This window comes from Bidens hawaiensis, unplaced genomic scaffold (assembly GCF_021521415.1).
Source record: "Bidens hawaiensis isolate Kalapana, Puna unplaced genomic scaffold, B.hawaiensis_p1.1 tig00003219_1, whole genome shotgun sequence".
NCBI lineage: Eukaryota > Viridiplantae > Streptophyta > Magnoliopsida > Asterales > Asteraceae > Bidens > Bidens hawaiensis.
The window spans coordinates 217,132-361,310 of NW_027491175.1; the positions used below are offsets into that span (position 1 = coordinate 217,132).

General features: G+C 36.3%; 1 protein-coding gene and 1 long non-coding RNA gene across 12 annotated transcripts; one reads left to right on the forward strand and one right to left on the reverse strand.

The window, feature by feature from the left end:
- Nucleotides 1-6,584: 6,584 nt before the first annotated feature.
- LOC143622563 (uncharacterized) lies at nt 6,585-71,360 on the reverse strand. 9 transcript variants are annotated; one of them, XR_013151741.1, is made up of 5 exons: nt 71,076-71,360; nt 68,560-68,610; nt 8,157-8,413; nt 7,770-8,083; nt 6,585-6,773 (listed from the first exon to the last, which is right to left on the reverse strand). It is a non-coding gene; the product is annotated as an uncharacterized LOC143622563 (long non-coding RNA). The 9 variants fall into 9 exon arrangements; XR_013151740.1 differs by having other exon boundaries at nt 6,585-6,813; XR_013151738.1 differs by lacking the exon at nt 6,585-6,773 and having other exon boundaries at nt 6,867-8,083; nt 8,157-8,406; nt 71,076-71,172; nt 71,256-71,360.
- Nucleotides 71,361-88,910: 17,550 nt separating this feature from the next.
- LOC143622568 (uncharacterized) lies at nt 88,911-94,416 on the forward strand. Of its 3 annotated transcripts, none has more exons than XM_077093676.1 (4): nt 88,911-89,168; nt 89,275-89,420; nt 93,169-93,230; nt 94,152-94,416. In XM_077093676.1, the coding sequence occupies exons 1-4, from the start codon at nt 88,954-88,956 to the stop codon at nt 94,251-94,253; spliced, it is 525 nt and encodes a 174-aa protein (XP_076949791.1). In that variant the 5' UTR covers nt 88,911-88,953; the 3' UTR covers nt 94,254-94,416. The 3 variants fall into 3 exon arrangements, with proteins under 3 accessions (XP_076949791.1, XP_076949792.1, XP_076949790.1); XM_077093677.1 differs by having other exon boundaries at nt 93,175-93,230; XM_077093675.1 differs by having other exon boundaries at nt 88,912-89,168; nt 93,112-93,230; nt 94,152-94,414.
- The last annotated feature ends 49,763 nt before the right edge of the window (nt 94,417-144,179 follow it).

Sequence of the window (144,179 nt, forward strand, 5' to 3'; positions counted from 1 at the left end):
CACATCTCATTACATTTAAACTAGGGTTTTAAATGACGCTTGACAATTACTACATGTTTAGTCTTTCAGGATTGCACCGAAACACAAACGAGTTGACGCAAACCATTGGTGGATAAACGAAAAACATCCAAACAATAATTATGTGATAATTATGTGTTATGCTTATCTGTTATTTGATAATATTGTATAAAACGTTAACTCAAGATGCAAACAAGTTACTTTAGGCTAGAAAAGTAATAATTAGAAGTTGAGGGGCCTTGATGTAACATATTATTATTAATATTAACAAAACCCTAACTCCCTCCCTCTCCCCACACAACCCGATCGGCCCCCTCCCTCCCCTCTCTTTGCGACGGCAGCCAACACCCACCACCATATCACCTTCGTTTGATCTTATTCTTCATAATCGGAGCATCCCACACTCGTTTCTAAGCATCTCTCACGTTTCTCTTAGTTGTTTCTGCGTTTTTAAGGTATAAACATGAAACCCTAACTTTGTAAATTATGTATTAAGTGTTTATATGCTTGATTTTGATTAGAGGATGATTGATTATGCGTTGGTTATTGATTTTGATGATCATATGTGATTTTGAACGGTGAAAGAATGTTAAATCATTGATTATTCGATAACCCTAGAGGGTTACTACTGATTTTTATGGTTAATGATGTTTATTGCATGTTGGAGTTATGTCGTATGCTTAGGATGCATGTTAGACGATTGTTTGTGCTTGCTGAGTTTTGACAGCAGAGATAGTTAAACTTGAACGACATGTAACTTGTTAAATATAAAAATCAAACCGAGCTATTTATGAGTCTAAAAGGTAGTACTCTGAGTCTAGTTTTCAGAAAACCCAACCACGCCTAATTTGGAGGTGTTTTGGTTGCTCAAACGATTTAAATGTGATTAAAGGTCAAAACTGGTACTCGACAGATTGTAAATTTTGTTTAGATAACTGTAACTAAATGTTAATGTGGAAATTGGTCGAGGTTGTTAGCACTACAGGGTACTATGTTGAGTCTAGTTTCTATAAAGTCCAAGTTTGTAATTTTTGGACGAGAAAAGGGTAACTTTTATTATTTTACAAAACTGAAGTGCAAATCTGAATTGTGAGACCTACTTTTAAGTTGTTTTGTAATTAGCATATATAATGAATTACAAGACCAAATGGGTTGGTTCCACTTCTGGAAGTTAACATGTTGAGTTAAGAACCTAACCCAATTGGTCTTGCATTAGTTGGATTTTTCATTTAACGGGAATGACAAATAACATTCTGGTGTGCATGATTTTGACTGCTGTAATGTTTTGATCATTGTGAGAAATCTATGTGGAATAAATACAATAAAATATGTTCTGGAAACCTAACTCATGTATGCTTTTGTGACAATTTTTGGTGAATTAATTGAGATGCTATGATCTGTTAAATAGAGTAATCTTTCAAGTAGAATTCTGTCTTGATGAAACTAGCTGCTGAACTTTGTGAAAATACATGAAACGTGCTAATTGCTAGATAATTGTTATGTTTTGACCAAATTGCCCTTGCTAATTGCTAGAAATGTACACTATTAATACTTGACACGTAAATAGTTGTTCACACATGTAACGTATCACAAATGTGTTTGTTGAGACACACACAATTCACAAACGAAACACGAAACGTATCTTGTGCATAGATATTATGTGCCGAGTCTAGAGACTCGATAATAGTTCCAACACTTAGAAAATCTCCCTGTTGTTTTAGAACTCTAGTGAGGGTTTTCTGTGACGCGCATCACTTGGGTGACTTGTTTTCGGAACTCTTCGCAAACGGTGAGTTTCACGTTCCCCTTTTAACTCTTTTAAAACGTTTTACACTTGGGGGAGAATACATACTCCGAAACGCTTTAGATTTTGTTATTTATTATATATCACTTGTAAAGGCTAAGTGGCAAACGAAATAACTGAAGTCCTTCACACATCGAACCGTTTAGTATTAGAAAATAGCGAGTCACTGTTGAGTAGTACTACTAGGTTTGACAAACCCCACCCAACGCTAAGCTCGACTGGAGGTCGAGTGGGTGTAATTTTGGCTAACACATTACCATGGTCGGAATAGACCTGGTGGCAAGGCACATGATAAACAGTCAGCTTCGGTGTCGAACACTTAGTAATAATTGCTTTATAGGCTAGCTACCTATAGATATATAATTGATTTTAACACTATCTGGTAACGCAAAACGCAAAACGCAAACGTAAACGCTTTATTGATATAAACTTGTGAACTCACCAACCCCGTGTTGACACTTTTAGTATGTTATTCTCAGGTAGCCGAGCCGGGCGCGCGGTATAGGATCATGCATTACTTTGAACGCTATTGTTTATGCAAACTTGTTTTAAACTATTATTATTTGGGGTTTATAAGTCGTCCTGCGTGACGCAACTTTTGGTTAAAGGTTTTACGCTTCCGCATTTATTTACACTTAAATGTTTTCGTGGTTTGAAAACTTTATTTATGGTTTGATTATAACTAATGATTCCGATCCTGTTAGTTCACACCCTCTGACGGTAAAACTCCGTTAGTGGATTTTGAGGGTGTGACAACAATTATTTAGATCGTCGGATGGTCCACATAACTTGTCTTATCGTGTGAGTTTAAAAAAAACGTTTGAAAAATATAATTTTAAGAATAGAAATCCTTTAGGTAAAGGAGTTTTAAGTGAGACATAATTAAATTGACAAAAGTTTATGGTTTGGTTATTTAAAATGAGGAATTTTATAAAGCCACCCTTCGAAAATTTTAAACTTTACTCAATGGGCATAATAATAGAAAATCTTAATTAGTACTGCAATATTTCATAAAAAAAACGTTAATTTAAAATTTATTAAATAGCTGATACAAAGCAGAAAGGTCAAATTCAACTAAGATGGAATATGACGAGCGACAAAGTCTTCTAGTAGTTTAAATCTTCAGTTGCGCCTGATTTGGAACCTTGAAACTTGAACGTCTTGGACGATTTGATCCATAAGAGCTTGAGCAGTTTGGACAATCTGAGGGCACATATCGCGGGGAGGATTTGGGTCTCCTGAATGGTAGCAAGTACAGGTAGGTAGTAAGGGCATCAAGTTGAGCATGAGAGGTAGGCGGTGTAGGCAAGTACATGTAAGGATAATCGAAACGATTACATTGGGTGCAAAAACAGTATGAGGATTGAGTCGAATGATGAAAGTTACTAGTGGGTAATACGAGTGAACACCGATTGAGAGTTTCTTGCTCGGAATACTTTGATTTTGTCGAGGTTGATAATTGATTTGATTAACAACACAATTTAATTGTTTAATTAGACTTGCGCTTGTTGTTGTCGTGAGGATGAGTAGGAGTAAATGAATTAAAATTTCAATCAGGAAGTTAATGAACAAGTTTGAATTGATTGTATTAATGTTTTGAATTTGAGTTTATATTTTAGAGGTTGCAGTAGTTAACTCACTGGATATACACACGTTGGTCATGAGAACTAGACGGTTGATGTCGAGGACGACAATGATTTCTTAGATAAGACATTCTATAAGGACCAAAAATAATGATTCATAAGATGAAGGATGAGTTGAGGAAAACATTAAAATAATACAAGTTTAATTGCTTTATAATAACTTTGCTTGTAAGAAATGGGGGATTCGTGTCGTATCATGAGGAATAAAGATACAAGTTTATAAGGTAAGGGGTATATAGCGTAAATAGTTTTTAGATAATGTAGTCAATATGATTAAAGTGGGATGACTACATGAGGAGATAAGTCAGTTTAAAAAACTTAGATTTTTATTTACTTAAGTTTACAATAAACTAACGAAATATAAATTGTGGATGTTGGCCTCCCATGACCTTTCCATGGCAATTTGAATGGCCCAACGAACTAACGAATAAAATAACTGAGTTGGACAGCCCATGAGTGTTACATGGCAATTTGATTGTCCCAACTAATTAACGAATTGACAATGCAATAAAGTTTGTCTACCCGATGAGCGTTACATGGCATTTTAATCGACCAAACTAAATAACGAATTAACGAAATAAATATGGGTAGTCGGAGTATCTTGTGAATCACCACGTTTTATTACTCCAACAAAAATACGAAAACAAGTTAAGAAATGGATAGTAGAAGTGCCCATGGGTTCGATGGATTTTTCACCCAACTAACCATTTAAATAACGGAACACAATAATCAGAATAACCGAGTTTAGCCACGAACCACTGTGAATTCGGTTTAAAATCAACCTAAGGTGTTGGTCGTATGACAGTTTTGTTCCTCTTTGGCCGAGAGAAACTTGTCATACTACCTAGCCTTAAGATGAAGTAACATAAACAAAAGTATGGAATTCTTAAGGAATTTCCCAAAAATAAAAAGGCAATCTACTTTAGTTTAAAATATTTAAGAAAAAAAATTATTTGAATGTTGAGGCATAGCCTCGGAGTTGTGTGTGTGTGTGTGTGTGCATAACAATATAATAATAATCAATCATAATTTAAACAGTTAAATAAATACTTAATCTAGCAAGTAAGTATGTAAGCTGTAAACAATCAAATAGAATAAATCAGGTAAACATATTAGCACGTATGGGGTCCTAAACATGTTACTAGGGCACCACTAACGACCTATCTTAAACCTTCGGCTCTGATATCAATCTGTCACACCCCAACCTAAGGCGGAAATGTCGGGGCGCGAACTAGGGATGAGCTTTTTTTCCTAAATACCCGTACCCGTACCTGTTTAGTACCCGTACCTGTACCTGTACATGTCTTTTGGGTACGGGTACTTTCGGGTACAGGTACGGGTACAAGTACGGGTATAACGGGTACTAGTACCCGTTTAGAATATGTATGGGTTTTTATTAGGTTTCCAACACTTATGACTTAGCTTTCAAGCGGGATTTTCAAAACATAATATATATTGGTTGAATAAGTTAATTCTCAATTTATATGTGTATATTCATATATTGTGTATTCGTATATTTTTATTTTATTAAAATGTATATGTGTAATTGTGTATATAATTAAATAACATGTATTAACTTTCTCTCATGTTTTTCTATAGAAATTGAGGAAGCAATAAACTAAGAAAATGAAAAAGGAATGGATTTTATATTATGGCTTATTTGTTTCATGTTTAATTTTGGTATTATGTTTTGGTTGCGGTATTAAGGTTTTGGTATTATAGATAATTGATTGTCGGTATCGTACCATTACCGATACCTATTTAATGGAGATATTTTTAAAAAAAAAGAACAAAGAAGTACCAAAGCGAGTACCGTACCCAAAGTACCTGTACCCGTACCCGTACCATATAATTCGGGTACAGGTATGGGTAACAAGATTTGCTGATTTTAGGTACGGGTACTTTCGGGTATAGGTACACGGGTACGGTCCCGATCTCATCCCTAGCGCGAACTGATTGTCACAGCTCACAAGGTTACTATCATGCAACATTTAAATGACAATGTCTATTAATTAAATTCAATTACCAAATAAATCAAATACAAACAAATACATAATTCATACAACAATACAAATTTTATATTTCTTGATTACAATATTTTTCTAACTAAATTCTTCACTAAGTCTTCACCAACCTGCATTAAATTTCTACGATAACCTGCATATGCGTATAAAATAGAATTTTTGTCAACAACACATGTTGAGTGAGTAAAACACCAGTTTAAGACACGACAATAATAATATATAGTAAATAAAGAAATATGCAAATTGTTCCTGTGAGAATAAACAGTTAAGTCATAGCACATACACAATCAATCAAACCATAAAGAAAGGGCTCAACCCATCCATATAAATGGACATTGGTTACCAAAGCAAGGACTAAACCGTTGCCATAAAAATGGACATCGGTTGCCTAAGTTAGCATACAACGTTCAAATAAAGCAAGTAAGCAAATAGCAAGTTAAGCATAAACCGATATACACACAAGGACTAACAGTTGCGGTTTTGAATACTAGATAATAGTTAAATATATAAGATACGCACACGTCCCCAAAAAGATTTAAAAATAACTAAAATAGGGGAGTGATTACTCACCTTAGCAACAACGCAAGAGATAATGATTAGGTAAGAAAGCGGTAAATGAAGCTCTTCAGGAATGATACCGACGAGAAGTCCTAAGTAACAATAAAATCGGGAAAATAAACGTGGATCGTATAAAGAAACTGGAACTAGATAAAGACTCGGGAATTTATGATCGAGTGTGTTATATGCGAACATTTTATATTACAAGATTAATTTTATTATCAAAGTTTTATCGTTAATAATATAATTCAATAATAAAAATACTTAAATAAATATTTATAGAACTTCGGATAGATGATATAAAGAGATTTGGTATAAATAATTATTTTAAACTAAAAAAATACATCTGGTGTTTATATATTCTTATTATTAATAAATATATTCTCTAAATAAATATAGTAGATAGTAAATAATAAATAATGAATAATAATATTTATGTAAAACTAGTATTCAGACCCGCCGGCGGGCTATGACCGCAAGTTCAAGTCGGATGAAACATATAAAACTCAATTGACAGATTAATGAAGAAACCAAGACAAAACCATCAATAGTTCTTTCATGATACATAACACTAATAAAACCAAGAAATTCGTTTGAACATAGCTCAAAAGAGTAAAATAGCAAACAAAGACAACTACAAAACAGATTTACTTTGAAACCAAAAAAGAATGGTGCATATTTACAATCTCCATAAAGATCAAGAGTCAATACAGTCCCATCTGAAAGCTACAACTTGAAGGGCATATAATCATTTTAGTAATAAAACCTACAGAATTCAATGCTTCTAGAAATAAAAGGGGCTGTGTCCGTTTCAACCCGTAAGGTTCAAACATTTATCCATTTAACCTAACTACGTGACTAACCCATTTAAGCAATGGAAAACTGGAAACAAACAGACTCAAAACAAAATAAAACCCATTTAGCTAAAGCTAAGTTTAAGAACTCAATTACAGATATAGAGTGGCAAGTTTGGGTGGCTATGACATATGGAGTATCTATAGTCAAAGGGGTTCACATATAGCTGGTTATGGACTTATGGCAGCTACATAGTTTACCATTATAATTGAATGTGATACTGAGTCATGTATGACTGTATGGGCTGCACGAATTTAAGTTTGTCTGCTAGGTTTGATGTCTTTTATACGACACATATCTGAGTTCAATAATTTAACACTCCAATGAAATTGACTCCCCCTAAACTGAATCCTAGCTATATTTTTATTTGAGTTAGTGCCTAAAACATTTATTGTAAGCACACATACATGTCAAAGGTCTTCTCGTTTAATTGTGGTCAACATCCTATTGATTCCATCTAGGAGCGTTATACACGTCAATGCCTGAACAGGAACAAACCGCCTCTTCCTATTAAATTAATTTGGTGAGACTTTCCCAAAAATCAAAATGGTGATTTTGACCTTTTGAAAATCATTAGGTGTTTTATGTCTTATGTTCGATTTTTCATTTTTAAGTGGCCTAAAATAATGAATTCAGGTCTAAATCTTTTTGTCAATTAAGTACAAAAACTGATTACTATACACTTAGGCTAAAACATTCGAGTTTCTCTATTTATTAAATTTTTATTGACTACATAAAATGCAAAGACTGAAACCAAAACGAACTTATAACCGAACCATCAGTTTTTGTTTGGATTTAGTTTTTTCGATTTCATGCACACCCCTAGGAATCCGGATTATAATGAAGTAATTAATATAATTAACAAACCTGAGAGGCTGAGATAGCTTCCTCAGCTACTTCCATGTGTATAAATGTTATTTGACCAAATTCTCCTTTGCGGTTAACTCTGAAGGCGTTTCGGAAAGCTGATCGTATTAATCTTTAACTTCATCTTCTACACTTTTAATCTGATCTTCATATCTTCTCTCTTGTTCATCATATGATTCATTTGATCTTCATATGATACAGTTGATCGAGACCTTCAGGTGATTTAACTTGGTCATCCAATTCAGTTAACTTTTGAGTATCGATCAACTGAATCTTAAACATAACTTTGACTTTTTATAGCTATCTTGTCTAACCTGAAGGTTAAAATGGTAACAAATAAAAAAGTGAACATTTTATAAATAATTATAGAAAGGTGATCGGATGAACCTCGTTGCCCTGTTAACCAACTGAAGCAGTTACAATAACAGATCCTGTTTTCTTAGAGCCCGACTTATCTGATGATTTGATGGCCAACTCATATCGACTGTGGTTTTCATAAAATAAACAAATATGTTCAAGTTGTCACATTAAATGTAATTACCACATCTATAGTAGAAACAAAGTACAAATGTTTTCGCTAAAACCTCACAAAGGCATTTAAGCGAATAGTTGGTATGCATCCCAGTTTGAAATGTTCCTGCAACCTAAACTTCTTTAAATACTACTAAATCAATACAATGTGGACACATGGCCTTCAACTAGGCTGTCCACATTGGCAATCCAGTCAGCAAGTTTCCTATCTCAGATTGTCTAATATTGTGCCACGTGTCCGGGTCTCCATATTCACAATTAAACAAAACCCGGTTTTTTTTTCACAACAAAATTTATCTCCACCACCGATTCTCTCTCTAATCTCTCTAATCTCCCGATGATTTTACCAACCCTAATTCTGGCGGCGAGATCTACAATCTATTCTACCTTTGATATCCACCATGAATCCTACATCCGTCGTTCATATCCACCATGGAACCTCTACATTATTTATCAACAATACGCGCCCTATTTGTTACCTTTGGATTCGAACTGATTCGAGACATCAAAATAGTGGGATTTGATTATCAGATGATTATATTGAAGGTAACTATCAATCCAATTTTTCAAATACAGTTGTTTTATTGTCAATCGTTAAGGCAAATCTGTCATACGCCTATTTTATGTTTACTGATTGTTCCGGTTAGTAAATAATTTTTTTGTTTAATGATTTCCACTGATTCTTCTGGCAAAAGTTTCCTTGAATCCATAATAAACTTCCGATTTGTTTATATATTTCTGTAGAATTTATATTTTTTTCTTTTTCTCAATAAATAATTTTTCCGGCTAACCAGTTCTTATAGTTTTGTTATTCAAATATTTATATTTGAAATTCCGGCTAATTTCCGTTCAATTTATTTTCCCGTTGGTTTTTGTATTGTTATTTAAATATTATTTTAATTAATTAATTTTTATAATTTATAAGTGTTTTCTTTGTTCGATGTTAATTATGATTTCCGGCTAATTTCAGTCTAATTTAATTTTCCGGCAACTTTATTTTTAGTTTTATCAAATAACATAAACTTTTAATTTTGTTAAGATTATAAGTTTAGTAAGTTTTCTAAATAATAATTGTGATTTTGTAAAACAAACAAATCATTTTAAATTTGACGATAATAATAATGATTAACTAATTAAGTAAACAATTAATGATTTCATAACTAATTTTATTGATAAATTATCCAACAATAAAATAAAATAATTAGAACCATAAATATTGAATTTAGTCAATAGTGAATGTGATATTTTAATTTTGTCAAGACTATTAGTTTAGTAAGTTTTTAAATAATAATTGTGATTTTTTGAAACAAAGAATATTTTTTCAAAGAACCAATAATAACATAATTAAATAACTAATTTATGATTCCCTTCACTTTTTCCGTTTACCATAAAATAATCCTAAATTAAGAAAAATATTTAGGAATATTTTCAAAAAACACATTTCATTTTGAAATCTCAATTTAATTTTGTTAAGATTATAAATTTAGAAAGTTTTGAAATAATAATTGTTATTATTTTAAAACAAACAATTTATTTTCCAATTGACAATAATAACGACAATTAATAATTAAGTAAAGAATATATATGATTTCATTGACTTTTTCCGTTAACCATAAAATAATCTTAAAATTTATAAATATAATATGTCATTTATTTTTGGAATAAGTATACCTACAATAAACCGCTAAAATTCGTTTCATTTTTTATTTAGAAACTTTCTAAAGATAATACGTTTACCATAATTTATAGTTTATACAGTCTGCTATATAAATATCTAGGTAATCACATAAGGCATTAACATAGTGTTCATAACTAAAAATTCTCCAACAATGTAAGCTCATCCCTTTTTATTCATTTTGTTTATGTTTCATATAATTTCTTCTATTCTTTTATATTTTTATTTTATTCATAGATCAGAGGAAGATCAAAAATTTACCATGCTTAATGAGATTGATGTTCTAAAAACATCACCATCAACTCTGAAGGTTAGAGTTTTAAGAATGTGGAGGATAAAATACAACAAAAATGTGAATGAGGATTTTTTGATCGAGATGGTGCTCATGGATGAAAATGTACGTATTTAATATATTCTTTTACTTAAATATCTTAATTCTCATATATATTTTTTGCTTTAATGATAGGAGAATCGAATCCAGGCAACAGTTTACAAACAGGATATCTTTAGATTCAAAAGATTTCTCAAGGAAAGCTCAACTCTGACTATAGTTAATCCGAGCGTTGGTTTAAATGGATCTAACTACCGTGTGATTGATTGTCCCAACAAATTGGTGTTGGGACCAAACACACATGTGAATTCATGTCAGGAGTTTGATGGTCGTCTGTTTGGTTTTAAGATGATTTTTTTTTAATCACTAATCAATAAAGATATTTCTTTGAAATCGACAGTTGGTATAAAATAAATTTTTGACATCCAAATAAATAGATTTATAATTTTAGTCTTAGATTTCCATTAAATATGTTAATAAATTATTTATTTATTTTTCTTTGTGTTAGATATTATTGGTCACGTGGTTCATGTGTTCAAGAGCAATGCTTCAAACGTGAAGGACAAAAACAAGCGTACAATGGAGATATGTGATTTACGGTATTACTATTACACCTAACATTTGATTACATATTTAGGTTAATAAACTTTATACCTCTGACTGTTTGTAACGCTTCTTTAATTTCAGTGGGAACTGTGTGTATCTCACACTATGGGATCATTATGTTTCTGAGCTCTCGAAATATGTAATTGAACATTTTGATGAAGGCTATGCAATTGTTATACTTCAGTTTGGTAGGGTTAAGTATTACACCGGTTCTGATGATAAAGGTAACTATGTCTACTGTTTTTAACTTTCTTGTGTTCTAACATGTCACTAACTTAAACTAATGTGTCGTAATATAATTTTCCTTTTTTTAGAGAAAGTTTATGTGTCGAATTCTTTTGGATCTAATGTTAGCCGTTTCTTTATAAACGACTATTTATTTGAGATTGAAGAATACAAAAACAGGTATATTATTAAATCAATATTCTTTTCATTTATGTATTAAGTTTGTAAATTTATTATTATATTACTTATTCCTATATTCATTAAATATTTAATTTTTTAGTTTGGTGGATCTGCTAAATGCCAATGATGTTTCTGTTCGTAAACCGATTCCGGTGAAGATGCTGTCGTCTGTTGATGATGAGTTTTTGAGAGCAACAGATTTTTTTAACATCGGTGATATTTGTACCATTATATCTGTAATTTAATTATTACAATCTTTATTTTATCCTAATTATCTTTCAAAATTAATTGTATATTTATTAAGTCGACATGTACTATAATGCTGTAACACCCCGAAACCGCAGCGGAAACGTAAACGGGATGCAACAGACACATCTGATATCAACAGCATTGCTTATAAAGAAAACACCACAACATTAATTCACATCATATTACATCGTTCCGAGTTTAGTTATCGTCTAGGCGACAGCACATAAGTTTTACCAATAGTACATTAACATATTTAATACAAAATGATCACTAAGCTTCCACAAAAGCACGCATCATCAAGCATGTAGCACTTATTCCAGTTTGGGAGTACCTAGAAAGCATGTAAAGAAAACGGGTCAACTACGAATAGTTGGTGAGTTTCACAATTTGAATTAACCATGATAAATCCATATCATAATATAATAGTATCGATGTAATTATGCTGAGCCCACAAGCGAAACCTCTGTCTGGGGACACTGTTAACCCAGTACAGTACTCATTCCGGGTACAATGTTAACCCAGAAACACTTCTAGGGACATCTGGGGACACTGTTAACCCAGTACTGTACCCATTCCGTACAATTCCCGTATAATCAAGTATTTATAAATACACGCAAATCCATGCGTTCAGTAGTACTTAAACATTTTATTAGTAACATGCTTTCCGCCCCGGGAAAATATTTAAAAACAATTCAGAAAAAGGGGCTCGTGAAACTCACCTTATCGTAGGCAGTTAGGTATCACAGTACACCAGCTACTAGTCCGGATCTGTAATACGATCCCTAAGTTCGTTACTATACAATCACTATTAACATAACTTTAACCGTGTTAACCGGTACATCTGGGGACACCGTTAACCCAGTACGGTAACCGTTCCGGGGGCAATGTTAACCCAGAAACACTTCTCAGGACTCAGATTGTGATATCGTTTAGAGTTCCCTAGTCAAAATTACTAATGGTTTGTTTTCCCTGTTTTGCGTGCCTAGCACGGTTATCTGTTTTTATGTTTCAAAAATGAGTTTGGTCACACACGACCCGAAAATAGTGGTTGATTGGTAATTTAATTAAAGATGTGAAATTAGAGCTCGGTTTAGACGCCCCGATTGACCGCGGGACCCGTTTACGTCCTTAGCGTACCGGAAACTGTTAAATCGGGTAAAAATTACTCAAATCATCCGAATTATTTTCGGATGATTCATTTTTACTTATTTAACTCATTTATATGAAAATAGTTCATTTTTAGGGTTTTTATACACCAGTCAGCTCGCTTATGCGAACTTTACCGGTTTACGCGTTTTAAGCTTTAAAAGTTTATTTTTGCACCAATAATTATCCGTTTAATCCCGGATCTTGAAATTTTGCAAAAATCACTTTTTGACAGTGGGGAATTTTATATAAATATTTCCAGAATTAATTTTTATATTTAGAATTTATTTATCTATTTTTAAACACCATTTAAACACTAAATATGTCGTAAATACCAAACGATCTTAGAAAAATCCCAAATTTTCCTGGATGACCCCTGCCATCTCCATAGTCCCCTGTAATTTTTCCAGAACCAAAATCCCCTTTTAAATGCCATTTTCACTAAAACCGAGCTAGAAAACCCTAGAACTCGTTTAACCGAAAAGCCTACTTAAACTTCTCCAACTGACCTCAAATTTTGTGTGTGACTTATACATGATATAAAAAGCTTATCTGCAATTTTCTAGAATTTTTCATGATATTTAACTATTTTTCACCATTTTTGGCCAAAACCGAGCACTAAATTCACCAAATATTCATCCTTTCTCCAAAAATTACCAAAACTTCACAGAACTCATATTTTCATGTGTAGATCATCCCTGTAAAATTTCATGACCTAACTCTACACGAAACACAATCTGTCCAATTCATAACCCTTATACAAAAACCGAACTACCTTGAGTTTCTAGCTTCAAATCGCAAGAATCTCGCTTTCTAGCCTTTGCTATCAACTAGATACAACACCTACAAGCACAATAACACCACACCAAGCAAGTTACACCCACAATCAAGCCATTTCTTTCATGGTTTCGGTTATGATATAAAAACAAATATTTAACCGTAAAAATTCGTTTTTGGTTCGTTTAACTCCTTTCTTGGACCAAGATCCCTTGTATAACCCGTATACATCACTTGATCATGCAAGAATCGGTTCCATCTCGGGTTTTCACCCTTTTTCACTTGGAAACCTCATTTTCTTGCAAGAACACTCAAGAAACGAAGATAAACACGTACATAACACGATCATTACCTTGTTTTTCTTGCTTCAAAACCCGGTTTTTAGTTCATAGGTGGAGAGAGAGTTGAAAGATTGATGAATGTGTTTGTGAAAAAAAGAAAATGAAGTGAGGTTTGGGGAGTGGTGGTCCGATCGGATCATTTGGAGGGTGGGGTGGGACCCACGTCTCCATTTTAAGCCACATATTCAGATTCTCGTAATCCGGATAATGTTTTGGATAATCTGGTTCAGTTCGTTTTTCGGTTAAATGTTTAATTCGGCTTAAAACGAGGCTAAAACGGTCGTTTTTCGGCTTAAAAATGAAATTTATATAAAACCGACTTAAAAACTTCAAAAACTTAAACCATGACTTTCATTAACTTAAAACATCATATTATTAATAATTGTGCATCTTTTTCGGCTTGATCGATCGTCTCTTGCTCGGTTTGGTATTAAAGTTTTCGTTTAACGTACCGACGTACCATTAAATCGAAATTCTTTTTCTGTGCTTTAATTCACTTATCCCGAAGCTTTAATACTTTGTAAACATCACTAAATATCATATATCCCGTCTATAACGTAATCCTCGATTCGTTCGGGCTTCAATAACCGTTAATCGGTTAATTGTATTTCCAATGCGATTAACTGTATAATCGAGTATAATTCGTACTATGAATCATACATACTCGTATAAACGCATTATAATTCACATATTCATTATTATATAACACATAAATAGTATATACCGGTTAGGGTATACCTGATTTCGCCGGAATCGTTACATTCTCCCCCCGTAAAAGAAATTTCGTCCTCGAAATTTTACGCGATGACTTCTTCCTTTTGAGGAAATAGATAGGGGTATTTCTTCCGGAATTCGTCCTTTCGTTCCCAGGTATATTCTGGGCCTCGTTGCGAATTCCATTAAACTTTGACCAACGAAATCTTATTGTGTCTAAGTTGCTTGATTTTCCCGTCTACTATTTCTATGGGTTCCTCTACGAAATTGAGTTTATCATTTATTTGGACCCCCTCTAAAGGTAACACCGATGTCTCATCCGCCAGACATCTTTTCAAGTTCGATACGTGAAACACGTTGTGAACTGCACTCAGCTCATCGGGTAGTTCTAATCGGTATGCTACTGGACCGATTTTTGCAGTAATATTGAATGGTCCAATATATCTCGGGGCTAATTTCCCCGCCTTTCCAAATCTGACTACACCCTTCCAAGGTGATACCTTCAAATACACTTTATCACCTTTCTCAAACGAAAACGGTTTTCTACGGGTATCGGCATAACTCTTCTGCCGATCCCGCGCGGCCTTTAGATTGTTCCTAATTTCAAGGATTTTGCTGGTCGTTTCCTGGACCAGGTCTGATCTAATAACCTGAGTGTCGCCCACTTCAGTCCAGCAGAGTGGTGATCGACACTTCCGACCATACAATGCTTCGTAAGGCGCTGCCTTTATACTGCTATGGTAACTGTTATTATAAGAAAATTCAACAAGTGGGAGATGTTGATCCCAATTTCCCTTAAAATCTAGTACGCATGCACGAAGCAAATCCTCCAGGGTTTGGATGGTCCTCTCAGACTGACCATCGGTCTGAGGGTGGTAAGCTGTGCTTAGATCAATGCGCGTTCCCAGCGCTTCTTGCACAACTTGCCAAAGATTGGAGGTGAAATGGCTATCCCGATCGGAGATGATTGAGATGGGTATCCCATGACGAGACACAATTTCATTTATATAAATCTGCGCAAGTCTCTCAGTGTTATAATTATTCCTAATCGGGATAAAATGTGCCGATTTGGTTAATCGATCCACGATTACCCAAATTGCATCATGTCCTCGGGACGTCTTAGGGAGATGTGTCACAAAATCCATCGTGATTTGCTCCCACTTCCACTCGGGAATTTCCGGTGGTTGTAACATCCCCGAGGGTTTCTGGTGCTCCGCCTTAACCCTCGCACAAGTCGTACACCTACCGACATACGTTGCTATATCCTTTTTCATACCCGGCCACCAGTAGAACTCCTTCACATCCTTGTACATCTTATCCGATCCCGGATGTATGGAATATTTCGATCTATGCTTCGTCCATGATTAATTCACGAAGGTCATGGGGGGTCGGGATCCAAATCCGATTTTTGAAATAGAGAATTTCGTCCACGCGCTGTTCGAAATTCTTCTCATTGCCGTAAAGTCCCTCCTTCTCCAATTGTTCCTCTTTCAACGCCTCACGTTGAGCGACTCGGATCAGGTACGAAAGGTTTGACTGGACTATCATCCCCAGTGCTCGCACTCGCAATGGCTTAATTCGATCTTTCCTACTCAAGGCATCGGCTACGACGTTAGCCTTGCCGGGGTGATAACGGATGTCACAGTCATAATCGCTTAACAACTCGACCCATCTTCGTTGCCTCATATTCAGTTCTTTCTGATCGAATATGTGCTGCAAACTTTTATGATCGGTGAAGATGGTGCACTTCGTACCGTAGAGATAATGTCTCCAGATTTTAAGTGCGAAGATAACCGCTCCCAGTTCTAAGTCGTGAGTAGTGTAATTTTTCTCGTGTACTTTTAACTGTCGGGAAGCATAGGCTATAACCTTATTATTCTGCATCAACACGCATCCTAACCCTCTACGCGATGCGTCGCAATACGCGACAAAACCATCGTTTCCATCGGGGAGACTTAAAATCGGCGCTTGGCACAATTTTTGCTTTAACGTTTGAAACGCCATCTCCTGCTCTTCTCCCCATTCATACTTTCGATCCTTTTAAGTCAGGAGAGTTAATGGTTGGGCGATGCTGGAAAAGTTCTCTATGAATCGACGATTATATCCAGCTAAGCCTAAGAATTGGCGGATTTCCTTTGGCGTTTTAGGCGCTTGCCAATTCTTAATTGCTTCAATCTTACTCGGATCAACGTGTATTCCTTGATGGTTTACAACGTGACCGAGGAATTGCACTTCTTGTAACCAGAAGTTACACTTGTAGAATTTTGCATACAAGTTCTCCTGATTCAGCAGCTCTAAAATTATTCTTAAGTGTTGCTCGTGCTCTTCTTTACTTTTCGAGTAAATCAGAATATCGTCAATAAACACGATTACGAATTTGTCAAGATAGGGTTTACAGACTCGATTCATGAGGTCCATGAACACTGCTGGCGCATTTGTTAGCCCGAAAGGCATAACTAAGAACTCGTAATGGCCGTAGCGAGTCCGGAATGCGGTTTTTGGAATATCTTCTTCCTGAATTCTAACCTGATGGTAACCCGATCTAAGATCGATCTTTGAGAAATAGCTCGCACCTTGCAGCTGGTCAAACAGGTCATCAATTCGGGGAAGAGGGTACCTATTTTTGATTGTTAACTTGTTCAACTCCCTGTAATCAATGCACATTCTAAGGCTCCCGTCCTTCTTTTTCACGAATAATACAGGCGCACCCCATGGGGAATGACTAGGACGTATAAATCCTTTATCCAACAATTCTTGCAACTGATTGGATAATTCTTGCATCTCGGACGGTGCAAGTCGGTAGGGCGCTTTAGCAACAGGGCCAGCTTGAGGTAATAAATCGATTCTGAATTCGACCTGTCGGGTTGGCGGTAATCCAGGAAGTTCTTCTGGGAAAACTTGTGGAAACTCGCGTACCACCGGGATATCATCCACCCGTTTCTCATCAGAATATGTGGCCGTCAAGCTTGCTAGATACGCCACGCACCCCTGGCGTATATATTTTAACACCTTGAGGTGGGATATAAATGGTATCATTGTGCCCGACATCTCCCCTTGCACTAACACCTCTTCGTCATCCGACACCCGGATCTTGACGATTTTCTTTTCACAGTTTATTTCCACTTTGTTACGTGCTAACCAATCCATTCCCACTATTACGTCAAAACTACCTAGTTCTACCGGTAATAAGTCAATCAGGAAGGATTGATTGTTCAGAATAAAAGGGCAATTCCGAACTATCTGATTAACTATCATGGTTTTACCGTTAGCGACTTCTACGGTATAAGGTTCTATGGTTTCACTAATTGGAAGGTTTGCTATCGATAGGAACTTAACGGAGACAAAACTTCTATCGGCGCCCGTATCAAATAATACACAAGCGTAATGATCAGAGACGAGGAATGTACCTGTCACTATGTTAGGGTCCTGGCGTGCTTCGTTCGCCCCCATCACGAATGCTCGGCCTCTCGCCGGATTGAACGACGATGCCTGACCCACGATTTGCCTCCCGTTTCCGCCCTGGTTCAGTTTCGGGCAGTATCTCCTGAAGTGATCTGTGCCGCCGCATTCAAAGCAAGCACGGCTGGTGGTCATCATTTGGTTTCCTTGTGGGTTTTGTGGTCGGGCTGGTTGGGTCCTAAATGGCTGCGCACGGATAGGTTGCGGTTGTCGGTTCAGATTGTTCAGGTTTGCCCTACATCTCGGTGCGTAGTGGCCCTCCCTGCCACACCGATGGCACACTACCCCCCTGCACTCGCCACCATGCTGGTAACCGCATCTTCCACACCTAGGAAACGTCCTTGTCTGCGGTTCCTGCCTTCCGCCTGAACTAGTCATGGCGTAGTTCTGGGCAGCGGGCCGAGCACGTTTATTTTGTTGCTTCTCCTGGATCCTATTGTCATACGTACCTCGCTTTCCCCCAGCAGACTCTCCTGCCACCTTCAGTGACCCACTCCTCACGAAATCGTATGTGACGATACCATGGCACCAATCGCGACAATTCATTAAATCGGTTCGTATAACCCAAGTGGTCTGCCCCCCGCATCTCCAGGTTCCACAATTCGTTTTCTAACTTCTGCAGTTCGTTTTTCGGGCAGAAATGTTCCAGCACAGGGGCCTTGAGTTCTGCCCAGGTCATGCGGTTTGTCGCTGCTTGACCGCGAGTCTGCACTATTGTGTTCCACCATGTCAAGGCATGGTCCGTGAACGTGCAGGTAGCATACTTAACAACATAATCCTCAGGGCAGTTACTGATGTTCACAACCGACTCTATTTTCTCAATCCACTTAACCAACCCATTTGGTCCCTCAGACCCGCTAAAATCTAGGGGCTTGCACAACATAAAATCTTTAATTGAACATCCCCTTGTTGCAGGAGTCGGTTCAGTGCGGTTCGTTTCTACACTGGATATAGGGCCATTACTGTCTGTAACGACCACCCTAGGCGGTACGTCATTACTCGGAATCGGGTTACCGTTCGGTGGAGTGTTCACATTTTGTTCCCCATCATTATTGGTGGTCATTTGATTGCTCGCAGGGGCTGGATTGGTCGTATTATTAATACTGGCGGCGATGCGCGATACTATATCCGGTATCGCCGCCTCTAACTGACGAGAAATCAGACGGCTCACATCCACTTCTGACATTTGAGCTGATCGTTTTGGTGCCATTCTACACAACATTAAGAAAAATACATATAATTAATACAAATTCCAATCTCGATACACAACACATATTCCATTCATTAATAAACATCAGTACATATTACATAAACATTAGTACACATTACATAAACATCAGCCCATAGATTAAGTTTTCATACATCAGTCCTACATCGGCATCATTTCGACATAACCCTCTATGGGTCAGTGCTTGAATGATACACCAAAAGTATCTACAATGGTATTCCCAAAAAGAGACCCCCTATGGGCTAGTGGCTGTACTATAACTACCCAAGATTCACTCTATGTTAGCATCGCCACTAACTGCTTACACAGAGTATCAAAAAGCGGACCCTGACTACTACCCTAACATGATCTAAACATGGTGGTATACCAACCATACCAACACTGCCACCATCACCACTAACACTGCCATCAAACCCCGGATCCGTGTTTCCATCCGGTCAATCAACCACTAGGAGTATGCGTCCTCCCTCCTTAGCTGAGCGATCGCATACTGGCTGTCCAGTATGCAGTCCGCCAAGTGATTCCTCCTCTGGATACCCACCGTCAAGGCGGTGGTGTGCTCATTCATCTGCTCGGTGAGCACTCGGAGCCATGCAGCCTCGGTGGAGGGACGCTCATCCCTCTCCAGCCTAGGGGTACCCCACACGGGTGGAGGCACAGGCTCAGGCTGGGGGCGAGAGGACTCACCCCTGTGGTAAGTGGGTCTGGGTGGGGTAAAGGTAGGTGGGACATAAGGGGCACTGATCCGCGCCTTGAGGCGGGGACCGGGTCTGGGAGGGGTAGGGGTGACCTGTGGTGCGGGTGGGGTGGGGGATCTGGCAACCCTAGTAGGGACGGACATGCTAGCACTCCTACGGCTAGTCTCACTAGGCTCAGTGCTGGAAGCTAAGCGTAAGCTCCTAAAGTCCCCGGAACTAGTCTCCACCGGGTCCTCCTCCACTGTCAGACTTTGTGATCTCGACATCCTTACCTGTACACAAGTTAGCAAACATATAGTTTCTTCCATAACGTAAATCATAATTAAATTAATATACACACACTTATACAACCTTATCACATAAAAATATTATCATATACTTACACATATGTTACCGATTTTACCTATTAATGTTCCCCGTGACTTCCCCTGAATTCCCTCGTGCGGACAAGTCTGTTATTATGTTCCGGACCATAATAACTCACTTGTCCATCCAAGTTCATCCAGATCTCGTCACTATATATTATTAGTTGATATTCATATCCTATAATACTTGAGCTACTGGTTATATTTTAGGTATCTTTTAAAGACATCCTAATTCTTTATAACCCATGGCTCTGATACCAAGTTCTGTAACACCCCGAAACCGCAGCGGAAACGTAAACGGGATGCAACAGACACATCTGATATCAACAGCATTGCTTATAAAGAAAACACCACAACATTAATTCACATCATATTACATCGTTCCGAGTTTAGTTATCGTCTAGGCGACAGCACATAAGTTTTACCAATAGTACATTAACATATTTAATACAAAATGATCACTAAGCTTTCACAAAAGCACGCATCATCAAGCATGTGGCACTTATTCCAGTTTGGGAGTACCTAGAAAGCATGTAAAGAAAACGGGTCAACTACGAATAGTTGGTGAGTTTCACAATTTGAATTAACCATGATAAATCCATATCATAATATAATAGTATCGATGTAATTATGCTGAGCCCACAAGCGAAACCTCTGTCTGGGGACACTGTTAACCCAGTACAGTACTCATTCCGGGTACAATGTTAACCCAGAAACACTTCTAGGGACATCTGGGGACACTGTTAACCCAGTACTGTACCCATTCCGTACAATTCCCGTATAATCAAGTATTTATAAATACACGCAAATCCATGCGTTCAGTAGTACTTAAACATTTTATTAGTAACATGCTTTCCGCCCCGGGAAAATATTTAAAAACAATTCAGAAAAAGGGGCTCGTGAAACTCACCTTATCGTAGGCAGTTAGGTATCACAGTACACCAGCTACTAGTCCGGATCTGTAATACGATCCCTAAGTTCGTTACTATACAATCACTATTAACATAACTTTAACCGTGTTAACCGGTACATCTGGGGACACCGTTAACCCAGTACGGTAACCGTTCCGGGGGCAATGTTAACCCAGAAACACTTCTCAGGACTCAGATTGTGATATCGTTTAGAGTTCCCTACTCAAAATTACTAATGGTTTGTTTTCCCTGTTTTGCATGCCTAGCACGGTTATCTGTTTTTATGTTTCAAAAATGAGTTTGGTCACACACGACCCGAAAATAGTGGTTGATTGGTAATTTAATTAAAGATGTGAAATTAGAGCTCGGTTTAGACGCCCCGATTAACCTCGGGACCCGTTTCCGTCCTTAGCGTACCGGAAACTGTTAAATCGGGTAAAAATTACTCAAATCATCCGAATTATTTTCGGATGATTCATTTTTACTTATTTAACTCATTTATATGAAAATAGTTCATTTTTAGGGTTTTTGTACACCAGTCAGCTCGCTTATGCGAACTTTACCGGTTTACGCGTTTTAAGCTTTAAAAGTTTATTTTTGCACCAATAATTATCCGTATAATCCTGGATCTTGAAATTTTGCACAAATCACTTTTTGATAGTGGGGAATTTTATAAAAATATTTCCAGAATTAATTTTTATATTTAGAATTTATTTGTCTATTTTTAAACACCATTTAAACACTAAATATGTCGTAAATACCAAACGATCTTAGAAAAATCCCAAATTTTCCTGGATGACCCCTGCCATCTCCATAGTCCCCTGTAATTTTTCCAGAACCAAAATCCCTTTTTAAATGCCATTTTCACTAAAACCGAGCTAGAAAACCCTAGAACTCGTTTAACCGAAAAGCCTACTTAGACTTCTCCAACTGACCTCAAATTTTGTGTGTGACTTATACATGTTATAAAAAGATTATCTGCAATTTTCCAGAATTTTTCATGATATTTAACTATTTTTCACCATTTTTGGCCAAAACCGGGCACTAAATTCACCAAATATTCATTCTTTATCCAAATATTTCCAAAAATTCACAGAACTTTCATGTGTAGATCATCCCTGTAAAATTTCATGACCTAACTCTACACGAACCACAATCTGTCCAATTCATAACCCTTATACAAAAACCGAATTACCTTGAGTTTCTAGCTTCAAATCGCAAGAATCTCGCTTTCTAGCCTTTGCTATCAACTAGATACAACACCTACAAGCACAATAACACCACACCAAGCAAGTTACACCCACAATCAAGCCATTTCTTTCATGGTTTCGGTTATGATATAAAAACAAAGATTTAACCGTAAAAATTCGTTTTTGGTTCGTTTAACTCCTTTCTTGGACCAAGATCCCTTGTATAACCCGTATACATCACTTGATCATGCAAGAATCGGTTCCATCTTGGGTTTTCACCCTTTTTCACTTGGAAACCTCATTTTCTTGCAAGAACACTCAAGAAACGAAGATAAACACGTACATAACACGATCATTACCTTGTTTTTCTTGCTTCAAAACCCGGTTTTTAGTTCATAGGTGGAGAGAGAGTTGAAAGATTGATGAATGTGTTTGTGAAAAAAAGAAAATGAAGTGAGGTTTGGGGAGTGGTGGTCCGATCGGATCATTTGGAGGGTGGGGTGGGACCCACGTCTCCATTTTAAGCCACATATTCAGATTCTCGTAATCCGGATAATGTTTTGGATAATCTGGTTCAGTTCGTTTTTCGGTTAAATGTTTAATTCGGCTTAAAACGAGGCTAAAACGGTCGTTTTTCGGCTTAAAAATGAAATTTATATAAAACCGACTTAAAAACTTCAAAAACTTAAACCATGACTTTCATTAACTTAAAACATCATATTATTAATAATTGTGCATCTTTTTCGGCTTGATCGATCGTCTCTTGCTCGGTTTGGTATTAAAGTTTTCGTTTAACGTACCGACGTACCATTAAATCGAAATTCTTTTTCTGTGCTTTAATTCACTTATCCCGAAGCTTTAATACTTTGTAAACATCACTAAATATCATATATCCCGTCTATAACGTAATCCTCGATTCGTTCGGGCTTCAATAACCGTTAATCGGTTAATTGTATTTCCAATGCGATTAACTGTATAATCGAGTATAATTCGTACTATGAATCATACATACTCGTATAAACGCATTATAATTCACATATTCATTATTATATAACACATAAATAGTATATACCGGTTAGGATATTCCTGATTTCGCCGGAATCGTTACAAATGCAGCATAAAAGTATCATTATCTTTGGTACAATTAAGGCAATATGCCCAAATACGGAATGGTATTACATTGGGTGTAATATTTGTAGCCGTAAGCTCATGAAAAATAATGGTGAAGGTGGAAAGGAGTATGAATGCAAGGCAGTAAGATGCAATGTTTTAGGTGTTATCCCTACACCTAGGTATTTATTCAATTCAAATTCAAATGTCTAATTAGTGCATTGTAAAATTATATCTTTTTCTTTCAATTTATCTATTTATACACTTTTATAGGTTCAAGATCAAAATAAGGGTGCGGGATTCCACTGGAGTTGTGTCATTGACTCTTTTTGATAGAGATGCTAAAATGTTAACTAAGAAAACAGCTAAAGAATTGATTGATTCTCAAAATGAGGTTTGTTTACAAGTAAAATACTTTTTTAATTGTAAAAGACATCCATATAAGATATGGTAAGTTTAACAATTATTAATATTATATTTGTTTCTTTGTGGTCTAATTTTATTACAGAATAAGGTGGAAAATGGTGGATTCCCTGCTGAATTGGATTCTATCTTAGAAAAGAGATTCGCTTTTAAGGTAGATGTGGCTGATTTTAACTTCAGGAACAATGTCGAGGACTATGGTATAAGCAAGCTTACTGATTACACCAATATTATCACAGAGTTACACAAAAGGCTTGATGTTTGTTTTGTAATAACATAGTTTGAAATATTTTTTTATTTTATTATATTTCATAATTATTTCAACTGACATATGTTGAATTTTTTTTTCTTATCAGCAATCAGATTCTAATTCTTTAACGTTGGGAGCATCTCTTTCTGAATTCCAGACATCCGGTTCTGTTTCTGTTAAGGTATGGATATTTTTTTAATATATTCGTTCAAACTTATAAATATAGTTAACAGAAAGATGTGTAACATGATTGTGTATTAATAATGCTTTTTTAATAACAGCTTTCTGAATTTGGAGATAATCAAACTCCAAGTTCAAATGTTGAGCCTCTGGATTTGGCAACTGATACAAAAGAAACGTCAACGTCTTCTGACGATAAACTGAAGAGAAAACTGGTTGAAGTTCTTGAAGTTGACGATGATGTTAGCATGTCGGCCACTAAGTTGAAGTCTAAGAATATCGAAGAGATGGGAACCACCAGTCAGTCAGGCGAAGGAGCAGCCTTTTTAACTCCCAAAGTGGAGAAATAATCTAAGTGAACATTTTCATTTATGTCAGTTTACACTTATGTTAAGCGTTTTTGAGATTTTTAGATATTTTATTTTTGGTCTTTCTCTTCTGTTTACGTTGAACGATTGTTTTTGAATGTTGGTTGAGATGAACAATTTCATTTTCTTTGGTTGAGTGATCTTTTTAAAGTTTTTATTTAACTTTATTAAATTAATGTTTAGTTGTTGTATGTCTGACTTTGAAAACAACATATGTTCATATTAATCTAAAACAACATAAGTTCTTGAATTTATCCTACTATATTACATTTTATTTTATCTATACCATCATATGTTTCATATGCATTACATAACTTATCAGTTGACTATATTATAAACTAAATACAAAAACATGTCTAATGTTCATAAGTATTATAAAACACTGGTGGGAAATTCCACTTTTTTTAAATAATAAACTAAACGTTACAATTAATAAAAATGTTATTTAATAATTGTTTCTAACATATATTCCTCAATATCTTTATATCAAATTGATTTCAGAATCATAATTTGGTAGCTAATCAGTAACAGAATTTATTTATTAAATTATAAAAATTTAATAATAGATATTTGCTAATTTTATAAAGTTTGAACATGATCCAATAGAAAAAGCCCATTCAATTAGGCCCATACCAATATTTTATGTACACAACTTTTTAAAATAAACGACTCTTCGTTTATTAATGTTAATTATCCTCCAAAATTATCTTACCTTGATTTTTCTGGAAATTCCGGCCATTGTTACCGAAGATTGACTCAACTTTTAGAAAAGTTTCTTCTTCTTTGATATAGATCTCAATCAATAGAGAATGTAAGTACTATACTGTGATCTACTTTAATTTTGTTAATATTCTTAGTTAATATTGTTCTAATCGTTTTAGCCTTAATTTATATTAACTGAAGATGATTTTTAGTCAGAATCTTTAATGTTGTTTTGTATGTTTTTGGAATATAATATTTAGGTTTTCTATTTAGTTCGTCTTCAACTAAATTATAAACTGATTATACGCTCTGTGCATGCTTTATGGTGTTAGCTGTAATATTAGTATTTTAAACATTGATTATTTTGTTATAAGTTTGGAGATAACAAGTTATTGTTTTCAGATTCTTAGTTTATTATTGTTATGTGTCAATGTATTTGCTTTGTTAAGATTTTGTCATAAACATGTTCTTATAGTGATAATTAAGATTTTAAAATAATCATATAATTATCAATGACAATATATGTATATATAATTGACAATAATAACATATCAGTTAGTGTATTTAACATTTTTTTAACTCATATTAAATTATAAATAAACAGAATGTTATTCCTGCTGTTTGCATTTTCTATCACAATGTAAACGGAGAAACGGTATGTATTATAAACTCTTTAATTATGTTTCAATTATTGTATTATACTTTAACTACAACATAAAATTTATTTCAGACACTTCCAGCTTTGTTTTGTTAAGAGATTTTTGAACCTGGTGCTAATGTGCACCCGGTTGTTTTATATCACAAAGACAAAGATTGGTTTGTTGAAATTGAATTCATAAACGGACGTTATGTTTTTCAAAATGGGTGGGACCAATTTGCTGTAGACAATCGGTTGATGTTCGGAGATGTCTTGGTTTTTTCTCCAATTGACCAAAATGAATGGACATTCGTTTACGTTAGAGATCAACCAGTTCATGACGACATGGTTGTTGATGCTTTTGTTCATTACCCTACTCTTAAATATCTTGTAAGTAACTTTGTAAATGAGTTATTAAATATTGAACAAACCTTTTACTCATAAAAGACAGGATTAAATTTTGTTATACTATATTATTATATTTTTTTTATGTTTGTAGCCATTGAGAGATGATCAGGTTAGATGCTACTTTAGTTTACAGCCAGGACAATATGATCATATCATTGTTGAGGCTGTTGATGGATTTAAATAGAATCTATACATTCAGTGCGTCAAACCTACTACTCCGAGATTTGGTATTACTGGTGAGTGGGAAGACATGTCCAAGCATTGTAAGCTTGCTGTTAATAATTATCTGGTGTTTCAACGTCTTCAAGGTACGTGGACATTTAGAATGTATTTTTTTGATAACTGTGGTATCGAGCGTGTAAATTTTAATGATGATTTGTTATACACCGGTCCAAATCTACATCCCGAACTCGGTTATGTTCCAATAGTTATCGAGATTGAAAGTGATGACGAATCTCAACCTCACAACGTTGATGAATGTAACATCCTACTTTCGGTTATATTAATAAAATAAAGTTCGTTTATTTTATAGTGGGTCGTTATCGGTTTAGTTGAATAGAATACGAGATGGATTTGTATTGGGTAAATGGATATGGGTTATGGACTTGGGCTATGGAGGAATGAAGGAAAGACCATGGGCTTAAGCCCATGATCAAAAATATATATACCCTTAATCCTCCATTTAATTCATTTACACATATCCCTTAAACCATCCAAAACACACACTTAAGATTCTCTCTCTAGTTCTCTATCTCTAAACTGATATCAAGAAGGAAACCGAGAACCGACCCGAGGTAATGATAGTGTTTTATTGTTTGAGCTTAAATTCGTTAGATATAATCATGAAACGACGAGCCGACATCGTTAAACCATTTAAGTCATGAGATCCGGGTGGAAACGGGTATAAACCGAACCTAATATGAGCTTAGGGGTCACCCTAGCTCAAATCTGGATCGAACGGGACGAAAAACGATGAAAAACGGTGTAAAACGGTGAAGATACTTTTTTCCGGTGAGTTTGCCGGCAATGGCGGCGCCGGAAAAACGTGTACGAGGTTGTCAGGGAATGTTGTGACAAACCTGACCTAACCCTAGTTCGCAAAGGAATAACTAGCGAATTAGAGGTAATTCGCCAGCTGATTTGCTAAGGAAAGATTAACGAACTAGTTGTAGTTCGTATCCAATTCGTTAAGGGAAAAGGGTAACAAATTACCCTTGATTCGTTATGACCAGTTCGTTAAAGGAGATAACGAATTAGAAGGTCCAATTCGCTACTTGGACTGGTTCGCTACATGGACTGATTCGTTAAGAGTCTAGTTCGTTAAAAGTCCAATTCGTGTAAGTAACCAGTTCGTTAAAGGTTCCAATTCGCTACAAGAACCAGTTCGTCATGGCAAGTCAGTTCGTTAAGGATAAGTAACGAATTAGAAGTTTAACAGAATGACAGAATGGTCCCTGGACTTAGAAAAGAATGATTTAATTACAAAAAAGCCCTTGAACTTTTAAGTAGCATATTATTCAATGATTCAAATTGCTAATGGAAAATGTGTTAAGACAGTTAATGAAAATAAAATTTTTCCAAGCTGACCTGGCAGCTTAACCCCAGCCAGGGGCGCTGCCCCTTGGACCCCACTAGGGGCTGCCGCCCCTAGAACCCCGCTGCCAGGGGCGCTGCGCCCGGACCCCCGTTCGTTGAGGGTAATAATTAAACTAGAAAGGAGATATGTGTAGTGATAGTTTACTGAAACGTATAATTATAATACAGTTAGTCGTGCACAGCTCAAGAAGGGAATAACCGTAAACGGTGAACGCAACCGCATTGAGGTGAGTTTCTAGCCCCACTTCCTTGTTATGTTTTCGGGGCTGTGTGCATACTCGATGTGATAGTTAATACACTTACCTTAAGTGGTAAGTGTATGCCTTGTATGATGTATGTATGATGATTGCTTGACGGTTCGTGAACGATCTTCGAATATTGCATGTACCGTCAGGTGGTAGATAAAGACGTGATTGCTATGTATGATGTATGCATAATGTACGTATGATAAGTTAATGGTACTTGAACTCTCTTCGGAGATTGCACGTATTGTCAGGAAAAATATTTAAGGACAGGTATAGGGTGAAGCTATGGAAGAAAGGGTACCGGACCCTAATAATATCCGAGGATGAAGGGTGACCGGACCCTAATAATATCCGATAATGAAGGGTGACCGTACCCTAATAATATCCGAGGATGAAGGGTGACCGGACCCTAATAATATCCGAGGATGGAGGGTACCGGACCCTAAAAATATCCGAGGTATGTAGGGTGAAACGCCCTTTATAATGTATGGTTAGATATGAATGTGTATGGACAAATGCTGATCTTGATTAGTTGTAATGCGTACCTTCGGGCACGTATATGTGTATGAAAAGTAAGTTATGTGATTAACTAGAACTCACTCAGCATAGTTGACTTTTAGTATGCACGCAGGCAAATAGGTTGAGGCAGCTCGCGTGACTGAAGACACATGGCATGGAAATCGAAGATACTGGCATCTCGAAGAAATGTTGTGATGTTTTAAAGACTATGTTTTGTTTTAATTGACTACGATTGTTTTATAAGACAGGATTTGATGGCTATGTAAAATTTTATGGTTGAAGTTTTATTATTCCGCGAAAGTTTTTGTTAACTCTGATATTTAGAACTGCGTTTATGAGTAAATCCAACGTTAAAGTAGGGCTACCGGTAACGGGGCCTTACAAGTTGGTATCAGAGCAAAGTTCGAGAGATTTAAGCATCCTACATGCTTAGACTCGAACAGGGAATGGGATAAAGTAAGAAAAGAAAGAAGATGCCAGTACGAGAATGCCATGTGTCACTCAAGCAAGCTAAGTAAAGGTAAAGTACGTGATTAAATTCACATGTAAAGTAGAATAATGAATAAATGTTTGCGTAATTGCTAAATAAAGAATGTGTGAATGCTAGCTTAATTGCTAGGGATAGAGGTATAAGATGATATGTAGTTCTTGATTGTCTAACTGTTAGAAGTAGAACCAGCACAAATAGACTCATAAAGGGAAGTGTATAGGACACGGAAAGTAACGTGATCAGCTAATCACAGCTGGCCACTGTTATTACCTGTTAGCCTTACTATCCTTGTACTAAATGGTTCCTTAAGTGATGAAGTTTGTGTTTCCTTATAGAATACGAATGGCTGGAGCTAAGAAAGCTGCTGGAAAATGAGGACGTACGGGACGTCGTGGCAGGCCACGCGTTGTCCGAGAAGCGTCAGTGGAAGCAGCTACTAATAATGAGGGAGAAGGAAGTGCAGCTGGTGGAAATCAGAGTAACAACGAGAGGTATCAACTTGACCCTGCTGTTCAAGCTGCCATTGCTCAAGCGGGTAGCAGCTGCTGCGAAGAACTGGAATGCTGAAGGGTCTGCTGGAGGCTATGAAAGAACCGCTGAAAGGGCGGAAGGAGATGGTAAGAAAAATGGTGAAGGGGAAGGGGAAGAATCAAGCGTGGTGAAGTCAGTGAAGGTTGATGACAAGAAAAGGGGCCGAGGCGGGTGCAACTATAAGTCTTTCAAAAGTTGTGGTCCACCGGAGCTAACCAGCTTGGGAGACGCAATCGCTACTCTCCAATGGATAACCGCGATGGACAAAATTATCCGAATTAGCGAATGTCGTCCCGACCAAGCTGTGGGGTATGCTACCCAATCCTTCGGTGAGGAGGCGATGTACTGGTGGGAGACAGTTGAGCAGAGGAAGAGTCGAGAAGAGATCAAGGCCTTAAGGTGGGACGATCTGAAGGAGTTAGTGATGAAACGATTCTGTGCTGATGCAGAGATAGAGAAGGTTGAGATGAAGTTCTTAAGTCTGAAGGCGGGTAAGATGACGCACCGAGAATACCTCACTGAATTCAACCGTCTGTCAAGGTTGGTGCCAGACATGGTGAACACCGAGGCCAAGCGGATCAAATGCTACCTCAGGGGACTGCCACAGAATGTTCGTGTCTTGGTCAAGGCTGGTAGACCAGGTACTTTTGATTCTGCTGTGGGGCTCGCGGAAATGGTTTATGAGGACTTGATAGATGAGGTGGCTATGGATGAGAAGAAGGAGAAGAAGTGGGTCGCGCCTGCCAAACGACCTGGTACTCAGTTATGGAACCCTAGGGACAAGAAGCAGAAGGTGTGGGGGAGAAAGACATGCAAGACGTGTGGGAAGGTACACGGTGGCGAGTGCAAGTGGGGTACTGGTTCGGACGTGTGCCACAAATGTGGAAAGTCTCATGGTGGAGAATGCAGGATGGGGACAAATGCCTGCTATAAGTGTGGGAAGATGGGTCATTATGCTAATGAATGTAATGCAAAACCAGCATGCATTAAGTGCGGTAATGTAACATCCCGAAATTTCATAGGTAATATTAATTATATTACTTAATATTAGAGAGAGAGTTTACCCGGGTTATTAGGAAATAAATAATAGAATATGAGTTGGTATGGGTCGGGCTAGTGTTGGGTAATGGATGTGGGTTGTGGACGTGGATTAATTGAGATGGGTTAAATGAGAATGGGATTTCAGGGATATAAATATCCCCAAAATCCCAACCATCTCTTCATTTACATCTATTTCTTCACACACTCAAAACACACACATTCTAACCGATCAAGATCCGAAGCCGAGACCCGAGGTTTTGTTGATAGATCTGAGTTGGTAAGGTAAGAACAAATCCAACAAAGCTAATATTACTGAAAATGGTTAGGATTGGATGGGTTAACCGGACCCGAAACCCAAACTGCCCAAATCGGACCCCTAAAACGTCGATTTTAGGCCGATTTGAAGGTTGGGATTTGTAGGCGCCGATCATACGATTCCGTGGGTACCAAAATCGAGTTATTTGGCTAAGAAACGAAGGAGTTATGGGCAAACAGATCTGCAGCGCGATAACTTCGCCTGCAAGATTAAGTTCGCCTGATGAACTTCGCCTTCAAGCGTAACTTCGCCTAAGGATAACTTCGCTTACGGCCAAGTTCGCCTAAGGATAACTTCGCCTAAGGTTTAACTTCGCCTGAAGCCAAGTTCGCCTAAGGTTTAACTTCGCCTGAAGCCAAGTTCGCCTAAGGTTTAACTTCGCCTGAAGCCAAGTTCGCCCGAGGTTTAACTTCGCCTGAAGCTAAGTTCGCCCGAGGGTTAACTTCGCCTGAAGCCAAGTTCGCCCGAGGTTTAACTTCGCCTGAAGCCAAGTTCGCCTAAAGCCAAGTTTGATTAGAAAATAAATTATAAAGCGATAAGTTAAAGTAAGCTAATACTAGGCCACCAGATTAGATCAGACGAGTATTGATACGTGTAACTTGTACAGTCAGCCGAGCTCTGTTAGAGAAAGGATTTACAGCTACCAGAGGAAGAAGCAGAGTCCAGGTGAGTTTCTAGCCCCATTTATGTGTTATGTTTTCGGGGCTGTGTGCATACTCAATATGTTTGTTAATACGCTTATCCTAAGAGATAAGTGTATGCCTTATGTGAATGATATAATATGTATGAATGATTGCTTGATGGTACGTGAACGATCTTCTGATATTGCACGTACTGTCAGGTTGTAACGCTATGTCTAAGGTAAGTATGATATGTATGTTTATGTGTATGAACGTGATAAAGATAATAAAAGAAAGAAATGATAATGTATGGTTGTATGGTTATGGAAAGGGTACCGAGCCCTAATAATACTCGAGGTATGATGTATGGTTGTATGGTAACGAAGAGGGAATCGAACCCTACTAATATTCGAGAACTAGGGAACCGAACCCTACTAATATTCGAGGAAAGAGGGAAACCGAGCCCTAATAATACTCGTGGAAAGAGGGAAACCGAGCCCTAATAATACTCGTGGAAAGAGGGTACCGAGCCCTAATAATACTCGAGGAAGGAGGGTACCGAGCCCTAATAATACTCGAGGAAGGAGGGTACCGAGCCCTAATAATACTCGAGGAAGGAGGGTACCGAGCCCTAATAATACTCGAGGAATGTAGGGCGTAATGCTCTTTATAACGTAAGATATGAAAGTAAGTTAATACAAAAGAAAGTAAGAAAGTATGAATGTAAGAAAGTATGAAAGTATGAAAGTATAAAAGTATGAATGAAAGAATATAACGTTATGTGAATGGTATGATTATGTGATTATCTAGAACTCACTCAGTGTAGCTGACTTTTAGTATGCACGCAGGTGAGCTGATTATAGAGTTAGCATGAGGATGACACACGGCATGGATTGAACGGCTGGCATCTGAAGAAAGAAGTAAAGATGTTTTAAATATAAGTTTTGTGTTATGGTATCAAAGAAAAGATTTAATGTTTTGTAACAAATGATTGATGTTTTATATTCCGCGAAAAGTTTTAATAAACTCTGATTTGAAGAACTGTGTTTATGAGTAAACCCGACGCTAAAGTAGGGCCACCGGGTTCGGGGCCTTACAAGTTGGTATCAGAGCATAAGTTCGAGAGATTTAAGCATCCTACATGCTTAGACTCGAACAAAAAATGGGATTTAAGTAAGAAAGGAAAGAAGATGCCAGTTCAAGAATGCCATGTGTCGCTCAAGCAAGATTAGTAAAGGTAAATGGTATGATTAAATGATATATGTTAATGAGAAAGAAAATATATGTGAACGATAGGGATAGGAATAATTGATTGTTTGATTTGACTAACTGCTTAAGTAGAACCAGCACAAATAGACTCATAAAGGGAAGTGTATAGGACACGGAAAGCAATGTGATCAGCTAGTCACAGCTGGCCACTGTTATTACCTGTTAGCCTTGCTATCCTTGTACTAGATAGTTCCTTGAGTGAGGATGTTTGTGTTTTTTCTTTTAGAATACTAATGGCTGGAGCAAAAAGGTTTGTTGGTAAGGGAGGTCACACTGGACGTCCTCTTGGAATATGCGTTGTCCGAGAACCTTCTGAAGAACTAGTTACTACCACGAAAAAGGATAAAAGTGAAACTTTGCAAGGACCAAGCAGCAATGAAGGGTATCAGCTGGATCATGTTACTCAATTTGCCATTTCTTACGCTGTAGCTGCTGCAGAAAAGAAATTTCGTACTGACAAGTCTGCCGAAAACCATGCAAGGGCCACTGAGAAGGCAGGAGGAGACGGGAAGAAGGGTGATGATGATAAGGGAGGAGCGAAAGGAACCAATGGATCTGTAGATGTCGTGGAGTATGCGGGGAAAAAGATACCCAAGGTCGCGGGAAGGGAAACATGCAAAGTGTGCGGGAAGATGCACCTAGGAGAATGCAAGGCTGGTCCAAATCAGTGCTACCGATGTGGGAAGAAGGGACACATAACTCGTGATTGCACCGAGGACCAGAAGTGTTATAAGTGTGGTAAGTCGGGTCACTTAACTAGGGATTGTGGGGGAGCAAGAACGGTGGGGGAAAAGAAGGAAAAGAAATGGGCTACCTCTGCTAAGCGGTCTGGCGAGATGGTGACAACAACTGATGAGAGGAAGGCCAAGGTTGGGAACAAGGATGCGTGTAAGACGTGTGGGCGAGTGCACCCGGGGGAATGCAGGATTGGGACAGACAGGTGCTATCGGTGTGGAAAGAGTGGGCATTATTCTCGAGAATGCCCTGATCGTCCAAAGTGCTTCAAATACGGAAAAGCTGACCACATGGCTAGGGATTGCAAGGAATCAGGGGCGGAAGGTGCGAAAGGATGAAGACTTGGGGAAACTGCAGAGAGGAACACCTGATGAAGGAATAATTGCTCATGCAATGGTTTTATTAAGTTACTTTTGCTTAAGGACTTGTTTTGTGTTGGGGTTTAAAACTTATGTTTATCTGTGGCGTGTAATATATTGAGTTTGGTTATGAATGATTATTATGCTATGATGAAAGGTTGTTTTAGACAATAGTGTTAGAAGTACTAATCGAAGCCCTGGAGGTATGAGATGAGTTGTGGTACATCGAGGGTCTCATGGACACGCTACCTTAAATAGCTAAAACACATGACCACCATTCGATGACTGCAAAGCCGGAAGTAAGAAGGGTAACACAGAAAACGAAGGCGATTCAATAAAGCGTGTAAATAAAAGAAGTTTTCCTTTTATAGGGAATAAGTTAGGTTTCGGGTACGAAACCTCTTTAAGGAGGGAAGACTTGTAACATCCCGAAATTTCATAGGTAATATTAATTATATTACTTAATATTAGAGAGAGAGTTTACCCGGGTTATTAGGAAATAAATAATAGAATATGAGTTGGTATGGGTCGGGCTAGTGTTGGGTAATGGATGTGGGTTGTGGACGTGGATTAATTGAGATTGGTTAAATGAGAATGGGATTTCAGGGATATAAATACCCCCAAAATCCCAACCATCTCTTCATTTACATCTATTTCTTCACACACTCAAAACACACACATTCTAACCGATCAAGATCCGAAGCCGAGACCCGAGGTTTTGTTGATAGATCTGAGTTGGTAAGGTAAGAACAAATCCAACAAAGCTAATATTACTGAAAATGGTTAGGATTGGATGGGTTAACCGGACCCGAAACCCAAACTGCCCAAATCGGACCCGGCCGATTTGAAGGTTGGGATTTGTAGGCGCCGATCATATGATTCCGTGGGTACCAAAATCGAGTTATTTGGCTAAGAAACGAAGGAGTTATGGGCAAACAGATCTGCAGCGCGATAACTTCGCCTGCAAGATTAAGTTCGCCTGATGAACTTCGCCTTCAAGCGTAACTTCGCCTTCAAGCGTAACTTCGCCTAAGGATAACTTCGCTTACGGCCAAGTTCGCCTAAGGATAACTTCGCCTAAGGTTTAACTTCGCCTGAAGCCAAGTTCGCCTAAGGTTTAACTTCGCCTGAAGCCAAGTTCGCCTAAGGTTTAACTTCGCCTGAAGCCAAGTTTGCCTAAGGTTTAACTTCGCCTGAAGCCAAGTTCGCCTAAGGTTTAACTTCGCCTGAAGCTAAGTTCGCCCGAGGGTTAACTTCGCCTGAAGCCAAGTTCGCCTAAGGTTTAACTTCGCCTGAAGCCAAGTTCGCCTAAGGTTTAACTTCGCCTAAAGCCAAGTTTGATTAGAAAATAAATTATAAAGCGATAAGTTAAAGTAAGCTAATACTAGGCCACCAGATTAGATCAGACGAGTATTGATACGTGTAACTTGTACAGTCAGCCGAGCTCTGTTAGAGAAAGGATTTACAGCTACCAGAGGAAGAAGCAGAGTCCAGGTGAGTTTCTAGCCCCATTTATGTGTTATGTTTTCGGGGCTGTGTGCATACTCAATATGTTTGTTAATACGCTTATCCTAAGAGATAAGTGTATGCCTTATGTGAATGATATGATATGTATGAATGATTGCTTGATGGTACGTGAACGATCTTCGGATATTGCACGTACTGTCAGGTTGTAACGCTATGTGTAAGGTAAGTATGATATGTATGTTTATGTGTATGAACGTGATAAAGATAATAAAAGAAAGAAATGATAATGTATGGTTGTATGGTTATGGAAAGGGTACCGAGCCCTAATAATACTCGAGGTATGATGTATGGTTGTATGGTAACGAAGAGGGAATCGAACCCTACTAATATTCGAGAACTAGGGAACCGAACCCTACTAATATTCGAGGAAAGAGGGAAACCGAGCCCTAATAATACTCGTGGAAAGAGGGAAACCGAGCCCTAATAATACTCGTGGAAAGAGGGTACCGAGCCCTAATAATACTCGAGGAAGGAGGGTACCGAGCCCTAATAATACTCGAGGAAGGAGGGTACCGAGCCCTAATAATACTCGAGGAAGGAGGGTACCGAGCCCTAATAATACTCGAGGAATGTAGGGCGTAATGCTCTTTATAACGTAAGATATGAAAGTAAGTTAATACAAAAGAAAGTAAGAAAGTATGAATGTAAGAAAGTATGAAAGTATAAAAGTATGAATGAAAGAATATAACGTTATGTGAATGGTATGATTATGTGATTATCTAGAACTCACTCAGCGTAGCTGACTTTTAGTGTGCACGCAGGTGAGCTGATTATAGAGTTAGCATGAGGATGACACACGGCATGGATTGAACGGCTGGCATCTGAAGAAAGAAGTAAAGATGTTTTAAATATAAGTTTTGTGTTATGGTATCAAAGAAAAGATTTAATGTTTTGTAACAAATGATTGATGTTTTATATTCCGCGAAAAGTTTTAATAAACTCTGATTTGAAGAACTGTGTTTATGAGTAAACCCGACGCTAAAGTAGGGCCACCGGGTTCGGGGCCTTACAGGTAAGACAGGCCATATGGGAAGGGAGTGCGCCGACGGTGAGGCTGGAGGTAGTGGGAAGAAAGATGCTGATCAAGCAAGGCCGAGGACTAGAGCCTACATGCTGACCCAGGAACAGGCTAGACAGATTCCTGATGTTGTGACCGGTACGTTCCTAGTAAACGGTATTTCTGCTTCAGTATTATTTAAATTCGGGTGCGAATAGGAGTTTTGTAGCTACGGCGTTTAGTAAACTAGCAAAAATGAAAAGTTTCCGAGTGTTTGAAACCTTCATAGTAGAAACCGCTAGTGACACCTCGGTGAAAATAATGAAAATGGTTAAGGATTGTAAGATAGAATTAGAGGGACATGAGTTCCCTGTTACTTTGTATGTCATGACCTTAGGAGGGTTCGATGTAGTCTTGGGAATGGATTGGTTATCTGAATATGAAGCTCAGATAGTATGTAAGAGTAGAATAATAAAGCTAAAGTCCTTGGATGGTAGTGTCGTGATGGTTTATGGCGATAAGGAAAGTTCAGGTTTTAACGTCATTTCAATGATAAAAGCCGAAGGTTTGTTAAGGCGAGGGTGCGGTGCCTACCTGGCGTATGTTGTCAACGCTACGGCCGAGACGAAAGAAATGAAAGATGTTCCTATTGTGCGCGATTACCCAGAAGTATTCCCTGAGGATCTTCCGGGGTTGCCACCGGAACGTGAGATAGAATTCCAGATAGATTTAATAGCAGGAGCCCAGCCCGTCGCGAAAGCGCCTTACCGTCTAGCGCCGTCTGAGATGAAAGAATTGATGTCCCAACTGCAAGAACTCCTCGACAAAGGTTTCATAAGACCAAGTGTTTCTCCTTGGGGCGCGCCAGTGTTGTTCGTGAAAAAGAAATATGGAAGTATGAGAATGTGCATAGACTATCGCGAGTTGAACAAGCTTACGGTAAAGAATAGATATCCTTTGCCAAGGATTGACGATCTATTTGACCAACTGCAAGGGTCAAGCTGGTTCTCACGAATAGATCTCAGATTAGGCTATCATCAGTTGAAGGTGAAAGAGGCAGACATCCCTAAAACAACATTTCGGACGTGGTCTGGACACTACGAGTTCCTCGTAATGTCATTCGGTCTAACGAATGCTCCCGCAGCATTTATGGACATGATGAATAGGGTATGTCGGCCAATGTTGGATAAGTCGGTTATTGTCTTCATCGAAGATATATTGATTTATTCCAAAAGCAAGTCCGATCATGCTGAGCATCTGCTAGAAGTATTGGAGACTCTGAAGAAAGAGAAGTTGTATGCTAAGTTTTCGAAATGCGCGTTCTAGTTGCGAGAAGTGCAATTTCTAGGTCACGTGATCAATCCTGATGGGAATACCGTGGACTCAGCTAAGATTGAAGCGATAACAAATTGGAAGACTCCACAGAATCCGACTGATATACGAAGCTTCTTAGGGTTAGCTGGCTACTATAGGATATTCATCGAAGGTTTCTCCAAGATAGCCGCACCGTTTACCGGCATGACCCGAAAGTCGATAGTATTCAGTTGGGGTAAGTTTCAAGAAGAGGCTTTCCAGGAGTTAAAGAAGAGACTCACGCAAGCTCCAATCCTTGCTTTACCCGATGGTGACGAGGATTTGGTTGTTTGTACTGATGCTTCGCATCGTGGGTTAGGTTGCATGTTGATGCAACGAGGAAAGGTGATAGCTTACGCGTCTAGACAATTGAAGGTCCATGAGGGTACTTATCCGACGCATGATTTGGAGCTAGCAGTAGTAGTGCATGCTCTCAAGATATGGAGACACTATCTGTATGGTACTAAGTGTACCATTTACACAAATCATAAGAGTTTAAAGTACTTCTTCGAGTAGAAGGATTTGAACATGAGGCAGAGAAGATGGTTAGAATTGATAAAGGATTACGACTGCGATATTAAGTACTACCCTGGTAAAGCTAACGTGGTCGCTGATGCACTAAGCCGTAAGAATGAGGAAGTCATTGCAACAGTAAAGTCATATCAGCTAGTTATGAACTCAAGCTTATTTGAAGAAATCATCAAGGTGCAGTCTGAAGTGCTGGTAGATGAAGGGCTAGTAAAGAAAGAAAGGATTTTTGGTTAGCAAGACGAGTTTATGGAAAAAACGCATGGTGTTAAGACTAGGATTGACCGCATGTGGATTCCACGCCATGGAGATCTCAGAGGTCGAATCTTAAGTGAAGCTCATAAGTCAAGATATTCTATTCATCCAGGAGCTACGAAGATGTACCAAGATTTGAAAAGAGACTACTGGTGGCCAGGAATGAAGAATGATGTGGTAGATTACGTCAGTAGGTGCTTAACTTGTTTACAAGTCAAGGCAGAGCATCAGAAGCCTTATGGGAAAATGCAGCCTTTAGAGATACCAGAATGAAAATGGGAACACATCACCATGGATTTCATAACTAAGCTACCTCGTACAGCTAAGCATCATGATACCATCTGGGTGATTGTGGACCGTTTGACCAAGAGTGCTCACTTTCTGCCTATACGAGAGGCTATCTCGTCAGAAACGTTGGCAAGCTTGTTCATTAAAGAGGTTGTATCTAAGCATGGAGTGTCGTTATCGATCGTGTCTGATAGAGATACTCGTTTTACTTCGAGGTTTTGGAAGAAGTTCCATGAAGCTATGGGAACAAGATTGAACAGCAATACGGCGTATCATCCTCAAACAGATAGGCAGTCTGAAAGGACGATCCAAACCCTTGAGGATATGCTACGTGCTTGTGTTTTGGACTTTGGAGGGAGTTGGGACGATCATCTGCATCTGGCAGAGTTCTCTTACAACAACAGCTACCATTTAAGTATTGGGATGCCACCGTTCGAGATGTTGTATGGAAGATGCTGTAGAACTCCATTATGCTGGGGAGAGATTGGTCATAAGGAGATGCGAAGCCTAGAAGTTGTTCAAGAAACTTCTTCAAAGTTTGATCAGATTAAGGCAAGGATGAAAGCTGCTCAAGACAGACAGAAGTCGTATGCTGATAAGCGGCGACGACCTATTGAGTTTAACGTTGGTGACAATGTGATGCTCAAGGTCTCGCCTTGGAAAGGAATTATTCGTTTTAGGAAGAGAGGAAAGTTGAGTCCGAGTTTGTCGGTCCACTCTATTTCAGCTGGATCTTAATTAATCATGTCATAACTCACACAGATTAACGTGTTGACAAGAGAGTTAATGACGGGTTGCTATATTTAGAAAGATATTCGTTTGTTAAAGGCGGAATCAATAACAAACATACGGTTGCAATGAATAATCAAAGGTAGAAAGCACACTTAAGATTCACTCAAAAGATTTCCATTTATATAATATTAATCATACAAAAGGATAATCGATTTAAGGTTTTTTAGGAATCCTAAGACAGCCGTCACACAATATTCTCTCAATTAATGTGTATGTCTTATCCGTATTGTGCCCCCTTGGCGGCGTGCCCTAAACATTCTATTTACAGGCCTGCCAACCAAGGACAGCTGTCATTTCTTCTAGAAACCCTAAATACAGTCATACATATTCAAATTACATATTCAAAATAAACTAAGTGTAAAACAAGTCTTCCGGGTAGGCTTTGCACCAATCTTGTCTTTCCGAGTATGCTCGGCCATCCTTCATAACTTGGTAACATAGAAGTGTGCTCGGGATCAGTTTCCGGGTAGACTTTACTTAAAGAGTATTTCACTAAGTAAAATACTCACCGAGTAGACTTCAGTCTTCTTGAATTTGCCAGACTTTGCCCGACAACTCCTTACGAGCAACCTTGTTCTTCAATGATCCATTTCATCTCTTTGCTATTAAAATAACTTATTAGCAAGGTGTACTCGGGAGTATTGTTCCTTGCTTGAGCTGAACCTTGCCCGATATTACTTAGAGATATTCCTTTAGATTATCAAGCATACTTGGATCAAACTTATTAATGAATACCTTACCCGGTCTTCCAATCACTTGGCTTCTTGGACTTGGTTAACCAAACCTTACTCGGAAGAGTAAAATACTTGGTTCTGAAGAACAGACTTGCTTGATAAAGTGAAACTTGCCCGGGTTTACATAAACTAGTGTACCTTACTCGGTAATGCACTAATTTGCAAACTCTGCTCGGATATCCACTTAAGAAGACTACTTGAAGCAAACCTTGCCCGGTAGGCAAAATATCGTACCCGGCAAAGTAAAAGCTTGCTCGGAGGTCTAAGGTGTGCTCGGATCCATTACTTAGCAAATTCAGAGGAGGTTGAGAAGATTCCAATCTTCCATGTACTTCATTTAGGTCAAATCTTTGACTCAACAATCTCCCCTTAGGTCAATTTCTTGACCCAACAATCTCCCCCTAGATTGGAACACCTCAGCTGACCCAAAACATTTCTATGGTTACTTACACTTAGCAAAAATACACATCAAATTAACAATCAAAATTACATATTCAGAGAGTTGTCCGAATACATTACAAAACAAAGCCTATTCAAAGATTCTTTAGTTTATCTAGAGATGCTTGTTTAGGCATGGAAAATCCAACTTTTCCTGCTCTCTTAAGAATCTTAACAGTTCTGATTGCTTAGCACTTGTAGGCCTTTGCCTTACATTATAATCTGAGAGATGCAGTGCTGCAATCACAGATAATTGCCATAGATTGAATTTTCTGAAGTCATTCTTAGAGAAGATCTTCACAATCTCTCCATTTTCCATCATAACATTCAGATGTTCAGTCCTGGAGTCATAGAATACTCCACTTGGCATAACATTGTGGTTGACTGAGTGGTTTTTGGCTTTTACTGCAACCTCGACAAAGGGTTTATCCATCTTCAAGTGCATCTGCTTTGATTTTTCTTGAGTCATCACAGACATCTTCCTTTTCTTTGTACTGTTTTGTTTTGAGAGCAAGGATGTTGTCTGTTTGCAGAATTTCTCTACTTTGGATTTCCCCTTCATTGTCATCCTTGATAGATCAACCAACTTTTTGGATATTCCTTTGTTCTTACCAACTAGAGACTGGGCAGCTCCCTTTTTCATGGTTAACTGCTGTCTTTTCATTTTCTTGAAGTTGCTCAAAATCTCTTTTCTTTTCATGACTTTTACATAATCAAAAGGAATTCTATTTTTAACCAAAAATTTTGGTTTACCACCATATTTGCTCAAGAATTTTTTTAATTTCCACTTCTTGTTCCAAATCATCTTTCAATTTCAAACCTTTTAGTTCATTGTCTTGAGTATTCTTTTCTTCACTTAAAGCCTTTGAAATCTTGTCAATGACAGTGTCTAGTTTCTCTTTTATCTCTTTCTTTGGTTCTTCTTGCTTAATTAGTTTGAGCAGAGAGACTACCACACCATTTGGAATTTCTTGATCATTCAAGCATTTTTCAATTAGTTGTTGAGGGACTTCTCTCTGATTATTCTTCACTTCATCACTTAGCTTTCTCTCATCTTCAAACAGCTTCATCAAGTTTTCTTGTTCTTCAAAGTCTTTATCAGACATCATTTGACTCAGAAATTCTCTGTCATAAATTTATGTCATTCTTTGCACATAGACTCTTTTGGCTTCTGATTCAGATTCATTCATTTCTAAGTCCATTGTATTCTCCTTCTGAGAATTTAAAGTCTGAATTTTATCATCCTCCAGAGCAATTTCTTTTCCTTTTAGTTTCTTCCTTTTCTCTAGTTCTTTCATCTCATCTTCTGGAATGTTATCAAGATCATCATCTGAGCTGTTCTTTTCATATACTGAGAGAAGCTTCAGCGAATTCTCCCCCTGATTTAGTGATTTCTCCCCCTGTTTTGGGGCAGCTGAGATCTTCTCAACCTCAGACATTAGGGTTTGAACTCGTTGCAATGCTTTCTTCAGTTCTTCAGAAAGATGATGTTTGTAGGAATTGGAATTACTTGGAGTTGGATCCATTGCTGATTTTCTGTTATATCAATGAACACACAATTATCAGTTAGATATCAAAGTAAGTAAAAAAAATTAAGGTATAAATAATATTTCAATTCAAACCATTGTCTTGAATGATATAGAAATCTGCACAAAACACAAATATAAGTTACTCTTGAAATGTGAAGTTTCAATTTTGAATAGCATATGCAGGTCTTCTTTTAATGAGAGTTAAGACAAATGTAAAGTACATATCTGCAATTTTTCTGCCAAAATTGCGGATAAAGTTCTTTTGTTTCTGCCTTTTTCTTTTACATGCCAGGTAAAGTGAGAAATTTGAAAAGTGTTATGTCTTTTAGCTTATAAATTCCTTATCTATTTAAGGAATGATTGCTTTGGAATATATATCCAGAAGTGGTAAAGTGTGTAAAGATAAGGTAAAGTGTGTTTCTTTGAGAGTAAGGATTTGCAGTGGGAGGAGAGAGAGGGAAATATTGTTGAAAAATTTGCCTAACTCCCCCTTTTATACCTTTTGATAGTGGGTTTTAAATGCTCTTTGTCCTTTTGTGAATTATTAGCTGTCAACCAGTAACATTATCCACTTGATATATTAAACATTTAATTTCATTTAAGTTCATAAGACCTTACTCGAAAGATTAATATATCCAAAGTCTACTCGGTATACTTCCACTTACAAACCTTACCCGGTCAAACTTTGCTTGGAAAATTTTCATTTTGGATATACAAAGTTTGCCCGAATTCGTCTATTTATAAACCTTGCTCGATCAAGTAAATTAATTTAAAGTTAAGACATGATGAAGAAAGCTTACCCAAAATACTAGATTTCTTGAGAAATTAATCACAAGGCAAATAATCAAGTATAATCATCAAATAAACATCCTTACTAAGAATCAATTAAGATCCCCACATAGATTTCTCAATTTCAAATTAAAACTTATCTAGCATAAGCCCTAATAAGAATCATAAGCAATTTTATCATACTAACTAACATATTCAATCAAGCATACTTGAAACACATAGTGTGCCCGAACACCTTTCTAATGCAAAGTATACCCGAATAACCTTCATATAGTACAAAGTGTGCCCGGAAAAGGATTTCTAGCAGACAGTGTACTCGGAAAGTTAAGTTTTAAATTACCAAGTATATTGAGGGAACAAAAGTGTACCCGAAATATAAAGTGTGCCCGGAAAACAAAGTTTGCCTGAAAACACTTGTAATTTCAAAGAAATCATAAACACACATATCACAGAGCATGCTCGGAATGAAATTAAAACACAAACATTTAAGTGTGCTGTAGTCTAAAATTTCATAGAGCTTGCCCGAAAATCCTATGTTAGCACTAAGCTTTCTAGGATAAACACATTCAATCATCAGGTATGCCCTTACCCGAGGGATTTCAACATGCCAAACCATACCCGAAAAATGACAAACTTAAATAGTAATATTTAAGCATGCCCGGAAAGATTAACAAACCTTTCCTAACAACATATTCACACAAATCACAAAGCTTACTTGATGTACTTGACTAAGTTCATAAAGTTTGCTTGAAATCACAATCAGCATATAACATGCATAGCTTGCCCGAAAGAAGAATTTCTTGTTAAAAGCTAGCTATAACAACACATAATCATCTCAAGACTTCAAGCTTGCTCGGGAAATGAGTACAACAGTGTACTCTACCAGGAAAGTGTAAACACTTCAAAGCATGCCTGAAAATCATAAAGTTAGTCAAAAATGACTAAGCTTACTCGGAAAGGTTGAAAAATATCAAACCTTACCCGAAACAACATATTCACACATAATCAACTGTTTTGTACCCGGAAAGGTTGTAGATCATTAAACCTTACCCAAACTTACATATTCAATCTATTTTAGGCAAAATGCAACACTTTTTGACTTAAACCACTTTGTCAAAATATATTTTTCATTTCAGATCATAGTTTAAGAGCAAATGGTGCATTTAGAGATCAAATTTCAGTTATATTTCTCTTCAAAACAGTTTCTTCCATTTACTGAAAAGATCTCAAGAATGGGATCATATTGACTAAGTAGCTATCTCAATACTTCATTCTCAGCATTATTATGACAACATAGATAGGTTAACAGCAGGTATAAACTTGGCATGAATTTCATCTCTTTGGTGATATGATTTAGGTTCATTTAAAACATAATGCATTAATGGTCAACACTGTGCTATGATGCCTCATATCTCTTCTCAAAGCTTATTTGGCTTTCCCCAGATCACCCCAATTTGACTCCAACCTCCTGTATTTGGTCAAAAATAGTTTTTGTATGACAGAACTTATTGTGTTTTTGTATTTTTAGATTCAAACATATATAGAGGTTGAACGTTGGACTTACAGTTAGCAACATGCCTTTCATTCAAGATGAGACAGAATTTGCCAACATCTTTGTAGTTCTTGTTGTAACCTTCTTGTTTGATAAAATATTTAAAACACTTATCAACTTTTGGTTGATTTATTCATTCTTCCCCTTGTTTTTGATATTTTCTCAAATTTTCTTAAAGTATGTTCCTTGTCATATTTAAAGATGTTTCATTTTTGGTTGACCAAATAACAACAGGCTCGTGTATGACTGGGTAATCACTTTTCTGCCTATCATTCGGAGAGATTTATCTTGAGACATGCAAAGACAACTATGCATCTCCACATAAAGATTAGCATATTCATTATGTTTATATCACCTTAGGTTTTACATCATCATGGGAAAGCAACCATACATGTTAATGACTATACTAAGGTCTTTTTAGCCTATTAATTCCATATGATCAGCTAAGTAGTCAATGTACTATCATTTCCCAATAAACACGGTTTAATATTCAATCACCCCAATATCTCTTCATTGTCAGGTTAATGGCTATCCTGTTTGACCAAAAGTGGTCAACAGGACCAAACATACATGTGAATATATGTCCTTTCAAAGTCAAAGCTATTGACATAGTTTTAAGTGAAGGAATAAGAAACAAGTCATAATTGCCCCAAATGCATTCAGTTTTCAGGTCAATGGCTATCCTTTGAATCTATAGAGATTTAAGGACCAAACATACACAAGTGCATGTCCTTCCAACTGGGCAAATGACATAGTTTTCAGCAAGAACAACTATTTGAGACTTTTCTAAAAAAAATCCTTCTTTTAAGCTTCTTAAAAGCTTGAACTGAATAATCTTATCATATCTCAACACCATTAATCAACTTGCTCATGTTTTGACCAAAATAAAGTATTTATGCAAAATTCATTATAAAATTCATTGAATCACTTAATTTTGACATAAAACACATTTTGACATAAACAGTTGCATCACACAATCAAATCTTAATCATTCTTAACATCATCAAGAAAACAGACTGTACTAACATTCAATGTCTATCCTATCTTAACAACATCAGAAGATCAGATAAAGAACATATTCAAGTAACCATAAACATGTGATTACTCATGACATCAGATAAGCATTCAATTTCACCCAAACAGATCAAACTACTTATCATAACATCGGATCAGTTAACTTGATAGTCAAGAATTATCATCAATTTCAAACAAATTGCACAGATATTTACTTAAGCACCTATCAGTTAACTTCAAACATATTCAATCAACATTCATTTGAAACATATTCAAAACATTCATTTAAAACATATTCAAAACATATTCAATCAACATTTATAAGGTGTAACCTCTGTCAAAATAATCAGTTAGCACATAGAGACACGCAACCAGGCACACATCCTTAATCAGATTTCATCAGAGTTGATCATTCCCAGGGCTTTTAGAAGAAAGTTGAACCTGGTTCTATCAAGTGGTTTGGTGAATAGGTCAGCCAAATTGTCACTTGTTTCAACCCTTTGCATTTCAATCAAACCTTTTTCACTGCAGTCTCTGATGAAATGATGTCTGATTTCAATGTGCTTAGTTTTGGAATATTGAACTGGATTTTTAACAGTAAAATATGCAGCATTATTGTCAATAAGAATAGGGGTGTTCAAGAAATTCAAACCATAGTCCAGCATCTGATTTTGAATCCATAGAACTTGTGCAAGTAGGCAGATGCAGCAACATATTCAGCTTCTGCAGTAGAGATTGAAACTGTAGTCTGTTTTTTACATTGCCATGACACTAGCCTTTCACCCAAAAATTGACATCCTCCTGAGGTTGACTTTCTGCTCATGTTGCAGCCATCATAGTCACTGTCTGTATATGCAATCAGATCAGAAGCTTGGTTCTTTGGATACCAAATCCCTAAGTCTGGTCTTCCCTTCAAATATCTGAATATTCTTTTAACAGCATTCATGTGGGAGACTTTTGGACTGGATTGGAATCTTGCACACACACATACAGCAAACATGATATCTGGTCTTGTTGCAGTCAGATACATCAGAGATCCAATTTTGGCTCTATATTCATGTTCATCTATAGGCTCCCCCTTTTCATCTGCAGTCATCTTTTCTTTGGTGTCCATTGGAGTTGAAGCAGTCTTGTACTCATGACAGTTGAACTTGTTCAAGATGTCCTGCACATATTTGTTTTGATGAATGAAAATCCCCTCAGCTTTCTGTTGAACTTGCAATCCTAGAAAGAAGTTCATTTCTCCCATAGAACTCATGTTGTATTTGGAATTCATTACCCCTTCAAACTCCATACACATTTGTTCATTTGTAGAACCAAAGATGATGTCATCCACATACACTTGTACCAGAAGCAAGTCTGATCCATTTCTTTTGTAGAAGAGTGTCTTGTCAATGGCTCCTCTTTTGAAACCATTTTCAAGAAGATGATTTGACAGCTCATCATACCATGCTCTAGGAGCCTGATTCAATCCATAAAGGGCTTTGTTTAACTTATACACCCTGTTTGGATGCATTGGATCCTCAAAACCTGGAGGTTGAGCAACATACACCTCTTCATCAATCTTTCCATTTAGAAATGCAGACTTAACATCAAGCTGGAACACTTTAATGGTCTTTGAGGCAGCATATGCAAGAAAAATCCTGATAGCTTCAAGTCTTGCAACTGGTGCAAAGACTTCCTCAAAGTCTATTCCTTCTTCTTGAAGACATCCTAGTACTACAAGTCTAGCTTTATTCTTAATCACCAAACCCCTTTCATCCCTTTTGTTTCTAAAAACCCATTTGGTTCCAATTGCTTATCTGTCAAATGGCTTATCAACCAGATCCCACACATGCATGTCTCTAAATTGTGCCAATTCCTCTTGCATTGCTTCCACCCAACTATTATCTTTTAATGCTTGTGCTATGTTCTTTGGTTCTATTTGGGATAGAAAACAAGAGTAAAGACAAATGTTTGCAATTTCGGAATGACTTCTTGTAACTCTTTCATGCAAATCACCAATGATGTTTTCAGAAGGATGATTCTTTTCCACATAAGGAGTTTGAACAATCATATCTGTAGACACAGTTGTGTCAAGATTTGACTCATTGAGTTCTGGTTCTTCAATGATCAAATCAGTCTCTGCATCATGAAATTCTGGTGCTTCATCATTATGTTGTCCTGAAGTAGATGCACCATTGTTTCCAATATTTAATCTTTGAAATAGATCATGAAATCTTGCTGTAGATGCAGCTTCTTCTCCACTTGCTTGGTTGCTTGTGTCACCCTCATTCTGAACTTGATCATCCTGTACATCATGATTGTCTTGATTGTTCTCAGTATGATCATGTTCAACATTGTGATTGTTTTCTTGATTAGGTTCACCAATATCACATGAGGAGTTCTTCACAAAAGTATATTTCTTTTCCTTTTCAGCAACCTTCTTCCATAATTCTTCCAAGTCCAATGACTTCTTCTTTTTCTCTTCAATTTCACTGGTCTTGTAGAAAGATTCATCAATGTCTTCAGGATAAATCTTGAAAAACCTTATTAACTTCTCATGATCAAACAGCCATGCTGCACCATCAACTGTATTGAATTGATTCTCATTAAAAATGATGTCAGAGGATTCTATAACACTCAAGTGATCTTTCACATAAACTCTGTAGGCTTTTGAGTGTGTAGAATATCCCACAAAGAAACAATTCAGGGACTTTGTTTGAAACTTGTTCAAATAGTCTCTAGTGTTCAGTAGAAAACATTTGCATCCAAAGGGCTTGAAAAACTTAATGTAAGGCTTTCTGTTGTGAAATATTTCATATGGAGTTTTGTTAAGCCTTTTGTTGACAAGTATCCTGTTTTGAACATAGCAGGCTGTATTTATAGCTTCAGCCCAAAAAGTGACAGGCAGATTAGCATCTGCTAACATGGTTCTTGCAGCTTCAATAAGTGTTCTGTTTTTTCTTTCTGCTACACCATTTTGTTGAGGAGTTCTAGGAGCTGAGAATTGTTGGTGTATTCCTTTTGCTTCACAGAATTCTTGCATAACTCCATTCTTGAACTCAGTGCCATTGTCACTTCTCATCATCTTGACTGTCTTATTTAACTTGTTCTCAATCATTGTTACACAACCTTTAATCAACTCTGCAGTCTCATCCTTGGTACTTAGGAAATAAACCCAAATGTATCTTGAATAGTCATCAATGATCACCAGACAATATCTTTTCTTCCCAATACTTGGTACACTCACAGGACCAAAGAGATCCATGTGAAGTAATTCAAGTATTTGATCAATTGAGTTGATGAGTTTTGACTTATGAGTAGATTTGTGTTGTTTTCCATTTTTACATGAATCACAATGATCTTCCAACTTGAATTCTCTTGTAGGTAAGCCTATGACATGCTCACCTTTGACAAGTCTATTCATGTTTTTCAAGTTCACATGACACAGTTTCCTATGCCACAATTTTGACTCATTTTCAGTGGCTTTGGAAACAAAACATGCACCTCCTCTTGAAATAGCTTCTTTCATATTCAATTCATACAAGTTACCATTTCTTGGCGCCATCATCATAATCATTTCAGGTGGAATTACAAACTCAGGTTTTAAAATGAAACTATGTGAATCATCAAAACTGACTTTGTAACCCTTATCACACATTTGTGATATACTCAGTAGATTGTACTGAAGACCTTCAACATGAAATACATTATCAAATGAGACTTTCCCATTTGTTAAGATTCCTTTTCCAACAATCTTTCCACCATTCTCATCACCCCCAAAAGCTACTGGACCTTCATACTTTTCTTCATAATTGACAAGAGATCTCTTGTCATAAGTCATGTGCCTAGAACAACCACTGTCCATATACCATATGTCATTTAGAGGAGTGGACTGTTCCTGCACATACAAAGAAAATTTGATTAGTTAAGTGATTAAGTGCAAGCCTTATCAACTTGCAGCTCATCAAATTCAGTTTCAGACACAGCTTGGGAAGTGAATGTTGTTGGTTTAGGATCTTCATGAGTCAATTCTAAGTTTTCTGAGTGATCAGTTTCATAACCACACTCTCTTGGAGTTTTAACAAGTGAGGTTGGACACTGGTATTTAGCTGAGTCAGTGGCATACTCTTTTATCACATAGTCCTTCTTCTCAGAGTAGTCTCTCACATCAGCAAATTGCTCAACCTTACTCTCAGTCTTAGGTTTCCAAAGGAAACCATGTGGTTCATATCCATGTCTTAGTAGAAACTTCTCATCACCAGTGAGTTCTGTTGGTTTATTTCTAGAATGTGCCTCTTTTCTTCTTGTCTTCTCACTGCTTGATGATCCTTGAGAACCATCAAATTTGACTGATTGAGTATCTTGTTTGATTCTCAAAGACTGATAGTTCTTTTTGATCAATTTCTCATGCTTCTTAGGAGATTTACTTCTTCTTGCTAGTTCAGCCATTTTCTTCTCAATCCTTGTCTCCTTTTGAGATTTCTTTTCGTCTCTGTTCATGGTTTCATTTCGACACACCTTTCCTTTTCCCAGATATTTATCATACTTCTGTTTATACAGGACAAAGTCTTGTCCATACTTTGTTCCATCTGGTACATTAAATGCTTTGAATTTGAATCTTTCATTACATGAATCTGTGTGGTGACCATATTCATCACACCTTTTGCACCAAACCTTGCCCTTGAATACTTCATGTTCTTTTGGTTTCTTGTATCTTTCACTTGGCTTAGGTGTCTTGACTCCTAGAGTCTTCTGATTCTTTAAACCATCAAAATCAATTGAAAACGGAACAAATTCCTCAATCTTGATATCTTGTCTTTCAAGTTTGCTTTTGACAAAGACAATTTTCTTCATAATCATAGATTCTTCATCATTGCTTTCTCTAGCCCTTGACTGTCTTTTCACATACTCTTCCATTGTTTCCACTTCTCCAACATCCAACGCCTCATGACTAGAAAAGACTGGATAAACTGGGATAAAATTTTCTGTATCAACTTTTTCAGTCACCATCTTCTTTTTGTTGTTATGCTTTATCTTACTCAATACAGCCTTGCTTGGTGGTCTGACTGCATTGTAGATTATCTTCCTCCTTTCACAAATATCAAAGGAAACATATTCTCTTTTCATTTTATCATTCTGTTTCTTCAATCTTGGTGGGACTGGTGGATACTTTGGAAGTTTATCAACAGATTCCGGTTTCTTATATTTTCTTCCTCTTTCAGCAGTTTTGATTTCCTTTTCAGTAATTTGATCACTCAAATCACTCAAATCATCTTGATCCAACTCAACTGAATCAAAGTCATCCTCAGAGACTTGAACTCCAATTGACTTATCCTCTTTTACTTCTTTCTTAATCACAAACTCTCCTTCTTCATTCACTTCTACCTTTTTGTACAAATCAACAAATTCTTTCTTGTCTTGAAAGACATCTCTGAATTGTTGCAAGTATGCATCTCTTTTCTCTTTGTCAACTTTTGGCATGAAGTTGTTGTTGAATGGAGGTGGTACTGTTTTGTATTTGTCTTGTTCCTTCACCTGGTTCAGTATACCACATATGTTGCCTGTTGAGATCAAATTCTTCAGAAATTCAGTTTCAACCTTCAGTCTTGTGTTTTGCACCTTTTCTTCAACCAACATCTTCTTTAATTCATCAATCTCAATGGTGTATCTGGTTTGAGTTCTGTAAATGATCATGCAATCATCTTCAAATTCTTCAGAAATTCAGTTTCAACCTTCAGTCTTGTGTTTTGCACCTTTTCTTCAACCAACATCTTCTTTAATCCATCAATCTCAGTGGTGTATCTTGTTTGAGTTCTGTAAATGAATTGTTGCAAGTATGCATCTCTTTTCTCTTTGTCAACTTTTGGCATGAAGTTGTTGTTGAATGGAGGTGGTACTGTTTTGTATTTGTCTTGTTCCTTCACCTGGTTCAGTATACCACACATGTTGCCTGTTGAGATCAAATTCTTCAGAAATTCAGTTTCAACCTTCAGTCTTGTGTTTTGCACCTTTTCTTCAACCAACATCTTCTTTAATCCATCAATCTCAGTGGTGTATCTGGTTTGAGTTCTGTAAATGATCATGCAATCATCTTCAAATTCTTCAGAAATTCAGTTTCAACCTTCAGTCTTGTGTTTTGCACCTTTTCTTCAACCAACATCTTCTTTAATCCATCAATCTCAGTGGTGTATCTGGTTTGAGTTCTGTAAATGAATTATTGCAAGTATGCATCTCTTTTCTCTTTGTCAACTTTTGGCATGAAGTTGTTGTTGAATGGAGGTGGTACTGTTTTGTATTTGTCTTGTTCCTTCACCTGGTTCAGTATACCACATATGTTGCCTGTTGAGATCAAATTCTTCAGAAATTCAGTTTCAACCTTCAGTCTTGTGTTTTGCACCTTTTCTTCAACCAACATCTTCTTTAATCCATCAATCTCAGTGGTGTATCTGGTTTGAGTTCTGTAAATGATCATGCAATCATCTTCAAATTCTTCAGAAATTCAGTTTCAACCTTCAGTCTTGTGTTTTGCACCTTTTCTTCAACCAACATCTTCTTTAATCCATCAATCTCAGTGGTGTATCTTGTTTGAGTTCTGTAAATGAATTGTTGCAAGTATGCATCTCTTTTCTCTTTGTCAACTTTTGGCATGAAGTTGTTGTTGAATGGAGGTGTTACTGTTTTGTATTTGTCTTGTTCCTTCACCTGGTTCAGTATACCACATATGTTGCCTGTTGAGATCAAATTCTTCAGAAATTCAGTTTCAACCTTCAGTCTTGTGTTGTTGAATGGAGGTGGTACTGTTTTGTATTTGTCTTGTTCCTTCACCTGGTTCAGTATACCACATATGTTGCCTGTTGAGATAAAATTCTTCAGAAATTCAGTTTCAACCTTCAGTCTTGTGTTTTGCACCTTTTCTTCAACCAACATCTTCTTTAATCCATCAATCTCAGTGGTGTATCTGGTTTGAGTTCTGTAAATGATCATGCAATCATCTTCAAGGCTTTTAATCTTTTCATCACTGATCAACTCACTTGCCTCATACTCATTGATGATGCTTTGTTTTCTAAAACACTCACTTTCCAGCTTCCCTACTTTTGTTTTCAATTCAATGATAAGTTCATTTAAATCAACTGTAGGAGCAGAGTGTACCTGAGATGATGATCCCTTTTCTTTCTCAATTATGGCCATGAATGCCACATTTGCTTTCCTGGTATCATCTGCAATGTCCTCTTCATGATTGCTCCAATCAAAATTTCCTTCATGCTGTGTAGTCACTGCCACATTTCCTTGATTTCTGATCTGATTTTGATTTGCTGGAACAGTGTTGTTTGGAACATTTTGAGCTGCTTGAAGGTTTTGATTGTTATTCATTTGAAAACCTTGAGTCTGTTGCATACTTTGTTGTTGATTATTCATTTGAGGCTGAAAGTTGTTGAAGTTGGGGTTGTAATTGTTGTTGGGATTGAAGTTGTTGTTGTTAAAGTTGTTCATTTGACTGTTGTTGTTGAATCTTGGCTGATTTTGTTGGTAATGCTACTGACCTCTTGGCTGATTTTGTTGATATTGATGCTGACCTCCTGGTTGTTGATTCTGGAATTGATTCATTTGAAAGTTTCTTGGTTGATTGCATTCTCTTGCAAAATGACCAGGTTGCTAACAATTGTAGCAGATTGCTTTTGACTTGTCAAATCCAATCCTGTCATTAGGACCAGAAACCAGAGACCTACCAGTTCTGTTATACAGCCTTTTACTTCTCAAACCCAACATGGCAGCTTGCCACTTCAAATCCATGTTTTCCAAGTCATCTGCATCAATTTGTTCTAAATCATCTTGTACCACACTTATGTGAATTAGATTCTTTGCAACAAATGCATTATATGACTCAGTAAACATAGACAACAAAGCTTGTGTTTCATTGCTTTGACCATGTCCTGTGCCAGTATTAGGAACATTTCCACTTGGCTTGGAGGCAGAATCGGTATCATCAATCAGTTGCACATTGAACCTCTGCTGATTTCCTTGATTACTTGTGCTACCTCCAATGAAAGATTTTTAAGTAACAACATTATGTTCAGCTGGTTCTTCAATAATGGGAATTTGCTGTTGATTCTTGGTAGACAGATTTCCCATGGGTGCAATCAATGCATTTGAAACATTGAAGCAGGGTCTGTCATCCTTAATCATCTCATTCTCTATCATTTCAAGTTCTGCAGCCTGAAGAAAGCATACTACATCATCCCATTTTAATTCATTGAAATTATGCTTCTGAAGGATGAACTTGCAAGCAGTATACCATTCTTTTGGCATTGAGTTGAGTAACTTTGTATTCAAATCAAAGTCAGTCATTACATAATCAGTTGTCCTCAACTCATTCACAATACATAGAAAACGTTCTATTATTGATTTCAACCTTTCTCCATCTTTATACTTGAACCTTTCCAACTGTTGCTTCAATCTTTGCTTCTTTATGTTCATTAGTTCAGTATTACCTTCATACATTTCAAGGATGGCATCATACATTTGCTTGGCAGTTGTGTGATGAGCCACCTTGGTCAGAATCTACCAAGACAAACCTAGCTTAATCATAGCTAAAGCTTTGTCATCCACCTTTCTCATTTTTTCTCTTACAGCAGCAGTTGCAGTTGCATTTGCACCTTCTTCAACAGCAGTTTGTGGACCATTCTTGATGGAGTTCCACATATCAATATCATTGTAGCATATTGCTGCTTCAAAGAGTACTTTCCATTTGATAAAGTTTTCCTGTCCATACAACCTAGGTATCTTGTTAGTAGACACCTCTTGTTCCTCATATCCAGACATTTTGAGAAATTAAAAATCAGTTTCTTAAAAAAAGAGTTTCAAAATAATCAGATCTGAAAACAGAATGCTTAGATCTGATGTGTCTGATGTGATTAGAACAAGATGTAGATATAAAGATTAGAACTTTAATTGAAATAAGGAAGAGAAAACACCGGTAGATTGTAGATCTGGAAGAAAAATGAAAAACAAGGCTGCTGACGTCACAAATCAATGGAACAGTGGTCTGCTTACGTCATTCTTCTTCAAATCTTCAATCAGCAACAATCTTTCCAAAATAGCAGTAAAGAGCTCTGATACCACTTGTCGGTCCACTCGATTTCAACTGGATCTTAATTAATCATGTCATAACTCACACAGATTAACGTGTTGACAAGAGAGTTAATGACGGGTTGCTATATTTAGAAAGATATCCGTTTGTTAAAGGCGGAATCAATAACAAACATACGGTTGCAATGAATAATCAAAGGTAGAAAGCACACTTAAGATTCACTCAAAAGATTTCCATTTATATAATATTAATCATACAAAAGGATAATCGATTTAAGGTTTTTTAGGAATCCTAAGACAGCCATCACACAATATTCTCTCAATTAATGTGTCTGTATTATCCGTATTGTGCCCCCTTGGCGGCATGCCCTAAACATTCTATTTACAGGCCTGCCAACCTATGACAGCTGTCATTTCTTCTAGAAACCCTAAATACAGTCATACATATTCAAAATAAACTAAGTGTAAAACAAGTCTTCCGGGTAGGCTTTGCACCAATCTTGTCTTTCCGAGTATGCTCGGCCATCCTTCATAACTTGGTAACATAGAAGTGTGCTCGGGATCAGTTTCTGGGTAGACTTTACTTAAAGAGTATTTCACTAAGTAAAATACTCACCGAGTAGACTTCAGTCTTCTTGAATTTGCCAGACTTTGCCCGACAACTCCTTAAGAGCAACCTTGTTCTTCAATGATCCATTTCAGCTCTTTGCTATTAAAATAACTTATTAGCAAGGTGTACTCGGGAGTACTGTTCCTTGCTTGAGCTGAACCTTGCCCGATATTACTTAGAGATATTCCTTTAGATTATCAAGCATGCTTGGATCTTACTAATTAATGAATACCTTGCCCGGTCTTCCAATCACTTGGCTTCTTGGACTTGGATAACCAAACCTTACTCGGAAGAGTAAAATACTTGGTTCTGAAGAACAGACTTGCTTGATAAAGTGAACCTTGCCCGGGTTTACATAAACTAGTGTACCTTACTTGGTAACGCACTAATTTGCAAACCCTGCTCGGATATCCACTTAAGAAGACTACTTGAAGCAAACCTTGCCTGGTAGGAAAAATATCGTACCCGGCTAAGTAAAAGCTTGCTCGGAGGTCTAAGGTGTGCTCGGATCCATTACTTAGCAAATTCAGAGGAGGTTGAGAAGATTCCAATCTTCCATGTACTTCATTTAGGTCAAATATTTGACTCAACAATCTCCCCTTAGGTCAATTTCTTGACCCAACAGAGGTACATTGGACCGTTTAAGATTTTAGATCGTATGGGGGAAGTAGCTTATAAGCTGGATTTACCCGGTGAGTTAGAAGGAATTCATTCAACCTTCCATGTTTCTCATCTAAGGAAGTGTCTAGCTGATGACACGTCGCACGTGCCATTGATGGACATTGAGGTTGATGAACAGCTGAACTACATTGAGCAACCGATAGGGTTTATCGATTGCAAAGAGAAGCAACTTCGTCACAAGGTTATACCCCTAGTGAAAGTGATATGGAAGCATCGCAAGGGATCGGACACTACATGGGAAGCTGAGGATGAGATGCGCAAGTTTTATCCGAATCTGTTTATGTAATAGTTAGGTTTCGGGGACGAAACCTCTTTAAGGAGGGAAGACTTGTAACATCCTACTTTCGGTTATATTAATAAAATAAAGTTCGTTTATTTTATAGCGGGTCGTTATCGGTTTAGTTGAATAGAATACGAGATGGACTTGTGTTGGGTAAATGGATATGGGTTATGGACTTGGGTTATGGAGGAATGAAGGAAAGACCATGGGCTTAAGCCCATGATCAAAAATATATATACCCTTAATCCTCCATTTAATTCATTTACACATATCCCTTACACCATCCAAAACACACACTTAAGATTCTCTCTCTAGTTCTCTCTCTCTAAACTGATATCAAGAAGGAAACCGAGAACCGACCCGAGGTAATGATAGTATTTTATGGTTTGAGCTTAAATCCGTTAGATATAATCATGAAACGACGAGCCGACACCGTTAAACCGTTTAAGTCATGAGATCCGGGTGGAACGGGTATAAACCGAACCTAATATGAGCTTAGGGGTCACCCTAGCTCAAATCTGGATCGAACGGGACGAAAAACGATGAAAAACGGTGTAAAACGGTGAAGATACGTTTTTCCGGTGAGTTTTCCGGCAATGGCGGCTCCGGAAAAACGTGTACGAGGTTGTCAGGGAATGTTCTGACAAACCTGACCTAACCCTAGTTCTCTAAGGAATAACTAGCGAATTAGAGGTAATTCGCCAGCTGATTTGCAAAGGAAAGATTAACGAACTAGCTGTAGTTCGTATTCAATTCGTTAAGGGAAAAGGGTAACGAATTACCCTTGATTCGTTATGACCAGTTCGTTAAAGGAGATAACGAATTAGAAGGTCCAATTCGCTACTTGGACTGGTTCGCTACATGGACTGATTCGTTAAGAGTCTAGTTCGTTAAAAGTCCAATTCGTGTAAGTAACCAGTTCGTTAAAGGTTCCAATTCGCTACAAGAACCAGTTCGTCATGGAAAGTCAGTTCGTTAAGGATAAGTAACGAATTAGAAGTTTAACAGAATGACAGAATGGTCCCTGGACTTAGAAAAGAATGATTTAATTACAAAAAAGCCCTTGAACTTTTAAGTAGCATATTATTCAATGATTCAAAATGCTAATGGAAAATGTGTTAAGACAGTTAATGAAAATAAAATTTTTCCAAGCTGACCTGGCAGCTTAACCCCAGCCAGGGGCGCTGTGCCCGGACCCCCGTTCGTTGAGGGTAATAATTAAACTAGAAATGAGATATGTGTAGTGATAGTTTATTGAAACGTATAATTATTATACAGTTAGTCATACACAACTCAAGAAGGGAATAACCGTAAACGGTGAACGCAACCGCATTGAGGTGAGTTTCTAGCCCCACTTCCTTGTTATGTTTTCGGGGCTGTGTGCATACTCGATGTGATAGTTAATACACTTACCTTAAGTGGTAAGTGTATGCCTTGTATGATGTATGTATGATGATTGCTTGACGGTGCGTGAACGATCTTCGGATATTGCATGTACCGTCAGGTGGTAGCTAAAGACGTGATTGCTATGTATGATGTAAGATAAGATGCATGTATGAATATTTATGATGTATGCATAATGTACGTATGATAAGTTAATGGTACTTGAACCCTCTTCGGAGATTGCACGTATTGTCAGGAAAAATATTTAAGGACAGGTATAGTGTGAAGCTATGGAAGAAAGGGTACCGAACCCTAATAATATCCGAGGATGAAGGGTGACCGGACCCTAATAATATCCGATGATGAAGGGTGACCGGACCCTAATAATATCCGAGGATGATGGGTGACCGGACCCTAATAATATCCGAGGATGGAGGGTACCAGACCCTAAAAATATCCGAGATATGTAGGGTGAAACGCCCTTTATAATGTATGGTTAGATATGAATGTGTATAGACGAATGCTGATCTTGATATGTTGTAATGCGTACCTTCGGGCACGTATATGTGTATGAAAAGTAAGTTATGTGATTAACTAGAACTCACTCAGCATAGCTGACTTTTAGTATGCACGCAGGCAAATAGGTTGAGGCAGCTCGCGTGACTGAAGACACATGGTATGGAAATCGAAGATACTGGCATCTCGAAGAAATGTTGTGATGTTTTAAAGACTATGTTTTGTTTTAATTGACTACGAATGTTTTATAAGACAGGATTTGATGGCTATGTAAAATGTTATGGTTGAAGTTTTATTATTCCGCGAAAGTTTTTGTTAACTCTGATATTTAGAACTGCATTTATGAGTAAATCCAACGTTAAAGTAGGGCTACCGGTAACGGGGCTTTACAATGAAGGTATTTTTGTCAATTTTTTATATCTTCTATATTTTTGTACACTTTAGTTTATTAATTACTTTATAACATATTTGATGTGTATTTTTAGGACTCGATGTCGCTATCGTAGATGATGTTGGTATGTTAGACGTTGATGAGTCGGTCTTGGATATTATTGTTCCTCAGGTTCATGAAGATAACATTTTGGAAGTGATAGTACGGGATAGGCTGGTAAGTAAACTGATTTTATACAAATACTTTAATTTCATGTGATGGATCTTCAAACAAATAACTTTGTAATTCTACTTTTATTTATAGCGTTTGCCGGTTGAGTTTGCACGGAACAATAACTTGGATTACGAATCAGATTTGGTTTTAATAAATCCAAATGGTGTTGATGTCTCCACTGAAATTGCTATTGAACTGAATGGCAATAATGAGAGGTATAGGGTTCGAAATTGGACAAGTTTTGTTCGGTTGAATGGCCTTTAGTATGGCACTTTGGTGGTTTTCGAGTACAATGAGGCTACTCATTCGTTGATACTCACTGATGTTCTTGGTTGATGTTCAAGTTGATAATGGATTGTTAATTATATTAGGGTTTAAACACTACCATTTTGCTAACAGGTTCTATATGTATTTTGTTAGGTTTACTTATGTTAATTATCCTACTTATTTTGTTAGATTTAATATGTATGGTTTGTACTACTAATTATCACTTTATGTTATGGTTTTTAGGTTATAATTATAAGTTCATTGTCATTAGTTGTCTTCTCTGTATTGAAATATAAGTATACACATGTATATTTTAAGAATTATTACCTACAACTAATATGATCATACGTTCATTAGGAAACAACTATATATAACGTAAACTTGAATGCCATAAATTAATTATTTCAATACAATAAATCCTATATAATTATCTCTGCTATAATATATTTAATTTAAAAATGATTTAAAATTATTAAATACGAATACGTACATGTTATTTATTTTTATGATTACTAATTAAATTAACTATATTATCGTTAAATTTATTATTATCATACATTAAATGCAGTAATATTTTTTATTTTAGTCCTCATATTTTAAATTTACTATTATCATATTTCATACAAAAATAAACAAATCCTAATATTAGTACAATTATTGTTTCCATTCAAAGAATATATTATAAATTTTTGGTTTATATATACTTTCTCACTTTTCATTATAAATAAACTTCTTCAACATCATTACTTAATTTTCGTGTCTTCATACATGTTCTTTATAAACCAACGGAATAATTGATTTTGTAAGTGTTTTCTACATTATATACTTTACTTCCGAAAATTTTCTGGTTAGGTTTTTAATCATGTCATAGGTTTATGTTTGGCCGAAAACACAGATTGTTTATATTTAAACAATAATTTCCGGTTTGATTTTGCGTTCTCAAATACCCATTTTAAAGATTTCTTAATTTGAATTTCATTTATAATTAACTAATGTGTCGATTTTGATGTTTATACAAATTCAAATATATAGATATATAAAATTGATTCTTAAGAAAGCAGTTTGTTTTCTGATTTGTGTCTAAAATTTTATGCTTTATGATTTTCCGTTATTGTTCAATAATCTTTTTTTCATTTTGAGTTATAATATTTAAGAGTCTTTTGAAGATATAATTTATAAGACTTTATTTTCGTATGTTATGGTTCAGTAAAGTTTGCTTAACACAACTTTGAGGCTTGATATCTATATTTTTGGAAGATGTCTACATCAAAAAAGACACGAAAAAATGAATGAGCTTCATCTTCTCAAAATAACCCAAGTAATAGTGGTAGGTTGAATGATTTTATATTTTCTACCCAATGAATGATATTTGAAAAAATTTATTTTGTTTTTCAGAAGCAATAATGTTGTTATTTAATTTTTCATTTTTTTAAATGTAGGCCAAAATCAACCTTTACCATTATCTACCATATCCAACAATACAAAGTACATCCATTATCAATCAACACCGATTGTAACTCTACCATATCATGCAAGTATGTAAATTTTATTAAATCATGATTTTCAATTTTAAATCACATTTTAAATAAAATACTATTTGATATTCTTCAATTTAGGTGGTTGTATTTTACCGCTTAATAGTTACCAAGATAATATAGATCGTTTATCTAATAATACAAATTCTTATCCGCATCCAACCTATTCCTCCTTTAATCCTTGTGTCCCTGGTACGTTAATTAAATAATCGTTATTACTTTATTATTTATTATTTATTTGTTTCTCATTTTGTTTTTTAATATGTAATACGTTACAGTTAATCGCATCTTTGAGACCTTGCAAAATATTTCATCATCAACACAACTATCGTGTTTATAATCTAATAAAGAGAACGTTTCTCCATCAACAAATTCGAATGTCGACTATTCGAATGTACTAAACAACGGTTAGTCTTTACCAATTGTTTGCAACATAACTATACTCTTTGAATATTTTTATTTTTTTTAAACCTTTTTTTAGGTTTTAAAATACTAATATTACAACCTTTTTAATTTGAAGACCCTCAACGATGTACACCGTTATTCAACTATTCAAAGTCAAAAAGGAAAGAAAGACGATCAATTTTAGATGAAAAAAGAACTTCCTCCGTTTACGGGAAGAAAGATGTTCTAAAAAATACATGTTCAGGTATATTGAATTTTCTTTATAATTAATAATTTACATTTTTTGTTTTTTTTTGTTAATAAATGATAACCATATGGCGTAGTACAATTTGCTAGATGTATAATTATATTAAATTAATTTTTTTTATTTATTATAAAATTTATTTATAAAAATAAATTATCAAATCAAATGTCTATTGCAGGTTCTTCTAATATACCTGTTAGTGGTTTAAGCAACAAACAAAATTATTTTCCACAGATAACATATAATTCATTGATTCCTTGTGTCCCTCGTATGTTATTAAATTGTTGTTCACTATGTATTGTGTTCATCTAATTTTATTTCTCATGTTTATGATTAATATTTTAAAATATTCAGTTAATCGAGATTTTCAAAATTTGAAGAATATACAATCATCCACACCATTAAAGCGTGCACAATCTAATAAGGAGAACTTGTCTGCATCAACGTCGCCAAATCTATACTCTTCGATTGTATTAAACAACGGTTAGTGTTTTTAAAAATTTATAAGTAAACTTCTTTGAAAGCCTTTTGTTATGCTTAAATAATTATATCATCACCTTTTTATTTGAAGACTCTAAAACATCAACACCATTTGTGAACTCTGCTACTAACAAAAGAAAAGATAGACGATTAATATTAGATTCCAAAAGAACTGGTTCTGTTGATCGGAGCAAAACTGGTGTCCAAATTAACTCTTCATGTATATTTTGTTTTTAATTTAACTATTATTATCATTTTTTGGTCTTTTTTTTATTGAAACACTTAAAAGTAAACTGAATGCAATTAAATTTTAACAATAATGTCATTTTAATAATAAGCCTTCTATTAAAAAAAGATTATATTATATACATTTTGCACTTCCGTCCTGATTTTACAGCAACTTATAATATTAACATTGTATAATGAAACGTTTCATAATTTTTTAACTTAAAGATGTTACAATTTAACACATAATAATATTTCATATATTAAATTTAATACGGAGTAATTAAAAAATAAATTTTCAATTTATCTTTTGAAATATCATATGTGTAGTTTTCAATATTTTGTTGACAACCTTTATAGTATTCAACAGGTTGTATAAATAAATATAATGTTTTGTTATTAATTTTTAGTTTCTTTTATATTATTTACAATCTTAGTATTTTTTTTTTGTGGGCAGTGATAATAAATCAATGGACGATGAGCTAGAGATCTATATTATAAATTATTTGAAGACGATGTTAGATTCAAATAATCATTTGGTCCAAGCTTATCGGATGGTAAGAGATTGTTTTGAAGAAAACCCACAACTCGATTTGAAGTTGCGTATTATTGGAACAAGACAGCATGATGCGAGACAATATAACCTACCATCCAGTTCTGAAGTTGCCGTTTTAATTGTCAGTGATATTGGTGACGCTGTAGATAACCGAGACATAATTGTTACCAAGCAATCAGGTTCCTTAAAGCGTATCAGTGAACTTCATCCATCGTATACACCTCTTCAATACCCGTTGTTTCATCCTTTTGGTGAAGATGGTTATCAGGTTAATATACTTCATAAGAATGTTTCATCATCATCAACAGCAGCACGCAAGAAGGTTACAATGCGTGAGTTTTTTGCTTATCATATTCAAGACAGGCCAAATCGGTTTTCAACCATGTTAAATGGTAGGCGTTTGTTTCAGCAAATATTAGTTGACAAATATACGATGATTGAGGCACAACGATTACATTTTATACGCGGTAAACAACATGAGCTACGATGTGATACTTACCAAAGTTTACGAGGTATGCAATCTGTTGGAAATACCGATGTTTCAAGTGTTGGTCAACGTGTTATTCTACCATCCTCATTTACTGGCGGAGCAAGATATATGATGCAAAATTACCTAGACGCTATGTGTCTCTGTAGATGGTTTGGTTATCCCGATTTTTTCATAACCATAACCTGTAATCCCAACTGGCCAGAAGTTAAAAGATTTCTTAAAGATACAACGTTAAAGTCAGAGGATAGACCTGATATTTTATGTCGGCTTTTTAAGGTCAAACTTGATGCACTGATTAAATTGGTGAAGGATAAGTCTTTGTTTGGAAAGGTTCAAGCAGGTGATTTTCTTTAATTTGTTTAGTATAAATTTATAATCATCATCTAATTTAATATTTTACTTTGTATATACTTGAATTTCAATTTAAATAAACAGTTTATTTGTTTACCTATTAAAACTTGTGTAATATTTACCTTTATTATGCGTGTTGCAGTTGTTTACACGATAGAGTTTCAAAAAAGGGGGCTACCGCATGCTCATATTTGCATATTTATGTATCCATCTAGCAAGATTCATAATCCACAAGATGTTGATAAATTCATTTCTGCTGAGATTCCAAACAAAGACACTGATCCAGATCTATACAAGCTTGTATTTGATCATATAATTCATGGTCCTTGTGGTGATGCTAATCCGAATTGCACGTGCATGGTAAACAAAAAATGTTCCAAAGGTTTCCCAAAAATTTTTAATGATGAGACAGCTGTTGATTCGCAAGGTTTTCCGGTATATAAAAGAAGAGATAACGGGCAATATGTTGTCAAGTCAGATATAATGATGGGTAACAGAACTGTTGTTCCATACAACAAGATTTTATTAAAACAATTTCAAGCACATATTAATGTTGAGTGGTGTAATCAAGATGGATCGATAAAGTATTTGTTCAAATACATTAATAAGGGTCCAGACCGAGCAACAATTTCTCTTGTACAAACTAACAATGCTGATAACTCAAATCCTAATTTAGATGAAATCAAAGCGTTTTATGATTGTAGATATGTCTCTGCATGCGAGGCATTATGGCGGATATTTTCATTTGATGTGCATTATAGGATTCCGTCTGTTATGAGACTTGCTTTTCATTTACCCGGTGAGCAATAGGTAATATTTGGTGCTAACGAAGATATTGAAGATATTTTAAACAAGACAACTAATGCTTCTTCGATGTTTACCGGCTGGTTTGAGTGTAATAAGAAACATGACTTTGCAAAAACTCTCACATACGCAGAGTTTCCAACAAAGTATGTCTGGAAAAAACAGTTACGTAAATGGGAACCTCGCCTAAGGGGTTTTGCAATAGGTAGAGTTCATGCTGTTCCACCTGCATTCGACGAGGTTTACTATCTAAGAATATTATTAAATAAGGTTAGAGGCCCAGAATGTTTTGAAGACATTCGAACTGTTGATGGAGTTGTGTGTGAAATGTTTCGAGATGCATGTTACAAAAGAGGTCTTTTAGATGATGATAAGGAATACATAGAAGTCATTGAAGAAGCAAGTCATACCTATACTAGATATTATTTAAGAAATTTATTTGCTACAATGTTGATTACTTATAGTTTATCTAGACCTCATTTTGTTTGGGAAAGCACTTGGCAACTGTTAGTTGACGGTATTCAATACAAACAACAAAAAGATCATGGTACGATTAACTCATTTTTTTAATTATTTATATTATTGCAAATATATAATATACATTATAATAATATAAATATTTAATTATATTACTTTTTTATTTAATTTTCAGGTTTGATTCTTAAAGAAGAACAGTTAAAAAATCTAGCACTCTTGGAAACTGAAAATTTTCTAATTTCAAACAACTCCAGTCTTAGAAGATATAAACAAATGCCATTTCCAGATATGGAGACAATTTCAAGAGCAACTAATCCGTTAATTGTGGAAGAGCTCTCATATGATATCGAGACCATGAATAACGAATTTAATAATCTCTTTGATTCGTAAACAGATGAACAACGAGGTGTTTATAATGAAATAATGAGTGCTTTGATTGATTAAAAAGGTGGAGTTTATTTTGTTTATGGTTACGGCGGTACTTGGAAAAACTTATTTATGGAAACCTTTATCTGCATCGATAAGGTCTAAGGGAGAAGTTGTGTTGAATGTTGCTTCAAGCGGTATAGTTTCTTTGCTTTTGGAGGGTGGTAGAACCGCACATTCCAGATTTTTAATACCTATTAATTTGACCGAAGGTTCAATTTGTCCGGTAATATTACCACTCACTTTATTTTAATTTTATATTAATAATTTTTTTAGTATATTTGTCTTTATCTGTTATTTTAATATCAAATTACATTTAAATATCTTAATTTGGTTATGTTTTTTTATTATGTCATAAATTAGGTTAAAGGAAATACCGACGTATATGAATTATTGAAAAAGACAAGCCTAATAATTTGGGATGAGGCACCGATGATTCATAAGCATGCATTTGAAGCGTTGGACAGGACTTTAAATGATGTTATGAATGGTGATTCGGCCAATACTTCAGGAGCGGTATTTGGAGGTAAGGTTGTTGTTTTTGGCGGTGAGTTTCGCCAAATTTTGCCTGTTGTAACCAACGGTACAAGAAGTGAATGTGTCAATGCTTGCATCAATTCTTCTTATATCTGGTAAAAATGTAAAGTTCTTAAACTAACTAAGAACATGAGGCTTACAGTTGGATGTCAATCTTCAGACATTCAAAATATTACAGAGTTTGCTGATTGGCTATTAGACATAGGCCAAGGAAATGTTGGCGGTCCAAATACTGGAGAGGCGGTTATTGATATTCCCGACAATCTTTTGATATTGAACTCAGTATATCCGATGGGTGATTTAATAAGGTTTGTCTATCCTAATATATTAGATAGATTCAACGAACTTACTTACTTACAGGATCGTGCACTGTTGGCACCTTTGAATGAGGTCGTTCAAGAAATTGATGAACGTATGTTAGACCTCTTTCCAGGTGAAGAAGTAGAGTATCTAAGTTCCGACAGTTTAGCTGAAAGTGAAGACATTTCTGAGGATTTTTATCCACAGTTGTACTCTCCTGATTTGTTAAATGGTTTAAAGATGTCAGGCATGCCTAATCATAGATTGGCCCTCAAAGTTGGTGTTCCGATCATGCTATTAAGGAATATTAATCACAAAAAGGGTTTGTGCAATGGTACGCGCCTTCAAGTTGTTAGTCTCGGTAGGCGTGTAATTGAAGCAAAAGTTGTCTCTGGTACGAATATCGGATATCGCACTCTAATTAGTCGAGTAAGTCTTACACCAACTGATAAGAAACTTCCATTCAAATTAAAAAGAAGACAGTTTCCTATATCCGTATGTTTTGCCATGACAATCAACAAGAGTCAAGGTCAATCATTGTCAAGACTTAGATTGTATCTTAAAGATCCAGTATTTTCTCACGGTCAGCTTTATGTTGCTTTGTCACGAGTGAAGACTAAAGATGGTATTAAGTTAGTGATACTCGACAAGGAATCAAAGCTTATAAATAAAACAACAAATATTGTTTACAAGGAGATTTTTGGAAACACAGAATGTTAATTGTTTAAATTTCCTATGTAATTCGATTTGGAATCTCATAATAAATGTAATAGTTATAATATAATTTATTTTTTTCTCTACTTTACAACATTTGTACTTAACTTTTTGTATTTAATATTTTTTTGGTATCCTATATTTAATTTTTTTTATTTACTTATAAATAATTTGTTATTTTTAATATTATACATAAATTTTCTAGATATAAACATGTTTGTTTAAATTCGTTTTATAACATACCTTTTCAATATATACTTTTTAATTTAAATTAAGATATTTATCATACTATCTAATTAAATATTATTAACTATAGGGTAACTATACATTATAATAACTAGATAGATTTCATCATTAATTTTCTTGGAACAATAAAACCGTCACTTCTTATAGCTATTTTTTAATTTTCCATTTTAATCCTATTCTTCTTCTTCTTCTTTAACAATACTAAGTTTCTCAAGCTAACTAAACTCCTTTAATGGCTACGATTATGAACTGGAGGTATTGTAAACTATTCCGTAAGTATCAATTTGTATTTAGCAATTTAGCAACATTAGAAAAAGATAATATTGAATCAGTCATGTTGTTCGATAATCAGTTGAAACATCAGATACATCAGATCGGTCTTAGGAAGAATTTGCCATGTCAACAAGAAACAAATTTGATAAATGTTTTACATAATTTCTTTCATGATCTTTATCAAGAGGGTTTGCCTTATGAACATGTAAGGGAGTGGTTCTTTTACCCTTATCAAAACAAGGTTGTTGTCTGGTTCGAGAATAGAGAGTATAAGAATTTTAAGCCGAAACAACTATTGTCGTGTGATGATTTGGTGATATTGAGAGAGCTTGACGTGTTAAAGTTAGCAAATGCAAGAAAAGAACTTGCTCATCTTGAGTTGGAAGCTGAGGTTAGTTCGAAGGTCAAATGGTTAGAAGAATGTTCTAACTATGAGAGTGATTATGAAGATTTTCCCGACATTTTTGAGTCTGATGACGAACATTAAGGTAAAATATAACTCTTTTCGTATTGTTGTTATATTTAATACAAGTAGTAGATTTTAAAGACATTTTTACACTATCAAAGTTATTATGATTGTTATTCCGAAAGTTTGTTGTCCGATTAGGAAGTAGAAGGTAATATATTAATACTTTACATTACATATTGTTCATAGATTTAATACAAGAATTATATTGACAACATTTTTTTAGACTTAGTAACCACGCTTAGATGTTATTAATTATTAAACATGTTGTTATGTTAAATTAATTTTAATGATTTTTTTTTTTGTTTTTACAAATTTACAGGTGTTTAGGAATTTGAAGTTTGTGTTGGTTTAACTTTTGAAGATTTGGCTGATGTTTTAATATCAAGAACCTGTTTAGCGGTTTTGTTAATGTCTTTTGTTGGTACTGTAAATGTTTAGACAATGTAATTTGATAATACTTTTGTAACAAACTATCAACCACTATTATCTTAATTTGACCTTATGTTTAAATTTATTATTTGTAGTGATATGTTCTTTCACCCGCGTGTCATGCGGGTCTATACCCTAGTTAGTTAATAAATCTGTAACAAGTACCAAAAAAAATGCATTTGAAGATTATATTACCTTTCATAGGGCAGACTTGATTAAAAATTGCATTTTAAGATTATCTTCATCCTGTGTGAAACATTATTAACATAGTTACTATAATAATAACAACCCTAATAAAAGGTAACGTGTTTTTTTGGCACGTACACACGTTACATGTAACATCCTACTTTCGGTTATTATAATAAAAATAAATTTCGTTATTTCATAGTGGGTCGTTATCGGCTTAGATAAATAGAATACGAGTTGGGCTAGTGTTGGGTAAATGAATATGGGTTAGGAAAGAAAGAAGGAAAGACCATGGGCTTAAGCCCATGATCCATAAATATATAAACCCTTAATATCCATTTAATCCTCATTCACACATATTCCATACACCACCCAAAACACACACTTAAGATTTCTCTCTAGTTCTTCCTTATCTCTAGCCGAAATCAAGAAAGAAACCGAGCACCGACTCGAGGTAATGATAGTATTTTATTGTTTGAGCTTAAAACCGTTTGTTATGAACACAAAACGACGAGCCGACACCGTTAAACCGTTTAAGTCACGAGATCCGGGTGGATTCGGGTATAAACTGAACCTATGATGAGCTTAGGGGTCACCCTAGCTCAGATCTGGATCGAACGGGACGAAAAACGGTGAAAAACGAGTTAAAACACGTTTTTCCGGCGAATCCGCGGTTTTCCGGCGGCCGGCGCCGGAGAGGCGGCGCCGGAAAAGGTTGGTACGAGGTTAGCGATGTCAGGGAATGTTCTGACATTCCCTGACCTAACCCTAATTCGCTAAGGGTAACTAGCGAAGTGGGTGTGATTCGCCAGCCGATTCGCTAAGGAAAGATTAGCGAACTAGCATGTCATTCGTTAAGGAAATAAGGGCGAACTAGGCAATTCGATAAGGCCATTCGCTAAGAGAGGGACGAATGAACCCCCTTCGTTATAGGGTTCATTCTTTGACCAGATCAGTTCGTTAAGGTCTAATTCGCTATAAGGACCAGTTCGTTAAGATGCCTGATTCGTTACAAAGGCAGATTCGCTATAATGGCTAATTCGTTATGAATTCCCATTCGTTAAGAACTGAGTTACGAATTAGAACTTTGAAAGAATGACAGAACAGTCCCTGGACTTAGAAAAGAATGATATAATTACAAAGTGACCCTTGGACTTTGATGATTTATGAAAGATGCCTTCAAGGGTTAAAGTGTAGCGATTAACTAACCGGTAATAATCCAATGAAGTAAAACCGGCTTAGATACGTAAGATTAAGTATACGATAGGAAGAGTTAGAGCCATATTTAATATATGTATGATTATACAGTTAGTCATGCACACCTCAAGAAGGGAATAACCGTAAACGGTGAACACAACCGCCTTGAGGTGAGTTTCTAGCCCCACTTTCTTGTTATGTTTTCGGGGCTGTGTGCATACTCAATGTGATAGTTAATACACTTATCTTAAGTGGTAAGTGTATGCCTTGTATGATTTATGTATGATGATTGTTTGACGGTGCGTGAACGATCTTCGGATATTGCATGTACCGTCAGGTGGTAGTTAAGATATGATTGATAAGTATGATGAAAGATATGATGTATGTATGAATATATGATGTATGCATAATGTATGTATGTTATAATGATGGTACGTGAACGCTCTTCGGAGATTGCACGTATTGTCAAGGAAAGTATGTATGAACAGGTACGGTACAGTTACACTAAACAAAGTGATCAGACCCTAATAATATCTGTGATGGTAGGGACCAGACCCTAATAATATATGTGATGGTGGGGACCAGACTCTAATAATATCTGTGATGGTAGGGACCAGACCCTAATAATATCTGTGATGTTGGGGACCGGACCCTTTATAATATCTGTGATGTTAGGGACCAGACCCTTATAATATCTGTGAGGTTATAGAGCGGAAGGCTCTTTAAATAGAACGGATAGTTATGTATGAAAAGTAAGTATGAATAATGTACACCCCTTCGCGCACGTGTGCAAGTATGAGAACAGATTGTATGTTGTATGATTAACTAGAACTCACTCAGCGTAGCTGACTTTTAGTATGCACGCAGGTGAGTAGATTGAGGCAGCTTGCATAAGAGAAAGCACATGGCATGGACTTGAAGAAGCTGGCATCTCAAGAAATGTTATGTTATTCTAAAGACAATGTTTTATGTTTTAAATGATTTGAATGCCCGTTAAGACAGCAAAGTATGGTTTTGTAATATGATGGTTTGAATGTTTTAAGATTCCGCGAATGTTTTTATTAACTCTGATATTATGAACTGTGTTTATGAGTAAATCCAACGTCCAAATGTGAGGCACCGGTAACGGGGCCTTACACACGTACACACGTTACAGGATACATAATTATTTTTAAGAAAACAGAGAAACTACTCTCGAAATTTCACTTTCTTTAGTTTGTTCTTTTAAATGGGGTTAAATTAGAAGGTTAATCAGTTCAATTATACAAAACCCAAATTTCAAGCTTAAGGCTAGTAGATGGGTGAAATTAGGGGCGATATTTGTGAACCTGATTGTGTGTTTCGAGGAAGCAGTGAAGAAACGCTCGGAGCTCACGGCGGCGGTCTTTTCCAACCTAATCCGTCAGACGCCCATAGCCGTACTGCCTCCCTCTAACACCATCTTCCCTATGAGAAACAAAACTTGAAGATGGAGAGATAAGTATATGCAACCACAAAGCATTACAAACCTGAACAATGGATTTGGGTGAAACAACCGACATAAAATCCCCGGCAACAACTCGGTTTCTCTCTCTACCAAACGTCACATACAACCACAATTCGTTGGATCTCTTAAGCGGGAGAGAGAGAGAGAGATATATATATACAAACGGTGGGTGGTTGCTGCGGTGGTTTGAAGTATGAGAGAGAGTGTTGTGCATAATCAACATATGAATGAAACGTGGCTTATACTGGGCTGAACATCTATGATGAATAAACAACAAAATGAAACGTGGCGTGAAGAAAGAAATTACAAACGACAATACATAGCGTACAAACAGTAGAAGCGGTTTTTCAATGAACGGTAAATTTCAGTGTGAGACCCAAGTTACAAAATATAATATATATATAATCTGATCTTTTATAAAATACGCAAACTTTATTTTTAATGCGTTAATTAACAAGGTGATATTAAATATATTTTAGATTAAAACTCTTTACTAATATCAAAACCTTTATTAGTTTTAATAATCTAATATATATAGTTTTAGCAAAGATTTGGAAAACGAATAATTTGTGTGTCGGTTCCTTGTAAAATATAAATTAACTAGATTTTCACTCGGCGCGTTGCGCCGGGGCAGTTGGTAAAACATCAACGTTGAAACCCGGGTGTTGGTAGAATCAGGGCGTTACATCAGTGAGTTGATGCGAATTCAGTTAGTATCGTTTACGTTCGTTACTGTATAGACACCATTAACATATAAAAAATATATCCGTCAAATTAGCATATAAAAAATTTATGCGGTGGTAAAACCCAAGCGTTGTCGGTCCTGGGCATTAAGGCGGTGACTATACACAGCATCGGTCGGTTTCGGCTAGGCTACGCTACGTTTGTCACGGTACGGGAGCTAAAAAAAGAGAACAAAATATAAAAACAGAGTTGACCAATGAGGTGGTGTCGGTCGGTAAACTTAAACGTTGGTAAAAACGATCGTTGTTGGTCTCAAGTGTTGAGATGTTGAGTCTATGCGAATTCGATCGTTTTCCATCATGTTCGTTACGGTATTAAAACGGGAAAAAAAAAGCAAATGCTATGGACAAGTATGGTGCCGCCAAGTGGCCCAATGCCGGCTTAGCGGCACCAAACTTGTGTTTTATATATATTAGATAATTATTAACTTATATATTATTTATAATGAGTTAATCAGGCATCATGTGGTGGCGTTGATAGCCGAAAGACAAGGGCACATGCACCGATCAGCCGGTGTCCCGATGATTGAGTGCTATGTGCCTTATGTCCAAGGCTTGATGCAAAACTACTATCGAGCCGGGGGTCTCACCGGAAGCAGCCTCTCTATCCCTATGGGATAGAGGTAAGGCTGTCTACATCTTACCCTCCTCAGACCCTACCATAGCATTGCTATTGGTGGGATATACTGAGTACGATGATGATGATGATGATGATGATGTTGGTACATGTTTGTCAGTAGTTCATAGTCTAACGATTGTAATCGAGTCTGTAATGTAATTATGTTTTTGATTATGTTTATGTTTATGTAACGAGCGAAGTTGTCAACAAGTTCGCTTAGGCGAACTTGTTGAACAAGCGAAGTTGTTAACAAGTTCGCTCAGGCGAACTTGTTGAACAAGCGATGTTATGGACAACTTCGCCTGAGGCGAAGTTGTCGTGTTTATATAAACTGTTCACCGTAACAGTTGAGAGGAGCGAGTTTTGGTTAGGTTTTCGTTTCAGTGTGAGTTACGTGTTTACAAGTCAGAGTCTGTAATAGTGACCTCGTGTCACGTGTTCGGGTTATCAATATAACGTGTTTCGGTTATTGCTCGTGTGTTTGTTATATACGTATTCTACGCTCGTATCTACCTACGCAGGGATTCCGCACCTGCGCAGATAGCGACATCCCGTGTACGATCCGTCCAGGAACCTACAATTGGTATCAAAGCCATCGGCTCGATTGTGAGGTTCGGGATTTCACGCGGGTGTAGAAAACGTCTCGTTTGACCTATTCACGGGACGAGTTTTTGTTCGTATTGAGTTCTAATCACTATATACAGTCATTTTCAAGCCTTTACAACGACCGGAAACTGCAGAATCGTCGAAAACAGATCTGAATATTTTCAGTGTTCATCGGGCGAAGTTACTGTTCTTCAGGCGAAGTTGCCGTCACTGAAAGTAGGGTTTCGGCGAAGATATAAGGTTCAGCGAAGTTATTCACAACTTCGCCTGCCTCATAAGTTTGCCTTAGCGAAGTTATCCTCAACTTCGCTTACCTGATAAGTTCGCTTACCTTAAGCGAAGTTATTCTCAACTTCGCCGAGTCACACGAATTTAAGAATTTTTCCAGCGAAGTTAACACTTAAGCGAAGTTATTCTTAACTTCGCCTTTAGTACTGTTTGGACAAACTTTTGAATTTTTCGGGTTTTTTTTTTAGAAGATGTCGCAAATCAACATCTCTGAATTGGTGAAAATGGAGGTCGAAGCGGGGTCAGCCACTAAGGCCCCAAGGCTGTTAAAAGGAACCGACTTTGTTGCATGGAAGGATCGGTTTATTCAGTATATTAAATACCAGGATGCAAAGATGTGGGTGTGCATCCAGGATGGATATATCCCACCGACAATGGTGTACGAAGGTCGTGATGTGGTTAAGAAGTACAGCAAGATGGAGGAAGAGGAGAAGAAGATGTACGAAGCCGAAAGCAAGGCTCACGCAGCTATCACTATGGCTCTTCCACAGGAGATCCTTCATACTTTCAGAAAGTATACATCGGCTCGAGAGCTTTGGGATGCTCTTGAAAATAGATTCGAAGGGAACGTGGGTATTCGTGCCTCGAAGATTAAACTGTTGAAGACTCAGTTCTCTGTCTTCAAATTTTTGAAGAACGAATCTCTGGATGATATTATCACTCGATATTATCATCTAATAACAGAGCTAAACAACTATTCGATTGCTTACAGAGAAGAGGAGATAGTTGAAAAGCTTCTCGATGCTCTCCCACCGAAGTGGGAAATGTACACAGTTCTGATGAGGGAAGACAGAGACTTTCCTAATTGTGATTTGGAGACAGCAGTAAACAAGCTCAGAACCTTTGAGCTTAATATGGTACGTAAAGAGACACCAACAGATCAGATTCAAGACCCTGGTATGTATGGTGCCAAACTTAACTCAGGCTCAAGTTCGAAGCCTGAATCTGCTGCTTACTACTCCAAAGAAGAGTCAGGTTCTAGCTCTTCTCATGATGGAAACGTTTCAGTAAACATGAACGGTGATGTTTGCTTTGCTGCTGGAGGTTCAAGTGCTTCGAAACCTCAAACATCCAACAGTAGTTTCTCTCCTAATGCCTCAAGCAATAACTATTCCAAGATGCCAATGAGTGTCAAATCTGCTGAAGAGCAGTTTGCAGTCTATGCATATTTTATTGCTTCATATGAGAACTACATACAAGGGAAGATTGTGGACCCTGCTGTTTTGAATGAGGATTATGACCAGATCGATGCTGATGATCTGGAGGAGATGGATTTGCAATGGCAAATGGCCATGATTGTGAGGCGAGTCAATCGTTTCATGAATAAGACGGGGAGAAAGTTTGTTGGTGGTAGGCCCGGATTCGATAAGTCTAAAGTGAGGTGCTATAACTGTCAACAGTATGGGCACTTTGCTAAAGAATGCAGAAACGAGAGAGTTGAACGGGGTCAAGGCCGGTCTGCACAACCTACTGGGATTTGTAAAGACGTCAATGCCATGTTGTCCAGAGAAGCCGGTGAATACAACTGGAACCTGCATGCGAATGAAAATGGTGAGCAGGCGAATATGGCTAAGGTAGAAAATGAAGATTGTGAGAAGATGACTGGAGAGGAGAAAGCTACTGGTAAGGAGAAAGCTTTCATGGCAGATAACGATGGTCAACCCTCCGAGGTAAGTTCTAAACCTGTTTGTACAAAATGTGAGAATTTGTCTGAGCAACTTGCTACCATAACTGATCAGTATGTTCGTTTAGATGCTGAATTTAAAACTCTTAAAGAAGATCATCATTTTACTAAGGCAAGAGAAAACAGTTACAAAGTTAAAATAAAAGCATGTGAAAAAGATATCAAAAGCTTAAAAACTAAACTTGCTGAAAAAATTGATGTAATTGACCTAAGTTATGAGGTTTTAGAAGAAAAGACTAAACTTATTGCTGAACGAGAAAAGAAGATTGCTGACCACCAGGTGAAAGTGGTGGAACTGAACCGAAAACTCGAGCAGTTCCGAAATTCCTCAGCTATTCTAGATCACCTCGTTAGTGATCAAGGTACCTCTGCAAAGAGGGGAGGAATTGGTTATCACGAGGTGCCACCACCTTATAACCACAACTACACTTTCAACCCTAGTATTCAGAAATCTGTGGATTTTGAAATTCCTCAGACAGTTCCAATCAAGATTACATGTAAAGAACCAACTGTTAGTAATGGCGAAACGGTTTCGCCTGTTTCTAGTGTTAATATTTCTGTTACGAGTCCAGTCTCATCGGATTCGGATAAGTTGTCCGAATCAGGTAAGACGAAAGAGAAGGTAGTGTTACCCACTGGTGGAGATAAAAATAAATCTTCTAAAAAGAGTACTCCACTCAACCCGTATGTCCCACCTTATGTGAGACGAACGGCTGGTAACACTGCCTCTACATCCAAACCAACATTTGAAAAGAAAATTGAGAGTAGGTGTTGCTTTAGATGTAATAAATTAGGACATCTTGTTGCAGATTGCCCTCTGACGCCGAGATACAGAGGTGTGAGGCCAAATAAAACTGAGAATAAGCATCAGTTTGATACTGCTAAAAATGAAAACTTTTCAAAATGCCAAAATGTAACTAATTCAAGTTTTCATAAAAACAAACCTCAGTTTTTCAACCAAACCACAAGATATAACACTTTCAATTCACATAGGTTTGGAAGGCATCACACTCAATCTTCAAGGAGATTTCCTAACAGGACTTACAGGAATTATCCTGATGCTAACTTTGGAAAGCCAGGGTACGGGACGTATCGATCCAAGACCAATTGGTCTTGGGTCCCAAGATTCTAATTCTCTGTTTTATTGTGCAGGAACAGTTGAACAGGGCTGCCCACAGTCTTTGGATTGTAGATAGCGGCTGTTCCCGGCACATGACGGGCAACAAACACTTGTTGCAAGACTTAAAACCTGTTCAGGGAGCGAGAGTTAGTTTTGCTGGTGAAAGCGGAGGAAGAATTACTGGTAGAGGTACAGTGTCAAATGGAAGGATGACACTTGAGAATGTGAATTTTGTGGAGGAATTGAAGCATAATCTGCTGAGTGTGTCGCAGATTTGTGATAAAGATTACACTGTCCATTTCACGAAGAATGAAGCGATCGTATTGAAGCCTGGTTTCCAGATACCAGACGAGTGGATAGTAATGAAAGCTCCACGTGAAACAAATACATATGTGATGGATATGAGGTTTACTGAAATGGCCACGGGAGAATCTTGTTTAATGACGAAAGCAAGCGAATCAGAATCTGAATTGTGGCACAGGAGAATGGGGCACATTCATCTTCGGAAGATGAACTTCATTGTCAAGAATGGGCTTGTGATGGGCGTTCCCTTAAAAAGTTTTAACTTTGAAGACAAATGTATAGCATGCAAGAAGGGAAAGCAACACAAGAAATCCCATCTCACCAAGAAGGTCAACTCTATTGCCGGTACTCTAGAACTACTTCACATGGATCTCTTCGGTCCCGTGAATGTAAAAAGTCTAGGAGGTACTTCTTACTGCTTGGTGATCACTGATGACTACTCGCGATATTCGTGGGTATATTTTCTGAAATCGAAAGATGAGACGGCTCAAATGGTGAAGAATCTAATTACAAAGGTTGAGAACGTCATGAGTAAATCAGTTAAATACATCAGAAGTGATAATGGAACAGAGTTCAAGAACTTTGAAATGGAAATCTTCTGTCTTCAGAAAGGAATTGAACATCAATACAGCGCTCTGTATACTCCGCAACAGAATGGAGTGGCTGAAAGGAAGAACCGAACTTTAATTGAAGGAGCCAGAACTATGTTGGCAGATTCAAAACTTCCTGTGATATTTTGGGCTGAAGCAGTTGCTACAGCCTGCTATGTTCTGAATAGGGTGTTAACCGTTAAGAGACTTGGTAAAACTTGCTACAAGCTTATGCATGGAAGGAAGCCCAACTTGAGTGGTCTTGAACCATTCGGGTCTCCTTGTTCGATTTTGAAGACTAATTCGAAATTTGGTGAAGTAGCCGATGAAGGAATCTTAGTCGGTTATGTTGTTGGGACTCCCAACAGACGGGTCTTCAATACATCGACTTGCAAGGTGGAGGTGGTGTGTAACACCGACATTACTAGTTACCAATCGCCAAAACCAAGCAATGGACCTGCTGAGCTTTTCGACTATGTTAAGCTGTTTAAGTCATTTAACATCCCTAATTTGGAAATTTCTGAAGAAGAAGAAAGAATTGCGTCGAAGATGATACTTGATGAGGAAGAGAATCTATTGCATCGACAGTTTATTGAGAAAAGTCAACCTTCCACATCAAACACTTTTGATACCCCTGCTGCCTTACCTGAAGATGAGTTTATCAATCCATTTCACTCTCAGCCAGAAACAACTATTGATGAGATCTCTTCAAATTTGGAAGATAATTTGCATGTCGGTGCTGTTCCGACCACGAGAATTCACAAAGATCACCCATTGGAGAATATTATAGGTGATGTGTCCTCCAGTGTACAAACCAGAAGTAGCTTGAATGAGCACACCTGTGTTTATACAAGCATTAAAGAAACGGGTATAATGAACGAATGTTTGTACTCCTGCTTTATTAGCCAGATTGAACCGAAAAATTATCAAATGGCTCTTAAGGACAGCTCGTGGGTCGAGGCCATGCAAGAAGAGTTGGCTCAATTCGAGAAGATGGAAGTCTGGACCTTGGTTGAAAAACCAAGGAATGTGCATGCTATAGGCACAAAATGGGTGTTTAAGTGCAAGAGGGATGAAAAGGGGATTATCATTAGAAACAAGGCAAGGCTGGTTGTTAAAGGGTTTAATCAGCAAGAGGGTATTGATTACAATGAGGTGTTCGCTCCTGTCGCCCGGTTAGAAGCGATAAGATTGTTTTTGGCGTTTGCTGCATGTAAGAGAATGAAGGTGTTTCAGCTGGATGTGAAGAGTGCGTTTTTAAATGGGAAAGTTGATGAGGTTGTGTATGTTGAGCAACCTCCGGGTTTTCCTGACCCAGACTTTCCAGATCACGTTTACAAGTTGAGCAAGGCGCTGTATGGATTACATCAGGCACCTCGTGCCTGGTATTCAACGTTATCGGACTACTTACTCGAGAATGGTTTTGAAAGGGGTTTAATTGACAGCACACTGTTCGTGAAGAGAGAAGGAAGCGACTTCCTACTAGTTCAAGTCTACGTGGATGACATCATATTTGCTGCATCAAGAGTCTCCATGTGTCAAGATTTTGAGGATGTCATGAAGAAAAGGTTCGAAATGAGTGCTATGGGTGAACTAACTTTCTTTCTAGGATTGCAGGTTGATCAGAAGAAGGACGGGATGTTCATTCATCAGACGAAGTACGTTCATGATGTGCTCAAGCGATTCAAGATGGAGGACAGTTCTCCATATGACACTCCAATCTGCGTCAATCACAAATTGGGCGCTGAATCAGATGGTGACGCAGATGTGGACCCAACTCTGTATCGGGCGATAATAGGTTCATTAATGTATTTAACTGCTTCTAGGCCTGATATAATGTTTGCTGTTTGTCTTTGTGCACGTTTTCAGGCAAATCCGAAAGAATCTCATTTGAAAGGTGCAAAGAGGATACTACGGTATCTCAAGGGCAAGCCGAAGCTAGGGTTGTGGTACCCGAAGGGAGGAGACGTGGAACTGGTTGCTTATACTGATTCTGATTATGGAGGGTGCAATCAGAGTCGGAAGTCGACAACAGGAGGATGTCAGTTTCTCGGTGGAAGATTAGTTTCCTGGCAGTGCAAGAAACAGACGTCAGTTGCAATCTCAACATGTGAAGCTGAATATATGGCAGCATCCAACTGCTGTTCACAGGTTTTGTGGATTCAGCAACAATTGCGTGACTATGGTCTGAATTTCTTACTCACTCCTATTTTAATTGATAACACTGCAGCCATCTCAGTAATTAACAATCCCGTGAAACATAGTAAAACCAAACATATTGACATTCGTCATCATTTCATACGGGATTGTGCTGAGAAGAAACTGATTAAGATCGAAAAAGTCGATACGCTCGAGAATTTCGCTGATTTATTTACAAAAGCGTTTGATAAATCCAGATTTCAAAACTTAATTGAGCTAAACGGGATGATCAATCCCGAGTAACCATGCTTTTCTTTTGTGTCTTAAAAAAAAAAAAAAAAAAAAAAAAAAAAAAAAAAAAACGTCACTAATCGCTTAAAATTATGTCGGTTATCTCAATTGGAAGGACATGTCTTAGGATATGTTTTGGTCCTCATCTTCTACTTGTAGATTTTGAGGATAGCCATTAACCAGATGACTGAAAGTGACCGGGGCGATTTATGATGTGTTTTCTTTCTATCGCTGAAAATTAGTCGTTCATACTTAGTTAGAAGAACATATACCTGTATGTGGTCGGTCCAGTTGATCCATTGGATCTTCAGGATTGCCGTTTACCTGAAAACTTTGACGTGAACGGGGCGATTGAAGTCAAAAAAATTTTTTTTGGGGAAATGAAATTACTTTTCAAGTCTATTACTTCGTATGAAGTAAATGTGCTATGTTTAACAGAAAGTTGATCCAACCTTGGAAAATGATATATATACTGATTGTGTGTGCTTAACTAGTGAAGTTATTAGGCTTAAAAGACTTTAGGACAGTCATTGTATGTCATGGTAATTTTTTATGGTGCGTAAAAGTAGATGTGATACAAACTAATTTTACTTGATTTTACGTGGAAACTCCTTAAGAGTTTTGCGTGTCTTCATATATATTTTTTCGAATGATAGGCAGAAAAGCGATTACCCAGTCATACACGAGCCCATGTGTGTTCTGATTCCCGTGAAGAAAGCGTTTCAAGACACTGCAGTGATCCAGATTCGGGACTTGCAGTAAAATTCTACTTTGAAGTCTATGTAAAAAAAAAAAAAAAAAAAAAAAAAATTGAGTTATTGTAACATATTAGTGATCATAAATTCAAGACTTCTCTATCTTAGAGCAAGATGAAGAACGGGAAACAGAAGAAGAATACATACAAGTTAATCAGACACTATGGGTCGAAGTCAATTCGGGGTGACTTGGGGAAAGCCAAATACGCTTTGAGGATAGATAGGAGGCATCAATATTTCTGAGTTGCTGCCCACTTAAATTTTGAGCTAAATTGAACCTTAATCCGTATCACAGAAACGATGAAAACCATTTAAGTTATTTACATGCTTACAACCTGTTTCTCTATGTCATAATACGGCTAAACACAGATCTATATGACAGTCACGTAGTGAGTATGATTCCTGTTAGGATCTTTTCTAAAAACATAGTGGTCCCTGACTAGACTGAAATTTGATCCCTTATTCCGTTAAATTTTTATAAGTTTTTTTCTATTTTTGTAGTTATATTATTTTATATCTGGTTACTTAGACTTGATCATTTTTGTTTAACTCTTTATGAATCTTTCAAATGTTATTTGCAAAATGTTCAAACTTAAAGGATTGATTCTGAAAATATAGGTGAAGTTGTTGAATCAGGCGAACTTGTGCTTAACTTCGCCTAGGCGAAGTTACCCGTAACTTCGCCTGACCAACTCTGACCCTATATAAGGTGCTTTTCAACAGTAAACTTCATTATATTTCAGCGAACTTGAGAGTTTTCCGGCGAAATTGAGAGCTCCGGCGAACTTGATTTTTATCTCCGATTTCGATCTTTGATTCTAGTTTCTATTATCATTGAGGGTATGTGTTGTCAATTTCTCTCACAAAATTGTTCGTTCTTGATCGTTTTTACCCGGTTCGAGACCTCGGGTCGTCGGACCTTCGAAACCGAAATCTTAAAAACTTGTGTTAACGTGTGCATGGACATCCTTTTCAACTTCACATCCTTAATATCATGTGTATTGATGTTCTTGATCGTCGTACTTAGCCGAAAACACCGGATTTCCGGTGTTGGAATCTGGACAGTCTGAGGCGATGTTAGGCGAAGTTATCCGCAACTTCGCCTGGGGCTTAATTTCGCTTGAGGCGAAGTTTTCCACAACTTCGCCTGAAGCTTAATTTTGCTTAACACTTATCTTCGCCTGAGGCGATGTTGTGATAAGGCGAAGTTATCTTCAACTTCGCCTAAATCAATTTGTTTAACAGTTACATTAGACGAACTTACAGATGAAGCGAAGTTGTTCCCAACTTCGCCTCACCTTTAAGTTCGCCTATACAGTTTTAATCACAACTTCGCTCATGGTATAACGCAAACTTGTGAGTTGCTTAACAGCTATCTAACTTGGTTTATTTAGTGCAGATATTGCTGCTGTTGGCGGTGCTGGTGGTGATGACGGTGATGATCAAAGACAGTTCTTTCCATCGCATAACCAGTACATCATGTTAGACCCAGACGCAAGTGGCGTGGAGGACTACAGGGAAATAATCTCATTTCTCCTGCGCTCAAGGATCTTCCATGCAATCACGAATACCTTGCCTATTTCACTACCTAACATTGAAGACTTTTGGCGGTCGGTAGAGTATGATTGTCGGGTTGAGCCCCCGGTGATGCGAGCAACCGTAAATGGTCATGTTGTGCAGTTCTCGTCAGAAGATATACGGTTGGCTTTGCAGTTTGGAGAAGAAACGAGGGATGACCCAACGGAGTTCGTCGCTCCTTTTCGTGATGGGGCATATCTCAGGATGGGTTATTCAGGTCCGTTGGGGGACACGCAGAGGAGAAAAGGATTTTTGTTAGATCAGTGGCGCTTCCTAATGCACGTCTTGATCGTGTGCATGTCTGGGAGGAAGGCAGGAACTGATGGAATGGGCGCGACGATGCAGTCTGCCATGACTGCCCTGACTTACAACAGAAGATATTCATTTAGTCAGCTGATATTTTACGAGATTGATCGTCAGAGGAGGGCTGTGGCGCGTGAGCGATTTGTTATGTATCCTCGATTCTTACAAATGATTCTCAATCATGTGGCTCCGTTGCTACCTCAGAGACGCCCTATTAGATACGTTGAATGTGTGACGAAGCGTATCTTTGCTCAGTGTCGCACTTCTAGCGCACGAAGCAAGCCTGAGCTGCGTCCCAGGCATACTCCACTGTTCGGGTATCTTGTCAACCCGGAGTATGTTCCTGCTGGTGGGGACGAGTTCAGAGACCCAAGACCACAACAGGCGGCAGCATCTCATGTTGTATCAGCTGCGCCTGCTGTGCCTACTGCTGAAGACGTCGACCTTGATGCTGCTTTTAGCGGCCAAGGAATGTTTGATATGGATGTCTCGGGTTCTCAGGCCATGGATGTTACTAGAGCAGTTACTTCGGTAGCTGACTCCGATCTTGATGAGACATTTGCTGAAGCTAGACGATTGATGGTGTCTAGGGAGAGAACGATTGGGAAGAGGATGAGAACGGTTGATGACGATGTCGAGGAAGATGATGAAGAAGAAGCAGTTCAGCTAGTGCTCAGACGTTCAAGAAGAGAACGGACAGGTATGGGTTCGGGAGCTGGAGAAACTTCAAGGCTGGTACGTTTTGCTCCTCCTGCCTTGTCTGGTATGTCTCTTATTCCTTCTACAGCACAGGTTACTGGCGTCCAGACGTCGACTCCAACAATTGTGTCTCTACCACCTCAATCGCTTACTCCATCGGTGGTAGTAGCACGATTTGTTGAGTCCACGGTCACTACTACTGCAGGGTTACCAAGTGTACCACCTGCGGTCACTTCTGCTGCTGATGTCCCGCCAACTCCAACGCCTACTTCAAACTCCGAAAGGATAGCTTCACTAGAGCGGATTGTAGCTGAGCAGTCCAAGACTATTCAACGCCTAGTGGAAGCAAACCAACTACAGGCCTCCCTCCTGGTCGAGCATGGGAAGATCATAGACGCTATGAAAGCGTTCTTGGCATCTCAGGGGGAGATGAGCTGTAGGGGAGATGAGTTGAGGACGAAACGGAGAGAAGATCATGACGATGATCCCAATGCACCGGAAGGTGCAGGTGGTGAGCTGCCAAGAACTTCTATAGCTCTTGGTACTTCCACAGCTGAGGGGGAGTCTACAAGCGCAGCTGGTGATGATGATGATGTTGATGATGTAATCGACGCGTTGAAAGAGCTAGATGATGATGATGATTTTATGCTTGAAGAAGATGTGCTGCCGAGTGATGAGATTGAGAAGATCGGTGAGCAAATTATTGTTGAAAGTGTGATAGAAGAAGGGGGGATAGTAGATGAAGATATTGAACACGAGATTCCAGAGGTTGAGATGCCCGATATGGGTGATGAGACAGTGGTGGAAGATACTGAATGGGAAGAGCAGCCGAATTGGAAGGAAGGTTGTGCTCAATGGTTCGTAAAGACGAAGAAACCGGCGGTCCCTAAAATGTTCAAAAAGAGTTACAATATTAAGGGATACGCTGAAGCAAAGAAAGGTATTATCTGCTGGATATATGATGAGCAGCTGCGGCTCTTCGTGATCAAAAGATATGACGGGATTCAGTACTTCAGGAGAACTTTGAGATCATTAAACACACTGCCTGAATGTGAGGTTAAAGACTTAGCCAGATTGGGGTTGATAAATCGAAGTGACAATAACATGGCTAGAGTCATCGGAAAGATCGTATGGAAAGAGAGCATTAAGGAGAAGAAGTTTGAGCTGCTGAAACCACAAAAGGGGAAACTTGTCGAAGACAAGGATAGAGGTTTGAGAGCTGATGGAAAGCCTTGGATGGTTATGAAATATAAACCGATCCGGTGCCTTAGAGAAGTACCGATGAAGCTTATGCCCAAGGACGTGCTCAAAGACCTAAAATGGTGGTTCGTGGATTGTGAAACAGCGGAGGCGGTAATGGAAGATGAGGATGAACAAGAAGTGCTTAGGGTTTACGACCCGATGCATCTTGTTAATCTATCGCAAGCTGATCTGAAGATGCTCAACGAAAAGAAGATCTTCTACATTCCTGCTTGGAAGGATCAAGCAAGGAAATATCAAAGGGTGGTGTCGGTATGTGTTAGAGAAGGAGCGCACGCGTAAAGGTACAAGATTACAAGACTCAAGCTTTGAAGATCAAGATATGAAGCTACTGCCAAGGGGGAGTCTGTTGGTACATGTTTGTCAGTAGTTCATAGTCTAACGATTGTAATCGAGTCTGTAATGTAATTATGTTTTTGATTATGTTTATGTTTATGTAACGAGCGAAGTTGTCAACAAGTTCGCTTAGGCGAACTTGTTGAACAAGCGAAGTTGTTAACAAGTTCGCTCATGCGAACTTGTTGAACAAGCGATGTTATGGACAACTTCGCCTGAGGCGAAGTTGTCGTGTTTATATAAACTGTTCACCGTAACAGTTGAGAGGAGCGAGTTTTGGTTAGGTTTTCGTTTCAGTGTGAGTTACGTGTTTACAAGTCAGAGTCTGTAATAGTGACCTCGTGTCACGTGTTCGGGTTATCAATATAACGTGTTTCGGTTATTGCTCGTGTGTTTGTTATATACGTATTCTACGCTCGTATCTACCTACGCAGGGATTCCGCACCTGCGCAGATAGCGACATCCCGTGTACGATCCGTCCAGGAACCTACAGATGATGATATTATTTATAATGACATAAGATGTATATATGTTTTAAAAAGGTTATTACCCAAAAACAAAGAACGAAACGGGCCAGGGGGGATTCGAACTCACGCACCCCTGCCATCCAAGTCATAACACTCAGGCTTCAGCCAACTGTGCTACCAAGCAATTTGGTAAAAGTATGAAAACGAATCTTTAAATACACTAACTGTTAAAAAACCCAAACTGATAATAAACCCTAGGATATACAATTCGTTAATCTGCTTCGTTTTTGTTTAATTAGAGTTAGGGTTAACGTTAAGGGAGTGACGGCGATCAAAAGAGTATAACTAATTACCTGTCAAGATGATGTTATGATGGTCTAACAGATCGAAGTACAGACGACGGAAACAAAGCTTGAACACGAACAAGAAAGCTGTTATAATCAAATTAAATATGATGGTTATGCTCGCAACGGGAAAAGGATTGTTTATGCTCGTTTAATTGAATTATAACATTCGTTTTCTTGCATAATGGTTAACGGGTGAAGACGGTTTCGAATATAAGTTAACACGGATCAAAATTGATTTCGTTTCTTAATTATGAGTGTCGGCGTGTTTGTTTAAGGTAAGGAGATCATTACTATTTATTCAATTTACAATATTATGTCGAAGATTGTGGTGCAAGACACTTAACAAGATCGCGGGTTGGGTTTTTGATTGTGGATACGGGTTCGGGTTAATGGGTTATTGGGTTAAAAGATTATAATATTCAAAATTTACTAAATAGTCCCTAGACTATTGAGGTGGAAATAAAATAGGGTTAAGTTTATGTTTGGGAGATTTTTGCCAAACTCTGAAAGTTAATATATAGATAATTAAGAATAATAATAATGAATAAATAATTAAGAATAATTTTATAATAATGAATTAAGTTGATAAACGCGATAAATTTTCCCGAGCACCGAAATATGTCGGGTTTTAATATTAATATTAAATTTTTGGAAAGTCCGAGTTGTTACAAATATATTGAGTTCCTTCTATGGATAATGTATAATGTTCCTTTTATGGAAAGCATAATGTTCTTTCTATGGATAGTGTAGTGTTCCTTATATGGATAGTGTAGTGTTCCTTCTATGGATAATATATAGAGTGTTTCTTTTATGGAAAGTATATAGAGTGTTCTTTCTATGAAAAGTATATAGAGTGTTCCTCTTATGGAGAATATATATAGTATGGGTAATAGTAATGGTTCTTTTATTAAATATTACGTGACGTTCCTCTTATGGATATTTATACCAGGTTAAAGTATTAATACCTGTCTTCGGATACGTGAAGAAATGTATGAGAATGAATTGTATGTTGCCTGATTTACTAGAACTCACTCAGCGTAGCTGACTTTTAGTATACACGCAGGTGAATATGTTTAATGAGCTAGCATGAGGAGGGCACATGGTATGGATTGAAAGGCTGGCATCTGAAGATATAAGAGAAATGATGTTTTAAATATAATGTCATATATTACGTTTTAAAGAAAAGGATTGTATGTTATGTATTTAATGATTAAAGTTAACGTTTCCGCGAAAGTTTAAATAAACTCTGATTTGTAGAACTGCTTTATGAGTAAATCCAACGTCAAAAGTGAAGCATCGGTAACGGAGCCTTACAATTTAAAAATTTGTTAATGGTTTTTATGTTTATAAAGAGTATTAATATAAAGTGTGTGTGTGTATATATATATATTTAAAATTATTATAAATTATAGTTTACGTATTCTATAAAGGGTCATATTTTATATAAATATTCTTATTTATTAACTATTATTTACAATATTTACATAAAAGAAATCTTTATTAATAATATAAATATAAATACATTAAAACGTATTTTTAGTTAAAATAATTATTTAAAAACAAATCTAAAACTATAAAATTTTTATAGATATTTATTCAAGTATTTTATGTCTTTTATATAATTAAATTATATTTATTACGATAAAACTTTGATAATTAAACTAAGTCTTATTTAATTTTCGCAAAGAACATATCAGATCATAAATTCCCAAGTCTCTATCTAGTTGTATGTTTTTTGTTGAATTTATATTTATTTTCCGCAATTATTCCTTACTATGATATCTCGTCGTATTGTCCCGAAGAGTTCGACCTATCTTTATAGTTTAACGAATCCATATCTCTTGCTTAATTGATAAGGTGAGTAATCACTCCCCTTTTTACTTATTTTTAAACATTTTTGGGGACATGTGCGTATCTTATATATTTATCTATAATCTAGTATTCCGCAACTGTTAATCCTTGTGTGTATATCATTTTATGCTTAACTTGCTATTTGCTTACTTGCTTTATTTGAATACATTTCGGAGAGGTCCAACATATCCGCATTATAGTATGATCATACGGCCGTCGTAGTGGCCGACGTCCAACGCATTGACAATGGTTTCATCGACATCTCATTCTTGGTAACCAATGTCATTCGTATGGCAATGGTTTAGCCCTTTCTTTATGGCTTGAGTGATTGCGTATGTGCTATGTCTTAACTGTATATCTCACAAGAACAATTTGCATTTTCTTTTATTTATTATATAATATTATTGTGTGTCTTAAATTGGTGTTTTACTCACTCAATATGTGTTGTTGACAAACCTTTCTATTTTATACGCATATGCAAGTTATTCTTTCAACTAGTTGTAAGATTGGTGAAGAACTTAGGGATTAATTATGCTAGAAGAATTAATCTAGACTTATTTAAAATTTTATATTTGCATTCTTATTGTTGTTTTTATTTCTAGATTTTGTGTTTGAATTATTTGGAATATTTAATTGGATTTAATAGAAATTGTCACCTTTAAATTTTACATGATAGTACCTTGACAACTCACTCCTCGTCATTTCCGCCTTAAGTTCGGGTGTGACGAGTCGGGTACTTGCAATCCCCCTATCAACTTGGCAGCGTTTAGTCATGGTGTTTGAGGAAAAAAACCCTTAAATAAGCCTAAGGTCGAGTGGTGCTCGTGTAGTACCTGGGCGGTGTGAAACTTATACATATAGGGGGTGTTTGGGATTGCTTATTTTTATCAACTTATAATTTATAACTTATAAACTTTTTAAAAAATTATAAGGTATTTGTAATTGCTTATATTGTGAGAGAAATAATTTCATAAGTTAAAGTATTGTGAGTTATTAACTTAACGAAAATGTACAAGTAGATAAAATAAGGAATCCCAAACACTACACAAGGCTCAAGCTTACCTTTTAAAACTTTTTATCGATCACATCTCAGCCTCCTTCACTCCGGGCACTTGTTTCTTCCTTCTCCGGTAACTATTATTATTATTATTATTATTATTATTATTATTTCATACGCGCACACACAATATACATACAATACAACTAGGGTTTTATCTAATTTGCAGTTTCTGTTCGTAATTAAAAATAAAAAAGGTTGAATGTTTAGGGTTTCGTTTTTATTTTAGGGTTTGGTTAAAAGAAAAAAAAACCATCAACTGTTTCTGCAATCTTCGTTTACCTGCCACTTTATTGTTCCTTTGTTCCTTTATGCTCGTACAAATATTTGTGTTCATTAATGCGAACTTATGTTAATCTGTGTATGTTTATGTTAGTTCACTTATGTTTGTTTATGTCCGTTTGTGCTTGTTTGTTTATGGTCATGAACTATTCGTTTAGGTTTCAAACGAGCGAACATGAACTAACTCGAACATGCACATTTTCTTAATGAATGAACACGAGCACAAATATTTGTACGATTATATGTTCGTGTTAAAAACGAACACGAACATGCCCCCCATTCGTGTGCTTTTGGTTCGGTTACAGGCCTAATGTTAAATCGATTGCTAAAGTTTCAATGTTCAATCTCAAACAAATAACAATCTTTATTAATCTATAATTTTAACAGAAAAAACTGTGCTCAATGAGACTGAGATATGCAATGGTATGCTCCTCAAATCAGAACAGAAGCATGGAGGCTCACTTTCTACTAAAAAGGGAAGGTTTTGATGTTTCCTCATACGGAACTGGGACCCACGTTAAGCTCCCGGGTCCTTCGTTACGAGAACCAAATGTGTATGAGTTTGGGACCCCTTACAAGCAGATGTTTGATGAACTTAGGCGTAAAGATCCCGAGCTGTATCCTTGTTCTGTTTAATACTATATTAGTCTGTTTGATCTTACTCTGTGCATCAAGAGGTTGTACACAGTTAAGAATTGGATTGTTATTCTTGATTATTTTTAGCTATAAACGCAATGGCATTCTTCCAATGCTTAAAAGGAACTTGGGGGTTAAAACCGCTCCTCAACGTTGGCAAGAAAATGGCCCGGATGGACACTTTGATGTTGTGTTTACATTTGAAGAAAAAGTATTTGATATGGTGGTTGAAGGTTAGTGTTTTACCTTTACAATTTGTTGGCTTACATAATATGCCTATACAAATCTGTAGTTCTTAATTTCTTATATTCATGTACTAGGTTAGGTACCCGTCCGTGTCTTACACGGTTTGAACAATGAAAACGGCATAATTCATAAATTCCCAATCACTTTTCTGTAATAACTATAAATAATAAATACTAAATAGTATTTCTGACATCATATCTACCTAACTTATAGATCTTAAGCAAAAATTATAATATTTATAACCACAATATAAACTGTAGAGTAAATGAAAAATCATCCAGAAGTGAAGCTAAGGTTATAAATATAAGCCGTAATGCTAAGTTATATATCAAACCGTATCTTTTGTACAAAAGTATAAGAATATACATGATAAATCCAGTCCTAAGGACCATCCGTATCTTCAAAGGCTTCTTAGTTTTGACTTTATTTTTGGTCAAAGTCGACTTCGGCTTTAATAATAAAACCTTTAGACAGCGGCATCAAAAAACAACACACATTTGGCTCTCGATCATCTCCCCAGTGAGAGCAGCTTTGACTTTGTTGTTTTTGTTATTTACCGCCTTGACTTTTTGGTCAAATATAACTTGATGTTGACCAAAACTCTAGCTTTTACAATTATTTTCTCATAAAAAAAGACTGCAAATTCTTTCCCAGCTTTTGACATCCTTCAGGCCCTCTAAAGAACCCATACCAGTTTTGAGCCAAATTCATCATAGCCGAATTACTAACCCCATCGCTTAAGTGGCACTGAATCCTCCATGAAAGAAAAAAAAACATGGTTTTTCAACAATGAAATCATCCGCTTAACACTACATCAGTATACAACAATTATTAAATGTTCTAGCCATATACCATCTCTTTTCCTCCAGCAAGTAAAGATCAGAAACCTTATTATATTCACGAACAATATTTGATATATAACCTTGCAAATATCAACACTTATTCCAAGTAGCATATCGCATATGAATGATTAGCTAAAATAAATAGTTATAAACATAGTAGCATATGCTCAATTCAAGTGAAATCAAGGCCCCTTTAAATGTCTAGCTTGCAGGACATGATGATACTAAATACTTTGACCAAGTTTTCACTAAAAAGAGTTCTACACCAAAAACAAAAATTTAAAGTCATGTTTCATTAAAAACCTTTATGTTCACATATATTAAGTGTTGACCATCTTTCACTACATCATCAACATTTTGAATGATTAGTTTGTTACTATACCCCACCTGATTCCTCAACCAAAACAAAACCTATAATAGTTAATACTACTTAATAAATGAACTAATGTCAACATAACCTGAACAACCTTTCTAACTATGCCAACCGATACATATCGCTTTGATACACTCATACACACCAAAAAAAGTACCAGTATTCGCTTTGATACACTCATACATCATCAACATTTTGAATGATTAGTTTGTTACTATACCCCACCTGATTCCTCAACCAAAACAAAACCTATAATAGTTAATACTACTTAATAAATGAACTAATGTCAACATAACCTGAACAACCTTTCTAACTATGCCAACCGATACATATCGCTTTGATACACTCATACACACCAAAAAAAGTACCAGTATTCGCTTTGATACACTCATACATCATCAACATTTTGAATGATTAGTTTGTTACTATACCCCACCTGATTCCTCAACCAAAACAAAACCTATAATAGTTAATACTACTTAATAAATGAACTAATGTCAACATAACCTGAACAACCTTTCTAAGTATGCCAACCGATCCATATCGCTTTGATACACTCATATACACCAAAAAAAGTACCAGTATTGACCGGTACCCATTCACTTTATCAACGGGTCAATTCAACTTACATTTCCCTCTAATGGGTGGTAGCACGGGTAAAACTTAAAAAAAAAAATTAACCTAAAAACGAAACAGATCAAAAGAGAGGAACGTATAGAAAGTCACCTAAACTTATTTTTGATACCTCAAACAAACTCGTAAATAACAATCTATCCAAATTTAAAGAAAAAAACATCTTCTATTATGCATATCCCACCAGCTTAAACATATGTTGACTTTTCATAGGACAGAAAATTACATAGAAAAGGAAGGTTGTGTGAATCTAAACTAAAATATAGAATGGAATAAAAACATTAAAACTTCAGTTTTTTAGGTCCTTTAATTATTCATCTGTAGCTTTGTATTGATATCTGATGACCAAATGCATCCCAATGCATAGTGGTTTTATCCATCATAGATACAACAATAGATATAGTTTATTTGATATTAAACAAATAAACAATGAAAATAGCAAACTGAAATCAAAATGGTAATTACTAGGAATCAGAATCATTCTGGGGATGTTTTTGCAACGATTCGGTCCTCTAAAAACAACGCCTGCAAAAAAAAGCAATGCTTACTGAATTTTAAAAGCAATGTCAAATGTAAAAAGAGTTCTGGCAGAGATCAACTGAATTACACCTAAAAAATCTAATTACACGCGGCTATTAGAGCAATAGCAATTAGCAAATTAAATTTGGGCTGAATAGAATATTAGAATAAGCAGACCTAAATCTGGATAACAAAATAAAATGAGAATTGAGAAAAACCTTTATCGATTAACCCAAATTGCAATTCAGTATTTGAATTGAGACCTAAATCAATCGCCTGAACATGAGATTAATACAAACTTCAGACCCCTATCAGATTAGAAACCGAATTTGTGGAACCAATTGTAAACTTCAGTAATCACACATTAAACACGCTACAAATCGACTGATGAACAACAATCGATTTAGGATTAACTGGATTGATGAATAGAAATTGATTTTAGGGTTTATTTAATTCTTTAAATCGAATAATAGAAGCAACATAAACAAAATACCTGACTGAAATTGAACACGGCTGATATCACGGTTGATTGATTTTGATAGATTGATATGAAATTCGGCGAGAAGAAGGCGATGAATTCAGGGATCCAATGGGAAACACTATGTTTGTTTCCATCGTAGCGTGATATGTAATTCAGTATAGGGTTAGTAGAATGAGAATGGGTTGGACCTTGGATCCGTGTGAAACAACTGAAGGGAAACAGCATGGGTGGGAAAGAGATAAAATGGATGAATATTAGAATGACAACCCGCAGATAATGGATTTGTTTATTGTAGAGTTTAGATAGGTCTAAAAGGAGGATTTCTTATATCCCTCTCTGATATGAAATTACTAGTTTTTAATGCATAATCTACAATGCTCTTGATGCATGATTTGCGGGAATATGATAGTTTGCAAGTTTAAAGGAGAGATTTGAAATTGCCCCATGTAGGTATTGTTCTATAGCTTTAAACACTAAAAGAAGAGTTTATTGAACGTATTGTCATAGTTAGATTTTCTTTGCACGAGTTATCATAGGAGCCTTTTGTTTAGTGCATAATCGTGCGACTAAGATTCCATATATGAATGAGTTTTCTTATGAGGTTTATTTTATAAAACAAAGTGAATCAGATAACTCAGTCAACAGCAATATGTTTTGTATTTGTTTCAAATATTTTAATGGACAAACAGCATATCGTCAGTAATCTACATCGTGCAGTTTTAAAAATCATTAAGTGGAGTTGGGTTGTGGACTTGGGTGAAATGGACCAAACGGGTTGAAAGCCAGCCAGTTGATATTACTGTTTCTGAAACTTGTTTTATTGTATGCAGATCTGCATACTCGTGATCATATTCTTTTGAAACCCGTGCTGGTGATAAACTTGGAAGTAAAAGATAATCATGAGGAGGCTGCAATTGGTGCTCGCCAAACTTTAACCCTGTGTCAAGAGGTCTGCACTATCTCTTGTTTTTTTCTTTTTTTTTTTTAAATTCCATCTCTTTTCTATTGCATCCATTTTGCTTAAAGTTAGTTGATTTCTGTTAAATTCAACTTCAAGCAGTCGAATCTGTCAAAGGTGACAATTTACATATGGTTGAGTGGGTCAAGCGAGCTAAAATTCACCCAAAATGAGCCGGGGCCGAGGAGGCTCGAGCTGGGTTCGTTTTGTGCTCCATCTCTAAAGTTCAAGCTTAGCTAGTTTATTATATATTAAGTATACATTTATAATAATTTTTTATTATTATTTTTATGAATAGTTAATAATAAATTTATTATGGGGAAGGTTAACGTACAAATGAAATTAACGTGCTAAACGTGAGAATCAAGTAGAGTAATTATATATACAAGTAGAGTAATTATGCAATTACTCTATGATAATTACTCTATAATGTAATTACATAATTACTCTACTTGTATATATATAATTACCCTACTTGATTCTCACGTTTAGCACGTTAATTTCATTTGTATTTGATCCAAACCCTATATATATATTATATGATATAAAAACTATAGACATACTAGGTTTGTTTAGGCTTGTGAGTCAGCTTGAACATGATAAGTGAAGTTGGGCTAGTTTATTAATTAGCTAATAATTTTTAGGCTCAGGCTCAAGCTCGCTTAAGCTTGGCTTGGTTCGAGCTTATAGCGAGCCGAGCTCAAGTAGCTCACGAGTAACTTGGCTCATTTACACTCCTATCTCGTAGAATTAGTCAAACGAATTGATTTGATAGTCATTATAAACTTATTAAGCACATTATAAAAAAGTCACATATGCTTATGTGGCGATTGGAGCCTGCCATGGCATGCTTGACCCGCATTAAAGTTTTATAACCTTAATCAACTACTTCATTGTTTGTACAATGTGTAGCTTGAAGAAACTAATGGTTGGGAGGATGTGATTGATGATATTATATCTGCATTCGAGCGAAAACACCGAAGAAAAGTGGTCTACACAGTCTCTTTTTATTGACCTAATGGATTCTAGTTGCAAAAGTAGATGTCCCAATAGAGTGTATTTGGGAAATATTGTGTTTTCATCATGTGATTTGCCTAGATAACACACCATTGTATAAGTTCTCTAAACTATAATTATCTTATTCAAACCAGGAGGCACATCTAGAGGTGCCAATAAACCTGTTTCTAAACCGATATAGAAACGGTACCAATCATCTGCTAGTTTGAAATCGGTTTGAGATATATTCGTTGGAAACTGGTTGAAGCCAAACCGAACATGATAAAAACCAGTTTTGAACATCAGAACTTACTAAACTGGATTATTTCCTAAAATTTAAAAATGTAAATATATAGCCAAAAATTTTTAAAGAGATTAAATTAAAATATTTTTCACGAAAAAAAAAACATGTTTTAACCAAGTCAAAGGGTATTAAATTTATAGCATGTATCAAGTTCAAACATGTTAAGTTACAAAAGAACTTTTTAGTTCAAATATCATAGGATATCAAGCATAAACAATATAAGATGATAGATGTATTTTTAAAGTTCCTATCAACGTTTCCATTATTATATACTTTGGACTTTGGACGTTATTATCCTTCAAAACTCAAAAGAGTCAATATAATATTTAAATACAATTAACATAATGGTCAAACTTTCATTCTAGCCATTTAAACACTAGATGTTCAAGAAATTTTAATAACGACACTATGAAAAAAAAAACTCAATACTTGACAAGAGTAAAACGCCCGATAAAATTTTCGAGCTGTGTTAAAAAAGTTTAAAGGTTCATCACTCATGTATGCATTATACATGTACATGAATTTTTCAATTACCGTTTTTTTAACATTCTAAATGAGAAAATTTTTTGATTAAATACTGTACTAACTTATGCTACTTAAAATCTGCAAGCTACCAACTTTCTTTTTTTCAAGTTTGTTCTAAAATACATACCAATTTTCCATTTTCAGAAATAATTATAATCAACTCACTCAGTTCGTCTCTCTTCTTTTCATGTCTTTTTTTTCAAGTTCCTTCTAAAATACATATCAGTTTCCCATATTCAGAATTAATTATAATCAACTCATTCAGTTCGTCTCTCTTCTTTTCCTGTCTCTTTATTTTTTCAAGTTCCTTCTAAAATACATACCAATTTCCTATTTTCAAAAATAATTATAATCAACCAACTCACTTTGTCTCTCTTATTTTCATGTCTTTTCTTTCTTCAAGTTTGTTTTAAATACATACCGGTTACCCATTTTCAGAACTAATTATAATTAACTCACTATGTTTCTTTTCATGTCTTTTTTTTTTCAAGTTCCCTCTAAAATACATACCCGGTTCCCGTTTTCAGAAATAATTATAATCTCCTCACTCAATTCGTCTCTCTTCTTTTTTGTCTTTTCTTCATGTTTCTTCTAAAATACATACCAGTTTCCCATATTCATAATTAATTATAATCAACTCACTCAGTTCATCTCTATTCTTTTCTTGTTTTTTTTCAAGTTCCTTCAAAAATACATACCAATTTCCCATTTTCAAAAACAATTATAATCAACTCACATAATTCGTTTATTTTATTTTCTAGTCTTTTTTTTTCAAGTTCATTCTAAAGTACATACCAATTTCCCATTTTAAGAAATAATTATAATATACTCACTAAGTTCCTCTATCTTCTTTTCTCGTCTTTTTTCAAGTTTCTTCCAAGAACATACTAATTTCCCATATTTAGAATTAATTATAATCAACTCACTTAGTTCGTCTCTATTTGTTTCCTGTCATTTTTTTTTCAAGATCCTTCTAAAATACTTACCAATTTTCTATTTTTAGAAAATCCAACAATTCCATGCCAGCCAGACCCCACTAAACATACATATACTAAGAATAAAATAGAAAGGAAAACACAGGAGAGGATCGAACCCAGGTAAGATTATGATGTGTAGAAAGCCAGATACAAAAGATAAAGCAAAGGGTACAACAGTCATTGCTCAACAATGTTCTCTTTTAATATATATATAAATTTTCTATTTTTAGAAAATCCAACACTAATATTGTTCTATATGAGTAGGTTAATGAATTTTACATATGCACAACACAACATGCCTCGAGTTTAAACAATTTAAGCTACGAAAGAAAGAACCTTTTAGTTCAAATATCATAGGATGCATAACAGGTATCAAAAGTAACATTTTAGGCTACACAATAACTTTCTAGTTCAAATATCATAGGATATCAAGTCAATACAAGATACAACATAAGATGATAGATGTGCTATTAAATTTCCTATCAGCGTTTCCATATCTAACTATCTATATAATTACCTACGTGTCGGTCTCATGTCACTCCCCACTCCCTCTCAAGCTACCAGATTGCTTGATTTGTAAATGAAAGCCTCTCATTGATTTAGCCCGGTTTGACCCGTTTCAGGATACCATTACTCAAACGGGTTATATCATGTAACAACCATCCTCGGTGGTTTCTCTTCGTCGTCAATCGTGTCACCAAATTAAGAGCAATACCTATTGTACCTTCTTGAAATTCTACTAGTTCACCCGCCATTACTTCATCAAGACCATGAATACGAACAATACCATCACCTACTTGAAGTACGGTACCGGTATCCTTACCATCGACAAACCCTAATCCCGATTCTCCTTCAATATCGATGTCAATTGAAGGCTCAGAAGTCTGATTCGCAATCGTCCTTCCAAATCAAAAGTATGTTCCTTTGTTAACCTGTTGATTTTTCATCTCTTGCAATTCATCATCAACGGTAATTTCAATCACAATTCAAGGTATATTCAGTTTAAATCCACCATTATCACAATCTAAGATGTCTTCGTTTTAAATATTTCAAACCCTTAATCTATTTTATTGGGTTTGTTTTTCAATCCCTAAGGTCATCCTCATTCTTGGATAATAAAGCAGATGAAAACGTTAGTTTTTCATGGATTTGATGGTGGGAAGTTGATATTAAGATTCTTGTAACTGAAGTTCATATTTTTATACTTTTTTACATCTATTCGAACCACCGGAAACTATTTTGTTCAAAGTTTCAATGTCAATGGGCAAAAGAGGGTAATGTGGCTGAAACTAAAGATGGTATGCATCTTTCTTACTTATGTTATCACTTACGTTTATTGGCATATGTTTTTGCTACTTAAGTTTGTGTCTTTATGTCTTTATGAATTCTGTTACATAGGCGTGGTCTGCAAAATATATGAATATAGATTGTTTTATGCGATGTAGGAAGGTGCCTTTGGTTAGATTTATTCTTCACACTTTAAAAGAAGGTTCTATCAAGGATCGAACTACTCCCTGGTTTGGATGACATTAAGCTTTGGATTTCAAGGTAAGTTTTCAACTTCTTAATGTTAATGTTTGTTTTATCGCCACTGTATGCAAACCATGTTATATTAATAAATCTAAATTATGTTAATAAAATGATTTATAATATTAATTAAGTTAATAAAACGATTTATAATATTGATCTCATGCTGAGGTTAGGGTTAACTTAGGATTTTGGGTGATAGATCTGCTCCCTGGCGCGAGCTGTACCGGTTTTGACTCGGTATGCCGCATGATCCAAATACATAAAAAAAACTTTTAGTTTTTTATTGGGTTTAGTTTGGGCTCAAACAGAAACGAAACCAAAAATTTGTTTTTATGAAAACCGTTTGGTTACAACTATTAAGTTCTTATAAATTACCTAAAATTAATAAATTTTAGGTAATTTATTAACTGAACTTAATAAATTACAACTATTAAGTTCTTACTATTAAGTTTTTATAATTCAGTTTGGTTTTTGGTTAAAGGCGAAATTGAAAATGAGCTGAAAAATCGGTTTTTCAATACATAAAATTAAACCGGCAGTTTTTTACTGGATTCGGTTATTTCAGTTCAGTTACGCCGGTTGTTATGGTTCAGTTATTTCAATTTCGTGCACAACCATAGGTACTGGGTGGTCGATTGTTTGTCGAGTATTTCACTCTTTGTGTGTAATTGGTTTGAGTGTGTCATATAGGCCTGGGCCTGGTGTTTTGTGAGGCTGCAAGGAGTTGTGAGCGACCAGAATGTGAAAAGAATAACCGTGAATGCCATGAAACAGATGCAGTTGTTAGTCGGAGTCCAAACCCGTATTGACTTGCAAATATTTATCTCCATTTTGATTATCTATATATTTAGCGAGAAATTTTAAGTCAAAAAATAACATGCATATTGTTCTAAAACTTTGAATACAAAGAATTTAGAGAAAAACACACATTCGACAATGCTCAACCCCCTTGACATGGTTGAGTAGGGTAACGGGTTTAAACATGTCTTTTTTTTATGGGACGGATCAGGTTGGGTTGGTTTGACCCGGTATGATGGGGTAGTGGGTATAAACATGGTTTACATTAAAGTCAAAATGAACCAAAATTGTACAATGTCAGTGTAGAACAAGTAGAGTGTTTTGCTCTGCCCAAGTTGCATAGGTGAACATCCTTTAAAAATAAATCTCTTGAAATCTGGTATTATTAACATAAAAATGTTTCTGGTCTATGACAGATTCAAGTCGTTAACCGTTTTGGATCCTAATTACGGGTCATTTTTGTAAAGTGTTGGCAACTTTTTATCAGTTTTTGGATCAAATTTGTCAGTTTTAAGTGGGGTTACTACCAATATTGTCAAGTGTACAAAGTGAGGTAAGTTACTTTTAAGAACTTGAGTTGTTTATTAGAAAAAACTTGATTATTATTATATTTTGGCCCGTTTAAAAATTACCCCTAACGACCTACATTAAAAAAATTGACCTATTTTGACCCGCAAAATTTTTTGACCCTTATATAGCTGTTGTTTATTCTATTCCAGTTCCGAAGCATAAGAGATTGTAAAACTAACACCATAACCACAACTACTACCACGGCCACAACCACAGCCCACATGGTTGAGTACATTCTTGTGCAGAATTCTTGATTGATCAACGAGTGCCATTGCACTATTGCATATGCTTAATCGATTCCTTATATGATGACTTATTTTTTGAGACGGTGGCATTTCTCTAGAGAGTGTACATAAATGTTTATCTGTGTTCCTTTTATGTGCTAATGATGTGTACGGGCAGAGAATTGCCAACTCAATGCAAAATTGATACAAATATTAAAAACATTTGAAGTTACGAAATGGAGTTTAAAAACTTTAAACACATAAACCATGACATTGACTATGCTTCATTAAGCACAAAGCATATAAATAAATTAATTAATTTGCACTACAAGGGTTGTCTTACATTTGTCGTTTCTAATATTTAAATATTTTTTTTGAATATTAGTTTTATTTATTGTAATGAAGTTAATAGTATAATTAAAGTTTGATTATTAATGAGTTTCACAAATAAATGAGATGTTATAACTAATTTAAAAGCATCTGAGTTTAGTGAGACTTGTGAACCACATATTTTTTTTTAATTATAAAAGTGTTTCTTAATTATAAATAATATCATTTTCAAAATAAAAAATTCGGATATTGATTTTTATTGTATCCCTATTTTATAGGATTTCCATATCATATATTTGGTGAAATTAGTTTTTAATATAATGAGATGTTATAATACGCTTAAGGATTATCTGGGTTTAACGAGGCTCATACCCGTAAAATTGGATCAAATGCATCAGAAACCTTCTTGTATAAATAAAACAATTTGATGGCTTGAGAGGAGGTGAGGAGTAACCAAAGAAATGATAGCCGTGTAACAAATTACAAATAAAACTACAACCCCATACTAAAATATTACAAGCCAGCTAATTATCTCTAGCTCAACTATAATTCAAGCAAATGCACATCAAAGTTTATGTATAAGTTAAAAACTAAACTTATCATAATCAAAAACACTACATATACATTATTAATAATAATACCTAAAAAACTATACTAATATATAACTCATTTAACAAATTTATTGTGACCGAATAGTCTCAAAACATTCATTAAAAAAATTAAAAAAAAGATACAACCAACAAAATATAATTTATTTGTTAAGTTCATGTAACATAAAGTGATAAAACATTAAACATGATAAAACCAACAATAACGATAGACATTAGCCATTATGTAAAATTGAAATTAAACTCCATCCCAACAATAATATAGCCCACCCTCGAAAAATAATAAAAAATATAGATATTCAATAGAATACAAAAATCATAAAATTAATATAAAAAATTTGTTATTCAAAATATATTAAATAAACTCGCGTAACACGCGGACTAAAAACTAGTATTATATATTTCGACGTATTATCCTATAAAACTCAATAGAGTCAATATAATATTAAATACACTTCGTATTTGGTCAAACTTTCATCTTAGCCATTTAAACACTAGATATACAAAAAATTTTAATAACAACTCCATGAAAAAAAAACTCAATACTTAACAGTCGTTAAAAATTCCCAACTCATGAGAAAAAAGTTCTAAAGTCTACCAGTCGTGTATATATTATACATGTGTATGAGTTTTCCAGTTATCATTATGTAATAGTTCTAAGTGAGAAAACAAAAACTGACTAAATATTGTACGTAACTTGTGCTACTAAAATCAACAAGATACCAACAAATGTCTTTTTTTCAAGTTTCTTCTAAAATACATACCAATTTCCTATATAACGAAAATTAACTCATTTAGTTCGTCTCTTTTTTCTTGTCCTGGCTTTTTTCTTTCTTTCCAAATTCCTTCCAAAATACATACCAATTTTCCGTTTAAGAAATAATTATAATCAACTCACTCAGTTTGTTTCTCTTATTTCTAGTCATTTTTTAAGTTCATTTTAAAATACATACCAATTTCCTATTTTCAGAAATAATTATAATCAACTCACTCTGTTCGTCTCTCTTCTTTTCCTGTCTTTTTTTTTTTCAAATTCTTTTTTAAATACATACCAATTTCCCATTTACAGATATATTTATAATCAACTCACTCAGTTCGTCTCTCATCTTTTCATGTCGTTTTTTTTTCAAGTTCCTTCTAAAATACATGCTAGTTTCCCATGTTCAGAATTAATTATAATCAACTCACTCAGTTCGTCTCTCTTCTTTTCCTGTCTTCTTTTTCAAGTTCCTTCTAAAATACATACTAATTTCCCATTTACAAAAATAATTGTAATCAACTCAGTTAGTTTGTCTCTCTTCTCTTACTCAGACACATATATAATATTTACTATGGACGATGAAGTAAGTTTCAACAATGGTTGATGGGGAACTCTCCGGTGGTTTACATGAAATGAGGTGACAAAATGTTGGGACATGAGAGTGAAGAAAAGCTTATAGGTCATGATAAGCAGTGTCAAATTCATGATTTTTTTCAGGTGGGCGACTGTTTTTAGATGGTTTAACTTCACATGGTCGGCAAAATTTATTTATGGTTGGTTCAACAATTTGGGTTAGGCAACATTCGTCACATTAAAAACTATCAAACTAAAAACAATTACAAACTAACATTTATAAACTAATTAAAAGCTAACAGATTAAGGCCATGGGCTATACTTTAACCAATCTTAACTTCACATAAGCTCCACATCATCATTTTTTGTCTTTCACTCTATGTCATTCAAAAGAAATGGTTTAACCCATTTAACACATAATTAATCTAATAAATCAATTAGTAATTAATACATAATTAATACATATTATTCATTTTAACCCGTTAAAAACATAACCCATGGGACATTTTAACACATTTAAAACAAGTGGGGAGTGATTTAACCCATCTTTAAAGTTCCATGTCACTTTAACCTATGTAGGGATTAAAGTATACCCCATGGCCTAACAATTAAAATAAACAAATTAACAAATGTTTTTGTCAGAGGACTATTAATATGGCAAATATCTACATTATTTGATTTCATAAAGAAAATAAAAAATGTTTTTTTTAAACATTATCAGTTCACTAATTAATACTATAGTATAAATTGAAACTTTGGTGTCGCAAGGGTCCCTACTGGGTCACTTGACAACACCATAATAGTCCTCGCATTTGTTTTTATTGTTTACTTTTAGTTCCGGTATCATAACGTACGTGACTGAAATCGACCGAACACCATTTTTATGTTTTAGTTTTAGTAACATAATGAACGTGACGGATTCATATCGAATTCACGCATACTCATCGATTTTTACTGAACCACGCCACCTCATTGGTCCACCTCAAATTTTATATTTTGTTTTATATTTTTGTTTTAGTTTCGGTACAGTAACGAACGTAACCAAAACTGACTGAATTCACGTCAAGTTATCGCGTCAACGCCCAGGAACAAGCTTGGGTCTTACCACTGTCCGGGTTTTACCGACCAAATAAATGTCGTTTTAAAATTTTTATTTTTTCGTATGTTACTCTTTTTATATTTTATAAGTTAATTTGATGAATTTTTTTTGATCTTAACGCTCGGGTTTACCATCGTTGTTTATACCATATGTACGTAAACGATACTATTACTAGCCAAATTTGTGTTCACTTACCGTCGTAACACTCGGGTTATACCAACACCCGACTTTACCAACGAATGAATATGTTAATTTATTTTATAATACATTGTACGAGCGCCGCTATTTTTCGTGGTCTTTTATTATAAACATGTTAATATGACGAATTTTTTTTAAGTTTAGTTAAAGTACCGTAAAGAATGTAGCAAATACCAACCGAAATCGCGTTGACTCGCTGATGCAACACCTGGGTTTTACTGACCGATTTCGTCGCACATCGCGCGAGTCATTTACTAGTTCTCAATAATTTGGTTCTAATGTCAATACGAATTTGGAAATCATTTAATGGAACATAAAAGATATCTTATAATTTGGTTCAAGGTTCAAACTTGAAGTTAAACATGTAATGTAATTATAAGAAATCACTAATGTAAATACTTTTCAAAGATATCTTTTGTAAGAAGTTTCAAAATAATGGTGTAAGATTACAGTTAGAGGTGGTCAAAAAAACCGGTCGGCGAACCGGTTTGCCGGTTTAAACCGGAAACCGGTTTTTTAAAAAACCGGTTTTTTGTAAACCGGTTTGACCGGTTTACAAACCGGCGGTTTGTATATCGGTTACACAATTTGGATCCTAAACCGGTTTTATAACCGATTTTAAAAAAAACCGGTTTTTTTTAATAACCGGTTTATTAAAAACCGGTTTTTTTAATAACCGGTTATTAGAAAAACCGGTTAACCGGTTTTTTTATAAACCGGTTTTTGACCGTTATAAAAAAACCGGTTAACCGGTTTAAAACCGGTTTTTGAACGTTGAGTAACGGCCATATAGCCGTTTTTGGTTATTTTTGACCGTTTTTTTTTTTTTCCCATTTTACCCCCACAAACATCTATATATAGCTTAGGTTGGGTATTGGTTAGATCACACTCGATTATACAACTCCAAACGCTCTAAACGTTTATTACATACGCGATTATTTTGTTATCTCACGCTCAATTATACCACATTACCACTCCATACGCTCTTATTTCGTAGTCGATTATCATGGCCTCCCAAAGTGCTGCTTCATCCGTCAACATGGGTGCCTCGAACACGGGAGAAACGGTCGTTCGGGTCATCCCCACGAAACGAAACCAAGATGTTTGGCAACATTTCGACCTATGCGAAATGTCTAACGGTACCCAAAAAGCTCGATGCAAACATTGTTTGAAGTTTTATGGCAAAGATGCAAACTCCACTTTAAGAGCGCATGTACAAAGGCCCTTTTGCAAGGCCTTGAAGGACGAATCGGGAAGTAGTTCGCAGCCGGAGATGACGAATCAAGGAACGGTGTTTACGTACGACCTTGAAGAGGTACGTCACCAGTTTTCAAACTTTGTGATTCAAAATACACTTCCTTTCAACCACTTCGACAACCCTCAATTCACGTCGATGATGCAAAAGTATGTTCAACCACGCTACCAACACGTAAGTCGTTCGACCCTTAGAAGAGATTGTCTTAAAGCTTGGAAAAACGCTAAATCCGAACTAATTTCATACTTTTCAAACTTACAAACTGGTGTAAACTTAACAATGGATGTGTGGTCGGTACCTAATGGTTCGCCCGACTCATACATTTGTGTGACGGCTCATTGGGTTGACCCCGGGTCGTGGCAAATGATGAAACGAACCGTTGCGTTTCAATTGTTTGATTACCCGCACACGGGCAGAAATATTTTTAAACTCTTGGATAAAGTCATTCGACAATACAAGATTGAAGATAAAATCTTTTCAATTTCGTTTGATAACGCGTCCAACAATACGGCCGCGGTTGGCCATTTAAAATTAAAGTATAAACCTATTTGTGATGGAGCGTTTTTTCATAGCCGATGCATTGCACATATTATCAACTTGGCCGTGCAAGATGGGTTAAACGTGATCGAAACGCAAAGAAACAATTTTAAAAGAATGTTACGAGATGTTTTTAGCAACAATAAAACATTTTCAAGATACAAAAAATTTTGTGATGAAGCTAATTGTCAATGGTTGGGGCCCAATTGGGATTGTCCAACAAGATGGAACTCGACTTGTGATATGTTTGAGAAAGCCATCCAACAAAAAGAATCACTAGTTGCGTTTCATCAAATAATGTCAAGTAGGGGTAAATGTGCACCGTACGATCCTAGAAACTGGTTATTGATTGAGATCGTTACGGAGGTACTTCAAATTTTTAAATCTTGCACAACAAGTTTATCCGGGGTTTACTATCCAACAAGCCCCATTGCTTTACCAAAAATTGCTGTCATGTGCACAAAGTTGGGTGAACTTCATTGTAGGGGTGCACCTTATTTTGATATGGGTGTAAAAATGAAAGAAAAATTTAGAAAATATTTTCAACAACTACCCGCTGTTTTGACATGTGCTGCTGCGTTAAACCCTTGCATAAATGTTGGTGGTGTTGAAGCTTTAATAGAAAAAATTTGTGATGAGCTAGAGTTAAACGACGATCAAAACCCCTATTATAACCAAACTTTAAAGAATGCTTTCAACACCACCTTGTCTAACATGTATGATGTTTACCTTACAAAATACGGGTCGTCTTCCCAAATTCATGACTCGTTAAGAGCTGTTGCCCAATCTCAATCCCAAACCGACCTTGAAATGGGGATGTACTACATGATTTGGGAAGACGCCGGTAAACGTCAAAAGGTAAACACCCCAAGCAGTGAACTTGGAAGGTATGGTGGTACCAACTTTGTGAAACACATGACTCCGGATGAATTTAGAAGTCTTGATTTGCTGGCTTGGTGGAGAGGTAAGGAGGATGAGTTTCCGATCCTCGCCGCCATGGCCAAAGATTTACTAACGGTCCAAGCTTCCACGGTAGCTTCGGAGTCTGCTTTTTCTGTTTCTGGCAGGGTTATATCGATTAGGAGGACTCGACTGACTCCACCAGCTGTAGAGATGTCTATTTGCTACAAGGATTACTTGGACGCTTTAGATAGGGCACAACATCAACGCTCACTCGAGGGGGAAATGGACTATGAGGCGGGCTTGTATGAAGACGAGGTCAATCAAGGACACACTCAACCAATGACCGATGAAGAAGCCGCGTACGACGATTACCTAAGGAATAGCTCGGGATCGGGTAGCGATGAAAATAATGAGTAAGAAACAGCAAGTTGTTAATGTAATCGTGTCTAAGCATTCTTTAATGTTTGTATTTTTGAGTTACGAATATGCGATAACGATTTAATGTTTGTATTTTTAATGTAAAAGCTATAAATGAAAGTTATGTATTTTTGAGTTACGAATATGCGATAACGATTTAATGCTTGTAGTTACCGGTTTGTTTATACTGTGAAAAAATAATGGTTATTTAAAAAAAAAAAAAAAAAAAAAAAAAAAAAAAACCGGTTAACCGGTTAGACCGGTTATTAAAAAACCGGTCTATAAAAAAACCGGTTTATTAACCGGTTCTAACCGGTTCCCAAACCGGTCGTAACCGGTTTGACCGGTTATGGTTTTCATGCACAAAAACCGGTTATTAACCGGTCCGGTTATTAACCGAACCGGTTTTTTTCCAGGACGAAAAAAACCGGTCCGGTTAATAACCGAACCGGTTTTTTTAAAAAAACCGATTTGTGCACCTCTAATTACAGTTCACTTCCTAAAACGCTGTAATGTTAAACATGTAAATAAAAAGAAGTTCTAAAAAGATTGGTATGACGAACCCTAAAAGGTTGTAATATTAAACATGTAAATAGAAAAAAGGTTATAAAAAAATTGGCATAACAAGAAGAAAAACATGTAAATAAAAAAAAAAGTTCTAAAAAGATTGGTATGACAAGAAAGGAATCGAACCAAGGACCTTGAGCTCATTAAGGTTAAACTCGTGTCTTTCCACTAGACAGCTTGGTTGCTATTGTAAGAGGTTCACTCCAGTTTATTCTACGTATCATTACGCTATTATTTTAAAACTCAGGGGTTCCCGTGAACCCCTATTTTCTATGTAGATCGGCTCATAATGATAAGCCACTTGATCCAAACATGTGCAATGAAATCGAAATAATCAGATGAAACAACTCGAGGCAAGACTATGCATGAATGTATTTCTTCTATAATTGTTAAAAACATCTAGTAAAACGGAGTTGAGAAATACTGTTTATTTATTGTGTTATTTGCCCCTATAGATAAAACATCATTTTATAGAAATGCCCATCGGAACTTGTTCCTAAATCGATATAGAAACTAGTCTCAATCTAATTAATCTACCGGGTTTGAGGCCGACCCAAACTAACTTGGAATGAGAGGATTAAACATTACTTGATAGACGTGTACCTCTTTGAAGACATGTTAAGGATAAGAGTTTTTGGAGATATAGAATTAATGTTAAGGACTTACAGAAGGAATATATAATTTTGGTGTATTGGTTTTATTAATCCCAACTATCATCTTTTGTTCATTGTCGGTCCCAACTAAGGAATTGGCTGTTGATGATTCCAACTTTTAATGTGTTTTTTCCCAATAGTTTGCGGCTAACAAAATCCTAATGCCATTACTTGCAGGTAGCCAGAAAGACGGTTTTGGCCGGAAAATTCACATTTTTTTACTGGTAAACTCAACCTTAACATCACCAACTGACTCACGAACAACCAATTACTAGCACCATTTGAGAACCGCCGATCAATTATGACAATGGTTCAAGAGTTTCGATGACCTCAATAATTGGAGCTTTTACTAGAAAATGGTTCCTAAAGGTCCGATCTAAGGTAATAAAGATGTTTATGACAAAAATGTTGATTTTTTCGAAAACAAATGAGTTTTCTGGAAAAATATGTTTTTCCGGCGACCTGCAAATAACGTCGTTAGAATTTTGTTAGTTGTGGACGGTTGGGAACAAATACGTTAAAAATTGGGATCATTAGCAGCCAATCAATTCGCTAGTTGAGACCGACATCGACCAAAAAATGATATTTGAGATTCATAAACACCAATACACCTATATTTTTTTTTGTTAGAAATGTGTCTTAGGAGCTTTTCTTTACGTTATATTTGTTTCACGTCACTATGATTGTTTCTTCCCATATACTCATACATAAGTTTTCCATTTGGGAAAATTCCTAAAATAGCCCTTCTGAGGAGAGAGAATCTCTAAAATAGCCCGCCAAATTTGAAATTCCCAATAAAGCCCTCGAAATCCATCTTCCACGTGACATTGAGAAATTCCCCGTAAGTTTTCAAGAACCAATCATAATCTGACACATGTTAATGTTCCCTACCTACCGCACGAGTTTTCAGGTCAAATCCGTCTTACACGTTGGATTTCGCATGAAAACTTACATGATGAAAACAATCTTTAACGTGATGTCACGTGAGTTTTCAAAATTGTGGTTTTTTGAGTTTTTTTGAAATTCATCTCCAAAGATGAATTTCAAATGAATTACAATTCCGAAGACATATTTTGATTAAAATGCAACTGCCATGATGATTTTCAACTAACGTTCATTATCTTCTTTATAACTTTCCCTTTTGTTTTTCATAATCTTCACAAAACATCTTCTCCCACTCCCATATGAATCCATACATGAGTTATTTTTAGATTTATAACGTTCAATTCATGTTGAAATCCAATAAATGGAATCTTCAAGTGTCGCTAAAATTTTCCCATATAACATGTGTTTCCCGGTCCAAACGTTTTGGCAATTGCCAAATTCAGATTCTGAATGTTGGTCTTCAAACGTTGATAAGTTCTATAATGATGGAAACCGTTTGTTTTGTTCTTCTCATTTACTTAATGGAATGAAAATTGGTTGAAACTTTAGGGGTCGGCTTCTAGGTCATGAATTCTGTTACACCCCAAACTACGGCGGAAATGCCGAGGCGTGAACCGATTGCTCACAGCTTTTCAAAGGTTACTATCAAGCAATATTATAAGCTTCAACATCTATTAATTAAATTACATATAAAACAAAATTCATACAATATTCAAACAAAACAATAATGTATCAAACAATCAAAAATCATGAATAATGTTGTCTCGTTGATATTTTCTTCTAGCATACATCCTTAAGTGATCTTCTAATTACTTCACATCACACGTTTACCTGCATTTGCGTTGAAAATAAAGTAGTTTTGTCAACACAAGGTTGATTGAGAAACACACCAGTTCAAAAGTATAAATAAAAATAAGTGGTTGCAACAAGTCATATGAGAATAACAAAATAACCAAATGAGCAAGTATAACTGAGATGTCGAGAAGCACAAAGCTATAACGACTGGCGTATGATCATACTATTATGAGATTATGTTGGACCTCTCCGAATGCGGTTCACGTAAAGCATGTAAGCACATAAACAAGTAAGGTATAAGTTGTTAACACATAAGACAATAGTTGCAGTTTTGTGTATAAGTATATATGAGAAATATAATTTACGCATATGTCCCCAAAACAATATAAAATGAGTTTAAATGGGGGAATGTGATACTCACTTAATAGACGAACAAAGGTAACAGGGGAATACTAAGAATGATGATTGCGGAAATCGCGCATCGATGATAAAGCCTAATAAGGAAAAAAATTAGAACGCGAATACGCTAAGTTAATGAACTAAATCAGTTAAACAAGTTCGATAATTATAAGGTTAATAAGTCATATTATATTCTTAGTTCGTAAAATCCATTTTAAAAATATCATAAATATTTCATTATATAAAAATATTATATAAGTAAATACACCTTATAAACATATTATTAGTTTTGTTAAATATGAAGTTTACCTTATATATATATACTAGTTTTTATCCCCTATATTACGGGGGTTGTTTTATATTGTTTGTTCGAATATTTATTTATTTGTTGAATTTATATTCTTTTTATTGTATGAAAGTTAATAATATACTTATGGTTTGATGATAATTTGTTTAACAAATAAATGAGATGTTATAACCTGGTTTAAAAACTATATGGTTTTGATGAGACCCAAGACCCGTTTATTTTTTTTACTATAATTTTTTTAATATAAATAATATTTATAAAAGTTAATAATATACTTATGGTTTGATGAGACCCAAGACCCGTTTATTTTTTTTTACTAAAAAATTGGTTTTTTAATTTAAATAATACATATATCTTTTTTAAAATAAATAAGATATTAATTTTTAGTATATCCTATTTTATAGGATTTTTACATCAATAATTTGGTGAGAATAATTTTTTAATTATTGAGATGTTATAACCCGTTTAAGGAATATCTGGGTTTGGTAAGACTCATACTCATGTATTCGGGTTAAATGCATGAGAAGCATCCATTTAAAAATAAAGCAAATCTGGTGACTCCAAAATAATGGGGAGCGACCACATCGCGACACGTAAAATTTTTGGATTTTCGTAATTTTCGTTTATATATTATATTATATATATATATATATACATATATATATATATCTATACTTATACATAGATATATATGTACATATGGTTATAATACTTAACAAGATGCGGGAAAGTAAAAGTAATATTGTCTGTTATAAAGAAATATATATTTTTTAATCGATTATTATTATTATTATTATTATTATTATTATTATTATTATCATTTAAATCTATATAAGTTTAAAAATACTTGAACCATGTTTTACTAAATATATATTTTATTTAAAACTCTTAATCAATTTTAATACTCAAATATATAAAAATATACACATATATAAGTATATATATACATGTATATGATTAAACCAATGTTTGGAAAGAAACTAGTTATGATGTTGGATTTTCTTTGGGTAAAAAACAAATAAATTATGATTTTTTAAATATTTACAATATTAGTTGAGGTTTAAATATGATCAAATAAATAGCAAAAGTTGTTTCTAAAAATAAAAGGCCCTAGCCAGAATTCAAACCTACGCCAGCGGCTGGTTCAACAGAGCAGACACGCACACACCCAGCCAACTGAGCTGGGTGTGTTCGTTGGTTAAGAACAGATATCAAACACACATAAAAAGCAGACGACGAATTGTGATGAACTATAAACCTTAGATTCGTAATCCGTTTATCCGGTGAGTATTAATTAAATTAATGTTAGGGTTATGACAGAACGAAGAACGACGAATATGATGATGCAATTAATTACCTCAAAACACGATCGGGCGTGGGTTAACGGGATCAAAACAGGGCCGGAGGTGGTGAGGTGAAAAACATGGTATAAACGACCAAACTAATTCAATTAAATAAGGAGGTAATGTCGGCTACTAAATAAAGAACATATCTGTGCGATTAATTGAAATATAATTAACGATTTCGTGTTCAAGGGTTATTACAATTGTTGGCTTGGTTAAAGATGGAAAACGGATCCATTATGATATTGTTTATTTGTTTAACATGTCGGTTAAGCCGCGATTTGGTAAATACAAACGATTAGGAGATCAAAACTTCAATTATACAAGGATTTAATAACCAAATTTGGTGTTTAATAGCTTCGGGTACAAGAAAAGGTATACGCGTCCAGGTTTGGTTATGATTGGTCCTGAGTATGGATCATAGCAATATGGGTTATAACATCAGTTTCAAGTTTAGTCCCTGAGATTTGAGGATGGGGCAAAAATAGATAAAAGTTTATACTTTGGGTTAAAATGCCAAAACAAGAAAGCTAAAGTTATAAATAATTAAATAAAAATTTTAATAATAATATAATAATAATTAAACAAATTTAAACTTGATAACGCCATAAAAATAACCCAAACGTCAAACCTAGTCGGGTGTTTAGTAAATTCGAAAACCCGAGTTGTTACAAATTCGGTGGCTATCTCAAACCTTGCGTAAATATGAATTAGATTTGTTAATTAGAAATTAGTTTGTAATTATCTTGAATTATTTGTTAATTAATTAAATATTTACAATGAAGTGTTAATTTTGTTGATATTTGTTTTCACCTTGTGGAGACACGACTCTATTTCGAGATCACCAATTCCAACAACTTCATCGACAGCTGATTAAAAAAATATTCCGGTGGCTTCCTTCTTGGTCTTGGAATGATTTTTGTATACATGGAATGCTACGTGTTCTAACATTATACCCAACATGTTTCCTGTCTCTTGATAATATTTTCCCATTATATATGTATATGTATTTATAGATATAACAACTCAAAGAAAACGTTATGTATGACCAGAAATAAGTAGTAAAAGTTGGATTCGTTATACAAATCCATTTTCAAAGATAGTTTTGGGGAAAAAGTAGTTTCGTGGACCCCATCTATCTAACCCTTTTCAAAATGGGATGATTTTATGTTGAAATCCGTAGTCAAAGTTGGATTTGTAATACAAAACCATCTTCAAAGATAGTTTTCATGAGAAATTAGTTTGGTGGACCCCATCCACCTATCTGGTGATTTTATGTTGAAATCCGTAGTCAAAGTTGGATTTGTTATACAAAACCATCTTCAAAGACATTTTTGTATGAAGAAAACAATAGTCAAATTTGGATTTGTTCTACAAAACCATATTCAAAGACATTTTTGGGGAGAAAGTAGTTTGGTTGGATTGTAGCATATATGTATTGTCAACTACTGCGTTGACCTGAAATCTGTTCTCAATGTGTTGATCCCTATTAACATCTAATTTAATAGACTAATTTCAGTTAAATTTCAATTATCCCACCATCTTTGTTAAGGGACCACTGAACTCAATTTCTTACTTTGTTGAGTTGTATATGTTGTTTTCATGGAATTTGATAACGTGGTGTTTTACTATGGTGGTAAATGGCAAGTTGTTAATGGAAGTTACGAGTACGTCCCTGTAAATTGTAACGGGGGGGGGGGGGGGGGGGCTTAAGTCTGGCGTCAAACGTTACCTGTAGTAAGCTAATAGGTATAATTCAAGATCGGTATAAGGTATGACATGTATCCCAACTATCATATTAGTTGTCATCGTACGTGTATCCCGTGGATATAGAAGACGATTATGACATGTCTATCTTTTTAAACCAACTTAAAAAAAAACAACAATTAGGAAATTGTGTACGTGTAAGTGGTTGGAGAATATGGTGATCGTATGTCAACAAAATATGTTGGGATTATTTGTCTGAAAAGCAAGTTGTCCATGAGGGTTTTAAGACGTTTGACAACGAAACTATCCTTTATCTGAATTTGCCATTGATAGAATGCATATCGGATTTGAATATAACAACTTACGATTATATCGATTTTAGTCGTAATGTATCTACAAAAAGTCGGCAACTTAATGATTTAAATGTTGGGCTGCCCTTACTTGATGAAGGTAGTCCTTCTAAGTCAAAGATAGGAAAGAAACGTAAAGAAAGCTCCACCTCTTCGCATCCTATTTTAAGCAAGTTGTTTATGGACAAAGAAGATTTGTAAGTTGAGTTAGGAATGATGGCAATAACTGAGGGCTTTGAGTTCATCATTCCTAGGTCTAATACAACATGATTAGATGTGCGTTGTAAGTCTGAAGGGTGTCAATGGAACGCAACGTCAATGATTCTGAAGCATTTTACATAACGTATTTTAATGAGGTCCATACATTTTCCAGCACCTCATTTCATCCTAACCATCGTAATGAAAATAAAAAAGTAATTTCAGATTGCGTTAAGTACATGGTGAAAAACAGCTTACGTAACATTAAAGGGAAAGATATTGTAAACATTATGAAAGAAAGATTCATGGTTGATTTGTCATACAAACAAGCTTGGAAAGGTAAAGTTATGCCGAGCTTCTGCTTGTTGGTACCTCCGACGACTTGTTTGGGAGACTTTCAATTTATTGTCACAATTTAGAAATTGCCAATCCAGGAACTCGGACTCATGTCCTCAGATATGAGTCAAACCGTTTTGAGATGTCCTCTGTTGCTATTGGTGCCGTTGTAAGTCGTTAGTATAAGTTTTTAAGAATTGTTATTCATTCTTGTTTTGTTTAACATATGCATTGTTTGCTTATCATTTCAGATTAGGAGTTTATAAGGTGTTTGCGCCTCGTGATTATTATCTACGGGGTAAACTTGAAAGGGAGCTTCAAAGGGACAATGTTTTTGGCAGTCGGTATGGACGGTAACAATCAAAATTTTCCGATTGCCTTCGGTGTAGGTAAGAGTGAAACTGGTGAATATTGGACGTGGTTTTTAACCAAACTTAGAGAGTGTGTAGGTGACCATCCCAACTTAGCAATAATTTCCGATCGAGCAAAATCAATTGATTTAGGCATAATGCAGACATTTCCCCTTGTGTATCAAGGTTTTTGTTGTAGACATTTGATGGTTAATCTACAGTTAAAGGGCAAAGCTGAAAGACGAATATATTGGGCAACATGTAAAGCGTATAGGAGATCCGATTTTAATCACAGTTTTAAATTACTTTGTTCAAAACAGCCGTCCGTCAAGGATACCCTTACCAAGATTGATTTTGGAAAGTGGGCTAGATCCCACTGTTCCGTTCGCCGTTATAACATAATGACCTCAAATAGTGCGGAATCTATAAACGCTTTGTCTTTACATGAAAGAAAATATCCTATTTCAAAACTTGTGGAATACTTTGTGGAACTACAAAGAAGATGGTTCTTTGAAAGGCGAAGAGACACAGGTAAAGTTTGTTTTTACATTAACAATCATGCATAATTACTTAATTTAACAATTGTACTTAATTTAGCAATACAGTGTCTTATATCAATCTCTAGCATTCCCAAATTTACCACTCACATGCTCTAACATGCAAATTGCTAATCAATTATTAGAACAAAAAAGTTATTTACAAACATATTTATACATCCAATTTTTCATCTTCGTCAAATTGTCAATAATATATCCGTGTACACAAAATTGCCCTTGAAGTCAAAATGGTCCTTTTAGCCGGTACAATGAAGGAGAAGGTGATGGAGTGTATCCGGCCAGCGATCTTTAGTCCATAATCATTTGGAGAGCCCCCAATTCTGTTATGCATTCTATTTTTGTTGCCCTTGGGTTACTCAAGTGACTATCATGCCACGCTGAATTTGATGAAGAGTATGAATACCGGAAAGAAAAAAAAGGTTAACATGTTAGCTAAAGTTTACTATTATAATAAGTTGCTTTTAATACTACACATTCAGGAAATCACCTTCCAGTACGTAAATAAACTTCACATATTGTACTTCTAGACTCTCTACAAACACAATTAATGCAATTAGTTATAATTTTAATATATTGAGGTTTACTATAAATAAGAAAATAATGCCTTACTTTACGTAAGACGAAGGAACGATACATGAAGATATAAGAAACAGTATTTGAGTGATATTTCTACTATTTGATGAAATCTAAAAAACAAAAATAAATCTACCATTCAGCATCACACTTTAATGAACCTACTTAGCATACAAAATAAAAGATAAAAACATATGAAAGTCTCTGTTGCAAATTTCGTAGATCTTTTACATATTATTCTCATATATTCTATTCTTCAAATTAAGCAAATTTATTAATAAGTTCCTAGATTAAATAAATTACCAGTCAAGAGATCATGGTCATGCTCCTCATGATGGAGATCATCTTCCTTTGAAGCTATATAATCAATACAAAAGGCCATTAATGAGATTAAAAAAGTTAATTATAACATAATCGCGTCATTAATTTTAAGTTAATGAAAGAAGGCAAATATAAAATTTTATTTTCTGAATGGGACTTTTTACAATAAATTTTCTAAATGAGTTATTACCAGGAGGAACATTAGTAGAAGACCCCGGCTGGAAGAACTTGGTGTGATGGCTTTCTGAGCTTTAATTGTAACAACTCGGGTTTTCAAATTTATACTTTTATCTGACCCAGTTCAATGTTCGGATTATTTTATTAAATATTTTGCATTTATCAAGTTTAAATTTGTGTAATTATTAATATATTATTAACTTATTATTTAATATTTAAGTTTTAGTGTTTTTACACTTTTAACCCAAAGTATAAGTTTTAAGCTACTATGTACCCAACTTCAAACTCCAAGGATTAGATTGTAACTTTATGTAATAACCCATTTTCTTTACATGGATATCCATAACCCAAACCCGTATCCATTATACTTTTCTTGGACCCGAATTCATTAACCAATAACTTGGACCTAAATTATCGTTTGTTTGTTGGATTTGATCTTGGAAATCACTTAAATATGTCATATTCGGCTTTAACCGGCAATCTAAACATGCTAATTATCTTAATTTGATTCGTTTTACCCTTTTTATCATAGCCGACACACCTAGACCTTGTAAAACACGAAATCATCAATTATTTTGCAATTAATTTCTCATATACGATCCTTATATCATGGCCGACATAACCCCTCTATTTAATTTGTTTAACAAACTCGTTTACACCTCGTTCTTCACCTCTTTTGCGCCAGCCACTGTACGCGCCATTACCCCTCTTCCGATCATCCATTGAGGTAATTAAACATATGGTTTTAATCGCGTTTAGGCACTGATCAAAAGCCCTAAGGTCTTTTTGGTTAATTATAACAGGATTAATCAAATCAAAATATCAGGGTTCTTAATCATTGTTCATATCAGCTGTTGTATTAATTTAAATGAAATCAGATCTGTTTACGAATGCTGGTTAGCCCAGCTGGTTGAACAAATACGTTAAATGGTGGAGGTCGCAGGTTCGACCCCCTGCACCCGAGTTTGTTTTTGCCATTTTTGGTTAAAATGCTTTCTGATCCATTATTAATTTATATTGATAACTAATACTAACTAATAAAGATTAACTTAACAAAAACAGGTTTGTAGTACTCGTTTATATCATGTTTTCATTCGTCATTTTTGGTTAAAATGCTTTCTGATCCATTATTAATTTACATTGATAACTAATACTAACTAATAAAGATTAACTTAACAAAAACAGGTTTGTAGTACTCGTTTATATCATGTTTTCATTCGTGTATATGCGTATATAAGCATATATGTATATATAAATATATATTAACTTAAAATTTCATATTTATATATATAATTAAGTAAACTATATATAAACTTATATTTATAAAAGTTAAAAGTAATATTTTCAAGATATGTTTTATCAATGTAACTAATTATTTTATATAATAAATTCTTGTATATATATTATTATATTATTATAATATCAATTTAATACTGTTTATCTAGTTATCGTAATAAAGCTTGTACTTTACTTAAGCATATCCGTTACTCTCGTTCTTTTAGGCTTTAACATTCGCGTGTGACTTTTCCCGCCTTCTCGTTATTCTAATCATCTATTGTTCGTCTATCGAGGTGAGTACCACATTCCCATATTTTACTTGTTTTCCACGTTTTGGGGACATATGCGTAAATATATTTCTCATTACACACTTATACTTAAAACTGCAACTTTGTCTTATGTGTTAACAACTTATACCTTACTTGTTTACGTGCTTATTTTCTTTCGCATTCGGAGAGGTCCAACATAATCTCAGTTTATTATGATCATACGCCAGTCGTTATGGCTTTGTGCTTCTCGACATCTCAGTTATACTTGCTCATTTGGTTATTTTGTTATTCGCATATGACTTGTTGCAAATACATATTTTTATTTATACTTTGAACTGGTGTGTTGCTCACTCAACCTTGTGTTGACAAAACTACTTTATTTTCAACGCATATGCAGGTTATCGTTTGATGTTCAAGCTGGTTTGGAAGAAAAACGTAGGATTGCATGTTAGAGAGAATAAACAAGATTATAGACTTGATATATTTGTATTGTCTTAATTATTTGAATTATGGATTTTGTATTTGATGTTTTTGATTATTTAATTAATTTAATAGATATTGTCACATACAATATTGCATTATAGTAACCTTTGAAAAGCTGTGAGCAATTAGTCCGCCCCGACATTTCTGCCGTAGGTTGGGGTGTGACATTAATCGCCGGGAACTTTCTATATCATTGTTGTCCACAAAGCTATCGAAAACATGTATTAAAATATCATATAAATCAACATTTGATTAAATTGCTAATATTTAAATGTTCATAAAAAAAATTTCAAGTAGGTGCAACAGACTTATATGAACTTGGAAATGTGAACATTTTTTTATATTTTTCTCAAATCAGTTTAAGTCAACAAAGGTTAAAATTGGTTTAAGTGAAAAAACAATTTGCAAAACGCTCTTCCATAGAATAAATGGTTTTAAATAATTTTTTTTAACATATCAAATGCAAAAAAATTAAAACAACAGTTACATCAAACAATAACATAATCTAATAATAATCTTAATTTTATATGGGATGAAGAATAAATACAATCATACCTTAGTTTAGTTAGAGCATCACATTTTAGTTTTAGTTTTAGTTTCTAGGTGACAACAGTAGACTCCATGCATTCTGTTATTCAATGTTGACTTTGGACTTGTTCTCATCTAAAAACATTTCTGGTTTTGAAAAATATATCAAACCGAACCAGTGGTTATTTATTGCGTTTAGTTTCTTAGTTTTTGGTTGATAGCAACCGAAACCAGCCCGAAATACAATCAAACTGAACCAACAATTATTTTTTAAAGAAAAAATAAAACTGAACCATTAGTTTATTATTTGGTTTGTTTATTTTAGTCCAGCTACATCGAGCATTCTGGTTACGGTTTGGTTATTTTGGCTATGTTTATGAAGAAACACGGATCTAATCCCCTTGACAGGTCCTAGATCCAATGAGTCCACATGGTAGGATACGGATAATAACCAACTACGATATGAGCACAACCTCCCAAAGTCCAGTGATCGGAACCTGCAAAGCAGACATCGTGAGCTCTTTATAGGAAGAACGAGGTGGGTGGGTGGGTGGGGGGGGGTTCCCGTAACCACCCTCCGACATGAGAATAAGTACAGTTCTTAAAAAGAGAAAGTACTTGAATATTGAGAGTAGATAGTGGGGAGTGAATGAATACCTCATGAAGATCGAGAGGGTATTTATAGCCGAAGTATGTGGGAATATGATTGGGCCAGCTGTCCATTTCTGGAAGATGCTCCCGTAACCGTCTGGGCACGTGCCTTCATAAGATAGGTTGAGCTATATGTCGCATGTGCATGGTCATAACAACCTGGACACGTGTTGATCTATGGTGGGATGGGTAAATCCCTGGCCATGTGCATGGTTATAACAACCTGGCCAGGTGTCCTTCCTTCATTGGTTAACGAGTCACGTATTGCCCAAGAAAGCATCTTGGTAAATCTTTTAGAAAGTAATTAGTTTATTACAGCTGTCCCATGACGTCACCTCTTGATTCTTCCCGCGGATAATTATGCTATCACGCGGATGACTCTTGAGGACGCATAGATTCTTCCGCTGATATTCTCTTTAGGACGTATCATTGTTCTTCCTTTGAATGAGTCAAGCGGGTGATCCACATGTCCCGCGGGTGTCCTGTAGGGAGCTTTCTGTTGACCCGCGGGTGGTACTTAAGGGTATTTGAGTCTTTTTGGTACCATACCTCTATAAGTCCCCACAGTCCAGTGTTTCTTTCGCGTGAAGTTTTTTATGCGGGTGAAATTTTGGACTTTAGAATGTTTTTGGGGATTTTCTAAAATTTGCAAGTTGTGGTGAATATATTTTATGTTGTGGATAAACATAACAATCATACGATGTGACAGCTTGCAGGCGCGTGAAACAAGGAATGTGACGTCCGTGCCGGCTGTCACTGTACCTGACTGTTCACCTTTTTTGCTTTTTCGATTTCCCGCATGACGTGGCGTCTGCTGAATGGATGAACACGTTCTCTCTCCATCGTTCGTATCCCATCGCATTAATTGCGATGGGTATAAATAGTGGAGGTTAATTTCTTTTTGAAGTTTTATCGCCTTTGATTTCTAGATGTTTCCTCTCCTTTTCTTCTCAAACTCTTGACTGGCTTTCTGATTGTATTTCACCTTTGAAGTTTTATCATAATTGCCCGTTGTCTTCCATTTCTTTGTGGACCAATGTCCAGTCAGTCATTGATTCCAAATATCAACGAGATAGAGGTTAACTCGGATTGAACTAAGTACGAAGAGTTGATTTGTATTTACTGTATACAACCGGAGTGGGAACCGGAGTTTCCTGCTGCCGGGTCTGTTGCCAGTCTGTCACCTATTGGCAAGATGGCCGTGTACGTTGATTATTTTGTTGGGAATTTTCGTTTTCCCCTAACCAAATTCTTCATGAAGGTGTTAAGTGCCTACGGGATCCATTTATCCCATTTGCATCCTCGTGCCGTTATGCAGATTCGTCACTTCGAATTTGTGTGCACGGCACACGGGATGTTGCCCCGAGTCGATCGATTTTTAGTTTTTTATCGGATGACCAACCGTGGTGGGTGGTTCAAATGTCAGCCAATAGCCGAAAGGATTATTGGCCATGTGACCGAGGGGGGTTCTAAGAATTGGCATAGCAAGTTTTTCTGGATCTCCAAGGACGTCGTGCCGGATGCTGTGGTTCGTCATCCGGCCAACAAGGCACTACCGGAGATTGTTGCGGCCTCTCATGAGGGTCGGGAATGGTTCCGCGTCTTGACTTCAGAACCATCTCCCATGCGGGCGCTGACTGAGGAGGCCCTAGTGTGGGCGGGTATGAGCCGCCTGTGGCCGTATCCATATATGGAGCCTGTCTTTATGGACGTGAATGACCGTGAGTTATACTTCCTCCTCTACCTGTTTGTTCCATATGAAAACTTTTAACTCACGTTATACGTTTTTCAGGTGAAGGGCCAATGTTGAATGCCCTTTTTGAGGACAGGGGTTGCACAAGGAAATGCATCCGTGATGCAAAAGAAACACCTGTTCTTGAAAGAATATGGAACCAGTTTCTGTTTCCCATTAAGGTGCGCGCTGAATCGATAGCTTCAGAAGCTATTTTCCACACAGGTGCGTACATCCTTAACCCTTCTCCACTCAATGTTCTTACCTCTGATGGAGTGATCGTCATTCTTTCTTCGAGTGATGAATCATCATCCCAAGAGGAAGGCATTTTTGATGATGATTATGGAATTTCATCCATCTCACATCTGCTAGCAGAGCTGGAGTGGAAGAGAAGTCTTCGGTCTTCGCAGAGAAGTGATGCGGGTGTAAGTTTTGTAGATGCTGAGGGAGGACCGGTGACAAAGAAGCGTCGGACTCAGCATCCGAAGAAGCAAAGATTCAGCCTTGCCGAACGTATGAGAGTAATGGCTGGTAAGTTTTAAAAAACTCCTCTCATTAAAATTTTGTGTTTTAACTAATACTCATGTGTTTTCTGATTGTGTAGATTCATCTGAGGTTGTTGGTGGAAGCATTGCATCGCACAAACTACCGTCCCCAACACCTGACGTCGAGAAACTACCATTACCGCCTCCGGAGAAGGAGAAGGAAGATATGCCTCCTACTCCTCCTGCTGAGGCAAATCTAGAGGATCCAATCCGTCAGCCGGAGGCTGAAGATTCCTTGGATTATCTTTTTGGGATTAGGGAGGCTCCTGGTTCCAAAGGGAAGGATCTAGTTGTGGATGAGGAAGCCTTCAAAACACAAGAATCTCCACCTCGACCTCCTCCACAATTTTCCTTCTCCTCCTCACCTTTTTCGATGAGTGAAGGAGAAGGTTTCCAATTTGGACGCCCCTTTCAGAACGTCGAGAGGGTGGCGACACATGATGCTCCCCATCAGTTTTCTTCTATCCCTGTTCGCCTCCACGCGTCAAGTTCAGATTATTACGGGGAGGCGAGGACCCTGGGGAGGATTATCACCTGTTTACCCCCCACTGGGATATCGTGAATGGGTCCCGTTTTACTGACCCAGACATTTGTGCGACGTTCATCAATCATTGTGTGCCTCTGCGGAACGGATTCACCAGCGTGGACGCTCTCGCCATGATCTTCATGTGGACAGGAAATATTACGCGAATGGCGAATGATGGGTGGTAAGTTGGGAGAATGACCCGAGCTGCCGAGGATGCTAAGAAAGAAGCTGCTGAATATCGTGCGATGGCCAATACAGCAAAATGGAAATTATCCGATGCTGAGATCGCTCTCAGAAATGAGAAAGATCGTCACACAACTGCCACGCGTCAATGGGAGGAAGCCTGTAAGAAGCAGAACTCTCTTCTTCAAGCTGCTCGTGGTGATGCCCAAAGAAAAAAGGTTGACTTGGCTAAGGCACTCGAGGCAAATTCAGCTTTACAAGACCAAGTGACCCGCCAAGGTGCCAAAATCCAAGAGCTTGAGATGGAATTGAAGCAGCAGAAGAAGCGGGTTGAGCTTAAAGATAAAAGTGATGCTGAAATTCAAGCTGCCTATGGATCGCTTCTGAAAGCGAATGATGATGCGGAAGCCCGTGCAGCTGAATCTTTGAATGATAAACAAAAAATAACTGACGGGTTTCAGGAACTTCAGGAGAGGGCAGAACGTGCTGAGCATGACCAACGATGTTTGTTAGGTCAAGGAATTAACTTTGTAAGCTTCCTCTGGATGCCCTTTAATTAAACCATTGATGCCGTTAATGCAAATGTATTAATTTTCCTTTGGCAGGTCATTAAACATATTAAAGGAGGCCCTGAGTTAACTGACAGCCTCGCCTTCCTGCTTACCGCCTCTTCTCAAGACGGCCGCGTAACGGGTTTTAATGAAGGAATGACATATGCTCAGACCGGTTGTTCCTTTGAAGATCATCCACTTCATGGCCTTGACGTTGTTCAGGAATACGACATGCGTATCATGGAATATGATGACTTATCGTTTCCTTTACAAGGCATGCTTCCGGAGTTCGCTTCAAGCAGCGACGATGCGCAACAATTAAAAGATTATTTGGAGGAAGGATCGGAAGACACCCCGCCTACGCCTCCGGAAGATACTCCACCAACACCTTCAGAAGATGTGCCCGCCTAAGATTCTTAGGATAGATTTAATCTTTAGAATTTGTAATTTCCTTCCATATTCTGTAACTATCTTTTGACCATGAATGAAAAGGAACCTTTTCATCTTCTTATGAATATTATATTGTTTCGATTTAGGATATTATCTCTGTGAGATATTTTGGGTTATCATATTTTGAATTTTGCAAGTGGGGTGAATGTGATGACGTGGCGGAAAGAGAAATATCATGGAACAACTGACAAGACGTGCATGACGTCCTTTGACAGCATGTTCTCACTTCTTCGTCTTTCCCGCCTGACGTGTCAGCCACCAAGTGGTCCGCTTTTTCTCTCTCCACTGGCATTCAATCGGTCGCATTAACTGCGATGTGTATAAATAGATCACATCTCCTTCTCTATTCATTCTTATCTTTTCCAAATTCATATTGCTATCCTCTCGAGCATTAGATCTGAGAATTGCCTGAGTTTACTTTCGCATCCTCCGATCAATAAAGCTAATTAGATGGCAGGTGATAAGAAGAATACTCCGGCCATCCATGAGGTCGTTGTGAATTTGAAGGAGAAAGACTTTAACGACGTCGTCAACGTGTACGGCCTAGCGCCGGAATGGGAGCCAGAGCGACCGGCAGATGGTGCCTTGCTACCGAACCTCCGACGAGAAAAATGGCTGTGTATGTCGACCATTTATTACAGGGAACTTAAGGTTGCCTGTGACGAAGTTTGTGAAAGCCATTCTGACGGCTTATTTTCTCCATTTAACACAAGTCCATCCCTTCGGGATGTTGCGCGTTCGTCACTTCGAATTTTGCTGTTAGGCCCACGCCATGGAGCCTATAGTCGGCGGATTCGCTGTTTTTTTATAAATTGACGATGGATGGTACAGTTGGGCTACCACTGGGAAGGGTCCTATTGGTACCGAATGGTACCGGAGCCTTTATGAATGGAAACCCAAGTTTTTCTGGATCCGGGAAGACGTTATCCCGTTCACGATGGCTCGTCGTAAGGCGAACGACGAAACCCCAGTGGTCTGTGCCACCACGGAAATAAACCTTCCATGGTTTACCACTTTAACTAGTACGCCTACCCCACTGCGGGAGATACATGAGGGTGCCCTAGTGAGTGCGAAGATGAGCCGCTTATGGCCGTTCCCTGACTTAGAACCATACTTTGAGAAGCCTGACAAGAGTAAGTTTATTTTTATTATCTAAGGCTCCGCCTCAAATTCTAACAATTTCAATTATGCAGGTGAAGGTTCTATCTTCAGCTTGCTCCTCGACAAGGAAGAAGGTCTCATGGTGCGTCGCCAAATTGATACAAAGGACGCACCTATTCTTGAGCGTACCCGCATCAATTTTTTATTCTCCACCACCCTCCGCCCGGAACCTGTGGTCTCCGATGCTAAGTTTGCTCAAGGTGAGGAGATTATCGCCCAAGGTGAGGGAATTCTGAAACCTCAACCTATCGCCCAATGTGAGGGAATTCTGAAACCTCAACCTATTACTGCTGTCACTTCTAGCGGGGTAGTAGTACTTCTTTCTTCCAATGAGGAGTCATCATCCCGTGATGAAGGAGTCTTTATTGATGCTACTGACTCCGTAAATACCCTGCATCCGTCTTTAGGTTTGACCCACAAGCAGAATAAGAAGGATGCGAATGTCGTCGCTGGATATGAACATCAAGCTTCTGATGCTGTCATCCTCGATGATGAACATCAAGCTGTTGATGCGGGTGCTTCCAAAGTGGCCGGAAAACGTAAAGTGTATTCTTCCAAGGCTGCCCCGTCCAAAAAACAAAAAAGGACGACATTGGAGGCTCGTCTTCATCAGATTGCACCCAAAGATGTTTATTCAGGTAAATTTAATATTTCTCAAGCCTGATAGCTGTATCATATCAAATATGTTTTTTGACTGACAGTTGTCCTCCTACAGTGGCTCTGAAAGATTTTTCTGAAGACATTTCAGGTCTGAAAGGACCAACTCCAACTCCTCCTCCGCCAAAATCTCCGTCGAAGGCCATTCAAGATCCAGTTAACATCCCGGACACTCCTCCTCATGAGGATGAAGAGGATAATCCCGACGGACCTATCAATTCTTCACCTCTTTGGTCTCTGTTTAAAGATCAAGGGCGATCTAACGCCTTTGCCAGTGGTCCACAGGCATCTTCGTCCCAACACTAGGAGGGCCCTTCAATACACCATCCACATTGGTCCGTGCGCCCTGAATCTACTTTTAATGACGCGAACCTATGTGCTGAGTATCTGCAAGAAGGCCTCCCCCCTGCGGAGAGGGAACGCCAACGCAGGCATCCGCGTGAAGAGTTATTGAACTCTTATTCATATTGTCTGGCTAATGCAGTGTGTTGAGTCAAACAATTGACCTAAGGGGGAGATTGTTGAGTCAAAGATTTGACCAAAGTGAGATATATGGAAGATTGGAATCTTCTCAACCCCTCAGAATTCACTAAGTATGGATCCTGGCACACCTTAGACCTCCGAGCAAGCATTTTACTTAGCCGGGTACGATATTTTGTCTATCGGGCAAGGTTATCTTCAAGAAGTCTTCTTAAGTTTGCAAATTAGTGCATTGCCGGGCAAGGTTCACTAGTTTATGTAGATCCGGGCAAGGTTCACTTTATCAAATAGGTCTGTTCTTCATGGCCAAGTAAAGTTCACTCCCGAGTAAACTTTTGGCTAACCAAGCTCATGAAACCAAGTGATTGGACGACCGGGCAATGTATTCATTAATAATAGTGGTCCAAGCAAGCTCGATGATTTAATGGAATATCTTTACGTAATATCGGGCAAGGTTCAACTCAAGCAAGGAACAGTGCTACCGAGCACACTTTGCTAATAAGTTAATTTCTAGCAAAGAGTTGAATGGACCATTGAAGAAAAAGGTTGCTCGTAAGGGTTTGTCGGGCAAAGTCTGGCAAAGTCAAGAAGATTGAAGCCTACCCGGTGAGTGTTTTACTTGGTAAAATACTCTTCAAGTAAACTCTACCCGGAAACTGATCCCGGGCACACTTCTATGTTACCAAGTCCTGAAGGATGGCAGAGTACACAGCCTACTCGGAAAATGAAGATTGTTGCAAAGCCTACCCGGAAGACTTGTTTTACACTTAGAATATTTCTGATTATGTAATTTGAATATGTATTTACGTTTGGGGTTTCTAGAAGGAATGAGAGCTGTATAGGAGGTGTCAGGCCTATAAAAGGAATAAATTAGGGCACACCTCCTAAGGCAGACAGACTCATTAATCGAGAGAGAATATTATTGAGTGTGACGGATGTCTTAGAATAGTACGGATAAACTTTCCCTCAAGAAACCGTAAATCGATTACCTTTGTATGATGAATGTTATATGAATGGAAATCTTTTGAGTGAATCCTGAGTGTGTTAGTTACCTTTGATTATTAATTGCAACTACCCTGTTTGTTATTGATTCCGCCTTTAACAAACGGTAATCTTTCTAAATATAGCAACTCGTCATTAACTCTCTTGTCGACACATCTATTTGTGTGAGTTATGACATGATTTGAGTAAGATCCAGCTGAAATCGGGGACCTGACAAGTGGTATCAGAGCTTGTTGCTGCTATTTTGGAAAGATTGTTGCTGATTGAAGATTTGAAGAAAGATGACGTAAGCAAACCACTGTTCCATTGAAAAGTGACGTCAGAAGCTCTGTTCTTCATTTTTCTTCCAGATCTACAATCATTTGGTGTTTTCTCTTCCTTATTTTGATTAAAGTTTTAATTTTTATATATAAATCTTGTTCTAATCGCATTAGACATCTCAGATCTGAACAATCGGTTTTCAGATCTGAATATTTTTTTAACTCTGTTTTTACAAAGAAACTGTTTTTGATTTCTCAAAATGTTTGGTTACGAAGAACAAGAAGTGTCTACTAACAAGATTCCAAGACTGTATGGACAGGAAAATTTCACTAAATGGAATGTCTTGTTTGAAGCAGCCATTTGCTATAATGTTGTTGATATGTGAAACTCAATTCGAAATGGTCCACAAGGCAATGTTGAGGAAGGTGCAAATGCAGCTGCAACTGCTGCTGTGAGAGAAAGAATGAGAAAGGTGGATTACAAGGCCTTAGCTATGCTAAATTTAGGTCTCTCTTGGGAGATACTAACCAAGGTTGCACATCATGCCACTGCAAAGGCAATGTATGATGCAATACTTGAGATGTTTGAGGGAAATGTTGAGCTCAAAAACATCAAGAAGCAGAGACTGAAGCAGCAGCTAGAAAGATTTAAGTATAAAGATGGAGAAAGGTTGAAGTCCATTCTTGAGAGGTTCTTAGCAATAGTGAATGATCTCAGGACCACTGACTATGTCATGACTGACTTTGACTTGAATACAAAGTTGCTCAACTCCATGCCAAAGGAATGGTACACTGCCTGCAAGTTCATCCTTACAAAGCACAATTTCAACGATATAAAATTGGATGATGTAGTGTGCTTCCTTCAAGCTGCAGAGATTGAGATGATAGAGAATGAGATGATTAGGGAGGAAAGACCTTGCTTTAATGTTTCAAATGCTTTGATTGCACCTATGGGAAATTTGACTGCCAAGAATCAACAGAAAATTCCTATTATTGAAGAACCAGTTGAGCATAGTACTGACACTCCAAAATCTTTTGTTGGTGGTAGCACAAGTAATCTTGGTAACCAGCAAAGATTCAATGTGCAACTGATTGATGACACTGATTCTGCCTCAATGTCAAGTGGGAATGTACCTCATACTAGTGGTGGAAATGGACAAGGCAGTGAAGCACAGGCCTTGCTTTCAATGTTTACAGAGTCATATAATGCATTGTTGCAAAGAATTAAATTCACACTAGTGTAGTACAAGATGATCTTGAACAGATAGATGCTGATGACTTGGAGGACATGGATTTGAAGTGGCAAGCAGCCATGTTGGCTCTTAGAAGCAATAGACTTTACAACAGGACATGTAGGTCACTCGTATCAGGGCCTAATGAAAGAATTGGTTTTGACAAGTCAAAAGCCATTTGCTATAATTGTCAACGGCCTGGTCATTTTGCAAGAGAATGTAACATGCTAAGAAACTTTCAAATGAACCAGTTTCAAAATCAACCAAGAAATCAGCAACCTCAATATCAACAGAATCAGCAGAGAACCAATAACAACAACAACTTCAACAACTTTAACAACAATCCCAACAACAACTATAATCCCAACTTCAATAACTTCCAACCTCAAATGAATAATCATAATCAAGGAGTGCCTCAGAATCAAGGTTTTCAGAGAAATAACAACCAAAACCTTCAAACTGTTCCAGACAACACTATTCCAGCCAACCAAAATCAAATCAGAAATCAAGGAAATGTTGCTGTAACTACACAGCATGAAGATAACTTTGATTGGAGCAATCATGAAGAAGACATTGCAGATGATATCAAGAAAGCAAATGTGGCATTCATGGCAATAATTGAGAAAGAAACTGAATTATCATCTCAGGTACACTCTGCTTCTACTATTGATTTAAAAGTAGTCAAGCTGGAAAGTGAGTGTTTCAAGAAACAAAGTATTATCAATGAATATGAGGCAAGTGAGCTGATAAGTGAAGAAAGGATGAAAATTTTGGAAGATGACTGTGTGAACAGGTAGCTTAGAAAAGATTCACAACTGAAATTGATGGGTTGAAGAAAATAATTATAGAGGAGAAGGTGCTGAACACAAAACTGCAAACTGACAATGAATTCTTGAAGAACTTGGTATCCACTGGAAACATCTGTGGAATTCTAAACCAAGTTAAGGAAGAAGACAAATATAAAGCAGCACCACCACCTTTCGACAACAACTTTATGCCAAAAGTTGATAAAGAGAAAAGAAATGCATATCTACAACAATTCAAAGATGTCTTTCAAGACAAAGAAGAACTTGTGGATTTGTACAAAAATGTTGAGGTGAGTGAAACGGGAGAGTTTGTAGTGAAGAAATATGTAAAAGAAGAAAAGTCAATTGGAGTTAAAGTCTCTGAAGATGACTTTGATTCAGTTGATCTAAATCAAGATGACTTGAGTGATTTGAGTGATCAATCACTGATGAGGAAATCAAAGCAGCTGAAAGAGGAAGAAAATACAAGAAACCAGAGTCCATTGACAAGCTTCCAATGTATCCACCTGTCACACATAGAATGAAGAAACAGAATGAAAGAATGAAAAGAGAGCATGTGTCTGTTGACATATGTGAAAGGAAGAAGGTAAGTTACAATGCTGTAAGGCCTCCAAGCCAAGAAGTATTGGAAAGGATAAAGCAGAACAACAAAAATAGGGTAAAAGAAAATGTGGATGTTGAAAACTTTATCCCTGTTTATCCTATTTTCTCTAATCATGAAGTTCTTGATATTGGAGAAGTGGAAACCATGGAAGAATATGAGAAAAGACAATCAAGACATAGAGAAGGTCAAGATGAAAAACCATTGAATATGCAAAAAATTTTGTTTGTTAAGAGCAAAACTGAAAGAAGAGACATCAAGATTGAGGAATTTGTTCCTTTCTCATTCAATTTTGATAGTCAAAAGAATCAGAAGACCACAGGAGTCAAAGAACCAAGACCAAGTGAAAGATTCAAGAAAGAAAAGATCATGAAAAATACAAAGGAAAGGTCTGGTGTAAGAAGTGTGATGAATATGGTCATCATACAGATTCTTGTAATGAAAGACTCAAATTCAAGCCTTTTCATATCCCAGATGAAACAAAGTATGGACAAGACTTTGTTGTGTACAAGCAAAAGTATGATGAATACCTAGGAAAGGGAAAAGTTTGTGAAAAGGAAGTTCTGAAGAAAGAAACCCAAAAGCCTCTAATGAAATCAAAGAAACTTGTGGCTAAGCATGCTCAAAGGAGTAAATCTCCTGTAAAGCATGAGAGAAAGGTTAAACCGAACTCTCAACCCTTGAGAATCATCCCTGAAAAGGGTACTCAATCTGTCAAATCTGATAGTTCTCAAGGATCATCAAGCAGTGAGAAGAAAAGAAAAAGAGGTGGATTTCCTAGAAAGAAACCAACAGAACTCACTGGTGATGAAAAGTTTCTGATGAAACAAGGATTTGAACCTGAAGGATTCCTTTGGAAACCTAAGGCTGAAACCAAGGTTGAGACAGTTCCTGATGTGAGAGACTACTCTGAAAAGAAAGACTATGTGGTGAAGGAGTGTGACATTGCATCAGAAGACTGTCTAGGTTTAACCTCATTTGTTAAAACCCCAAGAGAGTGTGGTTATAAAACTGACAATTCAGACAACATAGAAGTCACTCATGAAGATCCTGACCCAATAACACTCACTTCCCAAGCTGCCTCTGAAACTGAATCTGTAATAGGCTTACCTACAAGAGAGTTCAAATTGGAAGATCATTGTAGTTCATGCCAAAAGGGAAAACAACACAAATCTACTCATAAGCCAAAGCTCATCAACTCAATTGATCAAGTACTTGAATTACTTCACATGGATCTCTTTGGTCCTGTGAGTGTGCCAAGTATAGGAAAGAAAAGATACTGTCTTGTGATCATTGATGACTATTCAAGATATACTTGGGTTTATTTCCTAAGTACAAAGGATGAGACTACAGAGTTGATTAAGGGTTGTGTAACAATGATTGAGAACAAATTGAATAAGAAGGTTAAAATGATGAGAAGTGACAATGGTACTGAGTTCAAAAATGGAGTTATACAAGAATTTTGTGCAGAAAAGGGAATACTACAACAATTCTCAGCTCCTAGAACTCCTGAAAAAAATGGTGTTGCTGAAAGAAGAAATAGAACTTTAATTGAAGCTGCAAGAACCATGTTAGCAGATGCTAACTTACCTGTTACATTTTGGGCTGAAGCCATAAATACTGCCTGCTATGTTCAGAACAGGGTACTTGTCAACAAAAGGCAAAACAAAACCCCATATGAAATATTTAACAACAGAAAGCCTTATATCAAGTTTTTCAAACCTTTTGGTTGCAAATGTTTTCTTCTGAACACTAGAGATTATTTGAACAAGTTTCAAACAAAATCTTTAGATTGTTTCTTTGTTGGATATTCTACACACTCAAAAACATACAGAGTATATGTGAAAGACCATTTGAGTTTTATAGAATCATCTGACATCATCTTTAATGAGAATCAATTCAATATAGTTGATGGTGCAGCATGGCTGTTTGATCATGAAAAGTTGATAAGGTCCTTCAAGATTTATCCTGAAGACTTTGATGAATCTTTCTACAAGACCATTGTAATTGAAGAGAAAAAGAAGAAAACATTGGACTTGGAAGAATTATGGAATAAGGTTGCTAGAAAAGAAAAAGAATATACTTTTGTGAAGAATTCCTCAAGTGATAATGTTGATCATACTGAGAATAATCAAGACAATCAAGAAGTACAGAATGATCCAGTTCAGAATGAGGGAGACACAAGTAACCTATTGAATGAAGTAGAACCTGCAACTACTGCAAGATTTCAAGATCTATTTGAGAGATTGAATTTAGCAAACAATGGTGCATCTACTTTAGGACAAAATAATGAAGAAGCACCAGAATTTCATGATGCAGAAACTGATTTGATCATTGAAGAACCAGATCTCAATGAAACAAATCTTGACACAAATGTGTCTACAGATGTGATTGTACAAACTCCCTATGTAGAAAAGAATCATCCTTCTGAAAACATCATTAGTTGGGTAGAAGTAATGCAGGAAGAATTGGCATAGTTCAGAGACCTACATGTGTGGGATCTTGTTGATAGGCCAAGAGACAGATATGCAATAGGAACCAAGTGGGTTTTTAGAAACAAAAGGGATGAGAGGGGTTCGGTAATTAAAAATAAAGCAAGACTTGTAGCACTGGTATGTCTTCAAGAAGAAGGAATAGACTTTGAGGAAGTCTTTGCACCAGTGGCAAGACTTGAAGCTATCAGGATATTTCTTGCATATGCTGCCTCAAAGAACATTAAGGTGTTCCAGCTTGATGTTAAGTCTGCATTACTAAATGGAAAGATTGATGAAGAGGTGTATATAGCTCAACCTCCAGGTTTTGAGGATCCTTTGTATCCAAACAGGGTGTATAAGTTGAACAAAGCCCTATATGGATTGCGTCAAGCTCCTAGAGCTTGGTATGATGAGCTGTCAAATCATCTTCTTGAAAATGGTTTTCAAAGAGGAGCCATTGACAAGACACTCTTCTACAAAAGAAAGGGATCAGATTTGCTTCTGATACAAGTGTATGTGGATGACATCATCTTTGGATTTACAAATGAACAATTGTGCATGGAGTTTGAAGGGGTAATGATGTCCAAATACAACATGAGCTCTATGGGAGAAATGAACTTCTTTCTTGGATTGCAAGTTCAACAGAAAGCCGAAGGGATCTTCATTCACCAAACTAAATATGTGCAGGACATCTTGAACAAGTTCAAATGTCATGAGTACAAAACTGCTTCAACTCCAATGGAAACCAAAGAAAAGATGATTGCAGATGAAAAGGGGGAGCCTGTGGATGAACATGAATATAGAGCTAAAATTGGATCTCTGATGTATCTGACTGCAACAAGACCAGATATCATGTTTGCTGTGTGTGTGTGTGCAAGATTCCAGTCAAGTCCAAAAGTCTCCCACATGAATGCTGTTAAAAGAATATTCAGATATTTGAAGGGAAGACCAGACTTAGGAATTTGGTACCCAAAGAACCAATCTTTTGAACTGATTGCCTATACAGACAGTGATTATGATGGCTGTAACATGAGCAGAAAGTCAACCTCAGGAGGATGTCAATGTTAGGGTGAAAGGCTAGTGTCATGGCAATGCAAAAAGCAGACTACTGTCTCAATCTCCACTGCAGAAGTTGAATATGTTGTTGCATCTGCCTGCTGTGCACAAGTTCTATGGATTCAAAATCAGATGCTGGACTATGGTTTGAATTTTCTGAACACCCCTATTCTTATTGACAATACTGCTGCATATTTTACTGTTAAGAATCCAGTTCAACAATCTAAGACTAAGCACATTGAAATCAGACATCACTTCATAAGAGATTGCAGTGAAAAGGGTTTGATTGAAATACAAAGAGTTGATACAAGTGACAATTTGGCTAACGTATTCACCAAACCACTTGATAGAACCAGGTTCAATTTTCTTCTGAAAGCCCTGGTAATTATCAACTCTAATGAGATTTGATTAAGGATGTGTGCCTAGTTGTGTGCCTCTCTGTGCTAACTGATTATTTTGTTAGAGGTTACACATAATGAATGTTTAGTGAATATGCTTGATTATGTTGCTTGATATGTTAACTGTTATGTGCTTTAACTGATTATGTGTGCAAAATTTAACATGATTGATTTGATTGATATGTTTGCATGTTTATCAGTTGATATGCATTTGTGATATTAGGATGAGTGTTACTATTATGAATTATTTGTTAATGTAAACTTATCTGACATCATTGCTTAATTGCTTGAATATGTGCTTTATCTGATCTTCTGATGTTATTAAGATAGGATAGACCCTGAATGTTAGTATTGTCTACTTGTCTTGATAATATTAGGTTTGAATAAGATTTGATTATGTGTGACAACTGTTTGTGTCAAAATGAGTCTTATGTCAAAATTAAGTGATAAAATGAATTTTTCTAATGAATTTTGCATAAAGACTTTATTATTGGTCAAAACATGAGCAAGTTGATTAATGGTGTTGAGATATGATAAGATTATTCAGTTCAAGCTTTAAAGAAGCTCAAAAGAAGGATTTTTTAAAGAAAAGTCTCAAGTAGTTGTTTTTGCTGAAATTTATGTCATTTTCCCAGTTGGAAGGACATACACTTATGTATGTTTGGTCCTAAAATCTCTACAGATTCAAAGGATAGCCATTGACCTGAAAACTGAATGCATTTGGGGCAATTATGACTTGTTTCTTATTCCTTCACTTAAAACTATGTCAATAGCTCTGACTTTAAAAGGACATATATTCACATGTATGTTTGGTCATGTTGATCACTTTTGGTCAAACAGGATAGCCATTTACCTGCCAATGAAAAGATATTGGGGTGATTGAATTTTAAACTGTATTTATATGGGAAATGATAGTACATTGACTGCTTAGCCGATCATATGGATTTAATAGGCTAAAAGGACCTTAGTACAGTCATTAACATGTATGGTTGCTTTCCCATGATAATGTAAAATCTAAGGTGATATAAACATAATGAATATGCTAATCTTTATGTGGAGATACATAGTTGTCTTTGCATGTCTCAAGATAAATGTCTCCAAATGATAGGTAGAAAAGTGATTACCCCGTCATACACAAGCCTGTTGTTATTTGGTCAACCAAAAATGAAGCATCTTTAAATATGACAAAGAACATGCTTAAAAAAATTTGAGAAAATATCAAACACAAGGGGAAGAATGAATAAATCAACCAAAAGTTGATAAGTATTTTAAATATTTTATCAAACAAGAGGGTTACAACTAGAACTACAAAGATGTTGACAAATCTGTCTCATCTTGAATTAAAGGCCTGTTACTTAACAGTAAGTCCAACGTTCAACCTCTATATATGTTTGAATATCAAAAATACAAAAACATCCAATAAGTCCTGTCATACAAAAACAATTTTTTGACCAAATACAGGAAGTTGGAGTCAAATTGGGGTGATCTGGGGAAAGCCAAATAAGCTTTGAGAAGAGATATGAGACATCATAGCACAGTGTTGACCATTAATGCATTATGCTACTAAATGAACCTTAATCATATCACTAAAGAGATGAAATTCATGCTAAGTTTATACCTGCTGTTAACCTATCTATATTGTTATAATAATGCTGAGAATGGAGTATTGAGAAAGCTATTTAGTCAATATGATCCCATACTTGAGATCTTTTCAGAAAATAGAAGAAACTGTTTTGAAGAGAAATACAACTGAAATTTGATCTCTAAATGCACTATTTGCTCTTAAACTATGATCTTTAATGAAAAAGGATAATATGACAAGTGGTTTAAGTCAAAAAGTGTTGCATTTTGCCTTTAATAGGCTGAATATGTAAGTTCAGGTAAGGTTTGATGATTTATAACCTTTCCGGGCACAAAACAGTTGAATATGTTTGAATATGTATCTTCGGGTAAGGTTTGATGCTTTATGACCTTTCCGGGCAAGCTTAGTCATTTTTGGCTAAGTTTATGATTTTCGGGCATGCTTTGAAGTGTTTACACTTTCCGGGTAGGGTACATTGTTGTACTAATTTCCCGAGCAAGCTTGAATTCTTGAGATGATTATGTGTTGTAGCTAGCTATTAACAAGAAACTCTTGTTCCGGGCAAGCTTTGCATTTTATATGCTGAGTGTTATACCTAGCAAACTTTGTGAACTTAGTTTAGTACACCAAGTAAGCTTTATGATTTGTGTGAATATGTTGTTAGGAAAGGTTCGTTAACCCTTCCGGGCACACTTAGATACTATTATTTAAGTTTGTCATTTTCGGGCATGGGTTGATATGTTGAAATCTCTCGGGTAGACTAAACTGTTTAGTTTAGTTCTCAGGCATACCTGATGATTGAATATGTGTATCCTAGTAAGCTTAATGCTAACATAGGATCTTCGGGCAAGCTATTTGAAATTTTAGACTATAGCACACTTAAATGTTTATGTGTTTTAATTTCATTCCTAACATGCTCTGTGTTGTTTGTGTTTATGATTTCTTTGAGATTACAAGTGTTTCCGGGCAAATTTTGTTTTCCGGGCACACTTTATATTTCGGGTACACTTTTGTTCCCTTAATATACTTGGTAATTTCAAAACTTGACTTTCCGAGTACACTGTCTACTAGAAGTCCTTTTCGGGCACACTTTGTACTATAGGAAGGTTATTCGGGTATACTTGGCATAAGAATGTTGTTCGGGCACACTATACATCATAAAGATTGCTCGGGCACACTATCCTTCCAAGTATGCTTGACTAAATATGTTGTTAGAATGCTTGATTAAATTTGATTATCATTCTGATAGGATTTATGCTAGATTAAGTCATTTAATTTGAATTCAAGAAAATAATACGGGGATCTTAATTGATTCCTAGTAAGGATGTTTATTTGATAATTTATACTTGATTATTTTCCTTGTGATTAATTTCTCAAGAAATCTGGTATTTCGGGTAAGCTTTCTTCAATAGTGTCATGACTTTAAATTACTTAGCTTGACCAAGCAAGGCTTGTGAGAAGAAGGGATCGGACAAACTTTGTAAATCTAATAATGAAAATTTTACCAAGCAAGGTTTGATGTTTTTATTTCAATCGGGTAAGCTTTGTGTAAGTGGAAGTATACAGAGTAGACTTTGCAAAGATTTAGTTTTCCGAGTAAGGTTTGCTAAACTTAAAAGATTAAAATGTTTTTAATATATCAAGTGGATAATGTTACTGTTTGACAGCTAATAACTCAATAAACGACAAAAAGCATTTAAAACCCACTTTCAAAAGGTATATAAGAGGGAGTTAGGCATAATTTTTCAACATTACTTTTCCCTCTCTCTCCTTCCATTGCAACTGCTTACTCACAAAGAAACCTAAGCCGACTTATCGCATTCATCTTTAATCCAAACCCTAACTTGAATTAGCCCTCTAATTCCGACTCGGTAAGCAATAATAATGTGTTTTCCGATCACGATTAGACTATAATGGGCTATGATTATGTATTTGATTACTAATACTCTATTTATTTGTTTAGGTTATAAACTTGTCGAAGAACGTGTTCTTGATGATATTTCTCTCTCTCTTCTTCATTTTTATACCTTGAAATTACTTAAAGTACTGAACTTTATGACTTTCACTTTGAATATGTTTGATTGTGATGTTCAGATATGGCAGAAGAAGAACAACCTAAATATTTCTTTGAGACGAAGCATAACATGTGTGCACTACTACAAGTCACACCTGATAACGAGCCGGTGGCGAGAATGATTACATGGATTGCTCGATCGAATGTTAGCTTTGCCTTTACTGAATGTCCAATCATCTACAGAAATCATTCACTGGATTTCTGGAGATCTGCAAGACTTGTGGATGATATTAACGATCGAAGAATCAAAGCCACCGTTGCAAGCCATGAGATTCATGTGACATAAAGAATGATAAGAAGATGCTTACGGTTGAATGATGATGATCATAACCCAATAAACTTCAATACAGCTCACTTGATGAGGATATTTGAGCAGACGATGGGTTATCAGGGAACTCTACATGATGGGCAGTTTCAAAAGGGGATGTTTCCAATGCTGTATAGATTCCTAATTCATCATGGGATACAAGGGTTTGCTCCACGAAAAGGATCATGGACTCTGATGAGTCGTGATTTAGCAAATGCCACTGTGGGGATTATATATGACTTGCCATTTAATTTCTCAAAGATGATCTTTGAGGGATTAGTATCAAATTTGAAGAAAGCTAAGGTAGATAGATTTATGCAGTACCCAAGGTTCCTACAGATAATCTTCAATAGTGAATTACAAGATCTACCCACTATTGGCATTACACGGCTACTGCAGAATCCTGACACATACAGAAGAATCAGAAATCCAGGTGTTGCCAATAGATTTGACTCAAGAATTCCATTTGAGATCTTGCCATGGTTGTTGGACCATAACTTGGATGTGATGCCAGTGCCTGAGTTGAGCTCAGAGGAGGAAGGAGGGGAAGATGATTCTGGAAGTGATAGTGATAACTCTGATGGAGAGAACAATGCTGCTGATGGGGATGAAGGAGGGGCTGGAGGAGCCATGATTATTGGTGCACAAGTTCAGGGGGAGCAACCTGAGAATCAAGAACAACCCATTCAAACACCACCACAATCACCACCACCCATAGACCAACCCATTATACCATCACCACCACAAACTCCACTACACCAAACCACTCAATCCCCACCCCAAACCTTAACCATGACCAGCCTGAAACATCAACACATATATCCCCAACACCACAAACACCACCAACAACTAGCCCAATTCAAACTGATTCATTCATTCCTATCCCACCTCATACACAATCACTACCACAATCCACTATACAACCTCAAGTCACAAACCCAGAACAAACTGAACATGAACCCTTTTCTACATCACCACCAACAACCCCACACTCTGACACGGACCTATTCCTACGAAACTTGGACTTATTGAAAGAAAATGCAGAATTGAAGAAGAGGAATGAGGAGGTCACTATGGAGAATGTTATGTTGATCGAGAAGTTGGTGAGAAATGAAAATTAAATCCCTGGAGCAGGAGGTTGAGAAGACCTCAGATGCCACAAAACAAGGGGAGAATGAAAATGTGCCAACTGACTCAAGGGTAAATGTTGACACTGAGATGGAAACCTGTGTAGAGACGGTTGATGGACTAAAATTGATTCTGAATGCATATGATGATGGTGAGGAGGATAGTGAGGAGAGAAGAGTTGAAGATGATGAGTATGAAGGTGACAAATCAGATGTTGGAGAGCAAGATTATGACTATAATGATGAAATAATAAATGTTGAATGGAGTGAAGAGAATGTTGAGAAAGAAGATGAGATTGAAAAGACTAATGATGAAGAGATAGTGTTTACTACTGATGTGGTCACTAGTGTGCTGAAAGAAACTCAAACTGATGAAATTATTCAAGGGATTATTGCTACTGAGGAGCCAATTATCACTAAAACTGAACAACCAGAAAGCTCCAAGAGGGTAGAGTATGACTCTGAATTAGAAGCACTTGAGAAGGAGATTGATAATTATCAGCAAACTGATGAGGAGGAAGAAGTGCCTAAAAGGATGGATAAAGGCAAAGAAAAGGTTACAGAAGAAGAGCCTGTTAAGGCATATAAAAAAATGTGTTGTTTAAAGATGATGCTATTGCTGCTGCTGCCTTAAGAGAACAAGAGAATATTTTGAGAGAAACAAGGGATAGGGAGATACTTGCCCAAACGTTGACTCTAGAAGAACTGGCAGAGTAGGAAGCCTTGATCAACCAAGCCAAGTTTGCAAAAGAAGTTATTGAGGAAGTGGCTGATCAAGAGGTGATTGATGCTTTGATTAAGTTAAAAAGAGTTGAGGAAGCAGACAACTCTTTGGCTATGGTGGTCAGCATGTTTCAAACCCAAAGTCAACCAGAAACAAAGTCAAATGAAACTGCTGAACCAATCAATCTGAATACTGACATGATGGTTGAAGAAGAAATTGGTGAGTCCATTGCTGCAATGGCTGCCAAGAAATAGGCTGAGCAAGTAAAAGAAGACTTAAGAAAGAACACAACTGACAGCTGGTCTGAAAGGGAAAACCTAACTCAACCTCATGAAACACTTCAACAGAAAAGAGAAAGACTTTCAAAACTACATGAAGAATTTACTAAGAAAGTCAATAGGTTTGCTAAGACCTACATGAGAAGAAAGAGGGCATCTGAGCAGTCTGAGCATGAAAGACCTGCTAAGAAAGGAAAGTGGGATGATAAGAACAAATACTTTGTTGAAACTCCAGATGATGAAGCAAGTCCTATCAGGGCAGTCCCATTACAAACCTTGCAACCAGGTGAAAGGGTTCAAGGTGTTTCTGATGTGCCTATTAGAACTGATCCAAATCCAGATCATCCACCCTCTGATGAACCCAAAATAGATGCTGCTAATGACTCAACTGAAGAGGAGGATGAGTTTGATGATTCTGAAGATGATGACAATCCTGATGATGATCAAAGAAAGAGTGCCAAGACTGCCAATGTTGAGTCCCCACATGTAACAATGACTGATGAACAGAGGGATAGTATTGAGCAGAGTTTGTTGAATGCCAAACTGAACAATCCATTGATTATGAAATTAAAGGCACTTGGTGTGAAGTTTGAAAGTGTGGCTCATATGAGTAATGAGGAGTTGAATGAGAGAATTGAGCAAGAAAATGAAAAGGTCAAAAGGGCCATGCAGCAAAAGAATAGAGATGATCAAAAATACAGAGAATATATGAGAAGGCGTGGTTATTCAGAAAAGGATCTCACACATTACAAATTTGACAAGCTTCAAGAACTCTACAACAGCGAAAGAGAGAAAGTAAAAGAAAAACATGTCAAAGAAAATGATGAGATTGAAAAGATTGAAGCCTTGAAGAGGAAGTATGGAGGTATGTGTGGTTACCTACTGGAAAGAGGGTTAAAGCCTGATGTTGTAGAAAGCTTGTCAAGAGAATCTGTGCAGGATCAATACAACAGGTTGAAAAGAAAAGAAAAACTGAAAAGGGCACAACTGAGAAGTCTACCAAACAATCTGAAACATCTGATGAACCTCATGCAAAGAAAAGAAGAATTCAGACTTTGAGGGAGAAATTGAATAAACAGGTCAGATCAGATGAAACCCCAACCCCACAAGAAGTCAAACATGAACGAGAAGATGAACCTATTGTGCCTTGGGGAGAATGAAGAGATGATGAAAATTCTAAGGGGCATAATGATCAAGCAAAGGGGAATGGATGAAGCCTCTTTTGATAAATTGGAAGAGCAAGACTTGAAAGAGCTCTTCTATATCCAAAAGGCTGAATGAGAGAAAGCTCTGAGGGAAAGTGAAAACCCCAGAAGTTTTGTTTAAGGAAGATTCATACCTGCAGGATTGTCAAGAAGTCGTGGGTTAGACAAAATGATGGTGACCCTTAATGAACAAGCAGGATATGACCTTGTTGAACTAGCCAACCTTCCACCTGAGATGGTACAGGCAATCTACATCAACACCTTCAACTTAATGCCTAGAAAACCCAAGAAGTCCATTCCATTCGGACCTCCAATATCAAGAAGACATCAACAAGGTGGAAGAGGTGAATCAAGCAGATTTGCACCACAGAGAACAACAAGACCACAATCAGATGTGGATCTTCCCAGAGAACTGTATTATGATTCTGTATCAGAATGTTTAAAAGTAATTATGGAAAGCAGATTGTTGAGAGAAATATTTGTGAGAAGTGACTTTTTTGAGTACTCTCAAGAACAACTAGAAAGAATGGCCACACTTAACCTGTATGATTACAGAAACAGAAACAGGATGGCAGGAAGGCAGATGAATGATCTGTCAAAGTTTTTGAAAGATGAAGTTGACAAAGGATTCAAGTTCTTAAAAGAAAAGAGAAGTTGGAGAATGATTCAACTTCACAGGTCAAAAAGGACAGAAAAATTGAGAAGAATGGACATAGCTGAAAGGAACTATAAGATAAATGTCAGAGACAGGAATCCATTGTCAAATATGAACACATGCATAAGCCTAGAGAGAAGAATGACTCGCCCCAACTACTCAGTACTGTTAGTGCACGGTTTTGCGTCTTGAGTCTTTGTAATTATCGTTAACGTTTTGTTTATTATTTAATGTAATAATTAGTTTAATTATTATCTAGTTCGTTATGTGTAAGGTCTAGTTCGCTAGGGGATGTTAGCGAACTAAGACATTAAGTGTATTCCCTTCTGATTCGTTAGGGGATGTTAACGAATCAGGGGGTGTTTCGTCTATTTAATGTATGTAACGAAGTAGTGTCTGGTTCGCTAGGGGATGTTAGCGAACCAGACCTATCTTCTATAAATAGTGAACACTGTTCACGCATAATTTAAGTTTTTGAGAGTTAATTATCGAAACCCTGTCCAATCGCTCTCTCGATCTTCAACTTAATATTATACAAACAATTGATATATTGATAATATATATACATATACAACACTAAATCTATCGTAACTATGAGCTAGATCTAGATAAACGTATTAATCTATTATACACAGATATGAGATCTGTTATTGTTATTGTTACTGGATTGATACGAATCAAACGGGTTCCAACAAGTGGTATCAGATCTGTTGGAGCTCAATTACACTTGGTTTGGTGTTTAATTAGTTTTCGATATTATTAGTTTTCTGTTTTGAGTGAATTTGAATTAAGTTTATGTTAAATTGATTGAATTATGGACGAATTGGATTAAATTCGTGTTGGTTAAGGTATTGGTAGGGGTTTATGAGTTGGAATTGAAGTTTGGAGTGGTTTTGAGTTGATTGATATTGGTTTTGGTTGAAGTCCGAAACAGGGTTTATGTTGTGATAAAATTGGACCGGTAATCGGAATTTTTTGGTATCGAGGATTAGTGTGTTAGATTCGCGATTATGTTACGAGTATTTTGATAGGTCATATGTGTGATTTGGTTACGAATAGAGGTTGTATTACAGATTTACATATTCCGGGTTTCTGGGTTTTGTGTTCAACAATCCAGATTTCTTGAAATCTTCTTTGAAGATTTGAAGATTCAAAGATGAATTTGATTCGTTATCATCCGTATGGTGATTCGCTATCTTGTTTCCTTTGATTCGTTCATTAAGTCTATTAATTCGTTATCCATTTCAAGTGATTCGTTAGCCGGTTCGTGTTAGTTGTTAATTCGTGTCATCTGATTCGCTAATTGGATAAACAGATTCGTGTGACACGCGTCCACGTTGGGATTTGTGTCATAACAACCTTTGCCACGTGGCATAAGGTGTCAGAGTTTGTTACAAACGGTTGTAACAACCTGATTCGTTATAGTTGATTCTCTATCAACTGTAGCTGATTCGTGATCTCATTTCGCTAAGTTTTCCTTGGTGATTCGTTACTGATTATTTTCTAACTCGCTAAGTTGATTCTTTGTGATTCTCTTAGTTAATTCGCTAGTCTGAATTTCTAATTCGTTAATTCTTTTGATTCGTTGATTGATTCGTTAAACTCAATTGCGATTCGTTGTCAGATCAATCTTAACTTCGTTAAGATTTGATTCATTATTTTACTGTTCACAGTTCGGTACAACTGTTCACAGTTCGTTAACCTTATTCGTTGTTTGATTCGTTACACCCTTGAATTTTCAAACTTATCAAAGATGGCCTGTATGTATGCATTGGCGTCTCAAAACATGTTGATGCAACAAATGTTGCAACTTGATACCGAGATAGGTTCACATTCGAAATGTCCAAGATTGATGAAGTTTAGTGACTTTGCCAAGTGGGAACCTCGGTTTCGTGCTCATTTAGGATCAGTTCATCCTGATTGTTCATACTGCTTAGATGAAGTCTATACAGTACCTATGATTGGAGATGAGACCATTGGTTTTACACCAAAAGCTATCTCACAGTATTCTGTTGAAGAAAAGAAAGCTTTAGAGATAGAAATGAAAGCTTATTCTACTATAACCATGGCTTTGCCTGAGAATATTTTTCACCAAGTGGGTAGTATAAAAATATGTGCTTCTTTGTTTCAACATATTCGAATGAGAGGTATGGGTAACACGGCTGAAAGCAAAGAGGTGATGCTTAAGTTTCAATTCAGAAACTTTAATTTACTAAAGGGTGAGACGGTTGAAGAAATGACAACGAGATTCAATCACTTGATCGCTGAGATGGACAAGATGAAATTGGATGTCTCTGAGAGGGATAAAATTGATACTACTAAGAGTGTACTCCCAAGTTCTTATTCTACATTCTTAATGGTTCTCAAGGAAAACAATTATTTCTTGAATGAAGATTTGACTGCATTTGAATTCTTACAGAAGATTGAAGCCAGAGAATATGATCTTAAGTGTCAGAAATCTTCAAAAGAAAGTTAAGATCCTTCTTTCTATGGTGGTAGTATGCCTCTTAGTTCAACTATCTCTCCACTGACTGCGTTTCTTACTCAAGCTGCAAGTGAGAATGAAACTACATTGTATAGTGATCCACGAGCTTGTTTTTATACAGCTGGAAGTACTGGATCTTCTGGTATTTTTGGATCAACTGGAGTTTCGGGAAGTTCACCCAATACAACTCACTACTCAGCACCTTCAAATGTCAACATGAAAGAAGCTGAACAAAACTTTGTTTTTCTATCTGCTTTCATGACTTCGTATGAAAATCTGGTTAGTAGCAAAATTGCCACTAGTGATTTAACTTATGAAGACTATGATCAGATTGATCCAGATGACTTGGAAATCATGGATTTAAAGTGGAACATGGCAATAATTGTTAGAAAGGTGAAAAGATTCATGCAAAGAACCGGAAAAGATCTACCCACTCTAAACAAAAAGTTGGAATTTGATAAGTTGAAATTGAAATGTTACAATGGTCAAGAATTCGGTCATTTTGCAAAAGAATGTGACAAACCGAAAAAAGAGTATACTGGTCCTCGTGGTCAAAGTTCAAACTCTTCAACACCACGAGGTAATGATGCTGAAAGAAGCCATCAAATTCCGGGTCACAAGCAATGCTAGCTAATGGAGATGATTGGTTACAACGACTACTGTGTAATGATACTCAAGTTAATCTGGCAATGATTAGACTTACTGAAAATGTTCAAGAAGATAGTGGAAGTGAGATGTCTTCTGATAATGATTCTGGATCTGAGTCTGATGAGTCAAGCAAATATCTTCCAATCAACTTTGCTTGTATGGCGAAAATCAGTGATTCTTCCACATCTGCTTCTACGGCCAAGCAAAATGAGGGTTCATCCAAGACCATTTCTGGTGAAAACTGGATCATGGATAGTGGATGTTCTCGTTATATTACTGGAAATCTCAATCTCTTATCAAATGTGAGAAATATTCAAGGGGGTTATGTGGCGTTTACTGGGAATTCTGGGGGTATGATTACACAGGAAGGTGATGTTTCGAATGGGAAGATTACATTTGAGAAAGTTAAC

What these genes read in the sequence shown, in the direction of transcription:
- LOC143622568 (XM_077093675.1), top strand. Translation starts at nt 88,954, where the DNA reads ATGAGACTGAGATATGCAATGGTATGCTCCTCAAATCAGAACAGAAGC. An exon ending in AGGCGTAAAGATCCCGAGCT is followed by an intron (nt 89,169 to 89,274) that starts GTATCCTTGTTC and finishes GATTATTTTTAG; the next exon opens with CTATAAACGCAATGGCATTC. An exon ending in CTTTAACCCTGTGTCAAGAG is followed by an intron (nt 93,231 to 94,151) that starts GTCTGCACTATC and finishes TACAATGTGTAG; the next exon opens with CTTGAAGAAACTAATGGTTG.